We start from the raw sequence: 144,179 nt of genomic DNA, 5'->3' as shown, positions 1-144,179 counted from the left end.
AGCACCTCCCACAGTAGCACCTCTCACAGTATCCCCCGGGGGACCCGGTCATACGCCTTCTCCAGATCCACAAAACACATGTAGACCGGATGGGCGTACTCCCAGGCCCCCTCCAGGATCCTTGCGAGAGTGAAGAGTTGGTCTATTGTTCCACGACCAGGACGGAATCCGCATTGTTCCTCTTCAATCAGAGGTTCGACTACCGGCCGAACCCTCCTTTCCAGTAACTTGGAGTAGACTTTACCAGGGAGGCTGAGAAGTGTGATACCCCTGTAGTTGGCACACACTCTCTGGTCCCCCTTTTTAAATAGGGGAACCACCACCCCGGTCTGCCAACCCCTAGGCACTGTCCCAGACTTCCACGCAATGTTGACGAGGCGTGTCAACCAAGACAGCCCCTCAACATCCAAAGCCTTCAGCATTTCTGGACGGATCTCATCAACCCCTGCGGCTTTGCCACTGTGGAGTTGTTTGACTACAGTGACTTCCATCAGGGAAATTGACGATGATCCCCCATCAGCTTCCAGCTCTGCCTCTACCATAGAGGGCGTGTTAGTCGGATTCAGGAGTTCCTCAAAGTGCTCCTTCCAGCGGCCGATAACCTTCTCAGTTGAAGTCAGCAGGGTCCTACCCTTGCTGTACACAGCTTGGATGGTTCCTCGCTTCCCCCTCCTGAGGTGCCGGATGGTTTTCCAGAAGCACCTTGGTACCGACCGAAAGTCCTTCTCCATAGCTTCTCCGAACTTCTCCCACACCCGCTGCTTTGCCTCTGATACGGCAGAAGCTGCCGCCCTTCTAGTCCTTCGATACCCTGCAACTGTTTCCAGAGTCCTCCCGGATAACATAACCCGGAAGGACTCCTTCTTCAGTCGGACGGCTTCCCTGACCACCGGGATCCACCACGGTGTTCGAGGGTTACCGCCCCTTGAGGCACCTAAGACCTTGAGACCACAGCTCATCACCGCAGCTTCAGCAATAGAGGTTTTGAACATCGCCCACTCAGGTTCAATGCCCCCAACCTCCACAGGGATAGCTGAAAAGCTCCGCCGGAGGTGTGAGTTAAAGATCCCCAGGACAGGGGCTTCCTCCAGACGTTCCCAGTTCACCCGCACTACCCGTTTGGGTTTACCAGGTCTGTCCAGAGTCTTCCCCCACCCCTTGATCCAACTCACCACCAGATGGTGATCAGTCGACAGCTCCGCCCCTCTCTTCACCCGAGTGTCCAAAACATGCGGCCTCAGATCAGATGATACGATTACGAAATCGATCATTGACCTTTGGCCTAGGGTGCTCTGGTACCACGTGTACTTATGAGCATCCTTATGTTCGAACATGATGTTTGTTATGGCCATTCCATGACTAGCACAGAAGTCCAACAACAAACGACCGTTCGGGTTTAGATCAGGGAGGCCCTTCCTCCCAATCACGCCTCTCCAGGTGTCTCCATCGTTTCCCACGTGTGCGTTGAAGTCTCCCAGCAAGACTACGGAGTCCCCTACTGGAGCCCCCTGCAGGGCTCCATTCAGGGTCTCTAAGAAGGCCGAATACTCAGAACTGCGGTTTGGGCTATAGGCACAAACAACAGTCAGAGTTTTCCCCCCCATAACCCGAAGGCGTAGGGAGGCGACCCTCTCGTCCACCGGGATAAACTCCAACGTAGCGGCGCTCAGCCGGGGGCTAGTGAGTATCCCCACCCCGGCCCGACGCCTCACACCTTGGGCAACTCCGGAGAAGAATAGAGTCCAACCCCTATCCAGGAGTACAGTTCCAGAGCCAAGACTGTGCGTGGAGGTAAGCCCCACCAGATCCAACTGGTAGCGATCCACCTCCCGCACTAGTTCCGGCTCCTTCCCCCACAGAGAGGTGACGTTCCACGTCCCCAGAGCCAGCCTCTGCTGCCCGGGTCTGGTCCGTCGAGGTCCCTGACCATCACTGCCACCCGTGTGACAGCGCACCCGACCCCAGCGGTTTTTCCCATGAGTGGTGGGCCCACAGGATGGATGGATGGGAGGCACCACGTAGCTTCTTCGGGCTGTGCCCGACCGGGCTCCGTGGCAAATCCGGCCACCAGGCGCTCGCTGTCGGGCCCTCGCTCTGGGCCTGGCTCCAGACGGGGGCCCCGGGCTTCCTCCGGGCAGGGTCTCTCCTTTCCTTTCCCTTTCTTTCATGAAGTCGTTTTTTAACCTGGCCCCTCATCTGACACCAATTTGCCTTGAGAGACCCTACCAGGAGCACTAGGCTCCAGACAACACAGCTCTCAGTTTCATAGGGACACACAAACCTCTCCACCACGATAAGGTGATGGTTCCCAAAGAGGTTACAAGAGATACACGTATATGTATATATACATATATATACATATATATACGTATATATACATATATATACATATATATACGTATATATCCGTATATACACGTATATATACACGTATATACATATATACATATTTGTATACATACATATACGTATATACATTATTCTTTTTTTATTATTATTAGTTGTTTTTTTTCAAATACATTTTTAGGGCACAATTGCCCCCCCTCCCCAATCATCCAGACAACACAGCTCTCAGGTTCATAGGGAAACACAAACCTCTCCACCACGATAAGGTGATGGTTCCCAAAGAGGTTACAAGAGATACACGTATATGTATGTATATACATATATATACATATATATACGTATACATACATATCCGTATATATACGTATATACACGTATATATACGTATATACATATACGTATATATGTACTTATATATACATTTATATACGTATATATATATATATATATATATTTGTATACATACATATTCGTATATACATTATTCTTTTTTTTATTATTATTACTTTTTTTTTTCAAATACATTTTTAGGGCACAATTGCCCCCCTCCCCAATCATTTCGCCCATCCCCATGACCTCCCACGTATAGAGCCACCTTAGCTCATTTGACCACCGCTCGCACTGGCTTATTAGGCCCCCTGGGGTTTTGTTGGCCGTCGGCGATCAGGCAATTGCGGTGGCCAAGACTCATTTGGCCTGCCCTGGTGTCTGGTGTCTGGCCACCCTGGTGCTTGGTGCTTTGTGCTTGGTGCTTTGTGCTAGCTGCTTTGAGTTAGCTGTCAGCGCTGCTAGCTGTTAGCACTGCTCCTAGCTGTTAGTTCTGCTCCTAGCTGTTAGCTCTGATCCTAGCTGTTAGCACCGCTCCTAGCTGTTAGCTCCGCTCCTAGCTGTTAGGGCTGTGCTGCGCTGCTCTGCGCTGCGCTGCTCTGCGCTGCTCTGCGCTGCTCTGCTCTGCTCTGCTCCTAGCTGTTGCTGCCTTACCGTCTCGTCTCCTCTTGCTGAATGACCAACGGCCTCAGACCGGCGGCTTATATAGTCTCATCTCGTCGCTCATTGGCAGTTAAAATCGGCCGTTGCACGTCGCTCATTGGACAGTTACAACTGAACACGATCGTCCATTGGTCAGTTATAGCTGAACACGTTCGCCCAATCAAAGAAGCACACCACCAATCGAACCCTGGAAACTCAACAGTTTTGTGTTTCCTCTTCGCCAATAAATGTATGAAATAGTCATCTACAGAAAGTAAAGTTTCCCTTCATATAGATATCAAATAAACCGTATTATTCTTCTGTATTTTGATTGGGAAGCCTTTAAACCTCCCCAACTACTGCATGTGAGGCACTGATATGTGACTTTTCCCTGTAATATCGCTGCTAAATGCTTTAAAATACTTTATAATCCCACTAAAGTTAGTTTTTTAATGTATTATCTAAAGGTGACTAAAGTTTGCTGGTAATTAAGCCCTATAAAACATTTCATATATATTTCACACACTTACACGTGTACTTCTTAAACACTTACAACTCTCTCCTTATCATTCTTCTCTCGCTTAATCCTCAATTGTTTACACTCCTTTCGGCTCTGCTAACATTAGCTAATGTAGTTTGGCAGCTAGTGATGGCATCTCTCTCTTCCTTTTCTGCTTTGTTGGGCCAGAGTTGGCTGGGCTGACTTTCTGGGGAACAGCTGGTCTGATTCGCAGTGACGGCATCCAACCTACTTTGGATGGAGCGGATCTCATATCTACTAATATTGCAATGTTTATTAGTGGACCTAATCCATGACAACCCGGAGTTGAGACGCAGAGTTGCAGTTTACACACTTCTCTGTGCTTCCTTCCGGGCCGCCCACTCAAATCCCCATAATGACTGTGTCTGCCCCACGACCACTGAAATTAATCAAATCAATGTTAAATCAATGTTGAATTGATGCTGGGAAAATGTTTATCTGATGGTGACTGTCTGTGAACGTTCTTCGAGTTGTCTGTGATTCTCAACGTTGTTAAAGAAGCCTTTGTCCGAGTGGTTGTTTTAGACAGAGCATCCGAGTGGATTAAGTTTAAAAGCAGGTCCGGGAAAGTCGTGTGAGGTTGTGTTCTCCAGAGAGAGAGAGAGAGGCGGCCGAGCCTAGCTCCCGAGACCGATTAAAGGTTAGCAGGAATAATATAAGAGGTCCCGTATCCCCGTCCTTCTCCCCTTTCCTCGTAGCCGGTGCTGAAAGAATGTCTTCAGGACAGAGACGAGACCAGTGGGCGGGAATTTGATTGGGTATTGTTAAAAGTAAATAACGGAAGGCTACGAGAGGGGCCTGCGGTGGTAACCGGACGGTGAAGCGGACTGAAAACCCAGCCGGAAATGAATCACTGTGGGCTAAGGGCCCGCTGGTAGCAGTCCGCTGTGTGTTCCGAGAGTGCCATGGTGCTTTTTCCTCCACTGGGAGGAAACGTGTCGTTCACCTGCCGAGAGAGTCTCACTTTCTGACGCTGACTGAGAGCGGCTCGCTTCATTGTTTGTGCTTTTAAAAAGTTGTGTGAACAACTGGAGGTTACTGAGGAGAGGCGACAACGGGGCAGACAGAGCTTGAATAATAAAGTGTATTTATTGCTGGTTCAGCCACCGTCCGCCCCGTAGCCAGATTCCACTGTTCAGTATTGTATATTTTACCCTAGTATACGTTTCATGGCGCCCAACGTTGGTGGCAGATGATGTTAATATACATATATGCGATATATTGTGTGTAGTACTGTATGTGCGATATTGAGTGACTTTTTCTTCTCTGTTAAACCACAAAAACTCACCCTGAGATATAAAAGCATCATGCAACCAGCGAAATCAAGCTGAGGTATATAAACTACCGCCAGAAGGTGTAATTCTCGAAATATCTCGACCACTGTTGTTGTTTAAATTTAAATAATCAATCGTGTATTTTTGGTAATATGTTAAAGTTGATTTTGTCGGTACAGATATGATTTAAATTATTCTGTATTACTATGTTTGTCTCGGTTTTATTTTGATATACAAGTTCTTGCAATTGATATAGAAATTTAGATTAAATAACCTTCCGCATTAAAATCTAAATTTTATTCACTCTTTAGGTTAGGTTGATTGAATGTATACTATTTGATTATCGCCAGTTTGGGATGTTGGATTGAGTGTAATCTTTGTTTTGTACCGATAATTTCAATTCTAGTTAGTATTTTTGTTCGTATAGGCTTGTGTCAGTTTATTATTTTAAAATTGAAATTAATATTTGGTTTAAAATGTTTTAAATAACCTAACCATACGAACCAGTAGAGTTGAGAACTGTGAGATTGCATATTTCTGCCTCGTTTAAACTAGGAACTAGTACCTTGTATCGAAGCTGTCTAACTCCTCTAAAAACCTCAATCATCCTTTCCCCCTGAGGGAGAGAGGGATTGTTTTAAATTGGGAGGATAAAACTGATTACAAGAGTTAAACATTTAGACCAGTTGAATGAGAAACCGCTTAAACCAGGAATACTTCAAGAGAGGGCATTTAAGTGAATTTAGTTGTAGGATACACATTATACTGCGCATAGGTTTAAACGGTACCTAGCTTGTTGAACGAATAGCTTGGCGGATAGCATATCACCAGGGATAGGAAGAATATAGCTAGACCTCCCGTCGCACACCAGTTGTATCCACAGAGTAACCTGGAGCACAGTGACGGTCAAGTTGAATTGGCCATTCAGCGTGTTGACGAATAAAGGCAGAAACCGCTCATTTGACCACACCGTCCTTAAAATGGATGACAACAGGACTGAGTTCGGTTCTGAAAGTGGAGATTACTCTCACCGAGAGGCTCTCCCAGATGACCCCCTCGAACAGATAACCCCAAGGGGGGTTATATCCAAATCCTAGAGACTATACAGATCTAGGTAGTTATGTACACGATTATGGGTGCTATTATCATGATATGCAGGATTATGCTGCAGGATTAATAATATAATAATATTACTAATGCAATATTAATAATATAAGGGTGCTACATGATGATAATTCTGAAAAGTTTCAGAATGGAGATCAGCCAAAAAGATGTAAAAAGGGGAAGACAGATGTGCAAAAGAAATTGCAAACAAAACCAGAAATAACCTTGTTCACGGACGGCAGCTTTCAAAGTAAGAGCAAAAGAGAGCTTGGTCGTTTATTTTGAAGGGGGAAGCCGGTGGCGTGATAGATAAGAAATCAGGAAGTTGTGAAGGCACGGCACAGACAGCTGAGGTTACAGCTATTCTGGAGGGTCTTCTAATAGCACAAAAGAAACACATTTCTAGGCTTAGAATTGTGACTGACAGTGATTACTGTTACAAAGCTGGTATTCAAGAGTTGGAATATTGGCGACAGAGAGAGTTTACGAATGTTAAAGGAGAGCCTTTAGCTCATGCTCATCTGTAGGGGTTGATTTCTGAAGCAATCGGCCCTATGTATATTGAATGGATTCATGTAAATAGTCACACTGATATCAAAGATTCTGATCATGATGGAAATAGAGATGTTGATGTTATGGCTCAAGCCAGGCCAAAACTGGCTAAACTTTCCCTGATATTTTCTTAAGAATGGACGGGAGAGGATACACACACCCATGTGCCTCTTGAACAAGCTTCTCAAGTTGTCACTAAGGTGCACGATGGGTTGGGTCATGTTGGACATGAGAAGATCCAGAGGTTTTTGAAGCAGAACCTAGTTTGCATTCCCAACCTTAAAACACTCACAACACAAGTGAGGTTGAGGTGTCAACGATGTGCAATGGGTTTAAGAAAGCCACACCAGAACAGCTAAAGATAGTGTGTAAAGAAGCGGGTGAGCACTTTAGTGCAGACACTGCAGGTCCTTTTCCCCATAGAACAAAATCAGGAAATAAATATTTTTTGATAATAGCAGATAATGGGTCCAGCTATAAACATGTTTACCCAATCAGAGCCATCACCTGTGCAGATGGCCTGAAATGTTTAAGAACAGATGGGTGTTTCTTTCTCTCCAGGAGATCGAGTGTGGGTAACCAGGAGAAAAGTTACTCCAGAGGCAGGTAATTTGAAGACCAAGCTTGAGGGGCAGGACGAGGTACTTTCCCAGGAAGGTAACGTAGTTCACCTTAAACAATATGGGCCTATTCACCCAAAACAGATAAGAAAATTTGTTTAAAGATGACAACCCCTTATCCTGTTAGACCAGAGTCCGGTGTTGACCCTCTCGACCTCTACATACACACTTCACAAGCCGTATGAGTCCTGAGCTGCTCGGGGGACAAAACTTGGATAGGGGTGAGCCTCAAGAACTTTAAATTGGCCCTCAAGGGCACAATTCCGGGGAGTTGGGAGAGAACACACAGATTAGAGTGGTGTAAATATGAACCAGGAATGTGTGCATCTTGTAATGTTGGTGTGACTGAGTGTGTATGGAGGGGGTTGGTAGAACATCGTTGCCCTGTATTTCCGGTTTCCACCCCAACAGGATCAGAGGGAGAACTCCACAGGGAGGGCCTTCCCTCCTGCAGGCTGATCTTCTGTGAAAAATGTCTTGGACAATATGCACTGAGAATGGTAATTGGCCGTTATGATCACCCTGTGGGGTTTAAAGGTACATGTGCATGTTCGGCCTCCACAGAAGGGGTACTCCCCTGTGGAGAGGCAGACAGACTTGGCATTTGCAGTGGTTTGAGCCTGCAGAGGAGGGTGGGTGATTTGCACCCATTTGATTCCGAAAAGTTGGGATGGAGAAGGAGAATGGGCAGAAGGAGAGATTGGGGGATGTATACATCCACTCCAGATTTACTGCCACACCTCTCTCCACTGCAAAACATGATTGCGACTCACTTTCCAGTGTATGGAATAGAGAGACCAAGTCTCTTCATTGGCCTAAAATGCAGCTTGGCGGTTACCCTGTATCCGAGCTTGTCACGTGATAAATTATTTCCACGCGTGCCACCAAAGAAACCACAGGATGTTGAGTTTCAATCCATGTTGCTTCAAATGCTTGAAGGGGTGTTTGTGAAAACCCATGTGCCAGGGCAGGAGACCTAAAGGAAAGGAGTTGGATTGGGTTACATCACTGTCACAAGACAGGGACACTGACGCCTCCTTTTGGGTGAATGAGATTACTGTATCATGCTCCTTCTCTGACAGGCCCATCAAGCACCACAGCCTCGAGCTGACTGTAAGAACGACACTGATAAAAGGCGACCAAGCACAGGTTAGAGCCGCTAAAGGGACGATTTCTGGCAGACAGATTAGGAAGGCTATAGAGAGTCCACCTGAAACTAAGGGGTGGAGGAACCTGTTTAAAAGGAGACATACAACAGCATAATTCCCTAGACCAAATTGACTTTTGGGGCAGTTTTCATCCTCTTCTTCTCTAATCACACAGGGCAGGGGAAGGAGAGGATCAAGATGCCTGAACTGACCGACCTACCCGAGACCAGACCACATAGGCCAGACGACTCAACAGTAGAACAGAGAGCAGTAGAGAGTAGACGTAAAAGACGTTATAGACTGGCGAAATCATGCGGTCTGTGTGCTATGTATTTGTTTATTTTGAGCCCAGCCCTGATAATAGCCCGGATGGCTTATGCCCAGACCACCACCTATAATAATAACAAGAAATTGTATTTATAAGCGCACTTTTCTTTTGCGTAAACAAAACTCAAAGTGCTACAGAGTAAAAACGATGAGCAAAATATACATTTAAAAAATAAAATAAAAACATTTGATAGACAGACAAGACAACATTTTAAAATGGCCACAGTCTGTGGCGTCCTCAGATGTTCAGGGAGAGCATTCCACAGTCTGGGAGCGGCAGAGCAGAAGGCGCGATCTCCCATGGTTTTGAGCTTGGTCCTGGGGGGAAGGAGGAGGTTAGCCTTTACAGAACGGAGGTTTCTTGTTGAGGTTTGTGGGGTGAGCAGTTCTCTGAGGTAGGATGGAGCATTTCCGTGAATGCACTGATGGGTGTAAAGGGAGATTTTATAATCAATCCTGAGTGAGACCGGGAGCCAGTGTAGTGATTTGAGGATGGGTGTGATGTGTTCGTACTTTCACACTCTCATCAGGATCCTAGCAGCACTGTTCTGGATGTATTGCAGCTTCTGGATGTTTTTGCTAGGAATCCCGATGGGAAGTGCGTTGCAGTAGTCAAGTCTGGAGGAGACAAATGCATGGACAAGCTTTTCAGCATCTGACAGAGAGAGTGTGGGGCGGAGTTTGACAATATTTTTGAGGTGGTAGAAGGAGTTCTTGCATGTTTGTCTGATGTGAGCCTCAAAGGTCAGGTGAGGATCCATTTTAACACCCAGATTGGTGACTGTTGATGAGAGTGGAATGTTCTGACCGGAGAAGGTGATGCAGGTTATGGAGGAGGACTGGACCTGATGTGGGGTGCCAACTAGAAGGGCTTCGGTTTTAGTGCTGTTTAATTGGAGGAAATTGTGCTTCATCCACGCCTCTATCTCCTCCAGGCAGGTGATTAATGTGGATGATGGCAGAGGTGCAGAGGGGGTTGGGTTAGTTCTGATGTAGAGTTGTGTGTCATCAGCATAGCAATGGAACGATATTCCGATTGTGGAGTGAAGACGGTTGAGGAGGATGTCACGATCAATGGTATCAAATGCTGCAGTTAGATCAAGGAGGATGAGGAGAGATGGAGATCCGGCGCCAGCTGTCATCAGCAGATTGTTGGTGACCCTAACCAGGGCAGTTTCTGTACTGTGGCCAGGGCGAAAACCAGACTGGAATTTTTCAATGAGGTTATTGAAGTTGAGATGGTCCTGAATCTGAATGGCAACTACTTTTTCCAGCTCCTTGGATAGAAATGGCAGGTTGGAGATGGGTCTGTAGTTGGCAAGGACATCTGGGTCTAAGGTGGGTTTTTTGAGGAGTGGTTTGATGACAGCCGTTTTTTAAAGGGGATGGAACATGACCAGACTGGAGGGAATGGTATATCACTGTAGTGATAAGGGGACTTATGGCACACATGTTAGTTTTGACCAGGGCTGTGGGAAAGGGATCCAGGGCACAGGTGGAGGGTTTCATCTTTTTGATGATGACCTCAACCTCTTGCTGCGAGATGTCAGTGAAGCAGCAAAGAGGCTGGGTAGGTCCGGGCTGGGAGTTGACAGTCGAGACTGGCAGAGCAGCGGAGTTGGGGAGGAGAGAGTGGATGGTATCTACTTTTTCTTTCTGAAAAATGCGATGAAATTGTCACACTGCTCCTCTGTGGTGTCTTGGTGTAAGGGAGGTTTGAGGTTTGAGTAGATGATGTACTGTGGAAAAAAGTTGCTTGGAGTTGCCAGGGCTATTGTTGATGATGTTAGAGTAGAAAAGTGACCGTGTGTCTCTGAGGGACTTTGTATAGGCCTTTTGGTGGTCTCGGTATGCCTGTCTGTGAACAGTGAGTCCTGAAGCCTTGAGGCGCCGCTCGAGGACATGCCCCGCTGTCTTCATCTTCCGCAGCTCGCAGGTGTACCAGGGGGCTGAGCGTGAGAATGTGACTGTTCTGGTTTTGACAGGGGCGTGGAGATCCAGGAGACTGCTCAGAGATTTGTTGTAAAAGTCCACAGATTCATTGACTGATGTGAGATTCATAGCGAAGAGATGCTGGAGATCCGAGGTCATGGTGTCCGGGTTGATGTTTTTCAGATTTCTGAAATGGATTTGACGTTTTGGTTTGGTGTAGGGAAGCAGGAGTGGCAGATCCATTGTGATGGCCTTGTGATCCGACACACCCAGATCGTAGACAGATAGATTACGGATGGGGGCTGTTTGTGATGACTAGGTCAAGTGTCCCCTAGTGTGTGTGGGGACATCAACATGTTGAATGAGGTTGAGGCAGTCCAGAAGGTGTAGTCTACTCCCTGAGGAGATGGGATGTGTGGCTGGACATATCCGAAACAAAATTAACTTCTCAGATTGATCAAATTTACGATATCCAAGAAATACCAAACTGATGATCAAAAAACTGATGAAACTTTGTGTAGTGGCCCTGTTTAAATTGGTGACCGCAAGTAATACCAAGAGGCCGCACCGCTGCAACAAAAAGGAAAAGGAAACAAGACCAGGGCGTGATGTTGTGGAATTTTTCCTGCTTTACTCTGGAGAGATGTATGTAAAGTCAAATAAATGGTGATAGAGACAGAGTTGTCTTTGTGCATTTATTTGAGATCTCAAATAAAATGGCACCAGTTTCACAGAATACAGCGTAGTCTATGGAAGGGCACAGGTTGGAAGAAGACACATAGGCAATTTGGTTTGGAGACGAGGTGATGAAAAAACCCACAGGGGGCCGAGCCAAACTGCCCTTTGATGCTTGTAAGGTAATAGTTATGTAAACAGAATATTGGGTGATACACTCAATATTCTGTCCAAGTGAGTTAATTAGTTTGATCAGGATTTGGCTGTGTCCTGTCTTTTGTTAGTTTATCAGTCTAATCAGGATGCGTCTGTCTTGTATTAACATGAAATAGCGGTTGGCCCTGGTTTGATCCAACCGACACTCCTATGTTAGCATCAAATGGCAGTTGGCTTGTTTAACATAGGAAACTTATATATAATTAAAACAGTAGACATTTAAATTGCTATTACAGTGACTACTTGTGATTCTGAACAAGTACGGTTGAGGGACCATTAGGGGCGTCCATGACGGAAGTAGGAGGGGAATGTGGTAATGTGGTAATGTCTCCCCCAGAATCTTGACACATCGAACCCGTTTGCAGAACTGGTAGGATCATTCTCAGACTTAACTTTAACTTTAGCTCCGCTTAGACTTTGACTTCAGAACATTTTTATTCTTTTATCCTTTTTATTTTTTATTTTTGTTGTTTGTTGAGACTAGTTTTCCTTGGTTGGTGCGAATGTTAATATAAGTATATTTATTTTGCTTTACGAACTCTTTTATTATAAAAGCTGTTTATTTTATAACTACCTCACTCTACCCGAAGGGGTAGACCTGTTTTGCAGAAATTCTCCTTTTTGTAATCTTTTAAACTTTAAATTAAAATTGTTGGTAACTTCTAAAGTTTTTATTTAACTAACTTTAATTACTTCACCGTTGAGTGGAAGTTTATGACTTTGACCGTTTTGGTCTTGGGTCTTTTTGAGATATTGTCCATATATCTTATGTTAAAAGTTTTAATGCCAACCGAAAATTTTGATCGGTTTTTATTCTTGTTATACCTTAATTGAATTTTTTCTGGTTAATCTTTGAAAGCCTTTTATCGAGGCTTTTCACGCTCAAGAGAGGGTGGAGTCACCTTCGAGAATTTGGGTTTTATTTTAAGGGTTTTAAATATTTTTTCTCAAATACCTTACCTATACTCTTATTATCAAGTTTTTATTAATATTTCTGTGTGCAAAACTTGAGTGTGACGCCGTTTTCTTTTAGTATTTTGTTTATTACGTTAAATACAGTTATGTCAGCAAATAATAGCTCCTTCAATTTGTGGACGACAACGTCCTGCGACTCATGGTAAGCCAATTTTGTATTTCCATAATTATGTTATTGTGGCTTACTCAGAGACGGGGTTATCCCCTCATTAGGGGATTAATATGTTTTTTTTGTACACTTTACTGAACATACATAGGGGATTCCATGGGGTTGCAACTTCCTCTGGGGGGATTTTACCTACCTGGCAAGTGTGAACTTTGCAAATTTTTGCATATCGTCCAGAGCAACTTACACTTCAAACACAATCCGGCAGCATTTTCTTCGGACCAAGCGAAAGTAGCCTTTATGGTGTCCCATTTGACTGGGAGAGCTGCAGCCTGGGCTATTGCTGAATGGGCCAGAGACTCGGTAGTTTGCCACTCGCTGTCCGAGTTCACGGACACCTTAAGACGCATTTTTGACCACGCGTCACCGGCTGGGGAAGCCTCCCAAAGACTGATGAGTATTCAACAGCGCAATCGACAGGTGGTCGATTATGCCATTGAGTTCCGCACAGTGGCAGCTGACAGTGGGTGGAATACTCCGGCGCTCATCGACGCCTTCAGAAAGGGACTCTCCGATCCAATAAAGGACCAGCTGGATCCCCAGGAGGTACCACGGAACCTAGAGTCTCTCATAGCGATGTCTGTCCGGCTGGACAATCGTTTTCGTGAGAGAGAGGAGCAGCGCCGGCAGACTGGTGTTCGTCCCTCCTATTTCCTGGGATCTCCTCCGAGGAACGGCATCTCCCTCCATGGCTGCGGACTCCGGGAGGACAGCGCTTCCGCGAACGTCGGAGGAGCCCATGCAGCTGGGGAGGACCAGGCTCTCTCCCGAGGAGAGACAGCGCCGTCTACGAGAGGGCAGCTGTTTCTACTGCAGACAACAGGGCCATCAACTCTCTTTCTGTCTGGGAAAAGGAGGGGCTCACCAGCCAGGAGGAGGGCGCTGGTGAGCAAGATGTCCACAACCTTCCCTCCTCGCCCAGTAACCAAGGTAACATTCTCCGTAAATAATCAGACCATAGACCAGGGGGTGTTAATTGACTCGGGGGCTGATGAAAGTCTCATGGACCGAGGGTTAGCGAAGCGGTTACGATTAAAGACCGTTCCATTAGCAAGGCCTATTAATGCCAGCGCCTTAGACGGCCGCCTGCTGTTTAAAGTCACCCTGATGTAATTTATGTAAGTGCAGGGAATTATCCTGACCTATTAGAAATACCGCCCTGCTACCATGATTTAAGAGAGGTTTTTAATAAAACCAAAGCCATGTAGCTACCCCGCACCGACCCTTTGACTGCCCTATTGACCTACTGCCGGGGGCGCCCATTCCGAGAGGGCGATTATATTCCATCTCGGGGCCAGAAAGAGCAACGATGGACGAATACATTTCTTCCTCGCTCAAAGCGGGGATCATTCGTCCCTCCTCCTCACCTGCCGGAGCGGGGTTTTTCTTTGTGGATAAGAAAGATGGGTCGCTGAGACCATGCATCGACCATAGCCCAGTTTGTCTCCTCATTTTGGAAAGAGTTTTGTCAACTCTTGGGAGCCACCGTCAGCATGTCTTCCGGCTACCATCCTCAGTCGAATGGGCAGTCGGAGTGGCTCAACCAAGAGCTGGAGACCACCCTTCGCTGTCTAGTCTCACAGAACCAGGCCACCTGGAGCGACCATCTCACCTGGGTGGAGTAAGCACACAACACGCTTCCCACAGCTGCCACGGGCCTCTCTCCCTTTCAGTGTACTAATGGCTACCAGCCTCCACTGTTTCCGGCCAATGAGGGGGAGGTTACGGTGCCGTCGGCCCATGCCATGGTCAGACGCTGTCGCCGGATATGGGCTGGTGCTCGCCAGGCTTTGCTTAGGAGTTCAGTCCGGATGAAGGCCGCGGCTGACAAACATCGCAGGGCTGCTCCCGTCTACATACCGGGCCAGAAGGTCTGGCTCTCCACTAAGGACCTACCTCTCCACGTCGCCTCCAAAAAATTGGCTCCAAGGTTGTTCATGTTGTCTTGTCACTTCCTGTTTTATTTTGTACCTACCTGTACCTTGTTTCTCTTTACTTCCTGTCCTGGTGTGATGTCCCTCCATCATCAGCGTCTGCCTCGCCCCTGATTGTTTTCACCTGTTCCCACTCATCTCTTGTATAAATTGTCCTGTCTCCCCTTGTCGTGTGTCAGTTCGTCTTGTCATATCCTTGTCATATCATGTCCAAGTACCAGTATTCTAAGTACCAGTGTGTTTTTCAGAGTACTTTGTTAATCCTCCTAGTGAGCATTTTCAGTTGTTGTTTTGATTTCTGGAAGTAAACTTTTGTTTATTCTACACTACCTTTGTGTCTGGAGTCGTGCAATTGAGTCTTCCTTCCCTGTGTCCGAGTCATAACATACAGGTACACTTAAACCCGAAACTGGCCCAGTGCCCAGGATTCTCGGGGAAAAATCTTATATCTGGTTGGATTTTTGTAAATTGTTAAAGAGCTTTCTGCATTGCATTGTGTTGAATTGATGCTGGGAAAATGTTTATCTGATGCACAAATGTAACAGTAAGAGTTCCGCTGTTTAAAAGTCAGCCTGTGGCTGAACTGACATCTGAGTCCCCTCCGCAGTACAACCCTCCTGCCCCTTCCCAAATGCTGAGCTTTCTGTTCTGCATCTCATGTTTTCATTAGAAAACTGGGCGCAACCAAGTCAACGAGGGAAGGATAAGAGCGCAGCAGAGCGAGCACAGGGCAAAGAGGGAATAGGGAGGAGTTGTGGAGGAGAAAAAGAGATTTTGGGGGGTGTTTGTGTCTTTTCTCTCGCACACGCTTCACTCTTCAACACCAGCTGCTCGCCACGTTTCACCATGACCCACCCCTCTGCCTCCTCCGTTGGACTCATCTTCCTTCTGCTTGGCTACTCTGCTGCAGGTAAGGGCTGTAGCTGGGTGTCATAAGGAGGGAGGGCAGAGGGGTCACAGGTCAGACAGGAAGGGCCAGAAGAAACACAGCTGGGTGTTCAACTGAGCAGATCAACTGTGTTGAAGGTTTGTTGATTGACTAGAAAGGAGGATTACAGTAGAGTAGTGCAGTAGAAATACATTATCTGATGCTGAACATGTCTGTTCCATACATTATGTCTTTGTTGCAATACATGTATATATATTGTGTAAGTGTGTGTATATGAACACACATGAAGCTGAACTGACATCTGGGCGTGAGTCTGTGTGTGTTCAGGGATTGCCAACACATCTGCTTCTAATTTCACAGCAGCTCTGGCTACACCTAATCTAATATTGTGTCGGCATAGTTTCAAACAATCACTCTTTCCTTCATCCATTATGTTGATCTGCCTGCTTCTAACCAGTGTGTTTAGCTTTGTGTACCAGTGCTACAAAAATCCAACTGAAATTCACAAAAATGTGGGCCAATCCTCCAGAGCCAAATCTGTGAGTGACGGCCTCAAGTGTGAATTACACTGACTTCATACTGCAAGAATGGCCAACTGCAGCAAGCGTACAGCAAAATGAACACTCACCGTATGCAACAAGCAAGAACACACACTGACTCACTCAGAAACACACAAAGCGTTTAAACTCATATTTCCTCTTAAAAGCTTAGAAATATAATTGTATAAAATATAAGAATAAGTAAACGTGGGTGGAATAGTTCTTGTTTAAAAGCTTTTTCTCAGAAAAGGGCAGGATATGGCACTCACTTGGTGTAAAAACATTACATATGAGTCAAAAACTAATAACTTGCAATGGAAACAAGAGAAGAAAAACACTTGAAAGGGCGAAATGTTTTGAGGGAAATGTCTGTGCATTGGAAACATTTTGTTGCTCAGGAGTGAATTAGTTACAGTTGAGATCGTAACACTTCAGCGGTTGAAAGATCAGTTTAAATGAAAGTGTTGAATTGTAAGCAGTTGAAAGGTCTGTTGAAGAGTTTGAGATTAAAGCAGGTCAAATGTAGTTGGCATGCAAGAACTTACAGCAGCTGAAATATCTGTTGAGATGTAATGCTGAACAGTAGGTTTTATCATCTATTCACACGGTTGATCGTTGAAAGAAGGAACACAAGAAGACGACACCGACCTCTAGCGACCAAAGTAATTACAACAGCAGCAAAGATGGAAATCAGATGACGTAGTATAGACGGAATCTGAGTTTCGGGCTTCCGGTGGAATCGCGATGCATGCTGGTGTGGCAAGCCTAGAAAAGTGAGCACCAACTCTACAAGGGCCGCCATATTGGATTTCTTCTCTACGTGTTTACTTTTATTTAGCTTATTCTTCAAGCGTGTTTACATTGTATTTGGCTAGTTTTTAGTGTGTAATCATCGCTCTTCTAGTTATGGGATTTGGACACCGACGTGTGGTGAAAGGATGTTCAAACAGTGGGAGAAAGATAAATAAATGGGCCGAATCTCATTGTGAGCTTCACGATTGCAAAAATTGCGACTGCAAGCACCCGTTCGAACTATTTCCATTTCCAACCGCACTAAAGAACAATGATAGAAGGCTAGCATGGACCAAAGCTGTAAAGAGACAGGATTACAATGGGAAGTCTTGGGAGCCCAAGAAATCTTCGCGGATTTGCAGTAAGCATTTCATGCAAGGAAAACCAACAAATGAATTCCCTGATCCTGAACTCGACCTGGGGTATGTAGTCTATCTACTTAATTTATATATTGACAAATGTACTTTCTATATATTGAGTTTTATAATAACTAACAAACACAAGTTAGGTATATATTTATAATAGCTTACCCTACAACATAACTGCAATAAGCACTTATGATATCGCCAGTTTTCTTGACTGCGCAGATCCATGCTGAATGTGGCGTATGGGAAATTTTCATTGAATGAGTACATTTTGCTTTCAAAAAGCAATACTCAGAATCTGCGAGAGGATTTGAGAGATATTTGTTTCAACCAGCCAGAGTCAAACAGTCTAAATGCTTTGCCTTCTTTGTATTCGTTCAAAGTTCGTTTATGAAACTCGACATGGTTCCCTGGGTGGTCAGACATTAAAAATAATGTTATATCGCTGAGGTATATCGGCGGCCAAGAAGTCATGCTGTTGTTTTCATTGACCCAACCATCCTGCAATGTCAAGGGATCAGGCACTGAAACGCCACTCGGCATAACCAAAAGCTTAGTCTTTTCTTTTTCTGTGATTGAAAGTCTATCGTTAGCTTGTTTACAACAAGCTTGAAGAATAAGCTAATACAATGTAAACACATAGAGAAGAAATCCAATATGGCGGCCCTTGTAGAGTTGGTGCTCACTTTTCTAGGCTTGCCACACCAGCATGCATTGCGATTCCACCGGAAGCCCAAAACTCTGATTCCGTCTATAAAGAGCAAGACACTCCAAAATAAGGGGCACATTGATGGGACAAAAAACTCAGGACTTTTACCCAGGTGGTTGTTGGTCCCGTGTGAAACCAACAACTGGTTACAATCTTTTCCTAAAGTACTTGTGTTACCTAAACCTAAAGAAGGGTTTTTTATTTGTGTTGAAAACGTTACATTTCATTCAGTTTTACAACATGTTATGTGTTGTTATAAGTTTCACTTTTACTGTTACAATGTAGTAGGTGTAGTTTGGCCCATCTGATGCACTAGAATGGTAGCGATAACAACTGATAACATCTATTCAATAGGCTGATAAGATTCAAAATGAGCTAAGTCTGTCATCCACCCGTGCAGTTCCATGACCTCAGTTTTTATTTTGTGACCTTTACTTTTATCATTTTACAAAGTTTGAAATCCACTGTAGTACACACATTTTAGATCCAGATTTTATTCTTCATTGATGGTGCTTGTACACTGCCTTTGTGTTTTCTATGGGCATCTTTCAGTTTGCCTGAACTAACGTTCCGACCTGCACTGACTTCTCAATTTTGCTGAACTACCCCTCTCTTGTAGAGAGAAGCCATGTCAGTGCACACAGCAAAAGAGATAGAAAACACTTTGCACACACTCAACACACACACACAGATACACACGGTCACTCACCTTTGTCCTCAGGTGGAGTCAGTGTTCATCAGATCTGTTTGCTTTCCCTGTTTCCTGTTTGTTTCCTTGGTGTGAAGGATTTCTTGTATGATTTCTCAACCTTCTGGAACAGTTCTGGCAGGGAAAAAAGTCTTCATATGAGCTGGACAAAAGCCAACACAAACAAGAACACATGCCTTCTTGCTGTTTGGAAACACAGACTGATTGTAACACCACATCTCAGCCAGTCAGCTATTTAACATTACATCTGTTTGTTGCATACAGCACATAAAGAACTTCCTATTCTTAACAGCATTCATCATGAACATCAGCACGTAGCTCTCTGTTGCAAGTTTTCTCTCCCGAAGAGCAGGCTGTGCGGTGTACACACTGATCACACAAACACACACTGACACTTAGACGGAGGCACAGCTGTGGTTTTGGGGGGATTTATTTTGTGCTGATCTGTAAACCAGCAGCACATTCTGCTACAGCTGAAGATTGTGGTTGTTTTGGGATGCAACAACAAAAACCACCACTTTAATGACTTCTACCTCCACATGCTGTGTAGGATATCTTCATGTCTGTAGCAGACTGCTGATAATTAATCTGTCAAACCAATGCACAAATCTTCATTCCCCTGAGACAGATCAACAACACCTCTGTCATGGAGGACACGCCGGGGCAGACATCTGCTTTGTTTGCTCAGTGAGAAAATTGACTTACTGCACCTTCCATCCATCCGTCTTGGCTTGCTCCATGCATGCAGTGAACCTGGCTCCAAACGGCATAATGGAGCTTGTAAAATGTTTCAATGGGATATATCTGTAAAATCAATCCATCCTGATGCTAAGGCACGGCTGTACATGGGAGACAATGTGCAGAATAAGATATGGGAATTATTTCTTGCTGGCTCAGCTGGCACAGCATTTATTGCTAAAGGAAGAAAAGATTTCACAGTTGGACTAAATTATTTTTTAGGTTGGATACAGTTTGCAGTGTGAGATCAGCAGAAAAACTATTCCTGTATCTATTTATATATCAGCAAAATATGAACAAATAAGGATTTAAAATGTCAGCTTGTGAAACAGATACATGCTTTCTTCTTTAGATCATGCCAGATGTGAATTTGGTGAAATTTACAGCTGAGGTTTCTTCTGAAGAGCTGAAGACAGAAAACTGAGAAAGCTACAGTCTGTGTTTATTTGACAGCAGACTTTGGGTGTTTTTGTTTTAAAATGTTTTATTTCCAAGTGTGCATATGTGGATAGTGAAACAGAGAGGACACAATGAGTAATGGTAGGTATGAAATGGTAGGAAAAGGTACTGTAGGAAACGAATTTATCTAAACCAGTGCATTCTGAATGTTGAGGGATTTTCTGTTAGACTGAGCATTTAAGTTAAGTGTATTTGCTTTGAATAGGTTTTTCTGCATAACTAAGTGCTGTTGTTAAGTTAGTTGCAATTGACACTCATCATCGTCAGGAGCCTGTAGCCACCCAAGTAACCAAGTCTGAAAAGTCTGTGGCAGCTTGAGCGGCAGCCTTGTCGGAGGAAGACTCAAGACAAAGGAGTCTTCGTGGGATCTGCTTGATCTTCACTCTCCCTTTTCAAATGTATATATTTCCCATTCCTGTTTGTCTATCCTCTCGTAGATATTACAGGCCTCTCACATACTCGCAACACCTCCGTAACCTCTCCGCTTTTGTCTATCACACCCGCACCTCACATACCGAACACCTCTAAAGGTCAAAGGGGCCTGTGGAACTGCCGGTCAGCTACTCGTAAGACTGAGTTCATCTCTGACTATGCCTCCCAGCAATCCCTTGACTTCCTTGCTCTCACTGAGACTTGGATCACTGCGGCTAACACTTCCACCCCTGCTGCTCTCTCCACAGCAACTCCTTCACCCACTCACCCAGACCCACTGGTCTACTGATCTCCCCCAAATGGAGCTTTTCTCTTTACCCATTGCCAGACTTCACTCCTTCGTCTTTCAAATGTCATGCCGTCACTGTAACACAGCCGGTTACATTAAACATGGTTGTTCTCTACCGTCCTCCGGGTCCTTTGGGGAGTTTTTAGAGGAAATGGACGTTCTCCTGTCCAACATACCTGAAAATGGCTTCATCATCCAGTCAGAGATGTCAACAGACTTATTTTTTCTCTTATCCTCCTTTGCTCTCTTTGAGTCCATCCCACCTACTTACAACCACCTCAACTCCATATTCACCAGAAACTGCTCTACTTCCAACCTCTTTGTAACCCCACTTCACATCTCTGATCACTTTTTCATATCCTCCTCTCTCCCCCTCTCCCCCTCTCCCAATCTAACAAACTTAACTCCCCTAACACTGCACCTCTCCGCCGTAACCTTCGCTCCCTTGCGCCCTCCTCTCTTGCCTCAGCTGTCCTCTCAGCTGTCCTCTCAGCCCTCCCTTCATCTGACTCTTTCTCACTTATGCTTGCAACTCTGCCACAGACACTCTCCTCTCTACTCTGTCCTCCTCTCTGGACTCTCTCTTTCCGCTCACCTTGCAGCAGGTTTGCCAGTTTCCTCCAGCTCCCTGGTTGGATGACTCAGTGCGTGCTGACAGAACCATCCAATGAGCATCTGAAGGAAAATGGTGGTGGAAGACCTCCTTACCTTTCAATCTTTTCTCTGTTCTCTCTCTTCTTCTATTTCTGCAGCAAAAAGCACTTTTAATCTAAAATTCAAACCTCTTTCTCCAACCCCAAAAAACTCTTCTCTATCTTCTCCACCCTCATCGGTCCCCTCAGTCCCACATTTCCTTCTTCCCTTCTGCTTAGCAATTTTGTCAACTACTTTGTAAAAAAGATAGACAATATATGCTCTTCAATTCCCAACTTACCCACTGACATCACCTGTTCATCATCTGCATTACTTCCCCCCACTCTAATTTCTTTCTCCCCCCTCTCTCCAAATTCAGTTCTAACCCTCGTTAAGTCTACCCTATTTACCTGGACCCTATCCCCTCTCACCTTCTCCAGTCTATTGCTTCTGACCTTCTTTTTCTCACCCATCTCATCAACACTTCCTGAACAACTGGTTAAATATGCAAGAGTGAACCCTCTCCTAAAGAAAGGGCTCTCCCATCCAAGACCTTACCATCAACATCAGCACCTCGGTTGTTTCCCCGACTCCGACTGCAAGGAATCTGTGTGTGACACTGGACGACCAACTGTCCTTCAGTGCCAACATCGCTGCAACAACCCGCTCCTGCAGACATATAACATCAGGAGGATACGTCCCCTACTGACTCAGAAGGCAACACAGGTTCTGGTCCAGGCTCTTGTCATCTCACAGCCTTGACTACTGCTACTCCCTCCTGGCTGGTCACTCTTCACGTGCCATCCGACCTCTACTGCTCATCCAGAAGGCAGCAGCCCCACTGATCTTTAACCTGCCCAAGTTCTCCCACACTACAACGCTTCTCCAGTGGCTTCCCGCATCTGCTTCAAGACACTGGTACTGGCCTACCATGCTGTGAATGGAATGGAACAAAATACATTGAGGTCATTCCAAACCTAAACCAAGATGAGCTCAATGTATTTTGGCTCAGCGGAGGTTAAAGACAACTTCAAGACTGATAGTGTTTTTTCATGGAATGAGCTCCTAACTATATTTTCCAGTAGAAAAGGGGAAAGCACATCCTTGTTTGTTCATTGGCAATGAAAGGAATGATATTGACAACACCCGCTCTGCAGTGGCAACCTAACACCGCCTTAGTATCATTAATGTTCAATAACATTCTCAGGCAATGGCTCTCTGCATACAAATGTTTCATCAAAAATAACAGCACTGCTGCCAGCATTCAGTAATTGAATGAGAAGTTCACTCATTTTATAAAGTATAAATGCTCTCAATGGGAGCTTGGCCCGCAGCCACTTAGAAGGTGCTAGAAAATGGAAGCAGAGTCCTGCCAGAGAATGCAGGCTTCCCCTCAAATATGTCGGCTTCAAAGAGAAACAGATAATTGGAAACATGACTGAGAGGCGGAAACAGCTGTAACAATGCATGTGGCGCTCCCCAACCCGCTGAAGTGAATTCACACCCAGTACATCATGGTGTGTCCTTACTTTAGACTACAGGCAGATCCCTCTCATACTATCATGAGTCAAATGTTGATGATGTTTTCAAAGAAAATGCAACACATGAAATGTTTATTTAAGTTGGAAACAAGCAACAATTACAACTCACACAGAGGGAGTCAGAGTTCATTCTCTGCTCAGGACGACATTACTCCACTATATCTGTACATAGAAAATAGTTGTTTGCTGCATATTATTGTTCAGAATGCCGATTTTGGATCTTTGACAGAGCTTGTGGCTTTGTATTGCTTCTTTATTGGGCAGGGTTAGGGTTACCAGTTTTGTGGAATCTGTGTTTTTTTCTGTGCTATCATCCTAACATCTGTTTAAACGAGGGACTGAATGGAAAAACTCCTTTTAAAATCACTAAGTGTTAAAGTATATGATCAATAACTTTTATGCTTTATGGTTTAAATGTGCGTATTTGCTATTAGAAGCTCACATACACTTTAAATCCACTCAGATTTGCATCTTTTCTGTTTGCAGGACCTGAACCTGGGCTGCTACCTCGAGCGGTGCGTTCAAGTGCCTGTCAAGAGCACACAAACCTACACAACCGCCTGGATGTGGTGGAGAAGGTGCTGTTTCCAAACCAACTCACATTTAGCACGCAGTGGTTTGAAACCATCAGGATTTGGGAGTAAAATGTTTTACCCCTGGTGTATTTAGCTTCATTATTAAAAGTCAGCTTTCTCTCCATTCCTTTCATGGATAAGATGTTGATGAAGCTGTAGGCACACCTGTCACATCCACAGTCACTTTTCGTGCAAAAAACCCATGATTTCTAAACTTTTTCCAAAACGCTGATGAGTTAGCCCAGACATACCCCACGCTTACTTTGACCTTACCTTACTAGCTTTTTTGGCCAACTGTATTATTCATATGAATAAGTGATTGCATTATTCATGGGTGATGACTCTATTATTCATACTACAACTTATTAATGCATTATTCATATGTCAACCACACAACTATGTGTTCTGTCTCCTGCAGAAAGTGGAGGACACAGTTGAGAAGTTGGAGGTTGAGCTTGCTGCTCTTCTGGATGCCATTGAAGCCCCAAAGTGGAGCCCACTGTTGGACAATACAGGCAAGACAGCAGTGGATATAATGGAAGACCCAGGATGGAGGTCTTAAAGGGGAACTACGCCAACTTTCAATTATCATACATGTATTTTCTATGGATGACAGTCCAAAAATAAAATAACTCTTTCACAAATATAAAAACTAGAGCGCTGGAACTCAAATTTGTTCTGTCATCAAGTATACATTTGGGAACTGCTCCATAGACAATGAATTGAAAAACATGTTATATACGACGCTGAGAGCACCTAGGGGAATGTTCTGAGTATATGGGAATATTTTCTATTTCACAGCTGACAACACTAGAATAGAAAAAAGCTCATTTGGGTAAAAAGAAAAGAAAACAAACATTCTGTGGGTCTCAAAAATATGTCTCCCATTCATTGTGAATGGAGCAGCTCCAGACTTCATGTTCACTTGATTGACGTGGTCAGTATTGATTGAACTTTCATGGTGATGGAACTAACATATTAGAATTCTTAAATTCGGTGGTTTTCCCCTTCAAAGTAAACATCGATGGAGGAGGGACTCTAGAAGCATCGTGCACCTGGACGTTGAAGGATTCATTGATTTCCATGACTTAAATGAAAAAAAAAATGTTTTTAATTGTTTGTATTCATATACTGTATCTGTATCAAAAAGATGTTTTGATCTTAGAAGAGGAGGCACTAGGCGAAGCTTGTGTGCATTATTTACTCTTACTAATCCTGTGACAGCCTCACTTCTTCCAGTCATAGCTTCAGTCCTCCTTGCAGTAAATAGTGACACAGCTCATGTTTGCAATGCTGTTCAAAGAGATGAATTCACTTTGAACGACTCTGCAAAGACAATTTATACCCCTGCTCTTCATCTCCCTCTACTGTCTGCAGACAAGCTGTGTCTTTAATGCTGTATTTGAGTGGAAACGACAAAGACACAGAGACACCAAATTACAGGAAGGAGATTTATTTCTTTATCAAAGCAGTTAAAGCAGCATTTTTTAAACACATGGAGCAGTTCAGTTGGTACAGTAACAAGGCTTTCTCTCCGATTCCCCCGAAAACTCCTGCGGCACAAAAACATTATGCAAAATAGGATCAAGGAGGAAAAGAGTGGCATGAATCACATTTTCTTCCTCTCGATTGGTTTTCTCAACAGGGCACTGAGTTTCAAACTGTATCCACAGAGTTAAGACATCTACAGTATGGTACACCTCGAGGGCATCCATCGGAAAACGGCTGAATAGGAGACATGCTGTTGCTGGTCAAACACTAGCACAATACCTTTTTTTTAAACACCTAACGGCATCCAGAACATTAACACATAAAGAAACATGTCGGAAGGATTTGCAAGCACGGTCCAATCAGGAATGATCACCGATATCAAGGAACAATTGTAGATAAGTATTGTAACTTAGAAAAAAGCTACACTTAAATGAACTGTCAAACTCAGTTATTATCCATTTACAAATGATTAACATATAATTACACATCCACTTCAGGTCTATGTTGATTTTAATGGTGAGTCTTAGAAATAACTGAGCTTTCTTTTCCACAAATGGAGACATTCAGTGTTTTAATAATGCAGCTAATTCTGTGTTGGGGTGAAGTGAAAACCTGCCCCAGTTCCAAATATTCTTCCTTTGCTGCAGTCAATAACGCAACACTTAATCCACAACGGAGCATCACACACGACTGCTGACCTCATTCCACTCATCCAGCAAGGGTACGAGCCTGGATACTTGAACAAAGTATTAAGACAACCTACAGGATGCCAAACGGTACTGCATATCATCTAAAATTATCATGCCGTCCATATAACACTGGGATTATACCATTTTTTACAGTTTAAATTTCACAAAACTCACTGTCCAGAAACAGTCACACAGGCCAGGTATACTCTGATGCGGGCTGTGCCTATAATCAGGTGAGCTGTTACCAAAAGCTTGTGCATGCACAAATCAGCCAGTAAGGCTCAAGCTCCAGGCGTTTGGCAAAAACAGGCTTATACTGTAGAGGTACATGCAAAATAAGCGCAGGGCTGAAGACTATTAAATTCATCATATATTTTGGCAGACTTGGAAGATGCCACTGTATATCCCTTTAAAGAAGCTTCTTAATCTAATCATAATATATAGTGTTTAAATAAATACTTCAACATTTTGGGAAGTACGCTTATTTGATTTCTTTCTGAGAGTGAGATGAGGGTGCCATTATTCCGAAACCCCCATAGTCCAAAAAATGTACCATTAGACAGAAAACACATTTATCCGACAGCCCGTTATCCCCATAGCTCCGAAAATACAAACTCTTACAGCAACCAACAGAGCACATGGCTAATTATTATGCAGAATGACAAAAGAAAATTCCCCTACCATGTTGAAGTCATTACCCACCCTAATCTTCCTCTAGTTGGCTAACCATGATATTCTTACCCTAAACCTAACCAACCAACCAACAGGCCACCAGAACAGGTCCGATGATGTCATTCTGCATAATAATTAGCGTTGTGCTTCTCTTTGTTGTATGGAGAGGGTGTTTTTTTGGAGTAATGCTTTTGGTCCAATGGGAAATGTTCTGGACTATTGGGGTTTCGATATAAAGGGCCGTCTGAACAATTGGCAGTCCCAGAGATGAGAAGATGGATACCATTCTCCTGTCTCTGCGTTAAGTATGAAACTGTGACTAGGAGGTGATTAGCCTAGCTTAGCATAAAAACTGGCAGAGCGACTGCTGCAAGACGAGGGTCACATGGCCGACAGAGGAAGCCAAGCTAGCATTGATGCTAGCAAGCTTATCTTTTGTTCCATTGGCCGTAGGAATTATTATTACCAGGGTTGGACAAGTTACTTACTCATTGAAATAGTAGTTACATTACTTTACTAATTACTCAACAAAGTTATTAACTTAATCAACCAAGCTTTGTTAAAGGTGTCTTCCAATTACTCCAAACTGATCAATAACAGCTAGCTTAATGTTAGCCCTGGTGACCGCAGGACTGGTGACTCCTGAATTTGGATGTACTAGTGGCTAACATTAGCAAGCCAGCTAAGAACACACAACATGTTACTGAGACTTTGGAATATAGTTAATATAGTTAGAGGCTAAGTGCCTCACCACATCTCCCCTGTACCAAACTAACGTACCAGTCTGTCAACTGAACGTTGAGAGACAAGTCCGCTCTTAAATTAAAAAATATTATTACAATGCTACAATGTGCGATTACAATGTAGAGCACAGTTTGCCATGTTAATAGAAATACCTCCTCAAAGGAGGTTATGTTTTCCGTTTGGTTAGTTTGTCTGTTGATCAGCAGAGTGGAGAAACTACTACCCTATTTTCATGAACATAAACAAATTATTTTTGACTTTTGTTAAAAGGTCTGCATGAGTACCCTTCTAGTTTTATTAGTTTTCATAGAAATGTAAAATGGTTACACTGAATGATGAAACTAAAATTAGGTAAGTTGGCATCTAAATTAAGATTGGTCTTTTACAGGGCACCCCTCATTATTAAAGACACAGAAATATAGAAATCAGAAAGTTCATTCACTTCTGCAGGCCCCACTGAAGGTATTCCTAACTGCGTTTTTCAAAACAGTACGTGTAGCCAAGCTAGTAAGAACTCTATGTAAATGTATCACACAGATGCCTTTGACTGGCTCCGTCTTTAATGTGACCAGCGCTTTGCATTCCCTCGAGAGTCTCCTGAAACAGCTGGCATGGCTCACTTCAAAGTTCAGTATCACCTACACCTCACTACACCTAGAAAGCTCAGGAAAAAAGATAGTGTATCTCATTTTAACTCTCTACAGAAATTAAATAAACTATAATTTGTGGTTTTAGAGCAAATTATCTAAGTAACAATTTTTACATTACTGTTACAACATGTTAATTAGTGAGCTTGAGAGGCTCCTAGTAAGTGGATTCAGAGTCAAGCTAGCTGCTTTTCCCTAATCGCCTCTAAACCCAAAGACATGAGAGCGGGATCTTATCGTATATTTTTTGCAAAAGCAGCCAATAAGCATAAATCCCAAAATGTCTAACTATAACTTTAAGCCTGAAATAGATACTTTATACACCATATGATTGTATAAATGATAGTAATTTCACTTGCAGAAGGAACATTGACATTATGTTATAGTTGGGAAAAAGAGACACACACTCACTCATTCGAAGTTCCTTAGAAATGGTTATGCAAATGGTAGAAAAGCTTTGGCATATTTTGCCTACAAGTTGTGCCTGCACACTTGGAAAGAAGAGCTGAACGAAGCTTCACACAGCTCTTCCTTTAGTTATATGTCGAGTTTGCAGTCCCACATAAAACTGTGGTGAGTTGAATTACCTACAATGTATGCTATTTACATGGTTTTCGTTTTATTAGGCCTTAGGGTTTTAAAGGTGAACCTTTGCTACGTGTTCCCAGGTGTTCAGACTGAGATTAATGGTGCCACCTTAGATGTACCGCTATCACTATGACATAATAGGCTAGCTCATCTATACAATTTGATGTACCAACAGGGCACAGCTACACATTTAAGTACAGCCATGAAAACAAGCTCTACTGGGGAGATTATCTTTGTAACCAAGCACTTAAAGATATGATGATGTTTAGTTAAGTAAACAGAGCTTTGTTATAGATCCTTAAAAGATGGGACTGTTGGTGATTGGCGTTTACAATATTCCCCAGAGCACAGTTTCTGACTGAGTCAGAGAATGGTGCAGGGCTAAAATACTACGTGTTGATAACCATTACAGACACAGTGACAAGCAAAACTTTCTTTCTGATTGCTGTACTGACTTGCTATAAATTATAGTACCTTATCATCCTAAAAACAAAATGCTTGGACAAAGAATAGTTATCTAACATCTAGAGAGGAAAATGTATCTAACATTCTGATCTATAATGCATCCATGGCTACGACGTGATTAACGGATACTGATTATCATCAACAGGCACCACTTTAAACGGGTTTACAACATGAAACCAGCCGCACTTTCTTGGCCTGTCTGAAAACAGCCACTTACTGTAAATGTGTCTCAGAGAGGTGTTGCAACAGGAGGAAGTTGCTCCAGGAGAAACAATTGTTCTGAATTAGGGCACACATTACATGAAAGAGGCGGGGAGGAGGGGGGGGTGGTGTACTGAAGACTCAGGCAATAACATAAACTGAGTGCCTGGCTGCGTGTGCTGAATAATTCAGTCGTCCTCTATCAGATTTTGAAGAGGAAGGCTGAGAGGGGAGGTGTCTCCACCAAAATCCGCCAACCCCACAAAAAACGTGGACTGCTATTACTCGAGATGTCATCGTGCTCGTGGAGCTTTCTGCTTGTGAACAACACCTCCTAGTAAGTGATACCTTATTTGTCATGCTATACTGTAACATTGCATAGAAGTTAGAGCTTACTCTAGGGCGGATGGGTACAGTAGACGGGGACTCTCTGGAAATCTGCTTCATTCATGACCTACCTAAAGGATGCTACAGGGGAAAAAAAGGAGGGAAAATGGTGGGAGCCATTTTGGGTCCTGCTGTGTGTCAGTCGCCCTGCTGGGCACTCCCTCCGCTCCTGGCTACAACAGAGGAGAGAGGTGAGAATGTATCTATTGGCATGGCACAAACGCTGCAGTGGCCAGAGAGACCTGCGATCGTCACTGTAAGGCGATGTGGCGCTAGCAGCTGCCGGGGGAGGAGCACACCGAGCCGCACATGCTCAGTTTGGAGGAGGACTCGGGCTCCGGCTCGGGCTCCGGCTCCGGCTCGGGTTCTGGCTCGGGTGCGTCATCGTCGGTGGCGCCGGCTTCGGCCTCCCCGTCCCCATCTCCACTGGCATCATCGCCCCCGGCCTCTGACGGACCCTCCTCCTGACGCCTTTTCAACCTGAGACAGAGAAACACACATAAGCATCTTTCACACATGCACTGAAATTATCTAGACCGTTACAAAAATCATAAATTACATCAGATAGACTTGGTTCCCAAGGTGCTTGAAATCCTTGAAAGTTTGTGGATTTGAGGAAAATAAAATCAAGGCCTTGCAAGTTTTTGAAAACTGACATAAATAGAAAGTGCTTGAAAAAGTTCTTTTTAAGAAGATTGAACTAAAAGTTGGCAAACCGGCTACGTTCCTCTGTCTGCATGCGTCTCTGCGTCATTGCCTGGAGAAAGTGAAACGATCACGTGCGTGCATGAGTGATTGAAATTTAATTATGCAGGTTTAATCATCGGCCAGCAAGCGAGAAAGCCTGCTAGTTCTCATTATAAAAATTCTGTAAACCTTGATCTATGTCTCAAACTATGCCGTGTTGGGTCCTTGATTTTGAGAGAATTGGGCCTGGAAAGTCCTTGAATTAGATGTCTTATCTCTATTTTGGCTGGCTTGAAACCGCAACAAAACAAACATCCAAAGGTGAAGAAGAAGGATGATTTACATGAAGACGCTAACCAATACGTCTAACTGGAGTGATTCAGGAACTCCTGTGTGTAAGGCCCAACGACTAAATCGTCAGACAAATTCAAGGGACGATAAGAGACTCGGCTGTTTATGAACAAATTAGGAACCGGCTAATTGACCGCGGTGTAATCTGCGTCGTGCCTCCTGCAAACGCCACCCAGGTGCCTAAACCAAACGTACATCCAGTAGGTGAGAATGCTTCTGATACGGACAATCTCCTGTTGTGCTCTACATGTGTGAAAGGGAAACTTGTTGAGTTTATATATAAACTGCAGAAACAGAAAATATGATACATATACATAGAGCTACAGAAAGCTCTTAATCTAACTCTATGCCTTTCTGGAATTACATGCTTCCTTGGGGGCACATTTGGTCCTCAGAAAAGTAGTAGAAACAGTAGCTGAATATACAGTAATGAAAGGCCTTTGGTCTATTATATAGTACTCGTCTGCATAATTCTAGATATTATGCCCTCCATTATAAATAGAAGTAGATTGCCATTAATTAGAGCAAAAGGCTATAATAAGACATTTGCCAAACAGAAGGATTCCAGTAACAGTGCAGTGGCAGGACCCAGTCAATAATGAATGAGGCGATAATTTAGAGCAGCACTGAACCCTTTACATTGCAGAGAGGATCTATAGACATAGAGTCTATACTTATGATGTACTGTGTATATTTTACTGACAACTACAAAATATTAGATGCATAATATTTAGCCACAGCAGGACGGGCTCTTAAAAACCTCCTGTGTTCTACAGATTACAGTACATATCCAAGTCATTTCATTAGAGAGGCTTGGTCGTCATACAGCTTTGGAATGACATGCGATCCTCTCCTGTAAGATGAATTCCTTCCTCCACCAGAATATTTATCAAGATGCACTGTGTGTTCTACAGTTTTGTTTTGTATTGGACACAAATGAGTATTTGCTGTGCCTCTCCTCATACTGCAACACGTTCACCTTCCTCTGCTCCTGACGGTGTTCACTGTTAGCTCCAGGTTCACGCACGCTTTACTGCCAGTCATGGTTTAAATGCAGGTGGCAGCACGAGAGATGTTTACTAGAAACTGTAATTACAATAAAGCGTTGTTGGCAAACCTTTTTGTGGATTTTGGCTTTTAAATGGAAAAATATGGTTTCTTTGCGGAGATCCGACCCTTCTTTCTCACAGTTATGATAACATTGTCTGGGAGGACGACAATAAAGTCAACAAGAAACAAGAGAGGTGAGACGATCTCATTTCCTATTAGTATTTTAAAAAGAAACGTACGTGGATTTATTGTATACTCACTTCAAAAATAAGTATACAATAAATAATAGTATATGTTGTATATAACTGCAGGATGGAATTGGCAGTGTTACTAGAAGCTGCCAATTACTTCCCGCTGGATGAAGTTGAACTAAAGCAAGAATATCCCAGGGAGGAATCTAATTTAGGTAACTAAAGCTACTTAGAGAAAGTAATTCAAACTACTTTCTCATAATTTTACCTTTTTTTTACAATGTACACGGGATATGAAATTATAAAATATAATATATAAAAGTCACATACCAGCCACTTAATTGAGTTGAAAACGTTTTTTTTCCACTTTTTCACAGGTCATACATAAAACAAAATAATTAAAAACCCACTAAATATTGAACTTGCACCTTTTGAGACCGTATGAACAGCTCTGCTGTAAACAGGAGGCCTGTTGTCAAAGCAGAACGAAGGAGGTTCAACTACAGTAGAGATAAATAAATAAAATCTTTCCTTTTATAGCACAACATTGTTTGTAGTTAAGTTGTTAACTACTCAAAAAAGGCAAGCTACTGTAAAATGCAGTTAAACAACTTAACTGTATTTACATGTAGTTCACTACTCCAGGGAACGCTGGGAATTGGGACACAGCAATAGTTTTCCTGGTTAAAGAAGGATAATAAGTGTCGTTGCCGGTGTGCACACTTTTACCTTCAACTCAAGTGAAAGCAAATCCGGTTGAGATCTCAGCACTTACTTTGATGCTTTGCTGCAATGTTTGCATGACTAATAGAACCAAAGGCCACCGCTGCAAACATATAAAAGGTTTTACTTAGTTTTCCTTTAGGAGGAAACTATGTTGCATTACTATTAAGGAAAAGGGAAGCCAAGGAGAAGAAATGTATTTATTTGGAAATGAACATTTGGTATGATTCTCGTAAATATCTTTGCCCTTTGCGTTCGGACCAGCAGTGTTGGCGCATTAGTGCTGAATGAGGAAACAGAAAGCTCTGCTTTTAGCTCGTGTTATCGATGGTCTGCTGCTCTTGTGTTCTCTTACTTCTCTCGGTTGAAGATCATGAACTCCTGCTGCACCACTTCAAGGCACTCCTGTAGGTAGTCATTCTCCTGCAGGCAGACAACCGACAAAACATCATCAGCATCAACATCAATCTCGTTACTGGCATTAAGAACTGCAGATGCGACTTTACGTCATCTTCAATCCCTCGGCTGCGTGACCTCTGAGGTGAAAATGTATTTTTCCTCATTTCCTTTTAATCCTTCGTTGCTCTTTTTAAACAAGTCATGAATTGTTTGTGAGCCCTCCTCAAATTGGATGTTTGGCCCGAGACAAAAATAGAAGCTCATATTTCCGAAAGCACTTGAGGCGGCCATGACAACAGCAGTGAAGGCTTCATAATTTAATAATCTTGGTAATAACGGAGTACGGGGCACAGACAAGCAGGCACTCACACACGTATGTGCTACACACTCACACACAGACATAGAGTCTCATAACCCTTCTATTGTTAGAGGTGCGCACTCCTTGCACACGGTGATCAGCGCTTATCACACACACACACACACACACACACACACACGTCTGACGTTAATAACAGTGATGTGATGATGGCTGTTATGGGAACCGGCTGCTTCTCATAATGACAGAGAGGATAGCTCCTGTCTGTGGTAAATAATGTCTCAATCAAACATAACATGGCAGAAGAGACGAAGAGGCTCTCAGTATATAAGAGCACATCAAGATGGGCCCGGGCTTCATCGTGTATTAAATGTCTTTCATTTCTACACAAAACGGATCATTTTTAACGTGAAGATGAAATAGCGGCGATAGTTCCCCAAATTTCTGCTGATCAGTAAGAAGCCTGAGAACCAGTTCCCAACAACAAAGAATTCATAAACAACTTAAAGGAACAAATCTTACAAGAGCCTTCACAATGAAAAGTTGCCCTCTTAATAAGAATAAAAAAAGGGCTCAACTATAATAAGTACCTTTTAGTACCTCGATAATAACGAAACATGAATTAAGGTTTTTTTTATATGAAAATAAACCGATACACAAAATAAAGCCTGCGGGCGAGCATAAATAAACTATTTTATATTTTGAAACCAGCCAGTTTTCAGGATGCTCAAAATCACCTTCAATCAGAAAAGTTAAGAAAGCAAAAGAAGTCTCAAAAGTGCCTAAAGAGCAAAGTTTCGATCTGACAATATCTGCATGAAGTGGAGGAAGGATCAGAATGTCCTGGGTGTGCAGTTCTCCACCTCTCTGCAGCCCTAAAGAAAGGGCGTCGTCAATTGATTGGCCGGGAGGGGAAATGCACCGAGCTGCTCCTAATTCTTTATGAGGAGCCGGTCCACACACCCTGCGCAAGAAGTGAACTTAATAACCTTCCAATCAACTCAGGGGAATTGTGACATTCAGATCACTTCCTACAAGGTATCTTGCTATTTCACCATAACACCACTCTCACCGCCGTTGTATGATAGACTAGCATGGCCCCTTTGCTTTGTATTATCTATTTGGGTTACTATCTATTTCTTTGACATTGCTTTCTCACCACGAGCACCAACCGGAGGATGCTTGCCCTCGTACTTTGTATGGATGAGCTTGTAGAGCAAGGAGGATGTGGGTGTATGACAGTTGCATACGCACTGTTCTCATTGGGATGAAAAAAGATTCTGCCGCTCAGAAAATACTCTATATGGCGACTTGTTCTCCCTGTATGGCATTAAGAAACTTCTTATCATGCTAAGCTAACAGGCTGCTGGCTCCAGCTACACACTAAACGGACATGAAAGTGGCCTCGAACTTCTCATCTATCTATAGACATGAAAGCACCAAAGCTATTTGCCAAAGTGTCTAACTATTTCTGAATTTTCAAAATCTTTGGTATAATAATTTTGACTTGTATAATATCCTACTGTAATACTCGTTTTTCCCTCTGTTCAGAATAGAGTATGTTTTATAACAGGAGCTAAATATAAAGTACGACAGTAAAGGAGAGACCTGTTTGGGAACAACTATGATCTCCAGAGATGCAGCTAATCAGCATACTTACAGGATGCCTGCAGCTAGCATGCTTGTACAGTATGTCTCTATTTATATTCACTTGCATGATTGGTTATTGATTTTCTCTGCTGAGCTGAAATAATTCACAACAGCCGAGGAAAGAAATATCCTAGGATTTGGCTCACCTCCAATCTAAAAATATGCAGTTTTGACGGGAACTGACAGAGCGGAGACCACGTAAACCTGAGCAGCATTGCTCCCCAACACTGGCCCTGCTTTGTCATCCGTACGGTTTCTATGAGTAACACTCCTCTGTGTTTATCATTCGCTCAGACGCATGTGCGTGTGCTGGTTTCCTCTTCATAATTATTTGCTTTTAGCACCTACATATTGAAAATAACATGAACCTGAAACACACAAAGCTATAAAGATTATTATTACAGGTCATTTAGCAGACGCTCTGATCCAGAGCGACTTACAGTGAACTAACTACAGGGACAGTCCCCCTGGAGCAACTCAGGGTTAAGTGCCTTGCTCAGGGGCACAATGGTGGCAGCCCTGGTGTTGAACTCACAACCTTCTGGTGTTGTATTTGGAAGCCGTACCACTACACCACTAGGCCATCACCACATTAAATTAAATTAGCAAATCTAAGCATTGTGTAGTTGCAACTAACCATTTTAAATGTGACAAAAGCTAAAAATAGCACTTTCTATCATCATAAGGGAATAAAGGCATTTGAACAGATGCAGTGACATCTTGAATTCCATCTTCATCCTCACGGCTCATAAATCCTCCTCCTCAACAGAACACGATGGTGTTAATGCCGGGGTTATGCAGCATTTCACTATTTTATCTCTTGTATCTAAATATGAAAGATGGTGCAGATCATAGACTAATCCGAGGAATGTGACCTCTCTTTTTAAATACTCTTCTAAGAGACACACAAGCATGTACACACGGTGCTCCTTACCTTGTTTAATTTATCATTGTGAAAACATCAGGATTTAGGGGTGTGTAGTATTTTCGAAAACCGTGATATTAAAAAAGATATATATATTAATATCATGTTAATAATACACAGATGATGATATAATTATTATATATTGTTTCTTTCTTTTTCTACGCTTTTCTACAGTTATGGTTGCAGACTGTCTCTCCTCTCCTCCCATTGGATGAATTTGAACTTTCAATTTTGGAGTGTAGTTTATTTGCCAAGAAAAATGAATTTGACTGATTATTATTATAATCATTACAATAATATTATTATTTCAAATGACCACGATAATTGTGTAGTGAAAATCTGATATTGTGACAACCTTAATCAAAAATGACAAATCTATTAATCTAATATATGTCAGATGCATTACAGGTAGGCAGGCACTGTTATTTTCTCCACACTACTCCAGTATAACCAGCGGCTACATCACTCACAGACTGTGAATCCTTGCTGTTGTCTCGAGACCGGTTCTTGGCCAGCCTCTTCTTCTTCTTGTGAAGGGGACGCGACTCCAGGATCATCTCCTCCAGCTCAAAGGTGGGGTCGCAGTGGAGGCGACCTTTCTGTGGGAGGGAGATGCACACGAGATAATAAGAAATACAAACACCCACACTGTGGCTCATAAATCAGCTGCATTATACACAGAGTGCAGAAAGGCATAGTGAGCTAAACGTACTGAATAACACACATGAATGGGTCTGTACACACACTATAGTGAAAGACCATAAAGAAGCTGCAGCTACTTTCTTTTGCATTATTTAGTTGCTATACGTGCTCATTACGTAATGCAAACAAGAAGGAGTGCCAGTGTGTGCTTTTAAATGTTTATTGTAGCCATGCGCGTGTGTGTGTGTGTGTGTGTATGCACGTGTGTGTGTGTGTGTGTGTGTGTGTGTTGACATCTGATCGTTTCAAACTAACATTAGGAACAAATCCGGCCTCCGTCTTCTTTTCGAACACGGCGTCCCAGTTGACATCAGCGAGGTAGGGAGATGCCTGCATGTCAGACAGGCTGGAGAAACGATGCTCTGGGTTCACTGTCAGTAGCTGGAAGGAAAGAACACACACACACACACACACACACACACACACACACACACACACACACACACACACACACACACACACACACACACACACACACACACACACACACACACGTCATCATGTCACCTTCTGAGTCACAACTTCTCTCCTCACTCACAGCCAGACTCTTCTCTCTAGGAGATAAAATAAACTTGACAAGTCAACCCTGGTTATTTCCTTTTTATTATGGAGTTCACATAAAAAGACGTGTAGCCAGTGTTGCCGGACTAGGTATGCTATTAATACTGCCATATTGTATTTGGGAATTGGATATATTTTTTTATATAGGCTACTATCCTTTTTATTGTTCATTTTAAGTTGAAGTTTTTTATTGTTTAAAAAGCAGGCACACAATAGCCTAATATGGAGTCCCAAGAGTTCAAAATATATAAATAGACATTATGAATGACTCAACCATGTCATGTCAAGCTGCGGTTGTAGTTCAACACACTAAACACATTAAATAACTTAATTTTATTTAGCTTAACATAACTAGGAACGCTACCTATCTAGCCAGGTAACTAGCTAGGTGGGGTTGTGAGCTTGAATTATTAATCAGCATCAAAGCAAAGAGCCAACTTTAGCTAGTTCTTGTTGGCTAGAAGGCTAGAATGACCAGTCTTCACAGAGTTGTATGTCTGATGTAGTAAACAACAGGGGGCACTGTTAATTAAATCAGCCACTCATCAGGTTTGAATCAACATTGTTGCAGCTGATCAAAACAGATGAACAGCACACATGAGTGGAGTCACATACTCCAGAGAGAAAATAGAAACTGGATGTGTTTTTAATGGAATACCATCTGTTTCATTTTCCTCCTCAGGGTAAACACTGGAAACAATAATGGGATGTGGCTTTTGTTGTCATGTTAACGCTCCACCTGTGCTTTATTTTCTTCCTTTGGTCACAGGTTGATTCAGTTTTCTCCTGCAGGGCCTGCTACGTCTGTCCTGGTGGAGTCCAGACATGGTAATAATTGATCAGCAGCAGAGCGGAAGGGACCAGCGCTCCGTCCAGGACGCTCAGTCACTCAGACACAGAACACATGCTTACACTTACACTCTGCCAAAATATATCCTACTAAACAAGCCCTGTGTTTCATACCTACTCTAAAATCTTGTCTCAAAATGACTGAAGAAATACTGTCGGAGGGGATGAGATCATTTGTTTCCAGCACAGTTACACATGTTCAGATGACACCATGTTGACATAAAGCAGAATAAATTAGATTATTATTAAAGGGAAAATGAGTCTGATTAAAAAAACTGTTTTGAGACTCAATATGAGGTTAAATGACTTATCAGCAACAATACTCTGGTGGACACACAGAGACACACTGCCTCTTCTCACCCACTTGCTCTGTTTCTGTGCTTCCATCCCTCAGATTCCCATCTGTCGTTTTTCTTCTCCTTTGCCCCGAGGGTCTCAGCTCATTCTCCCTCCCTTCAGCTCCAGTCCCCTGCAGTACCTGTATCCTCTGTTCCTTTGGCTTCCAGTGCTTTATTTCCTCAATATGTACCCCAATATCTCGTCTATATCCCTGCTACTCTTCTTACCTCCCACTCCTCTTTCTATGGGGGGGGGGGGGGGACCATCTATCAGAGTTCAATCTACTTTAACAAAAACATAACCTGAATCTTATTAAATTAGTATATACTGCATTTGCATCCACATTCCCTCATTCTTTCATGAATTCATTTTCATTCAAATATTTTTACAGTATGTTCCAGTTTTACCGAGCCACATTTATGAGTCTGCAAAACATTATTATTTTATATATATATATATATTATATTATTATTTTTATGATATTCAGAGTATATCAGAGTATATTCAGTGGCTCAGTCAGTAGGGGCTTGGACTGTGAGCCGTAGGGTTGCTGGTACAATTCACCGACCAGACCTGAAAAATGGAATGTGACTGCTACTTGGAGAGGTCCCAGTTCACCTCCTGCCTTGCCGTGGTGCCCTTGAGCAAGGCACCGGACATCCCCCTTCCCCCCTCACTCCGATTGCTCCCCGGGCGCTGTCCTATGAGCTGCCCACTGCTCCTAGTACTAGAGTCCTGGTACTAGGATGGGTTAAAAGCAGAGAACAAATGTCACTGTGTGTGCTCTGCATGTGTGACCATTAAAAAGAGGGTTTCATTGCTCTGATTCTATCTAAAATACATCCACCTAAAGACATGCACATTTGTCAAATGAAAATGTCTTTCAGAGTTAGCACAATACCTCAAATCAAGGAGGTACTGGATTCAAAACATAGTGTAACTGAACAAAAAAAAACTGTACTGTTGTCCAGAGCGGACAAACCACATTTTGGCTGCAGAGAGAGCCTTTCATGTTTTTACATTATCTGAAGGCCACCGTAGGTTCTCTTGGAAAGGGAGGGGTGAGTGGAGAGGTATTCAGTTGGATGCAATTTGCAACCTAACCGCTAGATGTCACTAAGTCCTACAATACTTTAAATGAAAGACCTGAAAGTAAATGATACCCGATTGTGTCCGGCTCACCTTCCTCAAAAGGGAAACCAGGTCCTTGGGCCAGGCCGGGCTGTACTGGACACTGACTGTACTGAAGAGCTGCATCAGGGACTCCACAGAGTTACTTGCATGGATGTCATAGGGCCTCTGGTACGGAAACAGGATGACACAAAGAGGGAAAATAGACAGATGAGGAAGAGAAAGACGAGGGGATGAATGGAGGCAAGTTCAGTTTTGCAAACTCATTACATAAAAACTCAAATTCCCATTATGCCTTACCCATCCACGCAGCACTTCGAAGATTGTCACCCCTAGTGACCACCAGTCTACTTCAGAGGCATAGCCCGTCCCCCCACTTACAAAAGACTGGAAGATCTCTGGGGCTGAAAACACAAACAGAGAATCAGTTCTGGAGCATAAAAAAGATTTTCAAACCACTGCCTATACATCAGGTAAGAAAGCAAGTGTTACTTTGCAAAATGTAAACACAAAATGTTAATTTTCCCTCAGCTGTGCAGTGTAATCACAAGACGGGACATTTTTCTCTCAGCTTTTTACAAATAAACACAAGATCTGTAATTTCCATCACTTAATTCACAAAAGTGTCTCTCTAGTGATGATGAGCGAGTACAAAAATGTTGAGAAATCAGCAGTCTAGCACCTTCTCGCAGCAGTATCTAATTTGAACACAGTGCATATCAACTATAAGCGTGTCACATGATCTCAGTTAACTGGTCACATCCTACTGAGGTAGTTATATACTTAACAATGGCAGAACACATTTAAGCAAATTAACTAAAGTTCTTAAGTTAAATAAAAAATAAAAACAAATAAAAAGTTTATTGTGTCACAGTAACAACATTTAGAGACCATTCTTTCTTATCAGACTATATATTTTAAATGTAACAAAAGTCCATTATTTTATGCCATGAATGTTTTTATTTGCACGAATGAATCAGGCATGACGACATGGTTGACAAGAGTGTTATGTTACCCATGTAGGGCTTGGTTCCAGCTAAGGCTGTGGCTCTCTCTCCGTCCTTTATTATCGTTGCTATGTTGAAGTCCGTCAGGTGAGCGTGACCTGAGAAGAAGCAACCACAAAATCCATTAGAACTTTTGTATTTTTTTAAATAAATGCCTCTTTTTAATGACTCCTCTGACCTTGTTACCTTGTTACTAATTAGAACTTTTATAGTCCTTTGTATTTAAATCCATTTATATGGCGCAAACAAGTGGAAGACGGTCTTCCCAAGTATTTAATGATGAGGTTTCAAGAGTGAACAAATTCCGGATTCTGTGATGATGAACAGTAGTTTTAAACTGGAGAGGAGGTGCAATATACTGAGGCAGCTTTAGTAGGACACATTATTAAACTAAATTATAATGATGGTGATTCAGGAATGACAAAGTGGTTAACATCATTGAGTTATTTTAAGGTGAAAAGTGTATGGATTGAAGAAAAATGGTAAAAAAAAAGAATTATGGGTTCTTGAGAATGAAACTCATCAGCATTCATTACAATTTTGAGGATGTCTGAAGAACGTTAAAAGCTCACTGTAATCTAGACATGGCTTGAGGCGGAGAAGAGCCACGTGCATACAATACTGTATCATCTGCATAAAAAGGAATATCATAAGTCTGTGTTTGAGAAATAATATTGTTCATGTAGATTGCAAATAATAATGGACCGAGCACAGAACCTTGTGGTACTCCCTCGATTTTTAAAAGGCAGGTCTGATGTGAGAGCGTCAGTACTGTACAGATCAGCTGTGTTCCATCAGACAACTATTCATGAAACCTGTTCTGAGAAAGATATTTGAAAGTTTATTTTCCCTTCCTATCCAGGTAGGCTAACATAAATGCTGAGTATTAGTTAGCCCATGCCTGCTGCACACAGACACTGACAGACAGACACAAACAGAAACATCCTTACCTTGCTCATCCAACAGGATATTGTCTGGCTTGACATCTCTAGAGGAGACAACGGACACACATATCAAAAAAGATTTTCCACATAAATAACCTTAATACTAAAAAACAACCTAATGTTATGTCATAGACATCGCAAACATTAGGCAAGTTTCCATACAAATGTAGCTCAAATTTTAACCAAATTAATATGCACTTGAGACGTGAGCGTCTCATTAGACTCTGCAATGGTGGACTGTGAGGCAGACGGTTAAAGTAAGTAACCGGTTGGATAAAATAATGACAAATGAGCTCAAATATATAAAGTACTTTGGAACATATTTAACATTAAAATATCTAATCATTTTGATTTCCCTTAATAATACTGGCCAATATTACATTGAGTGAAGAGATAATGTTACAATTTACATTTGACAGTAACTCGGATTGGTTACGTTATGATCGATACAGTCACGCTATGCAGATACGACGTATTGCTTGAGCTTACTTCAGTGTGAACAGTCCGCTGGTAATGGCATACTTAATCATTCATTTAATAGGCAGTATGCACTGCAGTACATACTGATTGAGTTTATAGTATGCAGTACATTAGTTTGCGATATTGAACACAGCCAATGTAGACAACGTGATAAAGACATTGCATTTATGTTGTATTCATTTGAGGAAGGTCCCAGGTCCTCATCGGTCCAACAGATTGAATGTTTCTATTTTTCATGTCTTCAGTGTAAGTTCCAGTCACAAGTCACGTGTTAAAATGCTTTTTTTTTGTTTTAGTTGTTTTATTTTTGTTATTTAAAATGGGCGTGTGTGGAATTGAACATTTGCTAAATGCTTAATTTGTTCCTATAATTCTCAGTTAAATCATCACCGATGCCCCAGGAGGCTCTCGCAGGTTAGTCCGCACATGCTTATTACACTGGGCGCCCATGCAACGGACAGACACATCCAGGCACACACACACCCGTGCACACACACATCTCGACATTTCCCAATCCCTCCAAGCTCGCAATCCCTCCACAGGCAATTAACCGAGCGCACACAGTATATTTAATTATGCTGCATGTCACGCTGGTGTGGAGAATACACATAGGGTCCACAGAGAGCATATACACTTCCCATAGGACTCGCATTGACTATGCAATGCTAAACTGATGCTAAAATCTTCTGCCAAAATGATCGGAGGGGAGCGGTGGAGGTGGTGGTGGGGGGTACAAGGCTGGAGGGAAATGCTTACATGTTCACAGGAGGGATCCTGATACAAGTGCCAACTTCAGCAGCGTGCCATTTTGTTTGATGTTCAAAATTCACTTAACGTTTTATTCATTTTGCAGCGAGCACAGAAACACCAATCCAACATGAAACAACATGAAAACTGAATTTCTATTTTGTACAGGAACAAACTGTTTTAACATGTTGAGTATATGATGAAGACAAATGAGGCAGCCTGGTGGTCTGTGCAGAGAGGAAACAGAAGACAGGAGAGGAGAAAGGGACTCTCCACTTGTACTTCCTGTCTTCTCATAGGACCAATTTTACCTCCTTGGGCATGGTGGCAGATGACTGTTGCTAGGAGACCAGAGACCCTTCTTCCTTCAGTTGGTGCAACAAAATAATTGTATAGTATTCTCCTGTCAAAAACTTACAGGGTGGAACAAAATTGTAGAGCTGGGGACAGCTATGGATACCCAGGGATTGGATTATGGCTCTGAGATCAGACATAATTGTGTCAAAGGCAGAACAGTTGATGTCAAGGAGAGGGTGAAAAAACATTGGGATAAAAAAGCGCAGATAAGCAGAATCTATCACCTATTAGTAATGGCAGTTCTGAAGTCTGACGTCTTCGCCAACTAGACTAGGAAAAACAAAAGATAATTATTACCTGCCGTGTAGTGAAACGTGGAAGAGTGACTGACTCTTTGAAATTAGAATCAGGCATGCTGGTGCTGTTACACAAGTACTGCATAATGCATGTTGATATGATATGTGAAGCTGTGTAGTAACACATGCACACACATACACAGCCTGTTCATAAACCTATGTGGGTATACGTTTGGAAAATGAAATGCACATAAAAAATATATATCTTCAAGTTGTTGTTTTTACACGTTTGTTCCCCCTTTTTATACAACATTAAACAAAGAAGACATCACATGGTAATTAGTGAGGTCCAGTGTATCCTTTACCTTTGGATAGAGCGGCGTTATGCTAAGCTAAGGACTAAAAGGTCTAATCGTCTTCCGGCTCTAGCTTTATATTTTTGCCTTTATTGGATACAACGTTCTATGAGACAGACAAGGAGGAGAGAGATGGGATGACATGCAGCAAAGGGCCGCGGGTCGGATTCAGCCTTATCATTAGTGCAGCTTTATAGTTAACCCACAGATATATTGATCTTCTTATGTAACCCTCAGGAAGAATAACAAAAGGAAATAAGTGTAATTCCCCAAATGTCAGACTATTCCATTAAAAATTATGTTATGCTTCTTCGTGTATTTTCAATTTGTTCTTTTACTGTTTATTTTTATTCTGTAAAGCACTTTGATTAACACCTTTGCAGACATGCTGCTTTTATTTTTAATTATTGCTACTGTGCTAAATGTGTCGTTAAATCAGGAAACAAAGGTATGCTTCACAGCATCTCACACACACACACACACACACACACACACACACACACACACTGTTGTTTGAAGGAAGAAATGCAGCCTAAATGTGGTTTTGAACGAGGTTCGAACAGTTTTTCAGCCATCTGTGGCACTAAATCTGCAGTCTGCAGGGATCCCTCTCTTTCACTTACTGGACTGCACACACACATACTGCTACGCTCAGCATATCTGGACAAAAGGCTGCGGAGAGCAAGTCCCACCCTAGTTGAAGATGATGTATGGGATTAATTACAAGAACAAACATTAGGGCTATCTATATATATTGAAAGTAACGAAAAATAAAAACAGGGACACCCAAAGGCCTAAATAAGGTAATACCTGCAGCCCACACCAAGAAGGAATAAAGCCTTTAGACAGTGAGCTTGCATAAGGCTCTTTTTGCCTGTGTGGTATATGTTTCAGTCTATACGTTATATCTACTTTTATGTTCCATTATGTTCCATCTAAATCACTCTTAAATACACATTTAGGACATATAGATGAAGGATAACGAACACATTCTTCCCTATACTGTGATCATGGGTGCATGGATATTTAAAAATTAAAAAATGGTGCAAACTAGAGACAATGTAGAGGGCGAGGGGAGCTGTAGGGCACCGTGTTCTCCTCTGAAAGAATAATGTAGCATCATCTAAGAGGACGTGGTTCTAACTGGTGAGGTCAAAGTGGAAGCAGCTACAGGACATGATGAAGGTGGGTGTAAATATATAAATACACGTCTACACTGAGACATGTTTTCAGCGTTAAGAGCTGTATATAAAGCTAGTTAGAGAGGTTCAGTGACTTTGTGTTTCTGATACACTAAGAGTGCTTACACAAAGGAAAAAGCATATTGCATTGTTCTCTCTGGAATAGAGAGAAGATCGTGCACTTGCAAAAGTCATTATGTAAAGAAAAGACCCTTGACTTTCTTTAAATTCATTTTGAGGTTCCAGCCTGAAGAGCAAATCATTACATTCATAAATCACCAAAGATTATGTTGCAAGCTGAAGAAGAGAATACAGTGAAAAGAAGTTCTTGAATACTAAAAGTCATAGAGGCACAACCTTGAGTTGATTTTCACAGTTCTTTCGAAAGTCTATGTTTTGAACTGAAACTGGGATTTAGTACGTGTGATGAAACAAAATATAATGATGTAATGGCCTGACACTGGTGCTTCGGGTGTATCTGGAAAGTGCTGTAAGTATTGTGGAACACTTTAATGAGTGCATTCTGCTGTTTTGAAGATTGAAAACCCAGAAGAAATAAGGCGTCTAGTCCCACATTGGGAGTGTCATTGTATTTAATGTGTAAGTCATTTTATCCAGTGTAAAACTTGGAAATGTTTTGTCACAAAACAGATCAATGTGACAGAGTTGGTGGCGTTCATGGCAAACTCTGTATTGTTTGGCATAGAAGTCAAGTGTTTGTGAGGTTGTGTGTGTGTGTGTGTGTGTGTGTGTGTGTGTGTGTGTGTGTGTGTGTGTGTGTGTGTGTGTGTCGTAGCTATTGTGAATTTGCACTTCTTTAGATAATAATTAAAGTTGCATTAATCAATATTTTTGATTTAACAAAGAATTACATGATTATGTAATGTGAAGGCAGTTGCTCATTGTGACAAACCCACAGAGAACCATCCTCTCATGCTTGAGTTTCCCTCACTTCTCCATAGCGTTTTAGTAGATTTCAGTTTGTTGTTGTGGTTTTGTGGCAAATACAGTTTTGGTTCAGTCTCATGGCTCTCATCATGCTGTTTCCAGACGCAGCCGTTCTGAAACTCACTGTACGCTGCCTGCACAGCACCAAACCGCAGGCAGACAAAGTTAGCAACTAGCTAGTGAACATTATGCGAACAGTTTTGGAGTTTCAGGGAATGCTCATGTCCAAGACAGTTTCAAAGCAAATAATCTTTTCACACGTCTGTGTTTGAGACATGTCATGTCATGTCATTTTTCTCTCGAGGTAGTTGAGAGTGAAGACAGGAAAAGGGGAAGATGTGTGACACCCATGTCTATAATGCGATATTAACATACAAGTTATTATCTGCTTATAGCGCTGATAATTATAGCTATAGCAAACACTCATAAATGTTAATAATGCTTTAAAACAATAATCATAACACATTCTAAAGCATTTCATAATAACTTATAACGTATACTGTCAAGTTTCATAGTACTTTATATTTATCATTGTTTTTTGCAAGGATCATAGTGTATTATAAATCCTATAGTTGTAATACATTATAATATTTGTATAATGCATTATACCCCAGTTATAATGCATGTTGATGTGCTCATTACTTGCTCTGCCAAAAGTAAAAATCTTTTTTACAACAATTTGTGTTGTTCTTGCCCACATTTAATGATATTTTATATATTATTTTCACTTTACTTATAGCAAACAATTACCACTTAGAGTAACCTATAATCCGTTATAATGCATTATAACAGTGATTATAATGCATTATAACAATGATTATAATGCATTATAACAATGATTATAATGCATTATAACAGTGATTATAATGCATTATAACAATGATTATAATGCATTATAACAGTGATTATAATGCATTATAATCATTGTTATAATGCATTATAATCATTGTTATAATGCATTATAACAGTGATTATAATGCATTATAACAGTGATTATAATGCATTATAACAGTGATTATAATGCATTATAACAGTGATTATAATGCATTATAACAATGATTATAATGCATTATAATCACTGTTATAATGCATTATAACAATGATTATAATGCATACCATGTCATACCAGATGAACAAAAGATGAACGGGTACCTGTGGATGATGTGCTGGCTCTGCAGGTAGTCGAGCGCCAGTGTCATCTCACAGAGGTAGAGTTTGACAGCGTCCTCGCTGAACTGGACGTTCTGCTGCAGGTGGTAGCGCAGATCTCCTCCCAGCAGGAGGTCCACCACCATGAACATGTCTTCCTCATCCTGGAATGAGTACCTGGGAGCAGGGGGGGGGGGGGGGGAGGACACAGTGCTCACTCTTTGTCCGGTGGGGAATGAAAAGACATAGTACAATACAAACAAGGCAAAGACTGAGCACAAACAGTTTAGGGCATTGTGTGCTCTTGCAAGCAGTATGCAAAGTACATTACATATGCAAAGGTTACACATTTAACATCTGCAGGCACACATGCATGTTTATACAAACCCAAAGAAGGACAAAGGCCATATACTGTATATTTGCAATCACGGGAAAACATGCTATATTCACATCCGTCTGTCTCATACCTAAAACAATACCTTTGAATCAGCAACCTTTATGCATAATGCATATTTATATACGTCAATGTATGTTCGAGTTGTTTTCAGTGAATGTGCTTCCTGGCAGGCTCTGCACATGCACATTGGACGGTAACAGAACACTCATCATTATCCTAATAACATGCCACTTCTTTGAAGGAAATGCTTGAATGCAGCCCATCTTTGCATGATGTGACTTAATTGGAGGCTGCTCGTGGTCCGCTAGACACTTTTGTCAATCAGGCTTACTAATCATGCACATCAAATTAAAACACAGCCTCTCAGTGATCTGGGTGGGGATTTGTAACACTCCGCTCCACAATTTCTGCCCCAGACACTAAACAAAACATTAAGCCACACGGGTGAACAAACTGTTTTTGTACATCAGAATCTAATTTCTCTTCTTAGAAAAGGCAGAATAATATCTTAATAGGCCCCCCATGTCAATTTGCAGAGGAGGAGGGAAAACAAACGGAGCCCTCGTGGTTTCTTCTATCAATCTCGCTTTAATGGGGTTGCTACTGAGCCAATTCTTTTTGTTTCCCATTAAAGCTCTGATGCTGTGCTGATATTAGTTCTTGTTATAGCTGCAGGTTCCCTCTGTATCCTCAGGCTTGGCCCTGAACAGTCAGGGGGACATTCTGATTGGCTCTATTCAGGTGCAATTTCCTGCTTCTCTATGTTAGAAACTGGGCCTGTGTTTGCTGCAGAGCGAAAATCATTCAATCTCTTGCACAGATTGGTGGAAAAACCCATTTGCAGTACTGTTGGGTCTTTCTCTTCTCCAAAAACAAAGTGTAGATTAATTGATGAAAGGACCTTGACTTTCATGGGATGGGACAGATACTGTCACACTCTAGTGACTCAGTGAACACAAAAATAACACGTAAAGTTTTGAATTACCATCAAAAACATTTTTGGAGCAAGACTCCGATAATTCCCCCTTTTCTCAGACACCCTGCCACCACGGTGGCGAGACAGTCCTGTACCATGCACTCAATAGGAAATGACAGCAGAGCTACCTACATGAGACACAGTCAACCAAGCTGCCCTGACCCTTCAAAGATCAGCCTCACTATTAAAACCCAGGACAGATGGCCGGCCCCCAGGAAGGTGTTGCAGTTGGCAGGGATTCCTCACTGTCACCTTTTTATCACCTCATTGTCACGGTCTGATTCCCAGTATCCAGTTGACAGATGAGCTTCCTGTGAGGCGGCTCTCGCTATCTCACTGTTCTGCAAAACGGTCTTTGCAATCCCCTGCTGAAATATCTAGGCTTCTAAGAGAAGAGCTGCAGCGGCTCGGCCTGGTTGTCAATTCCTTTCACACTTTCGTTGAGGTGACAAGGAGATGTCAGATATGGAATGACAACTGGAGCATATAAAAAGCTCCTGTGCTGACAAGCCTTGTCACCTTTAAGACTCTCGCCAAGGACAGGACAGGGAGGAGACACAAACTATGTTATTCCCCTTTTTTTGGGGAACACTTTGCTCCGAATAAACACAATGTAAAGTTCACCAATTTGACAGATCTAAAAATCCAATTTAGGATTCTTCTGCGGTCTGGGAGTGGAAAGGAATACTGGTACAGTATTAGTTGAAGGGCACTCCACTTCACGTGAAAGATTATTTTGTTGTGGGAGTATGCTTCAGACAACTTTCCTAAAGCGATAATCCGACAAGCACGCTTACTTAACGTAGCAATTATGCAGACTAGAGAAAGTATACAGGGTTAGAACGTCTCTCTCAAGCAACTACTTCCATTACTTTTCATGAGTACAGCCAAGTGCTACATAATAAATGCTTTTAAGAGCGGGAAGTGTTCTCTTAACCCCATCTGTGTGGGTCTCATCTCTCTCTCCAACCATCATTATGTTGCCTTTCGACGAGATCAGACGTCATGTTGTACGATCTAGTAAGTTTCTAGTGTACTCTGGCCTGACGCAAAGCAGTCCAGGCTCTCCGCTTCCTTGCCTTTCCTCCAGCATGTTCCTGGGGGATCCCAAGGTGTTCCTAGGCCAGATAAAATGTACAATCTGTTCATTATGCTCAGGGTCTACCCTGGGTCTCCTCCCAGATGAATATGCCCGGAATACCTTGACAAGGAGGCTTCAAGGAAGAATTCTAATCAGATGCCACAACCCCCTCAACTCCCTTCTTTTAATATGAAGGAACAACTGAATATCTCTTTCCAAATATACAGGCTAAGCACCTCGCCGCTCAGGGAAAGGAAAAATCATTTCAGACGCTGTTAATCAAGGAACGGTCTACTTTAAGGAGAAAGTGTACATTGGGGATAGCATAGTGGAAGAGAGATTACATGTGACAGCTTGTAATCTACATTCAGAATGATGATTTTGAACAAATGCATAAAACAGACATTTCCAGCAATCATCTGGTTCTGCATCAGGTCCCAGGAAGGCTACGTCTGTAATGCTTGTTTGATGAAGAATGTAGCTCTGTATTTATTTAGAGTCTCTGAATGCAGAACATGTGAGGAGATCTTGAAATAGCTGAAGTTAGCTTGTACTAACATACATCATTATATCTGCTTAATTGCTAGTTTCGCTCTATCATATGATGGAAGAGGGAGCCTTAAGTAGAAGTCTATTATTCACTCTCCTTTCAGTTCTATGTTCATATCCACCAACTCCTGAGGGAAATATCCGGCTCTTTAGCTGCCAAATGCTTCACAATGTTCACCAGCCAGTTGCTAACTTCCTTTCTGCTGTTTGGTGCTGGGCAGGTAGAATAGTGGATTTATCAGAGATGTTTTTGTTGAAACACGGTTGATACGAGCAGTAAAACTTAAAGTTACGGCCTGTAAAACAAGAACAATGAGCTGAAAGAAGATCTTACACTCCGTAGAGCTGTCACTATGAGCCACACCTTTCACATTACAGTCATTCAATCTACTGTCAATATAAACATATGGACTATTGCAGCTTTAACTATTTAATATCTAGAATATAGAGCTTCAAACTACTATAATTGGTCAAAACAAAGATTACTAATCTCATTTTAGGTGCCCTCTGCTGCTCCTCATGAGCACAATTTATTACAATGAGCGCAGAGGAGTTGTGGGTCACACTGTTGAGTGTGAGTGAATGCCTGGCAGTAATCTGGTGTCTGGGGAGAGCTGTTACTGTCCAAAACCAGGAGGAGGCCATGTGGTTGAGGCCAGGACAGGACTAGGCTGTGACAGTCACAGCGACTACAGTAAGAGAGCAAGGTTAGCCGGCTGGAAGGAGTACAAGGAACAGGCTGAAATAATCAGGCCACAATGACAAATGAGCACAGGGAGACATGGAGCAGAGAGGGAGAGCGGAAGAGAACAGTTTTGAGGAAAAAGCGACAGAGCAACAAGAGCTTGTGATTCTGTTGGCTCGAGTTGGTCTGCAAAGTTTCAATGGCCTACATAAAGTTGCTGATAGAGCTGGGATGGCTAGGAGTGGCTGCGTGACTCAATCACAAGATGCTCGCATGCACCTCGGAGGATTCGGGCAACAATGGTGTGACTGAGCGCTGCCTCTCTTCTCAACCGCCTTCAACCAGTCACCGTAGGACACAACACCTCCACTGGCCTGCTTTCACAAGGTGCACTTTCAAAGCCATGTCCTACAAAAAGTTCTGCTTACAAAGTAGCAGCTTCAGTAAAAGTCCTTCAAGGCTGCAAATCCAGGGCAAGATAATGTGTGGATGCACAATGCTATATTAGAGAAACAGACTCCTATGCTCTTGGAAATGATATTTCGCCTTTTATGAGGCTGATTTAAAGCTAAGCCCCCTCACAGGGCTTGTTATAACTGCTGACAGGGAATGTAGAGGCTAATTTGTTCCAGTCTCCTAAGACCTTATTCAATGCAGGCCGGAAATCAATATTCCTAATGGAGGCTGAACAGGACACAGCACAACCATCCTCACCACTCCTCTTGCTCACTTTCTGACTCTGATGAAGGGATGGACAGTAAGAGGAAAGCCATGTATCACTCCCTTGGATGACTCACTACTGTTTTTGGTTTTGAAACCTTTCAAATCCTTTAAGACGCTCCCAAGGGACAGTGTTTAAAGCTCTAATTCTCTGACGACAGCTGCCGCAACAACCGTAGCTCGCCGCTCTGCGACTCGGTTTTCAACAGCACAGTGGCAGCGTCCATTTGGTCATGATTCACTGCTGCGTCTCCGGGCCCTCAGGGAGAACGGGTGATGCTTGTTTGAGAGTGATTTGTTGTGATGTAACGCTTAAGGCGAAACCTTGCTTTTATAATGATGTACTACACTCCGTAAACCAGGGGATCAAATTTGTTGCTACGCATTAATGCTGGTTGTTCTCTGTATCTGGGTGGGGGGAGATGACCCCCTGCACTTTGAGGCTTCAAACATATGCGAGGGAAAGAAGAAGACAGTGTCTTCTCATGTGTCACAAATCCTTACAAGGATTTGTGTGGATTCCGTGTGTGCAGTAGATGATAGTTAATGTCTTGTCCTCCGAGGTAATCCATTCAGTGTACCCTCGACTCCTACACATCATATCTTTGCAGCAAGGGAATGGTCGCAGCAATTATTGTGGGCTGCAAACTTGACATTCGCCCAGCTTAAGGCAGCCTTTACCCAGCTGATGTGGGCTTTCACATTTGTTGCTTGCTAATGAATTTTCTCTGAAGCTACGGACAGAGCTGTTCAGAAGCACAGCGGAATTCAGGAGGTCTCAATGAAAGCAAAACCCCACTTCGAGGCAGAAACTGTGTCTTTGTGTGAAGGTAAGAGCTGGAGGAAAACCATACAAATCCTCTTAGTTTGCACATCTCTTTTATGACAAAACAAATCAATGCCAAATACTTTGTTAGCTCCCCTACTATCTACTTGATCCACCCCCCCCCCCCCTCTGTGATTGCAGGAATCATTACTTCCAGTTGTTTGGTGTGTTTTCCCGCATTCTCGCTGACTGGCTGAGTGTCTCTTTGGCTCCCTCCTGGCACTGTATCAATAAAAAACACTCCCATGAAGCTTTATCAAAGCTGGCATTTCTCGTGACTTGCATCTTTTTTTTTTTTGTACGCTTTTGAGAATGGGCAGTTCCAAAATACCCAGCTGGTCTAACCACATCCATTAATAATGAACTGAAGGGCCCAATTGCCAAGCGACAGAAATCCTAACACTCTGTTGAACAAGCCTATAGATACTGGCAACTGTCTGATCTACAGGGAATGAGTTAAACAACATACACACGCAATGAACCAATTAGGTTCCTAGTTGTTATACAGTGAGGGAGAAGGTGGGAAGATGAAGCGGCGTTCTCGTCCATCCTATCTCATTACCGGCCGAGATGCCGTCTCAGCAGCTAAATGAAGCAGACAGTTAATGCGATGCATACAGGTGCAACACATAACAATGTTGTCATGCACAGATGCTCACAGGAGTCTCTGCGTAAACTGGGGCAGAAATATCAAACTCACCATACTCTAGGGCTAAAAATTGATTTCCTTTAAGTCTCACCGTGTTCTCTCTCCAGCTCATAGAGGAACAGCACACATTTCCTTCAATTATACAACTCCGTGCAAGGAGAAAGCTCACACAGGAAGGCTTTAGTCCAAGAAGATGATCTTTGGAACCAATCCAAACTGTATTTTCAGTCAGTTTCTGACTGTAGGTTTGCACAATGACAGTACCAAAAAGGGTATTCTAGACACATATTGTCACTCTCTCTGGTGGCTTTGCGTGGGACCAGTCTGGTTCTACCATTAGGAACATCAACACAGCTGCTCAAGTTCAGGGTCTGTGCATGCTACACCGACAGATTCATATAGTAACAGCTGCATCCAGACACTATCACAGAGCTGTGTTTACGTCCCATCCCTCTCACAATCAGGCACACAATCTGATGGCAGTGACGACAGCCTGTTGAGGATGTGGCTTTGCCTTCGACCCTTTACTGTGATGCTTTATTTGTTGTGCTGATTTGACAGCTTCCCTATGCTTTCCAAGAGGGCCAGCCAAATACAGGCAAGCTCTGGGCAAGATGAGAGAGGGTGACACTACTGTTAAGAAAAGCCCTTTGAAAGCTCGGTTCATCCCAATTACAAAAGACTAGCAAGTATAAGGGGGTCCAAGCACTTAGTGTAATTCAGAAATGAGGCTCATCGACACACAGCGATTGGTAAGCCAAGGGGATTGCTGAATAAGCCTCTTGTACTTTTAAGGTGCTGTTTTAACACACATTTGTTTGCATACTTATGCCCACCTGCACAAGAAAAGGCTCTGCATGTACCTCTCGTGGTATTTAGCCTTGCAGATCGCTTTGATTCGATTGGTTTCTGTCAGCATCTGATACAATGGAAGTGAATTGAATTGTTGTTTGCGATGATCAAAGCATTGACATAATTTATTGAAATATTCAACATCAATGCTTCTTGCCAGAAACAATGTCACTTTATATTACATATTTCACAGCTGTCATAAAGAAAGGTGGGCGATGGAATTACCTTCCACCAAAGGAATTGTCACTATAACCATTGACAGTTTATACTGTAGATTATCAACTAAAACATGTTATTGGCGAGTTGTTTTCAGTGTCATAATTAACTCCGCCAGAGGAGGTTATGTTTTAGGTTTGGTTTGTCTTTCATCAGGATTACCAGGATTAAAGACTACTGGCCCCATTTTCATGAAACCTGATGGAAGGATGTAGCCAATGAAGAACTAATTAAATCTTGGAGCGGATCAGAATCATTGGTTAGATACACGAACCAAGTCTCACTTTCAATAACATTGCGAGACGCATTCATGCGTTGTCGGAATAATCAGAACATTTAGAGTGAACGCCCCCTCAAGTCAGAACAACTCGGAACGTCTGCAAATATTTTGGTACAAATTTCATGGCCGACCTGATCCGTTTTTTTGCTCTTCAAAGGCACCAAAATACTGGATGGAAGGAAGACATTTCAAATCATTGCCAAATAAAACAAAAACTCTCATGTATGGATATGACTAGAGGTATATCAGATACTATGTTTTTCGTAATTAGTATGAAATGCAGGGACGTGCGGTCAGGGGATGCAGCCCAGTCGTCATGAAAAGTAAAAAAACTAATAACAATAAAATAAATATATATTTGTCCACTGGTCTGTGCTATAACTGCATTTTCTGTATGATTCCAATAATTTTGAATTCTGAATTTGCGTATTCTCTGTTCAGATACAGGAGAGATGCGAGTTGAGCCTCCCCTCGGATTGCGCAATCCCTCGCAAACTAGGTTGAGCGCATGCATTTGGCGCGTGCCTGTTGCTATCTCTCTGTATGTCGCCAATATAATGTTTACAGACACTTTTATTATGCGGCCTGACTTTCCATTGTCCAGTTAATGTATGCAATGTATATGTGCAACATATTTAGTCTTGCTGATGTGACATAAAACCACAGTGAGAAGACACCAGGTGAGGCAGACAGTACTCTGCCGCACTGAAGAGGGCGCACGTGAGCCCAATACATGAACATCTCTGAGCTGGTATAAATGTAACGTTGATATGACATATGAAATATAACCAGTAGTCAATGTTCATGCTACCAAGACAATGGTGAATAAACTACTCAGTTGGGTTCATTTGTAAATCTGACTGAAAGAGTTAGTGCCTCCCCAGCCATGAACCTCACCGCACATCACTGGAAATGACCCTTTAATGTTTATGCTATTATCTATCCTCATTATTATACTAAAGGACAATATGCTGTTTGCTAAGTATGTGACCGTCTGCATTGGGGAAGCTGGCGGGGCTCATGTTTTCTATATGCTCCCAGGGAGATGGACGGGCCCTTTGTGGAGCATCTCCGTAAAGCTGAGAGAGCAGAGAGAGAGGAGGTGTGAAGTGTGAAACTTCTCCTTCCCACATAGCCGCAATTATACAGTTTATCATCTTTGTCACCAATGTGCATTTGAAATAGTGTTGGATGCAGAGTATGAGGGAGAGAGCAGAGCAACACATGGAAAACTAGAACACAGAAGGCTTTGGCAGCCATACACTCCTGCAGGGATTATGGGCTACTATAAAAAATACACAGGCCTACTACTGTACGCTCATTAAAATGCCCTCAGTTCTAGTTCTTGTTCTAGTAGAGTGGCTTCTTCAGCAGGCTTACATATAGCGTAGATTAAACTTCAATCATTCACAACTTTATGAGGAAATGAGCTCGATTTTTATCTTGGCTCATCTACTCACTCTCTACACATAATCAATCCATCATAGAATATGTAGATAACAAAATATTCTGCCTGCAATTGCTGAGAGAAGATAGGCACGTGAAATATCATTCTACCAATTAAAGAGGAGGTAAAGTGCTTTGTGTAATATGCCGTGAATGGCGTGCCAGGTCCCCAATTACATTTAGAAATGTGTCCCGCTCGGAGATGAGCGTTGAATAATGAAAGCAGCTTCCATTCACCCACATATCAGACTCAAGGGAAGAGTGAGGTCATTTCAAACCACATTAATTATCAAATGTGTGCTTCATGGGCTCTGAGTCAAAATTAATATCCCAAAATGTCTCAGCTGTGTAAATTGTTTCTTAAGTTAATAGCTGTTGGTTTCTGGAGTAAAATTATCTTGAAGCTTTAATGAAACCAACATAACTTCTTTTCCCCACTAAGTGCCAAAATAAAGTGCACGCAACACTAAGAACATTCAGTAAAGAGTACATCTATTTTAGGGCTGCAACTGATTTAGGAGTGAGCATGCACTTGTGTATTGGGAAAGTATATATACAAAATGCACAGACAGACAAAGCAGGCGACCGACACAGGCAGTGCAGACCACATTGAAAGTGTAAAAACATAGCATAGTCACCAGAGATTTACTAAAAAAACATGTTCAATTTCCTGTAGAATCTCAAGCTCTCTAAAGACGTTTCGGACCTCATCTCTCTCCACGCACTGCTGTTTGTTCATGTACTTCATGGCGTACATCTTCTCGGTGTCCCTCTTTTGAACAATGCAAACCTGCAGAAGGCAAGAGCAGAAGGGAGAAAAAATGGGGGAAGACAGAGAGAGACAAATAAGCATATTAGTACAAGATAAATATGTATTTAGACAGTTTGCAAGCCAAATCTGCATGTGAATTGTAAAAACAACAAAACTGTTCTAATTGCAGAATTGTATTGGCATGGAAGGAGAAATACATCACTGCTCAGGTGTCGAAGCCAAGTCTCAGCTCCACAAATGCGGCCACGCTGCTGTGCAAATTAAATATGCTTTCAAAATAACCCACAGCATCTTCCAGCTGTTTGTTATTGCGATTGTTGATAGACGGCCCTATACCAATGTGTAAAATGCTGACACGGCACTCTGAGCAACTCTAATAAACTTTTCAAATACAGAAGTTTGTGGCAGAAACCACTTCCGAACAAATCACTTCATTATTTATTCATCACTTGTGGTTTTTGTCAGAAAGTGGCGGTGAAAGGTCAGGAGCAGGACGGGACTCCGGAGAGGTCAGAGTCATTACAGTAACATTACCATGGCAGCCACAGTCATTACGCAGATCATCTGTCTGCTGCGAATCCTGCCTTGCAGACAAATAAAGAAATACATTCTGTTGTTTTGTGTTACCTTAAGACCAGACACTTAAATCAATAGATGACAACGTGAAATGAAGAAGATTAGGAGGATTCCTACAAAACTCTGATTCTAAATGGACATTGAGAGAGTTATTGGTGCCATAAGGGGATTGCTTTATGGCCCGTATGGAGAGAAGGAATGAATACAGCAACCAATAAATCTCTCAGCATATGGCAAGTGTGTATTGTATTAAAATAGACCTGAAAAAAATCAGAATCTATGCTTTAATGTGGCTTTACAGCTGTCTCTAAAGGGTGGTTGGATCTAATTTGCATGACTGTTGAGCAGGGATACCACCAACGCGCAACACTGTCAGTAAAATGCCTAAGTGGGCCAGAGGGAAAACATACATTTACGGTAGCTTCAAATACAAAATGACTAACAAGACACACAAAAATATTGTTTGGTCTTTATTTCTTTAAAGTGACAGTTCTCCCTCATTTCGTTCATGAGTAAATGCGCGTTCTTTCTGCTCAATGATACTGACGAAAGAAAATAGTTCCTACATTAAACCTCTCACATTATCATTATCTTGAGTAACTGGGTCATGATTTCTGTAAAGAGTGATTGCTTTAGAGTATTATTTTGGCGCTTTGAGCACCACAAGCCGAGTGCCATCTAGTTCCATTATATTGGAGAGATGGCAGACATCTCTCTGCCCGATATCTCCAACACTCTACAACTCGCACCAAAACAATCTAGCTTGATGAAAAGCACAATAGGTAAGAGGACAAATATGTATTTTGGGATGAAATGTCCTTTTAAACTGATTTTTCCATTAGCATGTGGACAAGAACCCTGGATGCCTTAATTTGGGAAAGGGACTAAGAGACATCTGGTTAACTGAGGTTAGATGTCTAATGGAGGCATCTTATTTCTTTGTCTTGTCATGCGAATTTTTACAACAGTGTATGTGCATGACAAAGACTTGCGTATCAAAGTATCTCTGGCAGCAGTGCAGCAGGAAACCTCATTACTCATCCTTGTAACACTCTTGAAATATGCCAAACTTGGTTAAAAGCTCTGGGAGGGGGTCAGGGTGGAATCTGATTACAAACCAGCTGCATGTAAACACACTCTCTGATTTAATTTCTCCCAATAACCTGGCTTCTAGTGTGCGTGTAAACATAGACTACGTTCACACTGCAAAAAAGCACCTGCATCTGATTCAGGACCACATATGAAAGCCTCCCATATCAGCATTGAAAAAAATGACTGAAACCCTCACAAAAGACAGGAAGTTCACGTCATTAATGAATGTCGTAACACTTCAGGAATCAATCCTAAGCATCTGTTTTGGTCCTAAAGAGTGTCCCTCAGTGACCCAAGTGTAGCACTTGACAATTCTGTGAAGTGTTAAAAGCTAAGCAGCCTCCTGATATTTCTGTTATAGGCAGAAGGCCCTGGCTGGATTGAACTGTCCACGAAGGAACAGGTCTCCCATTACAGTCTGAGCCAGACAGATGGCTGTTTAACACAGCACTCTGGCCTTGATGCACTGCACAAAACACCCATCTCAGCTAGTCATGTTCTCATTTGTTGGGTCTTTAAGTCTTACTAAAGAGAAAAAAAGGATAAAATGGAGAGAACATCTCCCTTGCTTTCATGCAGATGGATGTGTGTGCAGCTGTTTAGATGCATGGTTTAACATTTTTCATTTTGAGTTACTTTGAAGTTGTCTTCAAAGTAACTCTGCATTACAAACAAATCATGAAGATTAATGAAATCTGAAGAAGCTTTGGTAACATAGATTTCCCATTGCACTGGTGGATTTAATTCACTTGATTGAACGGGGGGGAAATAAGATTTTAAGATTGAACACCAAAGTAAATGAGGTGTTAAATTGAACATTTTCCATGTGGTGAAATGTATGACAGTGTAAAACACTATCTATTTAATTTGCTCAAGGTTTCCCCTCAAGCACAAAGCTCAAAATGAGTGCCAGGTCTGACTCGACTCTCTCTCTGGATCTCCTCCAACCTTTCATTAGCTCATCACAGCTGCAATTCATCAGACCATTAAGTGTCAGAATATACTGAAGAAGAGATGTCCTATTAGCTATATAATTTAGCAAGATAACTGCAGATTTATCAAATTAGTAGTAATAAGTCATTTATGACCAGTTAGACTAAAGCAGCTTTTAATTTTTAAGGTAGGTAGGTAGGTAGTCAGCATGCTATCGATTGATGCTTACATTAGAGCAGATAAACACTGTTTAATCCATTCCTTACGCTTCTGCTCTTGTAACTATCAATACATCTGTACAGGTATTGTTATCAATAGGTCATTATCAGTAACCGCATTTTTAAAGTCTGATGGTTTAAGTACTGAAACAGGACCTTTCATATCCATATTAAGAATATATATATATATATATATATATATATATATATATATATATATATATATATATATATATATATATATGATTCTGGGGAAGAAAGCCCAGCATTTTTCAATTAAGAAATGTGGAATATCAGCAGAAAATATTGCTTATTGCCAGTTTAAAATGTTATAATCCTGCTATTGGATTTCAAGTCTCACTATCAATTCAACCATACCCCATACCTCCTTTTTAGACTCTTTTTTTTTTTTTTTTTTTGCCCACAGCATGATAACACGCAGCTCCAGGCCCTTCCTTTTCCCATCTCCCTTGACGAGCTCAGCACAGACCCAGTTTCTCTTTGCTCTTAGCCAGGCCAGTCTGTACCATCTGCACTGTGCTAGAAGGTAGACTAAATAAACTCCTTTAAATCCTGCAAACACTCCGAAAGGTTATCCTCACATTTTCATTTTTCTACTGTTAAGGCAAATAAGTCTCATATGCATCTTATTCCATTTATTTTCAAGCAATTTTCCATATGTGCACCATCAGGGAACAAGAAACAGAGTCAATTTTTAGAAACACTCACTGGCTCAGAACCCAATTTAGAAATCTTATTTATGTCTCTGTTGGGAGCAAAAGCAGTAAAATGTTCTAATAGCGATATCTATATCTGACATTTTCCCACATTTTTTGGGCGATTGGCGATACTGGTACATGCACAGAAGTCTCTCATGTAGTGGATGACATATAACATATTATTATACCTACTCTATATAAGTACATATGATTTACAGACACACAATAATGTATTAACTTAAATAATGAATCCACTTTTCTATGAGCTACAAACAGCCAGGTGATGTGCAAACAAAGCCCATTGTGCCCAAGTGCATAAATATAAGTAGCTTCAGTCCTTAATGAAAACGTAGCCCCCCTTTGAAGCCAAATGAAAGACGCTGAATGACAGAGTTATATAAGTCAGACTCAAGTATGAGGTAGATTCTGTGCGGAAATGAACTTCCACACTGCAGACATACTCGTTGCACCCGCTTAGCGTCATTTTAGTGACATATTGTCAGAATTGTTCATACCGGGCCGATTTTAAAACCATGAAGTGCCGATATCATCGTGCATCCCTATTCTCTAACAAAGCATGCCAAAAGTATCTCGCATACAAGAACAAGAGACCTCCACAGTGTACACTACATGTACAAAACACCTCGTGCAAGTGAGAAACATCCATGTTGCCTGGGAACTAACACGAAAGGAAATATTCTACATGAGGCCTAAGAGGATAACTCTGATATGCTGCACTCGTAGTTCAGCACTCAGCAGACGTTACATTCATTTTCTACAGATGACAGTTTTCTCCCAGATATGATCCGTTAGGTTGAGAGCACTACTGAGGAACGTGTTTAAAGAATGGTCCCTGCTCACAACTCCATTACTTCCTGACCAATGGTGTATAGCAGGGGTGGGGAACCTCCGGCCTCCGGGCCGTATACAGCCCGCGAGAAAATTTGATCCGGCCCTCGAGGTAATTCTAGACCAGGGGTAGCCAACGCGGTGCCCGCGGGCACTTGGTCACCCGCAGGGACTACGTGAGTTGCCCGCAGGGCATGTTCTAAAAGTAGCACTAGTCACCGTGGAGCTCCGTCTAAAATTTGTATTTAGTTGTTTTGCTGGGTTTTCTTTACACTTGAATTATTCTTTATTTTAAAATGACAATATTGAATATAGAATTTAAAAAACTAAAATGTTTTATGTATATATGAACTCAGACCCTGTAGGCTGTAGGGGCAAGCTAAATCTCCATTTCCCTTTTCGCTGAGACAAGCTAGCGGGAGCAGCTACGATGGAGCGCTAGGTGCATTGTTTACGCTAAACATGGCAGAGAAGCGAAAGAAAACAAACTATTTTCACAATGATTGGGATGAAGAATTATTTTTTACAACAGTGAAAGAAAAGTGTGTATGTCTCAAAGCGGCAAAGTGGCACATTGTGGAGACACTTCGGTACGTGTCACATAAGCTACCATGCTAACTACCCACCTGCAGTACTGCGGGCAGAACAAGCCGTGAGTTAAAGGCAGCTTTGGGCAGCAGCATCTCATTTTCACCAGGCCGGTGAACAAGTCACAGAAAGCTTCACTTAGAGCTGCACATTTTTTAAATAAGGAACAAGAACTTGTCCGGCAGTGGCTCAGTTAGTAGGGGCTTTGAGCCGTAGGGTTGCTGGTTCCGTCACCGACCCGACCTAAAAAAAATGTGTGACTGCTACTTGGAGAGGTCCCAGTTCACCTCCTGCCTTGCCGTCGTGCCCTTGAGCAAGGACACTGGACATCCCCCTTCCCCCCTCACTCACATTGCTCCCCGGGCGCTCTACATTAGCTGCCCACTGCTCCAAGTACTAGACTCCTGGTACAAGGATGGGTTAAAAGCAGAGAACCAATTTCACTGTGTGTGCTCTGCATGTGTGACCATTAAAAAGAGGGTTTCATCGCTCCGATTCTTCTTCTAAGAAAGCCTTTTCGGACGGAGAGGTCTTGAAAGGTGCAATGATGTTATTGAAAACACTGTTCTAAGATGAGGAGAAAGGTTCCGATGTCATATCCACTCTCTCCGATGTTACAAAGTTAGTGTTTGTACAAACAGGATATGATTTGAAGATGTGACAGTTAATGATTTCCTTTTTTTTTTTTTTTACAGAAGTGATACTTTGTACTAAAATATAGCTGGTATGATTTTGAACAAAATGCTACAAATGTGCTCATTCATACAAAACTGTCAATAAAGATATTTACAGAAATATCAGAGATGTGATGACTCTGACTTTCAAATAGATTGAGAACATAAATAAATAATGTTGCATGTTTAAATATATATGTGTTTCCTACCATAAATCATTGTTAATAATTATTGTGAGGAATAATTCACATTAACATGTGATCTTCACATATATTAATATTTATTATGATTATTATTATTAATGATAATATTATCATTAAAGGTGAACCATGCAACTATGTTATTCAGGAAGCTTGTATCAAACAAGTAGCCTTGAAGCAGCTCTCAGTATCAAAAAGGTTGGATACCCCTGTTCTAGACAGCAATAGACGGGCGATTGACTGTTTTTCCTGGCCAAGGTCAGGGTCCTTGAACACAACACAAGCGGAACTTGTCATCAGTGGACATGTCATGTCAAAAAACTTTAATATTAAACGAGACGGTCATTGACATCAGTGAACGCATCATGGCGAGTGTAACAAAGAGAAAGGTGGATGCGGAATGTCGCACTTTCCAGGAGAAATGGACGAACGATTATTTATTTGAGGAAGTAAAAGGCCAGTGTGCCTAGTTTGTGCGGACGGGCTTGCGGTGAAACACGAAACATGTCAAACTGCACGAGCTGAAAGGACGAGTGCGTTTTGATAAAGTTAACGCTCTTCGGTGGAGTTTGGCCCAACAAGCAGCTCTCTGCAGAGCGTAACATACAAACATGGAAAGATAGATCGGGAGACCACCACACCAAGAACAGACTATTCCACCACTGCTGTGCAATTATCACTTTATTTTCCATCAACCACTTGGTATTTTTTATTCAATTTAAATATTGTGTACTGCCACTTTACTTCATATGTTCTTTTGCTGTAACAAGGTACATTTCCCCGTTGTGAGACTAATAAAGGATTTATGATAAAACAGAAAGATATATGGATAAAAAAGTTGCTTTTTTGCACAGCATAAAAGAAAGTTGAAATGAGTCTTTAAAATAATTTGCAGAGGTTATGAGTTCAATAATTAGTATGGCCCTCGAAGGATGATGTAAAAATTAAAATGGCCCTTGATAGGAAAAAGGTTACCCACCCCTGGTGTATAGGAAGCGACATGTTCACCGTAGTGGATTATCTATTTAAAGCAGGCATCGAGGATCAGATTAGATGAATGGTAGGAAATAAATATAAAATCTTATGGTCTCATTTAAAACATGTTAATGATAATGTAAAGTACATGCATGTTCTCAGTTAGTAGCAATATTCATTAAGCACCATCCTTCAGCTTCATTTGTACTTGTCTTTTGAATTTTTTATGTGGCTTCATTCAAATTCAAGATGTGTCCTGTATGGTGGCTCTTGAGGCTTAAACTGCTTTTCCTTTGGACTTTTTTTCCGCTGATTTGCCCTCTGGGCCAAATGAAAAATGATTATTACAGCTCTCATTGCTGCTGCTATTCTTGTAATTACTGTTGTGAAAAAGCCTGCCAAGCTCGTATTCAACAAGTCTTCATTCTAACCCGGCTTCATTTCTTTCCAAGATTAAGAATAAAATGTAAATATAAAATGTTCTTTGTGAATGAGCACTATGTTTAGTTCAGGATCTTTATGTAGGTGATCTGCTCAGAAGCTATTGTTGATTTAAATGTTTACATTTTTTTTTTATTATTTTTGATTATTGGAGGTGCCCATGCTCGGTAGACTGCATGTTACTGACTTGATTGTGTAGCATTAGATATCCTGGCAGCACGTTCTCACACGCAACTCATCAAATACAGCAGCTTGTCAGTGGCCCTAAGCAAACAATGGTGCTCCACGTGCCCCTCTAGCGTCAGTTTTGCATGTGAAGGGCTGCCTCTAGTGGCCATAGTAATTATGACGGGCGTACAGGAGGAAGTCACGTGACGCAGTACAAATTCACTTAACTTACGTCAAGTACGAAAAGGTTCTTAACGTATTAATTAATTGCTTTAGTTACAAAACATACCTTTTCCTAAACCTAACCAAGTAGTTTTGTAGCCTAAACCTAACTATGTTATTTTGTTTGAATTCACGTTAACCACTTGTTGAAGTCTGTTGGAGTACCCTGCACGCTTAAAAATGCCAGCTAAAAGGATAATCAGTACCAACCGACCGTATGTGACGTTCTGCGAGTGAGAACGCGTTCATCTTGGAGCTCCAACATTGTTGCTGAGCACTGTAAAAAGCTAATTGTTGACTGTGGTTACCCAAGATGAATATAGCTTTACACATGAGCCGGTGTTGCACATTGATTGTAGGAACGCTAATGAGAACTGACAGAGGCAGAGAGATGAATAATTTAATGCAGCAGAGCAAGCCAACAGGTTAATGTTTGTAACTGAAATACTCCTCTGCTCCGTTCTGAATGACTTCCAGTACAACTCATAACTCTGTGCACATCCCAGCTCACATCAGTAAGTTGTTTACTGTATATGGTCAGATTCTATAAAAGAAAGTCCTGTTCATATTTTCAAATATTTTTCTGTGTTGACCCTATTCTCTGTAGTACAGAACATTATATACAGCTATTTTTAGATGTCCTTTATTAGGAAGACTAATGATTATGTCAGCAGTGTAGAATGTAAGACCCAGAGTTTTGCAACCAATCAGATATCACACTGTCAGTCATCTCCCACCAGCCCCATCTTATCTGGACTCCTCACAGAGCCGGCCGGCCGACTGAAATTATGACTTTTAAAAAGGATTTATTCATGTATTCATTGGGCATATTATCAATTCAATGTATTAGACCGGTTTATTATGGAGCAGAAGAAAGTAACAATTTTGAGTCGAGAGGCGTGAAGAAGTGTTTTGGAAGCTATTTGCATATGAATGGAGACATTTTCACCTAGATTGAAATCTGTTGAGTTGGAAGATTCCGGCTATCGCTGTGACATGCCGGTTTAGGACTGAGGCACCAAACGGAGACCAATTCTCTCCCTGCAGTAATGGACAATAAAGTGCTACTAATTCATTCTGTAAAATAATCTCCAAAATGCTAATGGGCAGTAAGAGCCAACCTACTTTTACACTACAGGCACGGTTTTCATTGTTACATTTTAATTTAGGAACACCTGCTATTTAGATTTCCTTTGAATATTTGTCACAGATAAAGGTCATTTTGTTTTTGGAACAGGCAGGGTGGAAGCAAGGGGCGAATCCAAGGATGGTGCCAAATTTCTCCAATGGCTGACTCACTGTGCATCCAGGGAAAGAGCCGTCGCCTTAAGATTGCTTTTAGCTTTGAAAGGCGCTTTATAAATACAATTTATTATTATTATTATTGAAAGAGCTGGTTAATAAAATGGCACATCCACTAGATCAGGCTCTGGACTTTCTAGCCTCAAGCCAGCCATAGTCATCCAACAAAAGTAATTCATGGTGCAGTTCACTCGACATCTTGGCTTCAAGTCTTAGTAAATACATTTTATTTATAACATTATACTTTTATAAGCTTATAATCTTAAAGTTTAATTCATTAAGACTTGAAAACTCCCCATCTAATCTGTTTCATGCCAATGTGAGTGAATAGTGTATTTGCTGGTGACTATTTACTGCCGCAAATTTGATGTGCCAGTGAGTATTTACCAAGATATCAAGTATCAAGATAGTGTAAGTGGAATTTACTGAAAACACACTTCTGTGCCTGAACATGTCATCAGGTGCCACAGTGACGGTGGCTTATTGATGTGTTTTTAATAGCTTTTAGACAACAATGGAGCTCTATGGCACAGAGGAATAAGATCACACACACACACACACACACACACACACACACACACACACACACACACACACAAGTCGAGTAGAAGAGTAATATATATATATATATATATATATATATATATATATTATATATTACTCTAATTTGTTAATCAGCAGGAATGTAGCACAACGTGAAAGTGGATGCAGTGCTCTGTTGAGTTCATTTTGGGTAAAGAGTTTGGTACAATTGTATTTTTGCTTTGTTTCTAGGAGATGCACTGTGAATAAGGACCAGCCTCATTTTGATGCAAAGATTAAAACAAGCAAACATCAAGGAGTTATCGTAATAAAAAAATCATGATTATCATTTTGGCCGTAACTGTGCAGCTCTACCATGATTTGAATATAAATTGAGCCCTGTTGAGGAGTAACACTGAATGTACACTAGTGTTTTTACCGGCTGTATTTACGTGCAGCGTGTGAGTAAAACTTGCTGTCACGGTCTAGGTGACAATGAATTCAGCACGGCAGCTGTCAGGCTGCTCTGGTCCCATGCAACTTGAATGGTGTTACAGTTAATGAGCAAATAGAATTGAAGAAAAAAGAAAAGAAACGGCCAGTCACATGGGCTGTGTCCAGTTTATGCTTGGCTCCAGATTACGTGTCTACAAGCAGCGGGAAAGACGACAGCGCTGCTGGCCCTGGGTGAGATGCTGTCACAAAGCTGGCTGTAATCTCTGACCACCAGCTGCACATAGCACCTGTTTATCACTCCTAAAGAGAGCTTTTTAGAGGTGGTCATACACACACACACACACACACACACACACACACACACACACACACACACACACACACACACACACACACACTAAAGGTGAGACATGGATTTCTCTGTGGACAGTGTTAGAAGTGTGGAGTCACTTGATGTGGGTGAAATCAAAGGCAAGGACGACGCACGTGTAGGTACGCTACAGAGGAGAGCACCTGTCCGTCTCATCTTCAAAGACAGACGCCCAAAGAAACCCTCCTATGTGTCACATCCTTTCTTTTAATAGTCTTGAGCTCTGAAGCATGAAACTAACTTTGTTTTTTTTCTGCAGCACGATTATTATTTAATTGGTGCTAAGAAAGGAGAACGGCACTAATAACGAGGAGCTCGGCGGGCTATTTCATGGAGTTAATCCCCATCGGGTCAGCTGGGTGCTGCATGGCAGGCAGAGAAACACGTTCCTGCGATTGAACATCACATTAAAACATCCACCATTCTAAATAAAAGCACCACATTTATTCACCCATATGTTCTTAAAACTGTTTGAGGGTCTCTAATGAGGCAAAATGAGCAGCAATTACAGAATAATAATGGCAGGCCCTCCGTGGTTTGTGATGAGAACAGCTAATTGTAAACTCAAGTTTGAAAGTAAACTAAATTAGCTGGTCTCAACAGCAACGGTTGCCAGGTTGCCTTTGGCGAACATTTGGGGAAATTGACAACCAATTCTTGGCCTTTAGTTGCCATCAGTGGCATCGCTTTTTAACATATATAAAAAATAGTGAGAGCAAACAGAAAAACATGCACGTGCTATTACAGTCACTACTGGCTGATGTATTACTGCAAAGTATCTTAAATGGTCTGGCAACAACTTTTAAAAGTTAGTGTTGAGTCCTGATAAGTGCCCAAATGTTTATAAAACCATGATATATAATATAAGTTTGCTGGAAAAATTCCACTGAGCTCAATGTGACCTATCTGCCAGTGTGACCTATCTACTGAAGATCATGAGACTAATTATATATTCCACCGAGACTCTGACCAGCTCTGACTGCAGCCTTGTTACCCGGTTGCTGGGTCGGTGGATGATGTTCATTTGGGAGGTCATTGGATTGGAGAGTTCACAATAGAACAAATATTCATCCGTTTGACAAAAAATAATCTTATTTAGTTGGGTAAGAGAAATTGTTTGTGTAACTGATCAGTCCGACTGACTTGACCTATTTAAAAAACTGTCCATGAGGTCATGCAGGTAATTCTTTAGCTCCGCTTAATTCAGGGGTCTGCAACCTGCGGCTCAGGAGCCACATGCGGCTCTGTAACCCCTCTGCAGTGGCTCCCTGAAGCTTTGACCAAAAAAACCCATCAAACTAAATATTTATTTTTCTGTATTTTTTTGTTTGTTATATTTCGTCCACTAAAATATGCGTCACATTCTCCTGCGTCGACGGGAGTCTTTCCCTGCAGGCGGCACATCTTGAGTTTCAGACCCCCGTCTAACTCGATATGCTAACCATGGATAAAACCAAAAAAAAGAAAAGTCTCGGAAGAAAATAGTGTAATTCTGCGTGGACGGATACATTTGCTTTCACTGCCAACGATGCTGGCTCTTTTTAAGCTATTAGGCTGCAGCTATATGTTTTTTGGGGGGCTCAGACAATGGTAGGGGAAACACTGATACCGCTTTTAGTACTCGGAGACGTGATATAGTTACAACTCAATTTTATTAAATATATGGCTCTCAAGGAAATGCATTTAAAAATATTTGGCTTTTATGGCTCTCCCAGCCAAAAAGGTTCCCGACCCCTGGACTAGAGTGTGCATGGGTTTGGTTGTTATCATGATCCTTTAAGGCTGCATTAAAGATAAGAGTAAAAACCTTTCTGACTGACTGTTATCGGACTCTCACCTGTTTGGTTATCATACTGGCATTATTCATGATTTTATATACACATTTTATTGTGTTAAAACCACTTCTCTGAGCGAGACTAACTAACAGACCGGATCAAACACTGTATTTCTAAAAAAAAATGAATCTCGAGGAGAATGTCCTCGTTAAGACGAAGAGCAAATGTATGAACTTGGTTGAAGTCAAATAGAACTGTTTCATTGAATTTGCCATGTCGCAGTAGGACAAGCACAGGTGGAGCTGATAAATTGAATAATGAGTCAATTCAGCTGCTTCAGTATTAAGGTCCTGGTGTTTTGCATGGTGGCTCACTGTCATGGTTTACTGGCACCCTTGAATAGAGCAGAGCCATCATTAATGTTATTAGCATTCAGCACCTGTGCTTTTCCTACTATGACAAGTCAAAAAGTCTGCTGTCCAAACCCCACATGTTCAGTATTTACAGCTCTACAATATCATCAGTCACAATTATACAATGACAGTGAGATCAAAAGGTTGTCACAAGGTCTAGGGACAGACTCTCTTACCACTCGGCCACCTTCATGTGGCATCAGGTAGAATGTTTGTATCATATTTCGGGGAGACATACTCCTATCCTCCAGCTCTACTCCATCTACCCAGACCTCTGTCTGGTTAATCTCAATGTTACTCCCTCCCTGAACACATGCATGTTTTAAATGTTCATTAGCTGAACATATCACTCGGTCACTAAAAATGCTCTCTGATGCTGCGCTTCAAAGTGGAGCATCACTGTTAAATCCCAGGGATGGCTGCATGTTTACCTTTACAACCCCCCTTCGTTCTTGATGCTCATCCCCTCCACTGTTATGCTATAGTTAGCAGTCCTATCAATTGTTGTCAGAAGGTCTAAAGCTCCTGGGATAAAAAGGCTTGCAGAGAGGAGAAAAGGGTTGGGTGGTAAATTTAGTGGACTCAGTCTGGAAGCTGCAGATTTTCTGTTTTCTAGGTCAGGTAAGTGCCAAGTCGGCCAGAAGCCTCTGACTGAGACACATGGGGAAACACGAACGGATAGAAGACCACCGCCTAAAGGGAGGAAAGAGAGAGAGAGAGAGAAAGAGATAGAGAGAGAGAGAGAAAGAGATAGAGATAGAGATAGAGAGAGAGAGAGAGAGAGAGAGAGAGAGAGAGAGAGAGAGAGAGAGAGAGAGAGGGAGATAGAGACAGAGACAGAGAAAGTGATAGAGACAGAGAGAGAGAGAGAGAGAGACAGAGAGACAGAGAGAGAGAGAGACAGAGATAGAGACAGAGATAGAGAGAGAGAGACAGAGAGAGACACAGAGACACAGAGACACAGAGAGGGAGACAGAAACAGAGAGAGAAAGAGAGAGAGAGAGAGAGAGAGAGAGAGAGAGAGAGAGAGAGAGAGAGAGAGAGAGAGAGAGAGAGAGAGAGAGAGAGAGAGAGAGAGAGAGAGAGAGAGAGAGACAGAGAGAGAGAGAGAGAGAGAGAGAGCAGCTTGTGTCTCTCCTCTTAAATTCAGCGGAAATATACTGTACATTAAATGCTGACATCATTCCCTCAGATTAACTTTCGACTTGTTTGTTGTCAGCACGATGGTGCAGCACTCATCGTTGGCGAGTTGCGATGGAAAAAGAGTTGTGTAACTACGGGGTAACTTGAAAATAAGACAACACGAACACTCGCTCAATGCTGCATTTGGGCAAGAGTGCTTTAAAAGAGGCAAGCAAGGCAAACACACTCTCAGGGTCTGATGAACATGTCATCCAGGGAGAAGAAGGAATAATTTGCTCTTTCATTTGGTTCATTCCACTGGATGTCTTCAGCTCCACAGCGGCTGCTGTCAGCCTGCAGGAAATGAAAGTGTTCACGGAGCTCGGCCATCATTTTGCCCAGCTTTCAGGATGCACCATTACTGCAGGCATGACCATTAATAAGCACAGTCATGGATTAGACATCTCTCCGACTGAAGCTTTGTAGTACATCTGAAGAAGTGTGGGAATCATCTCGAGTACAGATGAATACAAATAACAAAATGCAGACACACAATGCAAGCATATCAGGGCCACAGACATTCTTCTGGCAGCCTGAGAGTGCTTCAGTCTTTGAAACAGCCTCCACTGAAAGTCACTGAACATTATACAGGGATTTGGTGTCACTTAGGGAAAATCCAAAAACAGTCTGAGCAATGGCTCCATGTTTTAACATTTCAAAGTATGAAAACTAATAGTAGGAAGGCATCAATCACTACCTTTCCTCACCCAATACCTATTCCACTAGCTTACCTCAGGGTATCTGCCAATACAGAGTATCCAAACTAATAATCTCATCCAACATTTCTATATGGAACTCAATGGGATCATAACTATGTATGGTCACATGAAGCCAGGTATTGCTGTGACTGGAGAAGTATGTCCATAAAATATCATTATTTCCCAGAGTAAAAGGTGGATGTCTTCAAATGTCGTGTTTTGTCTGACCAACAGTCCAAAACCTGAAGATCACGTTAAATGTCACATTTGACAAAAAAAAGCTGTAGCAAATCCTCACATCTGAGATGCTGGAAAAACCATTTATTTCAGACTGCTGTGACTGAATGTAACTGAAAAAAGACTAAATGTATCTCGACAATGACAAAGAGAGTTTACATTGAGGATTGGTAATGTCATGGCTGATGATCAGTATGTTTAATAAGGTCATTATCAACACAGTGTATCTGATCGGTGCATCCCTTACTAATATTCCATAATTCATTTATATTTTCTGTTGTGGTTGGTAAGAAATGACAAGGAAAGGAGAGTAAAGCAGTTTTCTAAATATTGTGTTACATGTCTACAACTAAAGGAAAAACATAACACATGATTCAACTGATATTAAATTCCAAATTGCCCCGTGGGAAAAGACACAAATTGCAGAACATTGTTCAAGCTTGCCTCATGTGTGCTTACCTACAAGTTTATATAAAACACAAAAAGAGACTTTGAAGTTGGTGGGAAAATATAAGGACGGCATAATGAGGATTACATGCATCCCAGAATGTGAAGGAGACTTAAGATGCACAAAAAGTGCCTGAAGGCTTATCTCAAGCATATTCTCTTTAGGTTTACTGGAGGTGTTAGAGGTGTGACTGCAAGTTTCAATAAGGGTGGGATATCTCATACATATTCATCAACATGAAAGACACATTTTTCCATATCACCATGATGGAAATACATGCTGATTGATGCTGTACAGATAGTGTATAAAATAGACTTAAAGCATAGTGAGGGATAAAACTGACCATTAAAATGATTGACACCCTGCCTGATACATTGATCTCTGTCTTGCTAGCTCAAGGTATCTGGCCATGTGTTCTCGTGCCTGACAGCTTGCTCCTTTTTCTGTTTGGCGGTTTCATTCCCTGAGCTCTATGTTGAAGGGAACGTCAATCAGTTCAGCATTCATATAGGCCTACCTGTGGGATCAACCACACACTGACATACTAGGCTATACTGTATTTGCTCAGTCAAATGTATGAGCACTTAAGCTATCACAACTGATTGAATCACTAAGCCCTGTCCCCATTAGTTACTGCTGAGCTTTCTGTTTCCATTTAGAGTGGGAGATTTACCACTTACAATTCTTAGTCATTTTCTTTACCTGGGTGCTTGATTTCAAACAACTTCTCATTTGTAGTTAGTGACCATCAATTGTTAAAATGACATCTGAAACTAGCTAGATGTTATGAGCTGTAGCTTGCTAGGTAATTAAGCTAACGTTAGCTCCATGAGCTGGTTGTAAACCAACCAACGGACTTTTTTAATGTTTCATGGTGACTCAAATAAAAATGACAACCCTGTAAGAAGATCTTAAATATGCACTTGATGGCTACTTTATTGATATAGCGCTAAAAGACTGAGGCTAAAGTTATAGGCTATACCAAGTAAAAGGTTAGCATGCTCACCAGTTGATGATCCATGTAGAACATATGCAAATACAGAAACAGCATTGGTCTTAAATTGTTGCAGAGTTAGTCTTCGTATTATAGATAAAGTGAAACGTAAGATCCAACTGGTTTTTCATTCTAGCATATCCCTGCTTACATACGTAGCACTTAGCACTACGTATTATTTTAAACAGTAAGTTTATCTGTTAATGTCACAAGAGTAAAGGCTTTTAGCATGAGGACTAACTGATATAATGCTATATCAGGTACAGTTGGCTCGGGTTGCTGGAGTTACATTTCCATAAATCCAATAAAGAGCTGGACAGAGCTGCTAACGTTAGCCTAAACTCTGTTAGCACCCAGGACTAGCTTATATATAAGTGTGATTCATAACATGTTTTTTTTTATTTGTGCAAATGTAATAGTTCAACATTTTGTCACTGAACAGTAAATGCAGCCACTCATAACTAAAAAATGTCAATTTATAGTATCTTCAAAGGCCATAAATCAAATATTTCAAAGTCTCTGGTTTATCCTGGTGTCCAGCCTAGCGCAGTTGCATTGATGCTGAAAGAACATTCATTTTGCAGGTTGATGGAATTATTATCTGAACTTTTAAAGCCAATTGACATGCAGTCCTGTATCAAAATTTAAATCAGAAAATGTAACCCTATCATAAGAAAAAATGCTGAATACTGTCACACTTTTGCAATTCATTCTCCGTGGAGCTGAACGGATATCAAAAGTGTGGAGGTGGAACAAAACTCTCTGTCCTGTTTCTGGCCAACACTGAGTGAAGTTAAATAATGATACAGTACATGTGAATACTGAAATTCTGTGGTATTCTCTGGGGAAGAAAGGTTGGAATGTTAATGAATACAAGTAAGAATGTAACCCTATTATTAGTGGAAAAGCTACAATACTCCTGATCCATAGCTCATTAATATGTGTAGTTGGCACACTTGCACAAAGATAAAACAAGATGCAAGACTGCGGAGAAAATATTCAGGACGGCTTTCTGGCACACAGCATTGCTACCATTCTCATTTTCTACCATGTACATTTAATTTTGTTTGCAGACATGTTAACACCTCCAAATGCTCTGTTTTTTCTCAAGTCTAAATTTGACCAGCCATTTGATCAAAAAACAAAGAGAGTAAAATTATACATTTTAAAACTAAACACTGGAGCATTCTTACACTTCAGAGCTCTTTGCGTTGTGAAGCCTATTGAGGTGTAATGGAAGAGCATACATTTCTAGGCTAATAGGTCGCCGAGGGCTACACTGTGGCTGGGCTGTGCTGCAAAGCTGCACTCTGCAAAACCAAATCTCATCTGATCTTTTCACACCTGCAGCTAAAGGGTTAAGAGGAGGAATGAGGCTCAACTCTCAGGCTTTATAGGCAGGAGGACGCTGATGGGCTTATTCTCAAAGAATGAATTGTGGCCGCTGATACCACCATGAATTTCCCAATCATTTGCAACCGCTATCTGCAGCGTCTCAAGGTCTGATTTCCAAAAGATATTCTGCTAATGGTATTACAGCGCAAACACGGCCATAAAGTTTTGCAGCTGTTTCAGCAATTTGCCAATTTTTTCGTTTAATTTAAATGATCCACGTGGCAAAGTATAAATGTTGCCTTTGTGTCAAAAACACAGTAGGTAGAACAATAGCATCAAGTAACCGACCCGGAAGTTGTAGTTCTATGGTTTGGCCACCATGTCAGATTGGCTTTAAAGCCCGGCGCTGTTCCTGTATCCAGTTCTCTTTATACATCCATGGTTCTGACCAACGCGGTGCAGAGGCAATCCTCAAAACTTCAAACAAGGAATTTTAATGTGACAGAGAGAAACCGTATTTGGGATTTAATATCTCAGTCTGTCAGTGATGTTGGTGTTTTCAAACGCACACCTTCAGACTGTAAAAAAAGATGTCATGATTTGAAGCGGAGGACAAAAAGAAAAAATATAATTCAATGCTGCCATGATGACGGGAATGTCTGTGTTTATATTACATCTGCTCTTCAGTTACCACCTGACCCTTCCACAGACACTGGGACCTTCCCCGATATGATGAGTGTCACAGGCTCTCTTTCTGTGTCATCTTCTTCTCTCTTCCACTCCCACTGTTTCCACCGCATGTCTCTGTTTGTCTATCTTTCTACTTCCATCACACTCCTAATGAGGGTTTATTCCAACTGAAGTGTGTGGGGGTACAGGGTATGAGGATGTAAAGACCTCCAGCTGAGCTCCCTCACTACTTCTGACCTCCCTTGTCTTTCTCCCTACAGCCTCTCCTCTCTCTGTTTAGATCTTTACCTGCCCATCGGACTGTTGCCATAAAGGAGCGGTCACTAAACTGCTGTCAGTAACAATGACATGTTGTGTCTCCCTCGAGTGTCAACTCTCCCACAGGCTCTCTCTGCACAGGCCTTAATGAGCCCCGTGGTGGAAACGACGAGATGGAGTGACATAGGGGGGCTAAAGTCAGATGCTCATGGGGAAAAGGTAGTGGAGGAGAGAGAGAGAGCAACAGGGGAGCAAGCAATTATCCTGACTCCGGTGCTGTATATGGCTATACAGCCCTCTAGCTGGCACGTTACAAATGAGCTGTATCCTCCACTGCTGTGAAAATAATCACACCCAGCTACAATCACTCTCCACCCCCACCTGGTAGAGGACAGATGCTCCAAAACAGGACAGGTAGAAGTTAAGAGAGGACGCGCTTATTGGGAATTCAAACAGTATTAATGCCATATTGTATTCTTAATAATACTGTATTGCTTTGACAACACAGGTTCTTTACTGTCGAGCCCATAACACACCCTTGAAATGAATTGCAAGAGGAACAGTGGGGGATGGAGAGAGAAACTAGGCCTGATTTAAAAGGAGAGGAGGGCGGGAGAGAGGTACCTGTGGTGATATATCATAGAAAAGGGAATGGGAGGAAATGATTTGCAGTATGCAATAAGAGCAGAGACTCAGGGCAGCCCTCCAAACGGAATGAGTTTGTAATCAGTACAAATTGTCTAAATGCGCCTACAGTGTGATCACAACTATCTCATAACTTCATTTCACACTTGTCTAATTTGAAGGCAAGTCAAATGATTCCGATGTAGCAGAAGCACAAATTGTAACCTATAAATGTATCTGGTTTAAAATTGATAACTTAAAGCAGGGGTGGGGAACCTCCGGCCTCCGGGCCACATTTGATCCGGCCCTCGAGGTAATTCGTAAAACGCACGAAAAAAAAAATCCACTCGCAAAAAAAACTAGACGCCAATATTTTAAACGGCCGACTGACTGTTTTTCCTGGCCATGGTCCCTGAACACAACACAAGCGGAACGTGGTCACATCATGTCAAAAAACTTCAATATTAAACGAGACGGTCATTGACATCAGTGAACGCAGCATGGCGAGTGTAAAACAGAGAAAGGTGGATGTGGAATGTCGCACTTTCCAGGAGAAATTGGACGAACGATGATTTCTTTGTGGAAGTAAAAGGCCAGTGTGTCTAGTTTGTGTGGACGTACCTGCGGAGATGAAAAATAATCTCGACCGTCATTACAGCACGAAACATGCCAAACTGCACGATCTGACAGGACGAGTGCGTTTGGATAAAGTTAACGCTCTTCGGTGGAGTTTGGCCCAACAAACAGCTCTCTGCAGAGCGTAACATACAAACATGAAAGGACAGATTGGTAGACCACCACACCAAGAACAGACTATTCCACCACTGCTGTGCATTTATCACTGCCATGTGCAATATTCACTTTATTTTCTATCAAACACTTGGTACTTATATTATTTGTTATCCTATTTATCTATTGTGTACTGCCACTTTACTTCATATGTTCTTTTGCTGTAACAAGGTACATTTCCCCGTTGTGAGACTAATAAAGGATTTATGATAAAACAGAAAGATATATGGATAAAAAAGTTGCTTTTTTGCACAGCATGAAAGAAAAGTGAAATTAATGGGCTGTGTCTTTAAAATAATTTGCAGAGGTTATGAGTTCAATAATTAGTATGGCCCTCGAAGGATGATGTAAAAAGAAAATGGCCCTTGATAGGAAAAAGGTTCCCCACCCCTGACTTAAAGCAACATTATGCAACAATTTTGGTATATTTGTGATTTGGCACCCCAAAAGTTACAGAGTGCAATTCATGCATGCACCGTAAATATGGACAGCTGTACACATGCATTTGTTATGATTACATTACTGGTGATCAAAAACTAGCGAGTTGACAACTTAGCTAACGCTCCTTCTTATCCCCAGTGGTGCCAAGCTTATGTGCTAGTGGTGTAAGTAGCAGCTACAGTTAGCAGCTACAGTTAGCAGTTGGCGTTACTTGAGCAACAAGTAAAGCTTTCTGTCTATCAGGAAACTGTAAATCACCGAGAGTCGAGACAGAGCAGCCGGAGGACATCAGATGAAAAACCAAAACATAGTTTTCTCCATAAAATATGATCTATTTTCAGCAAATCCTGGACGTCAAATTGCATAGTTTGTGCTCCCCAATGCTAATGTGATAACACTCTGGGACAGACCATGTCTTCTACTTTGAGCTGTGCAGCAATTGTTTTGTTTTTTTAAGTCTTGCTGACAGGGAAAGATAACATAGAGAGAAGGTCTTGTGTTGAAAGGGCAAGAGCCAGAAGAGTGGTAGAGAAAGATGTGTACCCTAATGCTTTACATTTATCAAACACGAGGGAAAATGAAACGAGAAATGAAAAGCAGAATAAAACCGAGGTTTCCTCTGCTTCGCCCTCTGACAGCCTCTTCTTTCTCAGCTCCAACCTACCTCACGAGTCCCCACTGTGCAAGAACGAGCCCTACAAACACATCTCTCACTTTCACAAATGTCACACACACACAAATACAAATGTCACACACACACACAAATGTCACACACACACTCACACACACACACACACACACAACACACACACACACACACACACACACACACACACACACACACACACACACACACACACACACACACACACACACACACATGTACAGATCATGTTTCACAGTGCTACAGTGCGAGTTCAATAACTGTTTGTGCCCGATTCTGTCCTTTACTCTTTACATTTCTCTCACACACAAACGCATCCACATCTTTATGTTGTGCTTGTTTTTTTATAAGGGTTTATACACCAATTTAGACTAATATGAATTATTATAGCCACATTTCATTGAATAAATAATAGTTTAATATCAAGTTGATGCTATACTTTTTAGGGTATAAATTGACGGAAATCTTATAATAGTAAGTGTTCTTTTAAAAAAAAGATTTAATGATCGCTTGTTTTGTCTTATTTACCCATCTTCTTTACACACACCAACATAAACCTCATTGTGTTCAATGGAGAGATTAAGACTCATGCTGTTAAGTATTCAGAAACAGCAGGAAGACAGAGTGTGGCCACAGTGGGCCAGAAAACACAGACAGGATGACCTCCAACAAGGACAAACTTTATCAGGACGTCTCTGTGAGCATCTGTCTGACTGTGTGAGTGTAGTCTGTTTGTGTGTGCAAGCACCTGTCTCCATAAAAGTGTGTGGGAACATGACTGTGTTACAGATATTCTGTGGTCACATACATAACGTTATTCAGAGCATCTATTTTAGCCAAGAGAGCAGCTTATTTCAAGCTCTTTATGATTGAATTTTAAAACCAAAAGCATGAATGAACATTTATTTCCATGTTGCATTTATTCCAAAAATGTTAAATGTAGGGTAAAAAATCTAATGTGCAAAAAAATAGGTTGCCCTGCTTCAGTCCCTAAAGCTAGGCCTGCATGCAGTGTATCTCCCAGCTTGCTGCAGATTCTCTTCTGTATCATAAGGGAAGTGGCAGCAGCTTGAGGGAACAAAGCAATAAGTGGGAATTTACATAAATTCACATGGTAATGTATTCAGCATTGGGCAATGACTTCCCATATAACAGAGGGACATGTTTTTGAAAAAAGATTGTGTTTTGAGAAGAGCAAAGCAGAAAGATTTTGCAAAGGCGTGCACAGACATGAGTATAATGAACAAATATTAGCCGTGATATTTGGGATTCAAAATGAAGATAAACTATTCCAATCTCTGGAGCCCAACTGTGTGTCGACACACACACACACACACACACACACACACACACACATCCACCCGCTACGCCCTGAATTCATTACTGAAGTCTCACACAGGCATTCAATATGAACACAAAGAGATTCTTTAACTAACAATTGGCCCAAAAGTTAATCCAAAATGTCTGTTTTATCAACATTAGCCACCAATGATGATATTGGCACCTGAGACCAGGTTGAAAAGAACTGCTGTAATTTGTTTCACAATATAACACACACACACACACACACACACACACACACACACAGTTTCCCTCCATGCTGTATTGCGCCCAACCATTGAGCATGATGACAAATGCAGCCCCAGTATTGTACTGCTGTAATTAAATGGAGATGTGGGGTCAAAACTCCCAACAGGTTGGCTGGCATGAGATGAAAAGTAAATTGGCTCTCCTCTAAGCGACTTTATAGAAAGAATTACATAAGCCGCATTTATAAGAATTATTAAAATAGAAACATTATTTATCTTTTAAGCACCATAATATCATGAGAGCCGCAATGTAATCTCTCACAGCCCGTTCTGCTTGCCCTTTTCTAATTCTTTAGCAGAGATAATGACTGTGCAGGCTATCTGAAGGTACAGAACACACTGAAAGAAAATGGAGGTTACATCACCTTTCCAAAGCTTCCTTTCCCAATGGCCCGCAATATCTGGAAGTGGTCAAAGTTCACTGTGAAGAAAAAGAGAGGAAGAGAGAGGAGGAATCTGTCAGCATGAGTTCAGCTACAAAATAGGGAACATCATAAAGTATCATCACGGCGAACACCTCTGCTGGGGTTTCGGCTCCACAGTCTAGCACATTAGATTTAAAACGACTGTGAGGTTAAAGTGCCGACTTTAAGCATGTATTTGAGGGTGTTCACATCTACATCTGATGAACGGTGGAGGAATTGCGTTTTTTTGTTTACGCAGTCCACCATTGTTATGGGACAGAAAGTAATTGGACAAGTTAACATAAAGTCATCGCATTTAGTGGCAAATGCTTTGCAATCAATAACTGGCTCAAGCCTAGGACACAAACACAAACACCTCAGCAGACGATCCCCTGGTGATGCTCTGCCAGGCCTGTACTGCAAGCATCTTTAGTTCTTGCTTGCTTTGAGTGCGTTTTGTTCGACGCTTAGAAACACATGCTCAGTTGGAATGAGGTCAGGTGACTGACTCGGCCAGTCAAGACTTGTGTGTTGGTATAAGATCACTTTCCTTTCCGCATGATTTTATATCAGGGATTATTTATCAGGGATTCAGGCTCGGATCTAAGGACACTGGACCACCAAAGTCCAGTTTGTTCTTGACATCAACTCCAACACGCAATACTAATACGCAATATGAACTTGACTTCATTGTATGAGCTTGGGATCTTGCATGCTTTTCTACACTAGCGACAACTTAAACAAATGTCATGTAGATGATGACGCAAGTGTATTAGGGTACGCAACACCATTACTAATGTGAAAGGAGAGTGGGGGTAGTATTCCAGCATGGTATGAATCAATTGTACGTAATATGAAAACACAATAGGAGTCTTCAGCCATGCTCACTGGGGCTGTACTTAGATGTAAATGCTAACATTAGCATTAGCATGCTATTGTAATGGTATAATGTTTACCAATATTGCTAACATTTGCCAATTAGCACAACAAACAAAGTACTGCTGAAGATGATAAGAGTGTCATTAGTTTTGCAGGTATTTGGACAAATTACATTTGACCTGGTGATGGTGTAGATGAAAAGCAAAAGGATCACCAGAGATATTACAATTCATCCTCAGGGGACCATGAATGTCTGGACCAAAATTTCATGGCAGACCATCCCATAGATGCTGACACATTTGTCTCAAAACCACAACTGTGAACTTCATGGTGGTGCTAGAAGCAAAGTCAGGGCATCACAAAAGTCAAGAGGATTCATCCTCTCTGGACCTTGAATGTCGGTACAAATTTCATAGCAATACATCTAATGGTTGTTGAGATATTTCAGTCTGGACCAAAGTGGTGGACCGATTGCCATCTCCAGAGCCATGCTATGCAGCTTACATGGCTAAAAAGTGCTACGAGTTCTAAGCTGCTGACCCAATACGGATTTGAACACTTGTCAAGCTGAAAGTCAGCACTTCAACATAATAGTCACCGTTTCATTTCCAATCCAATGGGCTGGAGTAAAGAGTTAAAACAATAAAAACACATTATTGTCCTAATACTTTCTGGCTGTAGTGTCGGTTGGCTTGGTACGGTGAAGTCGTAGCTTTGGAATCAATAGAAAATAAAATATATTTTCAATTAGAATTAAAACCATCTGAAGAAACTGTATTTTGGACAATGAAAAGTCTGGAAAATTGAAAAGCAAGGACATTTTGAATTAGAGCACAACAGTCACAACATGAAGCATGCATGTCCTTGCAGGATCTAAACAATGTACAGTATATCTCAAAAGTGAGTACACCCTTTAGATTTTTGCAAATATTCTGTTATATCCTTTCAGGGGATAACATTATCCTACTGAAACTTTGATATAACTTAAAGTAGTCAGTGTGCTGCTTGAATAACAGTATAGATTTATTGTCCTTTGAAAATTACTCAGTACACAGCTGTTAATGTCTAAACAGCTGGCAACAAAAGTGAGTACACCCCATAGTGAACATGTCTAAATTGTGCCCAAAGTGTCAATATTTTGTGTGACCACCATTGTTATCTAGCACTGCTTTAACCCTCCTGGGCATGGAATTCACCAGAGCTGCACAGGTTGCTTCTGGAATCTTCTTCCACTCCTCCACGACGACATCACGGAGCGCACGGATGTTGGACACCTTGCACTCCTCCACCTTCCTCTTGAGGATGCCCCACATGTGCTCAATTGGGTTTAGGTCTGGAGACATACTTGGCCAGTCCATCACCTTAACCTTCAGCTTCTTCAGCAAGGCCGTTGTCATCTTGGAGGTGTGTTTAGGGTCATTATCATGTTGGAAAACTGCCCTACGGCCCAGTTTCCGAAGAGAGGGGATCATGCTCTGCTGCAGGATGTCACAGTATATATTGGAATTCATGTGTCCCTCAATGAAATGCAGCTCCCCAGTGCCGGCAGCACTCATGCAGCCCCAGACCATGATGCTGCCACCACCATGCTTGACTGTAGGCAAAACACATTTGTCTTGGTACTCCTCACCAGGGTGCCGCCACACACGCCGGACACCATCTGACCCAAACAGGTTTATTTTGGTCTCATCAGACCACAGGACATGGTTCCAGTAACTCATGTTCTTGGATTCATTGTCTTCAGCAAACTGTTTGCGGGCTTTCTTATGCATCGGTTTCAGAAGGAGCTTCTGTCTGGGGCGACGGCCATACAAAAACCGATTTGATGCAGTGTGCGGCGTATGGTCTGGGCACTGACAGGCTGACATCCCACTTCTGCAACCTCTGCAGCAATGCTGGAAGCACTCGCACGTCTATTTTTGGAAACCAACCTCTGGATATGACGCTGAGCACGTGGACTCAACTTCTTTGGTCGACCCTGGCGAGGCCTGTTCCGAGTGGAACCTGTCCTGGAAAACCGCTGTATGATCTTAGCCACTGTGCTGCAACTCATTTTCATGGTGTTGGCAATCTTCTTATAGCCAAGGCCATCTTTGTGAAGCGCAATAATCCTTTTTTTCAGCCGCTCAGAGAGTTCCTTGCCATGAGGTGCCATGTTGTCCAGCATTCAGAGAGAATTGTGCCCAAAACACCAAATTTAACAGCCCTGCTTATCATTTACACCTGAATCCTTGTAACACTAACGAGTCACATGACACCAGGGCGGGAAAACAACATCATTGGGCACAATTAGGACATGTTCACTATGGGGTGTACTCACTTTTGTTGCCAGCTGTTTAGACATTAACAGCTGTGTACTGAGTAATTTTCAAAGGACAATAAATCTATACTGTTATTCAAGCAGCACACTGACTACTTTAAGTTATATCAAAGTTTCAGTAGGATAATGTTATCCCCTGAAAGGATATAACAGAATATTTGCAAAAATCTAAAGGGTGTACTCACTTTTGAGATATACTGTAGCTTCAAAGTACCATGTATCGGCAAGGGAATCGCAAAAATTATTATATTTTGGTTCTGTCTTCTCATAACTTTATGGAGGCTCTGTTGAAATAATGACATTAAGGAAAAGTTATTTATTAAAAACGTTCTACACTCTTATCAGAACATCAAAACTTAAAACACATTTCATTTCATTTTATTCGGTGCGTGATGATTAAAAAATTCACAGAAAATTGGACACTTTTAATAAAGCTACAAAAATCATTATCAAGATCAATGATTACATGCTTTTATTAGTGCAAACGAACAAGAAGAAACAGAAAAGGCCTATGATCTCTAAATAAAAATGTTTAATTTAGATTTCCAGTTTATCTAGTGAGAACATCAGAGCAGATGAGGCAGAGAAACACCCGGCTCACGGCAACCATTCATAGTACTTTATTTTGTATTATGGCACAGTTAGAGGTTTGGGTTCACTGCCTTCTTAGTGGATGTATGTTTTGCTGATTGATGGAATTGTCCTGTGTGGTACAGAGTTTCTAAGAGGGAGGGTGTTTGTATGGGAGGGGTGAGGAAAAATAACTTGTAAAGAAGAAAAAGAAACCCCTAAATAATATAGTGCAACAGATTATAGAATGCTGTATTGTGGTTGAGACACTACATGGTAATCCCGGTGTGCCGCAGGATTTTGAAACAATTAGGCCTATTGCATATAACTGTACACAAGGTTATGAATTGTTTTGTATTTACTTCAGTGTTTCCCCTAGGTTTACTGCTCTGCAGTGTGCTGCCTGGGCTGGATCAGGTCCGTGCGTGGCGCAGATCTTTTAACTTCTCTCCTTACCTTTTCTCCGCTCGGTCTCTGACTGTAAGTGTGTGCGTTCGGAAGCGGAGCTCTGCCCTTCACGAAGCAAAGCAGAGGAGAGAATGTAAATACGCAAAGCAACTGAAACGTGCACATAAATGAGATACATGACATAAGCGTTTAGTTTATTTAATAAAAGAGCACCTGTTCAATGTGAAAAGTGAGTTGTGAATATATAAAAAAAAGAAAACAGGACAGGGAAACACTGTACTTTATCGGTACTTTGTCCTACACACTTATTTCACAATATAGAAACAATAGGTCTTATATGCTTTGGCCTAAATTTAAATAAAACAATCATTAAAAAAAAGAAATCTGTCAAAGCGAACCCATTTTAGCCATTTGCGCATGGTGGGAAATATTAGAGTGTGACACATCAAAGGCTCTCTGCTAGTGTGAAGGAGAATAGCTTCTTACAAGGACTAAATAAATAAATGTTCACAGAGTGATAACAGTGATACTCTGTGTTATAGAGGGGATTTTGCCCAGATATGAACTCAGGTGTGCCTTGAGATTTTGGCTTGGTCTTTGGTGTGCCTTGGCCACAGGAAGTTTGGGAACTTTTGCGACCCCCCTGCAGTACCTCCACGGACCCCCTGTTGAAAACCTATGGTCTAGTCCAGGGGTCGGGAACCTTTTTGGCTGGGAGAGCTATAAAAGCCAAATACTTTTTAATGTATTTCCTTGAGAGCCATATATTTAATCAAATTAAATGCAACTTTATGCGTGCATTTTTTAAGTATTACATGTCTCCGAGTACTAATAGCGGTATCAGTGTTTCATTGAACAGGTGCTCTTTTATTAAATAAACTAAACGCTTATGTTATTTATCTCATTTATGAGCACGTTTCAGTGTTTACTGCACGGGTGTCAAACTCAAGGCAATTATATCCAGCCCGCGAGAAAATATATGTCTATCATAACTGGGCCGCCGGTTTTGGTAATTAAATCAATGCATGGCACAACCACGGGAAAATACATATTCGAGGAAGTATCTAAATGTGTGAATGAAATGAAACTGCCCCAGGACAAACTGACGGGACTGACGACAGACGGAGCGACTGTGATGCGTTGAAAAGAGCGGATTAGTGCAGGATGCGGGAGAAGATGCAGCTGACGGTGTATCACTGCATCACACACCAGGAAGTGCTGTGTTGTAAAGCTCTGGAGATGGAACATGTAATAAGCACCGTAACACAGACAGGAAACTTTCTAAGAGTCAATGTAAGTCTTTTCCTGAGGAGATGCATTCTGAACATGGCGGTGCGATGGCTGAGTCGAGGGAAAGTGCTGAATAGATTTTTCGAGTTGCGTGAGGAAATCTGCCAGTTTTTGGAAAGCAAAGGGAAACACACCACAGATCTCTGGGACGATGTGAGCGGGACTGTTTGTGCGACATAACGAAGCATCTCACTGTTAAACCTCCAGCTTCAGGGCCGTGTGATCGCGGACATGTTTGATGCAGTGAGAGCTTTCTAAGCCAAGCTGCCTGTGGGAGACTTGGATGCAGAAGGAAACTTTGGTCACTACGTGTTTCCAAACACTGACTAACATCTCCACCGCTGTGTTCCCGACAGCATTCTGCTGATCAACTGACCGTATTTGCCGACTTTGCAGCTCAGAAATATAAATTGAACTGCTCAACAATCCGTTTACAGTTGACTTAAATATGTTCCATATCTTTTTGCACTTTATCCAATATGTGTATCCTGTTCAATAAATGTGGACCGTGTTTGGCCCTCGACGTAGTCCCAGTTTTTAATGTTGGCCCTCTCTGTGATTGAGTTTGACACCCCTGGCTGCTTGCTTTGCGCAGTTTCTCCTCTGCTCGATTTCGTGAAGGGCGGGGCTTCACTGCCGACACACACGTGTGCGAACACACCCACAGTCAGAGACACGGCGGAGAAAAAGTTTTACTTTAAAATGACAGAGTATAATTATGTATTACTTGATTACTAAAAATGTCAGCTCAAAATTGTCTGCGAGCCATATTGTGTCATCGAAAGAGCCATATATGGCTCGTGAGCCCTGGTCTAGATTATGAGTGTGTTAATGTATCCACTATATATTTCAGTCAAATATTCCTCAATGAGCAAAAAGTTATAATTTCAATGGCATGTACACTACTTTCAGCTAACAATCCCACAAATGCAATTCTCCAATGCAACTCCACTTGACAAAATGATGATAAGTAACTGTCCCAAATCTTGCTTTGCTGTTCGCTATTGAGTGTGTGGTTTACAAGGGAGTAGTGAATGGAAGATACTTTTAAGAACCATAAAAAAGACATAGCCCGCTGTAATAAACTGAGTTAGCGGGGACAGTTGACATTATAGTTGGTGAAATCAACAGTTGCTGGTTTAAACTTTCACTTACGTATACGTATATTAGAAAATTGCAGTATTTTATAGGTGTTTTCTATTATGTTCTTTCCTTATGTATGTAAAAGCATCAGACCTATATTATAAAGTATTTTTTTGTGCATTGTTACCGATTTAAGGCGGAGAAATAAATCACCATGTCGCTCTGTACTCCACGTATGAATGTGGGCTGATGAGCTGATGGGCTACCACTGACCGACCTCCTCCTGGTCCTCTGTGTTACTGATTGCAACGTGCCTCTGCCCTGTGTGTGTATGTGTGCAGTGCCGCAGGCAGATGTGGGCTCAGCAGGCACAACGCTAACTCACGCAGCTCCTCCTTCAAGTCAGTCATCTTCTGAAGCTTACATCCTGATTAGCTCAGCCCCCCTGTCCGTGTAGACAAGGTGTGATCATGAGAGACGACAGCACACGCTGGGCTCCTCCTCCAGGCAGACCCACTGCCAGCTGACCTGTGCACCCCAGGCTGAATAAGGGAGGAAACCCCACGATGCTTTTTCCTTCCAGACTCAAGACGCAAGGTGTGGTTTGTGTCTTGTCTGGAAGAAAGACTAATCCAGTGTGGATTCTCCCTGCTCAGTCTTTTGTACATGGCTAATCCTCTCATACGGCATGGCTCTGACTGCACCCTGTCGACACACAGAGACATTGTACCATGCACATAGCTACGTATGTGTGACGTACTAAAAGGGATGCAAAGAAAATTGTACATACAACATGGTGTGTTCTTTCAGATGACATAGTGGTATGTGCTGGCAGGTAAATGCAAAGTCAGAAGTAACAAGACAAAGATGGGGCTCATAATAAAACTAATGAGGCAAATCATCCATACTGACGTCATGAATTTGATCAGTTTACAGAACTTGGTCCGTAAAATGTACCCCTGAGAACCATCAGCCTCCAGACAAACAATATTATCTGCAACTCCTGACAGAAATCTGAGAAGAAACAATTAATCCATCATGTTGAAAATAAGGAAATATTCACACCATCGTGTCTCACTTCATTAAGTGTCTCATTTAACCAATTCTGTGTGCATTATCAAACATAGATGTGTCATAGATTAATCCTGATACATCTCACAAAGCAAGCATGAATACCTCATATCATTCAACAAGGCTGTATGAAAAACTAAAGCAGTATCAACAAGGACTGACAAATAAGAAAATCAGAGCACTAGTCCACTTACTTTATGATTTCAGGCTCAGTATAAATATTCATATGATATCCCTATGGTTACATATCTGATAGGGTTTATTACTTTACAGGCAGCTTCTCCACAGGTGGGTCAATACTTTTCACAAAGGCTTGAGTAACGGAGCGCCTTGGTAGCCGAGTGGTACCAGCCAGCAGCAACCTCTGGGGCTGAAAATATTAAGCCAACGCCAAAACATCGAGTGGGAATTTGAGGCTGACACCAAAAGGGAGCACTCTCCATAGACCCCCATGTTAAAATGCCCAACTTCACAGCCTGGCACAAAAAACGGGTTTGGTCTCTTATGATAATAACCCCGTTCACGACAACTACAGGGGGAACATGTTTATATAACTCACCCCTTTAAATTATTTTAAGGCTTAAAGTCATGCATAATTTAGGGCGGGGACACTTTGAATGACAGTTGGATGTCACTAGCTGTCTGCTAATGTAACCTCTCGGGCCATGTTTGTGGTGTTGGTGACATTTGGGAGAAAAAATATCCGACATAATATGGCTGTTGTGCACTTAATTGTAAGCAGGGCATCATGCTGGCCAATGTGCGGATCAGCCCGCATCAGTTTCCAAAGGGACATCAGTAACTGTACTGTCCTTTGTTTCACCAAAACTCGGCTAAATCCTGGAATAAATTTACTGGACGGCACTATTCAACCAGGTGACTATTTTTCTATATACTGATCCGACAGAACAGAGGACTCTGACAAGAAAAAAGGAAGAGGTATTTATGGTGAATAATGCACAATACGCCGAATATGATTACTTCTGGTTCCAAAAAAAACAAGATGGCGACGTCCAAAATGCCAGAAATGGTAGTCCACACACGTCACGGTGACTACTAATTGTATACAGTCTATGGTAACAGCGCAACGACCCTAAGTTCTTCTCCGGTCTTGGGACGTTTGTTTCATAAACAAGGGTGAAAAAAATAAAAACATAATAAAAAAATAAAATAAAAAAAGACTTGAGCAAACCCAGAAACAAACGTCATTATGTGAGCTTTTACACATCACTGAGTCAGTCAGACTGTAGATGTGTTAAATGGTATAAATTAAGGCCTGCGTGTAGCCTATATGGACTATCAAAGACTTAAGAATATGATTCTACGTGACACATCGCACACTTAACCATCCACCTCAACTGCTTTTTCTAACCCATCCAATTGTCGCCAGTATCACAGCGCTTCCTCATAGTATGAGTCATTGGGTAATGGGAAGCTAAACAAAAGCCCCCCCTCCTCCTATTAACTGGCTTGGTGAAAGGAGCTGCTCTTCAGATTCAGGGAGAAAAAGAGATTTGGGCCTTGTTTCATTCCAAGGGGATAATTAGAGTGGACACAGCTTTTCCTGTAACCATCGCATCAACATCGGAGGCTGGCTCCCACAAGATGGGAGGGAGACTTATGTGGGGGTCTGTATAGGTCTTTCATGTCATACAAGCTTTACACCGACTTAAATCACAACATCGAGCGTCTCTGGACGGGCTGACCAGTTAAGTCAAACAGCAGAGGTGCTTGCAGGTCAGTCGATTGATGGCTTCACCGCAGCACAACTGGTTTATTGTTCAGTACCGGCATTGAGTGTTAGCGAGACGTTTTTTTCTCTTTATTCCTGTGTGCCTTATTATTCATCAGCATTCCAATGAAAGTGTTTTTCCATCGTTGTCAATGAGCACTTTTCATTCCCAGCTTCAAGTGGTTGATATCTACACAGTTGCTACAGCAGGTGTTGAGGTAAATGATTAAAGGACAGGGGGCCTCCATTCCATAAACTAGTCAACAAGCGCTGCTGATGGTATTTGTAGTTTGCTCTGTTTCATTGAGGGTTAGGGTGAGTGAGGTTGGATAGAAACAAAGTGTCTATATTGCAGTCAATGTGTTTGTTCTTCAGCCACTCTCAGGTTTCAGTGGATACTGCACAAAAGACTACAGTCAAACCTTTGAGTGAATTTGATCTGCCATGGAGACAGTGGGAGAAAGACAACATATTTTCCTCAGTAGGGGCTGGAAGCTGCTGACACACCAGGATGAAATGCTGAGTAGGCTCCACAAGGGCCCTCAATGGGGGATTGGCTCCTGTGGATAAGCCGATATTGGCACAAAGCCAATATCAAGGGGCATGGAAAGTGTGAGTCTAAGAGAGTGTGTGTGTGTGTGTGTGTGTGTGTGTGTGTGTGTGTGTGTGTGTGTGTGTGTGTGTGTGTGTCCATGCACTTAAACATTTAATTGAAGTAAAGTCACAATTCAGCCTTCAATTAAAGAAGTCGTAACCATAGAAATATAATGAGAGCCGAATAGACTTTTAACTGTTTTCTGCTGTCATTTGACAAAAGGTGACTCTCCATGCTTCATACTACTTCACTGCTCGTTTGGTCGTTACTGCAAAACCGCACCTCAGTAACTTTGTGTAACTTTGAGGGAAGCTACAAACACAGTCACAGTTCTTTGCAATGGTAACAGTACACATTAAAATCACCATCCTTCGACAGTATGTTGATGCGAATGTCCGTTCTACTGTCATTCTATTTCTATGGTCTGTGTATTCCCACTTAAAATGTTCCTTGTAATGAAATCCTCAATGTTACTTTAGAAACACGGGACATAACATGTCAATCCTATAGTTGTGTACTTTAGCCACCAGTTTTATTTTTTCATTATTTTTATTTCTTGAGCAATCTGTTCCGTCAGTCGCACGCCGAGCATCTCTAAATATTACAATACCCATGAGCCTTGGCCCCATGAGAGCTCTGACTAGACTTGTGTTGGTCATCATGAAGCTCTGGAAGCTGTGTGAGACTGGAGGGACTTCCACCAGACAGAAAACTGTTTAAAGCACATTTCACACATGCACTGCTACCCTGATATTATCTAGACATTTCGCAGAGAAGCTGTATGTGAAAACGCAAATGTCCAAATCAGTTGAACTGTGACAAAGTCTATGTAATGTTAGATCGAGTCCGTGTGTGAATAGAGCCGCTCATTGCATGGAGAATTCAGGCAACACGGTGAGCAAAATCCAGAAGAAAAGAAACACCTGAGAGTGAAGAAGAAGAAGAAGAAGAAGAAGAGTCTCAGAAGGTAACCTCACATTGTGTAAGAAGAAAATAAATGCTACTTGTCTCATTACTGAGGGCTTTAGGTGTGGAGATACAAAAGGGAGATGGACAGACTGCAACCACTTAACAACAGCAGCAACAAGACAATAACCTTTGTAGTTGTATAGTGAGAGGCTTCATACAAACTGATCAAAGCACAGCCTAGTTCTATGATGATTACATTTAATAAGATAAGATAAGCCTTTATTGAGCCCAAGAGGGGAGATTCAGTTGAAACAAATACAGATAGAGAAAGTATATATATATTAATAAGAAGTATATAAAACTAAAATAAAAATAGAAACTGTACAAGAGCAACTAAAGACAAAGTTACTAGTTAAAGTGACAGTGGTGTAATTAAGTACATCAACTAATATACTCTAATGTGATTAAGTGATGACACTTAGTGTTTGTCTGCATTAGAGAGATGATTGAATATTTGATTGACAGAAAACTTACTATTTTGATAATAGACTAATCCTTAAAAAAGATTTCATACAAAAGTTTCAGAAATAAATGTCTTTGTGCTTTGGACTGACACAACATTTAAAGACATAATCTTTTTCTGACATTTTATAGACCAAACGATTATCTAGAAAATAATCAGCAGATTAGTCTATAATGAAAATAATCTTTAATTGCTGCAGTAATATAGCAATATAATAGAAATACAATATAGAATATTATGTAGTATAACAGTATAACATAACATAATAGTGCAGTATGGGATATAACATATCATAAGGTAATAATACAATAAATTGTAATGCGAATGATAAAGGAGAGCAGACGAGGCGAGACAAGGTGAACCATGTGGAGGACACCTTGAAGACCACGAAGAATACATTATGCATCGAGATCATTAACCTTGCTAATTATACCCGGAGAAACACTGAACTGGAGAGGCCTCTGGAGAGGCAACCTTTCAAAGTAATTCTCATCGACATGATCACTTTTAGAAAGTAAGACAAAAGTAATCGGCAGTCAACAGCCAGGGACGGTATCCATCCTTCAAAGATGAAAAGAAACTGCTGTATTACAAAGGAGTCATTATGGCAACACAACAAAGAGAGGCAGAACATGTTGACGTACACACACACAATAATGCCAATAAAGGTATGAAAATGAATATGAATTTAGTGTGTGGTGCAAAGTTATATTTAGGCATTAATTATGAATCCTAAGATAATGTAATTTTCATGAGACGTTTTTTATTAATCACCATCACAGTCGCTGCTCCCGGCACAAAGCGGGTTGTGTGAGGGGAGGAGGGGTGGCAATTTATCAGGAGCGCAGATGCTGATGAATTATGAGTTCAACTCATACAAGTATCTGGAGTTTTGATAGCTCTGGTATGATTCACTACAAACAGATGCTTGGCGTTTCAAGGTTGAGAGTTTATGTTAGTTATGCAATAAATAAATAAATGCAATGTCTCGCATGAGAAACGTTGGATTGATTTGGTAGTGTTTGGTGTGAGACAACACAATAGCTGCATCAGGATACGCATTCACAAGTAAGTGTTTTCACTGTAATTCCACTTGTAGAAGTTTAATGAATGAGTATCTGAATGTAGTACCCTCATTTTTTATTCTGTAATTTTGAGTGTTGAGATATCATTCTCCCATTTTACCCCAAACCCAAAAGGTTCTCCTTCGAAAACACAGCAGGTATCTGGTAGCACTTCAATTGTTTTTTATTTAAAACCACTCCAAGAGCAGAAGATTAGTATATCTTTGAGATACCACTTACTGATACAGCCATGGTTCACAGTGCTCATTCCATTCACGGCCGAAGTGTTGTGCTGAGAGGGCGGTATTAGGGAAGCCAGATAATTGAAGTTCTGTCACTGTAAAATATTTCCATTTAAAAAGCTGAGTGACCTATCCACTCACCCCTGTCTTCTGCTGGGTTTAAAAGTGAAGGTAACCTTGAGTCTTTGTAGACACTGAAAATGCATACTTTATGCATATAAATACTCTTTACAGACACTTATTTTAAGTGCCAATACAAACAGCTTACTGTGCATGATTAAGGTCCATTAGAAATATTAACATACAGTATTTTAACACTTTAGTTAATTAGTTCTTGCCATGTAAAAGTGTTGGTGGTACTGCAGATCCCACTGATCATTTGCAGAGTTGTATTCAGTTTTGTTCAGAAGTCTGTATTAAGCCCAGTTAATACTACATTTTTGAGAGACCTTTAAATTTGGTTAATAAAGAATTGTGAGCAAAATACAGCATGTACAGAGTGAAACATATTACAGTTGGAAAATAAACTTTTGAACTGCTTTCCCGTTATTTAGCGTCCAACACTAATACGATACATCTGTCAGAAGCTAGTATTGGTACACGGATTCATTGGTCGGGCTCTAGTCCAAAGCATGAGTCCCCTAGTTCTCACCATCCATCTTCATAAACATTGATCTTGATGCAATTGTTAACAAAAGCTTCCTGTCCAATGGGAAATGGACAGTCAAACAGTCAAACTCAAGAAGTGGCTGGTGAAGAAACCTTTACAGTGCACAAAGCAAGGAGAGACAGATATTTTCATTAGCTGTTGATCACTTTGTTCAACAACTTCTGCTTTCATTTACTTTATCACTATTAATGAGCCACCGCCTAAACGTTTGAAACGGAGCTAAAACAACACAGAGTTGATTTAAAAATAAACTTTATTTATCCAGAGGGAAACTGTTGTTGCTGTACAAAAGTGGGAAAGAGGACAAATAGAATTCACACAAACAAAAACCGATGTACACAATGCCAGAAACATAAACAGGGACAACATTGAGGCGCTCCCATGTTCTGATTATTGACTGCTTGCTCCACCTATGATGATGTGGTCGATGGATACTCAGTTTGAACGATGCCCAGCATAACCGGCACCAAATGAGTCATTATTTCAACACTGGCAAAATGACTGATCTGAATATTGAAATATTGTGCTTTCATTTATGAATATTTAAGTAAGGCACACAGAGCGTGGAGTCTGAAATGTTAATGCACAGTATATTTAGAGTATGACCTGAGTGAATGCACCCTGTGTGGACAAGCCCATTGGACAGGGATCAAAAAACCTCCTAGCATCGATCCCTTCCTGTTCTGTCTTTGGAGAATACGCCTCTGCTTCTAATGCAATCCAATGCTGTCTGCCTCCGTGTTATGTTATCAGCCTGTGTACAAGCTATTTCTCAGATTTTGCTGACAGCTTTCATTTGCATACACAGTGCACATAACTACCATGCCGTATGCTTGGCAGATTTATGGCGCCAGTCAGCGGCAGGCAGCACTGGATATGATGAGGGCGAAGCATTTTGCTCAAGTTCTCCTGGCGGTCGTTTAGTACCTCTACACAAACACTGGCAGAGGGATCAGAGTCTGAGTGCATGTGACACCACACAGTGCCACGAGGATCATAGTAAAAACTGCTGTTTGCTTTACAGCAGCTTCTTCTCCCATGTGATTACTGAATATTTTACTGCAGTAGTAAGCCATATTTCACGGTCTGTAGTAGTCGAGTTGCTACTGGGACACACCGGAGTCTTTGATATTGAGCTTCCAATCAAATGCATTGAGGCGCAGATGCAGGAAGGCTTACTGTACAATTCCACTCTTTGTAAGTCCAAGACATTTTGATATTGGCATTCCCCATTTCTCAAGCTATCCCAGAGACTGAGCGCTGGTTAGAGGCCATCATGATCTAGACCTTGCACTGATCTTCATTGATGGGACTTTCATTACATGACCAAGGGAAAAGACTCACATGTTCTTTTGATCAGCACAGGGAAGGCTGCATGTGCCTTGGATGACGATAAAGAGAATATATTGGCTTGAATGATCTTATGTTGGCAGTAGGGGGGGATACAAGATGTATTCAACTTGTTATTCTTGTCACTGACAATCTATAATTACTAAAAGCTTTTAGTAAAGAGTATTGAATGTTGCAACTTTAGCATGAATAAATGTTACCTTTGTGTGTTTACATTATCACAATGGGTTGATAGAACTTTTTCAAATATAAAAACTCCATAATCTCACTTGACTCTGCTTTAATGCTATAATTTGCCACGCTTCTATGAGCGCACAGCGGACCGGATTAGATCCTGAAATTAGCACCCTTAGCATTAAGTAGGGTTCAAGTTTTAAGAGCATGCTCTTGGAGTTGCCCCTTTGATGAATAACAGTGTACTGAAAGTATTAAGGATCGGGTAAAAAAGTCAACACTATGAAAGTCATTTTCCACAGATACATTACTTGTTTATGACAAAGACAAAACATTGTGTGTCCCTGGGCCTGTTTATTTAAGAGATGTGTAACCAAAGTTTACTCTGTAACAAATGCTTGCTCTCTCCAATTTCAAAACTATGCATTGCGCTTAAGGCCAAACTTGCCGAATCTGTTTACTTAAATCACTATCATCACTGAGCAGCCATCATCCTCATTTTCTCCTTCCACACGAGAGCGTTAATACAGCCTAATTGCGGTCTCTCTACACAGATCATCTCATGAATACTCAAGTACACTACAGAGCTCATTGTCTTTACAGGCGTGACAATTTCAGCTATGGATCTCAACTGATAATCGGTCAAGGATAGGGAGCTGCGCACAGAGCGTGTGCCTGTGCAACTCTATATTCAATTCCAATGGTGAGTTGACATTCCCTGCGGGGGGACTGTCATGCGTTTGTACCGTCTTCAAGTCTCCTTGAATGTGCGTTAATTACCGTGAGAGTGTTTTTTTGATCTTTATCTGCTGGACGGCTTTTATGCTGACACAAAAGAGTCATGCTGCTGGAAAATGAAAGCAGCCATTAACGTAAGGCTTGATCTGGCCGGGGTTGGGGGGGAGGGGGTTCTGGCTGTGTTTTTGTGCCTCACTAATGTGATGAAACTCAATAACAACTAGTGTGATTCATACATCGCACCTTGTTGCTAAGGTTACTCACCAAATTAGAGTGAACTTGAACTGTTGTTGCTAAGAAGATCAATAGAGGGTATAGATCATCGCACAACAACTATCAAAGTTTTACTGGATGTTTCATTGCCAACCGAATACAAACCACTGATTTCTTCCCTGAGCAGTAACGTCTGTTGATTTCTACATCCGTCATTCACCTAGCTCTTCTCCACCGACGTGTGTGGATGGAGACACTGGCCAGTAATCGTGTTAGTCATGTCTCTTTATCCATAACTCTCGTCCTTGCCGCTCCCTGTTTATTCCGCTCTCTTAGTTTTACCCTTTCACCTTTTTGTGAACTGCTCATAAGGCCTATGTAACGTATTTCTGTGCACATCCATCGATCTTATTTCTTACTCTCCACAAAATGTAAAGAAACTTAATATATAATCCTCAAGAAAGTCTCTCACACACACACACACACACACAAGTAGAAGAGTAATATATATAATATATATATATATTATATATTACTCTAATTTGTTGTGATCTTTCATCCGTCTACAAAACATCACATGGTCGTTTTCTGCAATTTTTGATAGTGGATTATTTTTTATTTTTGCAAAGGAGAAATGGCACAAGAGGAAGCCGTGAGTTAGCGGGTAGTTGAATAGCAGCAGGTGTCAGGCTGCACACCTCCAAATCCTCAGCAAGGTAACCAACACCTTTTACTGTGTCCTGCTGTTGTGAGAAAACTACTCTCTCAGACCATATTTGGAGGTGGTCCGAGCCATATTATTTTAGCTGCGTGAATGTGTCCTGGACCACATTGAAGGACTGCCTACTCAACTGACGCCCTCTGCACAAGCAGAAGTACCTCCTCATTTGCGCGGCAACAACGACATATTGAACTACGAAAACAGTTGGTTCTCAAATCGCGTAAGGTGGCAGTCCACAACGTCTGAACATTTGGAAAAGCTCATAGAGTTATATTATGAGTGCGTCAAACTTCTCGGGCAATTTGGTTTGCCTGGAACATGCCAAGGAATGGACCCAGTCCGTATTTTCTTAAGATTTCTTTTTCTTTACATTTCTAGCAGACTAGGCACGGGAAGTGCCTTGCTGCCTCCAGCCAAAACAGCAAAGCATTTGTTCTTTGCAAAAGGAGAAGATGTACGTGGAACATTGTACAGTATGTTTCCTATCAACCGTCTGACGGAAGAGTAACATCCAATGGTCGGTTTAGATCAGGGGTTCTCAACGCTGAGCACTGGAAGCAATATTTTAGAAAGGGGGTCGTTTGTTTTTTAGCAGGAGTGGGGAACCTCCGGACCATTTGATCTGGCCCTCGGGGTAATTCATAAACACACGCAAAAAATCCACTCGCAAAAATCAATAGAATACAACGGCCGACTAACTGTTTTTCCTGGCCATGGTCAGGGTCCTTGAACACAACACAAGCGGAACGTGTCATCACGTGGTCAATATTAAACGAGACGGTCATTGACATCAGTGAACGCAGCATGGCGAGTGTAAAACAGAGAAAGGTGGATGCGGAATGTTCCAGGAGAAATTGGACCGACGATTAATGGGCTGTGTCTTAAAGATTTTAGCAGAGTTCAATAATTAGTATGGCCCTCGAAGGATTTTGTAAAAAATGTAATGGCCACTGATAGGAAAAAGGTTGCCCCCCCCCCCCCCCTGCTTTATAGGGTCTGCTATGTTATTAAATAATACAAAATATAAGAATTTAAATACAAAATATATATAATGTATATAATCAATATGTAATATAAATACTAAGAATTTAGACAAACACGTACACAGTGGTAACGCAGTTGCAGTACAATGTTAAGCCATAGACTTTGTGTACAGTGTGTGTGAGTATGCACAGCATTGTGTAGTTGTAAAGTTGAATGAGGTATGAAAAAGCTGCACAGATGTCAAGTAAATCTTCACAAACAGGGAGCCGTGTCACTGAGAATGAAAGAGATGTGAAATTGGACCTCTACACACAGAGAAAAAACTACGGGAGGGTGTATCGTACATCTAAAGGCTGTCAAAACGGAGAGGGAGCAAGAAGAGAGCACTTCAGAGGATGATTCTCAACTCCAGCATGGGGACTCTCGCATGCACAGCACTGTCACAAAGAAACATCATCTGGACTGTGTGAAAACTTCTGAGGTTACCATAGCAATGTGTCCCTTTGTGTGTTTGTTGCATTACAGAGCTGCCACATCATCTCCTAGTCCCTGCATTGGCATAATTAATTCACTGTGATTCACAACTCCTGGGCAAGCATCGGCACATTGTGTATTCATCATGTTTTGGCTCATTAATAAAACACAGGGAAGGCATTGCGCTGGACTTACGATGAACTGTATGGCTCATATTTGAGATCAGGCGATACATATAGGCGGTCTACACTGCAAGCCAATGTCAGTGTGAGTTACCCCTGCAGCAGCACTGTGTTCAGTTTCTCCAGTGGGAAAGCAATGGATTTATTGGACAGCCCAGCCTGACTCTGTCGCGGCCACTCCTCCTTTGTCTTCGATGTCATCTGGGGCCTCATTACAGAAACTTCTTCAATCTGAAGTCCTATTTTATTACAGTTCAGGATGAAATGTGGGACTTTTGATATTACTGAAACAAGTTTGCTAACTGCATTTAGGAAAAAAATCTTATCTTATGATCCAAGTTAGGAATCCTAAATTAGGATGGCATAGACCCTTTCCTAAATTCAAGCATGCATGACACGACGAGTATAATAATCTAATGTAGAGTTACAGTTAGGATTTCTTAAGTGAAGATAATATATGAGGTCTGAGATAGGAGGCAGCTTATGTAATAGGAAGATAGGATTTGTGCCATCGTATATTTTTCTGTAATGAGGCCCCTCAAACCTGCCTCCAATCTGCTCGTCACTTCTCCAGCATGTCAACCACCCGCTCTTCTACAACACGGTGCCAGATCTTTTGTTCCAGTCACATTGCTACACATAGCTACACTCAAACCAAGCTGTAGAGAAGAGTGTTACCTTGTGTGCTTGTTACCCTTCTAAATGCTTGTTTGTTCTCTTTGCTCCAGGATTTTCCGTTTGCCTGCCTGCACGTCTGCCTGCCGACAATCACTCCCCTGCTCTGTCTGTCACGCCGCTCTGCCGCTCTCCATTGCTTCTCTTCCGTCTCCAGTCATCCCTTCTCTTCCACCCATCACCATCTACTGTCACATTGCAATAAACCTGTTAAACTTCATCTGCATCCTTGCCTGTGTTCCTCGCTCGGGGCCACTAACAAACAAACCATAACAGACTCCTCAAAGGTCATCTTCCCGAACCAGCACCCTGGAACCAGGTCAGCCACCGCATAATCATTCAAACTGAAAGTACAGCCAAAGCTGGTTCCTGGTTCCTATCAACTACGGTTGTGACTCTTTCTATTACATTACAGTTGAGGTGCAGTAAACCTGTCACTTGTCTTTAATGAGAAGGTCATTTGCAATTTATTATAAGAAAATATATAAATATCAAAATTCTCTATTTAACAACGCACAATGAGCTATGCTATGCAGGCTATGCTTGTTTTAATTAACATTTTAATGAAATGGACATGCTAGCGCTAGCTTTATTTTGGGGCTTTATGAAAAACGTTGGAGTCTTATACAATGCTGCAGGAAATTTGAAGTTTCCACCATATTGTTAACACTTCACAAACGCATCGTACAACCACCTACAGTATGCAGACAGCTGTTCGGTGGGTTCAAACTTCCTGCTTCCGATAGATTTCAAACCTGTTCTTCCAATTAAGAACTGTATGTCAACAACACCCAACCCTCACAGCTCCCACCGTCGTAGTGTGTCTCCAGTAGGGCCTTTCACAAACCACTGGGCTGTGACATACTGCGGTGAAGAAATAGACCACGCTACAGGGTTAAAATGCCAGAGTAACCTTTCGACTGTTCACAGAGGGATACATTAAGGATCTATTTAGAGCCTGGTGGGAGGTGGTGGGAGGGAATGCGGTAGAGGCATAGGAGAAGAAGTAGAAGTCACAAAGAGTCTTTTAGAAATAAGAAAGGTTGTGATGGTATACTGTAAATAGAGTTCTATACTATCCTGGTCTACTGCTCAGGTACTGAGTTTGGAAAAACTCTTTTTATTCAGCCTCTCAAAAAGGTGAAAAATACACAGAAACTAAATAATGCATCTGCTTCCAACACCAGCTGTCTTCATATGAACAGAACATGAAAGTGCAGTAGGCTATGTGCATCAGCGGGACAGTGCTGATGCGCCACAAACTATTCACGATAACATCCCGATTTAAGATCATTTCCAGAAAAATGTTTAATATGCAAACATTCAGTGTGTCATATGTCTGCATGCATTAACCAGAGGAAGACAAAAAAAGCTTAATTTAGGAAACACTGTAGCTTTGTTCTCCAAACATTAGAAAGAAAGAAAACGCTAGAAATAGAAAGAGAGTAGAACGGACAATGAATTGTTGTTAGTTGTTATGGTGACAACACACTACAGTGGTGCAGTTAAGTGTGCTCACAGATTGCTGAGAAGAGAGCGGAAGCATCTCTGGAGAGGAATGGCCGGCTAGTTAGCTAGGTAGCTTGTCCTTCTCCGTAGCAGCGTGGAGTGAGGCGGAGGGAGCGTTAGATCCAGTGCAGCCACTGGCCACCAAATGAGCCAAACAAAGTTGTCATTCATCTGGCAATCGCTGTGACTAGAGCGTGTGAATAGACCATTAAGTTGTTCAATTTGATTCATTTACTCCGGCTCTCTTTGCTTCGTAACGTTACCACTCCACTGCTCGCTTTAATCGTTTCTGCAAAACCTCACCTCATTGAGTTCGCGACTTGCTGTGAGTCTGTTTAGTTTATACGGAAGTTAGCTCGCTTCATTAGTCGCATTGGCAACTGTACACATAATAACGGCAGCCGCTCTGACCATCATGCTACGATGATTTGAATGATTGTATACTCTCATTCTATATCTATGGATAGAATACATTAGCGCTGCCAAACTGTGTTAAGATGAAGCATGGCATTAATGACACTGCCTTTAAGAGTGTGTTTATGGTGAGAGGAAATGGACACTGTGGCCTAGTTCTTTCCCCTGAGCAGCTCCAACTTGAAGCACAGGCAGGACACTTTGTGTTCTGGCCCAGATACACCTGACTTCTGTGAGTCCTCACAGGTATTAAGGACAAGCACCAGGGCTGTATATTCAGTTCACCGGTCAGGTGTGCGCTCACATGATGTTTCAAAACGCGTTGGTACGCAACACATTTTCCGAAATGCTTTAAACTCGACTGAGACACATCCCTTTTGACACCTGTAAGTAGCGGTGTGACTGTGACCTATGATCTATGAAGTGAAGCAGGTTTGTTTGCATACACACTCCTCCGGGGTGTAACGGGCAGCTTCAGAGGAGGAGCCTCTGTCAGATTTAATAGTGTCACATTTGAGTCTGTGGATCACCACTGAGTCACTGTGTTTGCATGCGCATAAGTAACCTGGTTACTGTTGGATGTCTTCAGTAGTCTGAGATCTTGAATGTCATGTTAACGACACACTCAGTTTCCTTAATCGGAGTATGGGATTAAGCCATGTGTACAGGGTGCACACAGGGCTTCTTACGAGAACACTTGAGCATAACAGAGACTTCAGATGAAAGGGAACATTATTACTTGCAGTGGTGCATCCAAGTGTCCAACACATTTAAATCCCAAACCCGTGGTTAAAAAATATGGTTGGGGGTAGGGGAGAAATCAGATTACTGACCAACTGCATGTAAACACGGATTTCACAGTAACACGGATGTTAACGCTCTGATTTCCTGCAGTAACCCAATTTCTCCCCAATAACCTTGTTTCTTGCGCGCATGTAATCATAATGAGTGTGACAAACCCTCGGGCAACACAAGTGAGCTCAAAGCTCTAAATAAAGAAGTACAGGGGTGGAGGGTGGTGTGACATCAAAAAGTCTGGTCAACAGGCCGCCAGTCCTGTCCTCTTGCAGGACTGTGAAGAACAGAGTCACCTTTCTCTCACCTCATTCTCTCAGTTACAACTGGCCTTCTGGAAAAATCAAATCTCAGACAGAAATAAATGCTGTCATCATTAGAAGTTTGAGTTACTTTTTAGGACCTTACGATAGTAGATTCAACTGTGTTGAAAAAAAAGTTAAGAACCTACTGTATATCTACTACGATGTTATTATTAAACATCATCATAGATCAATAGATCATAGGAATTGACCATTGATCAAACGCCTACCCCGAACGGTTCAATCACAACGAAGCAACTGTCTGTCAAAATGTCTCCACATGTTAAAGCAGTGTAGTATACCCGGTATACAAAGAGGCGTCCTTACTACAGCCCCATGCACACTGTTTCAAGGCTTGTGTCTTTGTATTTTTTAACAAGATTAACTTCAGATTAACTTCACCAAAAATGCAAACCTACACCTGGCCTTAGGCATGGTCACACATGCGCCAATGCAGGCGAAAGACCACTGCCAAAGTTGAACTCGACTTGATGCGAATTAACTTCGCCACCGGAAGCAAATGTTTTTTTTACCCCTTCGCTCCCATAAAATTTGAGGCGAATGTTAATTTTATACGTTTGTGTGACAGATGCCATTATACATTTATAGAAAACACACAGAGCAAACCAGTCAGACTACTAAACATGGAAACAATGCAGGGATGCTGAGATGATCTGAAAACTGGTTTGAATTGGTTTCCATGGGACATAATGTCTGGGTCGGTTGCTAAATTCAACGCATGAGCCCAGGGTTTGTCTCGCCTCACTGCACAGAGGCCTCCCCACAAACACAGTCAGATAACACACACACTCTCACACACGCACGCTCTGTCATGAATCTAGTGCAGTAATTGAAGCAGTGGGAATTAACTGAATGCGTTCTGAAAGCAGTGATGTATTCCTCCATAAAAGAACTTGCGACCTGAGAGACAAATATTGAGCTAACCTAACTACTGCCTACAGGTAACAGTTTGTTTTGCTTTATTATCAGATGCTTCTCTTATCAATTTCCATCACTAAGACGAGCGGATTTATGGTCAACAATAAACCTCTCCAAAGGTCGGGGAAGTGCAAATGCAGTGGCAAAAACAGCAGAAAGAAATGACAAAACAATACACACATGCAATTAACCATTCATTATTGATTAATGTGCCAATTACCTTTTAGATTAATCGTTTGGTCTATAAAATAGTGAAAAATGTTCGTCCCAGTTTCTCAAAGTCCAATGTGATGTATTTGATATCTTGTTTTGTCAAACCAAAACCGAATGATATTCATTATTACGTTTGTATAGCATTACATCGGTCAACATTCTTATCCTCGGGTAACAGTTCATTATTAACATCCCTATAAGCAAAACACAAACACAAACACACACACGACCTTTCTTCGCTCTGTTGTCACCTCAGCCATCAAGCTGAGCTCATGTCTTTGAAGACGCTCTGGCACCAGAGTTGCTACAACTGTCATCACCTGCACATCACCTGAAGCTAACAAGGTTACATAAGACTGGGGAGATAGACAAAAAGTACACTTGAGGCTTTGTCATTGGCTTTTTTAAGGCGTTGTATGTTATGTGGAGGAAGATATTTGTTCCAAAATGAAAAAGCAACCAGTTGGGAAAAAGTGACATCTATCCTTACAATAGGATCTGACGTGTCACGGTAGGAAACACACAGGTGTGTAAACAATAAGATGAATAATGGCTAAACTCTATTTAGCTGCTTCAGGGTCTTGGTATTGTGCATGCTGGCTCGCTGTCACATTGTTGTGGCTTACTTGGACAATTCAACAGAACACGACCATCATTGATGTTATTAGTAAGATCTGTGCCTTTCAAGTCAAAATGTCTGCTGTAATATAGACAATATCTGTACACACAGAACAATCAACAGACCAGAAAAACATTCATTTACATGCAACACCAGTACATAGTCACCATCACAAAAGCTATTATACAGACAAATCTACAAGCACACACCAACATAATTACAACACATTCATCCGTTGTTACAATTAAATGACGGCCAATTTAATGTTGACAAGACTGGATGCTCAATATTCATCTTTTTTTTCACCATGGTAAAAAGAGTGAAAGTCTGCAGAGCTGGAAACATTTTCCAATGCTTGATGGCCGTAAATGATAAGCAGAACAGGCGACGGCAGTCCGCTTCAGTGGGATGTCTGAGTTTAGAGCAGATCGAGAGGGTCTGCTCATTTGCTCAGAGCGGAGTTTTAAAAAAGCTCTTCAACGGTGCAGAAGCAGCATTGTAAACTTATCTTGAATACTAATCAAACTTCTAAAAACAGAACAAGATTTTCTAAATGTGGGAGGTTGGTAAATCAAATATAGGTCAGAAGAAATCTATATTTTCCTCAAATCATTGAACACGTTTCTTTTGAGGCAGCGATGACAGTTTAGACAGAGGGAAATAAACTGTTGTTATAAATTCAATCACTCCAAGCGTTAAGTTTCTACAAGGGAAACACTCAACAATCTGAAGTGTGGCCACGCTCTGCGATCAGATGACTGCAATATGACCGGGGCAGTATTCCCCACCTATTGCGCGTTACTGCTACTGCCAATTATGGCGGCCCTCTGCTGTGGCAAGAGGCCAGTAGCTGCAGGCAGCCATGAAGTTGAGTTGAATAAAGACAGTGAAAGAAATTGAGAGTCTGTATCAGAGATGAAAGAAAGTGAGTGCCTCAGTATTCAGTGCAAGTAATCAGCCATCTCTCTGTGTCTATCTTTATCCTCAACCAAATCTGCTTTCATTGCCCCATACACTTATCCTTGACGGGAAGAGCAGTCACGCACACACTGAGGCAGGCGCAGGCACACACACACACACACACACACACACACACACACACACAAGAAGTGTATCGTCCACAGAAGTGAGAAGTTGCCTTTGGCTAAACAAGGATGATCAAAAGCAAACAACAATGTGACTACACGAAAAACAGACACACAATTAACAGCATCTCCCACGTGCACAATCACTCACACATTTTAGGTACTTTGTAAATCATTTGGAGCAAAAATAACAAGTACACCAAATGTTTGCCAGTGCTCAATTAAAGCAGGCATTTGTCCATTCTGCACTCACTCCTGAACACTCTAGCACTTTCACAACAAGTGCCCTCTTTCAGAAAGCGACAAACTCTCGCTGTGCCAAGTTCGGATGAGGACTTGGAGAGAGTGAAGCGCTCCTTTGTCTGGAGTCTGGTTAATAGTTCAACTACAGAGTCACTCAGTGAGACTGTTAACAACTTTGTGCATTAAAATTCATTTACATTAGGGCTGTAATTAATGATTTCTTTCTTTACTGATTATTTCCCAGACTGACTCTGTCTGCAAAGTTTTAAAACATATCGACAATACTCACTAAACTTTACCAAAGCCATCTGTAATGTCTTGTGCTCACTGGTGCTTGTACACAGCAGCCAAGAGTCCAAATGTTCCATTTAAGAGGCTGGAGCAATTGTCATTGCAGACGGCCTCTCCCAGTTAGGATTCCTTCAGTGTTCAGCTTTCAGGAGGTTTTCACCGGAAGCTAAATTATCCTCCTCTCCAAAAAAAACACCAAGTGATGAAAAACCAGTAAAAACACTGAATAAAGCAGTTCCACGTTAAAAATTGGGGTTCTGTGACGCTGTTTGGCTGCTGCTAACATTTGTTCAGCTTGTTTATCTGATAACTTAAGATCCAGACATCCAATGATATAGCTAAAAATGACCAAAGTCTAAAAAGTGTATTAAAAACTTAAACTGGATAAAAATGTATGACAGCGTCTGGCAGACATGCTTAAAGGGGATACATCGCCTTGATTAAAATTACAGATTTCTCTAGGTTTGAAAATTGTTGGAAACATTTGGTATAATGTAAGTACACAACTCAGCAAAATATATATAGGTCTATAGTTGTTTTTAGAGATTTTAATGCAGAGATTTTACTTAAACATATTACACTTTAAGTCTTCATTTGAGTTCATTAACAAATACAATCAGTGCTGAAAGGGTCCAACTATCAATTACTTAATTGTAATGGAATAATTCAACACGTTGGGTACTGGCTGTCTTGCTGAGAGTTGGAGGAGAAGATTATTCTGATATCTGGGCGTAAAGTGAAGCTATCGACAGCAGCCGATTAGCATAGCTTAGAGCAAACACTCAGAACATGGAGGAACAGTTAGCCTGGCTCTGTCCTAAGAGAACAACAATCACACACACACCCACACACACACACACACACACTTACACACACACACACACACACACACACACACACACACACACGTATAATAGACCAGACTGGCATGAATGCTGTTGTCAAAGAGTTTCAGTGAGAAAAAACTAAGCAGAAACTAGCAGGATGTGCAACTCAATCAATTCCACAGCCTTCCTTTGCTAATCAAACTAACTGCCAAAAAAGCCCTTTTGGCAGCTACGCTTGGACATCAACCTGACCGCTTGATTATGTTTGCAGCCCTTCGAGCCAAACGCTGCTCTAATATTACTGCCTAATGTAGGCCATAGGCTGTTTTCCAAGAAGCCAATAGATACTGTTTCTAAGAGACCTGACAGGCAGCAAGAGACATCTAGAGTCTCAGTCAGCAATCCACAATGCAGTGTGCCATGCTTTGCTCAGACTGTTCTCAGTGCTAGGCAGCTCTTTGGCAGATGAACAGGGTAAAAGAGGAGCAGCTGCTTTACAAGGACTGTAAACTACGCCGAATCTGTGCTTCACAAGAGTTCAAGGTGATCAAACTTACATTAACAGTCACTTTGCTCCTTTTGTTCAGCAGAAGAGTGCTTCATTGCTGCATAAAGGGACACACTCTAAAGTACATCCTTGTAGTAGAAAGATTGTATAAGTACATCAAACTAGGGATGCACGATGACATCAGCAGGTGACAGTCATCAGCCGATAAAGGCTTTAAAATTAAAGATCAGCATCGGCCCGATATGAACATTTCTACCGATATGCCTATAAAATGATGCTTTAACTATGCAACATGAACCTTTGGCTAAGCAGGTGCAACAAGTGTGTCTGCAGTGTGGAGGTTCATTCTTGCACAGAAAAATCTACCGTATACTTGAGTCTGACTTATAGGATCAATCAGCCTCATTAGCCTCATTGGACTTCAAAAGAGGGTTTGTTTTCACTACGGATTTAGTGCAAACGTTTTGTTTCACATCACCTGGCTGTTGCAGGGTTGTAAAAGGTGCAGCACAGATTGAGCCTAGTTTTGAGTTGTTTTTTTTTACAATTTTAAGGATTAGCAACATAATGGGCTCTTGTTTTTTTATCAATTTATTCAGTTAATATATTATTGAGTTTAAGCAGTCTGTAAATCTTATTATGTGCTAATTAAGAGTAGGCATAATAATCCGTTAATTCCACTACAGGAGAGACTTGATGTTCTCTGCAATTAGGACGGAAAAAAACATGTGAATATATCAGTATCGCAATCTGCCAAAATGAGTTCGAAAATATTGGCATATAGGAATAAATTGTGCTTCCCTACATCAAATAAACGCTCTGTACATCAAAGAACAGAGCAGGGCTGCAACTAACGATTACTTTCACTGTTGATTAATCGGTCTATTACTTCCTGGATCAATCAATTAGTTGTGTGGTCTATTACATGTCAAGAAATGGTGAAAAATGTCGATCAGTGTTTCCCAATGCCCAAGAGGACGTAAAATATTCATATTTAAGAAGGTGTAATTAGACTTTCTTTTCCTTAAAAGGTTACTCAAACCTATTAACCGATTATCAAAATAGTTACAGTTAACAACTAACGTATTCATCTTTGCTGCTCTAGAACAGAGTGGACCTGTGCGTCTATGAAGCATGATAGTGGTTATGACAACTGCAGGTACGACGGCCAACATGTTGCTGATGATGCAACTGCACTAGTTCTTGACACAGCGGACTGGAATTGAAATTGAAGCAGTTGTTATTAGTTTTTTTTAGGTCGTTCATAACTGGCACCTGCCTCATATTGGTGATAGGAGGGTATGAAAACTGACTTCTGTCTGGCAATAAAGATGGTATGAGATCTCTCTCTCTCTCTCTCTCTCTCTCTCTCTCTCTCTCTCTCTCTCTCCTCTCTCTCTCTCCTCTCTCTCTCTCTCTCTCTCTCTCTCTCTCTCTCTCTCTCTCAGCCTTGAGACATTCAGTCTGTGCCTCAAGGTTTTTCTCATTTAAATCGCATGGCAGAAAAACATCTCTCTAAACCTTAATACAGTAACCGATGTGGCCTCTGATCAATTGCACTAAGGATGAGAAGAATATACCACTTTCTCACAGGTTGTAGGGCCATTCCTATTCTTTTCAAAAAAACACTCCCTTTAATCTCAATTAGAGCTGGATACTTGTAGGCTATTGACTAAAAGTTGAAACCTTAATTAGGTTATCCTTGTATGTAGGGACACAAACACACAGAGGCCATATGACTGTATCCCTGCGTGAAATTACCTAATTTATTAAAGTTGTGCCTGTAACTTGGCCGGCACATTGATGATAGCTCTGTAGCAACACTGGATTTCAGTAGTCTATCATAGAGATTCAGTTCTGGGCTTATTGGGTGCACTTCCAAGAAGCTTATTTCCCATACGCTGACAAGATATCATGAATTAACATTACTTCCATGCATGACACTAATCTTGTCTTAATTATGCAATTAACTGTCTGTCTTCAAATAGTCCATATTTCAAAGAGTTCATTCAGGCATTAACGTATTTTCTCACAGTATGAGCAGCAATGGTACACTTTCTGCCTCATTGTATCTGCACAGAGAGGCTCATTGAAACGTGGAAATTGTGTATGCTGTCAGTGTACGTTGTGTGGGCGTTATTGTGTGTGATGAAAATACAAATTTAAGGTGACTTAGCTTATTTTATTGTCGCCTCTGGATAGTAACACTGACATAATGTGTAGCTGTGTATTAGTACAAGTTGGACTTGAAGCCTCCAACATTCCCAAAACACAAAAACAGCCTTTGTTAAATATTGGCAACACACGCCTCTTCGTCTTTTACCATCAACTCCAGCAGTCTAAACAGCAACAGTCTTCTTCTGGTAACAATTACATTCATGTAGAAACTTTGACAACTTAGCTTCGGTAACAGCACAACTCTATGTCAATTTAACAGGCTAGTGCTAACTTGAACGATAGAGTAAAATAGGACCATATACGTCAAATATTGACAAACACAACCACAACTCTTACTTATAAAGTAATGTTATTTTCGATAGGTTTTTGGAGAAACCGTGCTTTTCTTTTCAAATCACTTACCATCTTCCTTTTCGTCGAAAACTGGTCTCTTTGAAGAACTATTGGCTCCCATCCTCTTCTTCCACTTGCCCCAGTGAAACATTGATGCTCAGATAGCATTCCTCGCCTCTTGAGGAGAAACTACAGCTGTATAGGACCCCCTCCTCAAAAGACAGTAATACTAACCATACATTTCACCCAAACAGTGTCCGTTATTTCGCTTTAAATTTATCCGATATTTATTCTGCCAAAAATGTGAGAGCCGCGACTTAAAGTCTCTCTAAACCAGGAGAGAGCAAGTGTAGTAAGTACCGACGGACTGTCAAATATTAAGAAAGACTGTTCGGTGTATTACAGTTGGAGGTTAATATAACGTAATCACTCGGTACTGGTAGTGTGCAGTTGTCTTCCGTAGCCAGCCAGCCAAACCGAGAGACTTCTGTTTTGTCGGGGCTGGGAGTAATAGCTGCGTCGAGTTAGACAAGGTTCATGCAAGGCATGCAATGTTGTCTGACAAAATAAAAGCCTAAAAGTATTGCAACTGCAGCCTACAGTAAGTAAAATTACAAATGCTCAGTAGTCTGTAGCCTACTCATGGTGACTATAGATTAATTTAATATATTCATCCAGTTGAACCATTTACATTGCAGTGCAAAGTTCAGTTTAGTCAATTTAGATTGCAAACCGACACCAAACTAATCGGATATACAAAATGAATTTGTCAGTGATTAAATACAGTCTTGACAAACAATAGATGCAAGCGAATGATGTCCAAATAAAGAACTGTTTCCCCCTATGGACTGTATCATATAGAGCACATAAGTATTTGTCGAACCGAAATAAGATGTATATTTTTTTTTGTTTATCCTTCCAGTGTAGTTTAATCAGCTTTCCTTTACTTTTACTGTAAACGATCGCGATGAGACTTTTATTGTGAAAGTTACAACCGGAAGCCACTCACGATTATCTCAGTAACTTGACACTTGTGAGAGAAGTGTGACAGTTGCTGGCCAGTGACTGTAGTCGACGTAGCCCTGTATCACAGACTGTCATGCATATGAACACATAAGGACCAGCCTCTGTAGGTGAAGCGAGGATAGCTCAGTACACACTGGGAGGTGGGGGGGTCTATCGCTTGTTACCAGCATATAACTGGTGCTATCCTCCAGCTCCAAAACCTCAGTGAATTATTCCACAATCTCATTAAGAGATGGATGGGTGGTGTCCGGTCATTGAGGGGGAAAAAAGGATTTAACACTTTGTCTTCAATATGCACACCAGATGTATTTACTCTGTTACACTGCACATTATAAATGACCCATGATGTTGTACAATATAGCTTCAAGATGTGACCTGCTCACATTTACGCAGTATTAATGCGTTTTAAAACTATCTCCGGTTGATGCATTATGGATGCAGTTCGCATTGTTTGCACGTGGACGGTTGCCGTAGTTTGTGTTGACCTCGTTGCCATGGTTACGACGTCTAACTTGTGAGGCGGTATCTTAGTTAGCGTGACATTTCCCATGAATGTATACAGAGAACTATGTTACTGTGGCATATTTTGGGGTTTTTATAAAGTGTTTATTTTAAGAAGACACTGAGTTGTGTTTACATTCTACGAGGATGTTTACTCAAATTCCAGGTAAGCTAATACGGTGGTTTAATAGTTGAATTGTTTGCTAATCTTAGCTAATGGTAGCCTGCTGCAGTGAATAAATAGTTAACGCCTGATTGTAGACAGTGATGAGAGAAGTAATACGAGTGCATTCAAAATACACTCTACGCTAAATACACTAATACAAAAGTATTATCAAAATATACAAAACGTACCTGCTCATTATGCAGAATGTTCCATTTCAAAATCATATTAAATTACTGCCTTAATGTGTTCATCACTTTAATATTGCTGCTGTTAAAAAATGGAAATACTCAAGTAATGTACGACTACGTCAAAATTGTACTTGACTAGTACTAGTAGTACTTGAGTAAATGTAGTTAGTTACATCCCACCACTGCTTGTAGGCATGATAAAAACCAGATCTACTTACATGAACTTTTTCATGTTTAGGCACAGGGAGAAAAATGGCAATGCAAAAAGACACTTGAACACACCTGAACAATGGTTTATATATACTAAAACATCTCATCATCACATCTACAATGTCTTCCCCAGAGAAGGAGGTGGAGGTTCCTGACCTGAAGCTAAGTTTCATCTTTGGAAACAGTGTTGTCTCTCCCCACATTCTGCCTGAGGATGCAGAGGCACAGGAGCTCCCAGAATATTATTCAACAGAGACATTATGTCTGAGCAGAACTCAGCAAAAACATGTTGCAGAAAGTATTTTGAAAAGTAGCACACTAAAGGTCAGTTTTGACATCACTGTGCATTTGTCAACCCACCTAGCTGCATATGCTGCAGTGGTTTTCAAGCAATAAATCAGTGATGCCAACAATTATATATCTCAGTATGATTTGTTTTTCCATTCTCCATTAATTCTAACTGCTCATTGTTTCATCTTCAGTATTTATATCTTGAAGGCAACCAGTTATCCAGTATCCCACATTCAATGTTCATCAGCTTGCCCAATCTTCTGTGGCTGGACCTCAGAAATAACCAAATTGCATCACTCCCTGCCGAAATTGGCTTGAGCAGGTATGCAACTGCTCTTTGAAATATATACTGATTTATTCCAAAATCCCTAGGCCACCATGGGAGTACAGTATGTTTTTTTTTGTCATATTTCATAGCATTTTTTGATAAGATTTCTTTCTATTTTAGAGCTCTGTTTAATAACATATGCTCTGAAAACCAAATTCATGATTCCAAAGTATGCAAAATTAGATTATTTCTGACTTTATTTGTACAATGTCCTTGTGTGTTCGGTTTAGGACATAGCCCTTGCAATCATCTAACAATCTGTGATTTTGATCACGTAGATCTCTGAGAACAGTACTTCTTGAAGGAAACCCCATCTCGGAACTTCCAGCAGAATTGGGTGAGTTGAGTTCAGTCACCTTTACCAGCAAGCAATGTCTCTGTTCTCTAAAATAACAGGCCGTATTACTGTTTCATTACTTTCAGTAAGCCTCACTGGCAGACACTTGGAGCTGGATTACGTGCAATGAATAATTATTGATATAAATAATACACAATAGGGTTTCACATATATTGTTTCCTCTTAGTTGTTTTCACTAAAATTGTTGCTAATACACTTTTGCTTCCATTAAGAGTACATTAAAGACAAATATGTAACATCTCAGCATTAAAATGCCTAAAAAAGACCAGACCTAGCCTACATTATATATGTTGTGGAGGTGTGTACTTAGATTATCCCAAATGTTTTCTACAATGTTTTACCTTAGAGAAATCTGTAATTCTAATTAAGGTAACGGTCTCTTTCATTTGGTCACCTGTAATGACTTTGTATTTCCTTTGTGCATGCGTTAGCAGTTATCTCGCATCCTTGTCCACCGAACAGCATCGGGGAAACACTGACTTTTAACGTGAAACTGTTGTAAAAAAGGAATATACATACAGTATGTAAAATTCCTCTACTGACGCACTCACTGTAAATTAATCTGGATACGAGTGTCAGCTAAAGGCAAAAACGTATAACCTGTAAACATAGTTTTAAGGTTCTTCTTTTCATTTGTCCATTTTCCCCCAGGAAACGTGATTACCCTCAAAGGCCTGAACCTGAGGAACTGCCCCATCAGTTTCCCTCCCCAACACATTGTGAACCAGGGGCTCCAGAGCATCCTCCAGTACCTCAGGAGTGATATGGCTAAGCGGCCAGTCAGCAGGAGAAGAAGCCCCCCAGGTAAATTAAAGGCACCTTTACTTTGAACAATGCAGCACTAAGGTGTTTTGTATGTACGTGCGTTCTTTTCTTCTGCTCTTTTTGTCAAAGATAATATGGCTGGCCACCAAAATAGCTCCATGCCCTGGTACCACTTCACTGGTGGGACTTTTGTTCCCTTGGAGACGGCGCTTGCCAATCCCCCCTCCCCCTCCCCTCTGTAACAGCTCAGAAATATTATTTGCCAGATGAAAGTGATCGATAACCTGTGGGATAACCAGGAGCTCTATGTCACTTAGCAGTGTCTAGAGGTAATCACTGTGAGAAGTCCAAGACAGCCCTCCACAGGAGAGGCTGCTGCTGCACAATGAGCTGCTCCAAACCCCTCAATCAAACCATTTATCTCCCTTCCTACAAGGTTATTAACACAGACAGGGCTCCAGGTCTCCAGGGGGGAATCTCCTTTCATTTAATTGGCTCAAAGTATAAGTGTTGCAGATTTTGATATACACCATTTTAATACATACTGCATTGTCATCAGTGCCTTGTTCAGCTGGAATAACATGGTTTATTTAGCGTCTAATTATCCTACACATGGATAAAAGTTACATTTAGCCCCTTATTTTTAGAATTCAGTAAAATGTTATGTGAACTTGTAGGTAAAATGCTGGCGTATCTTTGCTGCAGTTGAAAAATAACTTTGTATTCTATCAGTAATTGTCGATTCATCATGCGCTTCTATAGCTGTAGCCAGCGAGGATTGTTGCCAATATTGGCTGCCCCCACATTATACTTGTAGCTGCCATTGTTGTTTCGTTGGTAGAGTTGCCAGTGGTGGAGAAGCTTCAGCTGTCAGAGCTGATGGGGTCCAGTATGGAGGAGCATGATGAGTCAGTGGATGAGGACGAGCTGCACAGGTTTAAGGAACTCAAACACAAGATGATCCTGCTGGACAAAGCTGAGCTGGGCTCAAAAGCACAGGGAGGTAGAAACCCAAAGTCACTACTTCTTCCTATTATCAAAAGGTAAGTAAAGGTTTTTGAGTGAAAAGAATAAGAGATTTTTGAGGTGAAATTGCTGTTCTTCTGTTATAGTTTGACATCTTGCAATACATTCAGTCCGGTCGTCTAAAAATGACGTTACCATTCAACAAAACTGCATTGACCTGGATTACGTTTATTTTTGACGTATCACAAACACGTTTCTAATGAAAGTCCACGCAGGGAGTAGTTCAGGATGGATGGTTCTAACAAAGACAGGACTTCACCCAGGAGGCCACTGCTCCTGTCCCATGTGAAACCAAAAGTCAACATTAACTTAGTTTAACTTTCGTACTTAAGTCAATTAATGTCACACACTTAGCTAACATCACGTACTTAACGTGCATAACTTATGTACAGAACTTGAGTTACTTAACAAAGGTACCCAACAATGATATTTTACTAGTAGTTTTGTTTCAATTCAAAACGGTAACCACGTGTTTAAAACTGCGACCGTAATCCGAGAGAAAATATGTTTCCAACAAAACTCAATTGAGAATGCAGCTGTGTTGTATGGGAACATTATTTTTAAGAGAAAGTTGGCTTATGAGTTTTTTTTCCAAGAATAAGAATGATACCACTCTCATATCTCTGTACATAGAATACGAAGCAGCGCTTTTAAAGCTCACTATATAATTTAATATATCTTGCTTGTTTATTTCATACAAAAACAGAAGTGTAAAACTGGCAATTCACAATTTTACGGGGGGCTATGTGCGGGACCATTTCTTGGCTGGTACCAGTGACTTCCTGGTATCTGCGCTAGTGGCCAAGAAATAGTCACATATGTACAAGAACAAATCGTTGTTTATACACTTCAGTCTTTAAACAGATTGAACAAATGAGGTAGATATTAGACATTGCTGTTTCTGGTTTTTATGCTAAGCTAAGCTAACCGGCTGCCAGCTTTAGCTTCATCTTTAATGCACAGGTATGAGAGTGAGTGGTATTGATCCTCTCATATTGCTGCCAGAAAGTGAATAAGCGTATTTTCCAAAATGTCAAACTATTCATTCCAAAAAAGTGATAAATGTAGGCCAGATTTGTGGAAATAATGTTTTAGTGGACGAGAAGGGGACAAAATAATTACATATTTAACCGCTCCTGCAATTGTTGTGGTACAATCTATCCAGCCAGCAATTATCTGTTGGGCATAAATCCTTTTTCACCTGCTCAGATATATTACACAATGGAGTTTGAAAGTGTCATTGGATATCTAATAGTAGCACAGAGGAGGTGAATTTGTTTTGTTTCAGCAGACAACTTTTGTGCTGAGGCTTAGAGTTGTATATGGCATGGTGCCTTGGAAAAGGATAGCAAAACACTTTTTAATGACATTCTCCGCAGAGCGATAAAAAATCTCCCAGGCTCTCTCCACTGGGACTCGGTGCACAGGAGAGCAATAAAAATAAAAGCATTTTGTTTCAATTTATTTGTCAGAAAAAAGGCAACCACCAAGGCCGGCATAATTCCTGAGCTTCCCCTGTTTGACACTCAGCATTGGAAGAGACCAGAAGAAAAGAGACAGGCTGCAATGAAAGAACTGAAGGAGAAACAAGCTATTCTCGATCAGAGAAAAAAGTAGGTTGATTTCTACCATTAAGAGCTTAAGTTTAATATTACAATATACCCTGTGTACTATCCTACTGCACTACATTTTGACCAATAAATTACATTGGATGAATTGCACAGAATGTTCAGGCGAGGTAACGCCAAAGATCATGTTGTTTCATAATAAAGCAGGGCTATAGTGTGTGTAATTGGCATTTGTCCAAGTTACCAACAGTAGGGAATCCATACTATGTCAACAATGTAAAGACCGAAAGAATAATCATTGTTTACAGACCCCTTTACAACCATTTGGAAACAACACACCTGTGTGTGTGTGTGTGTGTGTGTGTGTGTGTGTGTGTGTGTGTGTCTGTGTGTGTGTGTCTGTGTGTGTCCGTGTGTGTGCGTGCGTGTGTCACAGTGCTTTGTTATCTGGCTCTCCCATAGAAGCCAAGACGCTCTTAAGAAGTGGCGTACACAAGCCAAGAACACACAGGAGAAGAAAATGCCTGAGCAGAAGAAGCATGCCGAACAAAGAAACCAAGAGGTATGTGTGAAATAAATCACCTAAATGTCCACCTGCCAACCACAAGGGGTCGGTAGAGCACCACCTCTATCTTATTGGCAATAAATATGCTAAAAACCTTTTGATGCTAGTGAATGAGTTTTCAGGTAAAAGCGCTGCCGGAGTCAGTGTCAATGATCCATAATAATAAATATAGTGAGAACCAACGCTTTTGGGTAATTTGACACAATGAGGCTTTGATGCAGCTGTAGGCTGTGTTTGTAGGATGTTTCGCAACAGCTGTATCATTCTATATGTACACACGCTCTGCACATGTTGTACATGATAATAAACATCCCCTCTCTCTCTGGTACAGGAAGCAGAAACAGACACGCCCTGCATGTCCATCACGGAGTGTGAGGAGACCAGGTAAATGGGAACTCTGGAGCTTCTTTTCTCACTGGACCAAAAAAACAAACACTAACACCCACTAGTATCTGGCTTTTGTCTTTAGTAAGAAAGGTTACAATCGGCATTCATTCTCAGGACAAATGACTATGCAGTAGTCACAGGTATCTGCCTCAGCTCCTTGACTGAATAAGTAACAGATCTAAAGAAGAAGTAACCACTGTAACATTTTCACTGTTTATTAACCCTGTTTCCACTGCCAGGACATTGAACGTGATGCACCATTTATAAAAAAATCTGAAAACAATACTCGTCTACTGACAATGGGAAAGCAGTCTATCGCCTTTTTTTAAGCAAGTTTTCCTGTGTTTAAAAACCTGTATATACGTACTAATTTGGGTGGAAAAGGGATATGGGTGACCAACATACTGTCTACTCCAGACCAAAAAAGTGGTCCACAACAACCTGAAACCTGAGCCAGGATAAGAATCAGAATCAGACTTGCTTTGATGTAGCTTTGATGTACAAAATGTACAAAAAGCTGGGGAAATCTTCCTGATATTCAGTTGCAGCCTTGTTTGAGCAATCAGCATCTCAAAGTTTAAAAGTACATCCCTAACACTTGAATGTTTATCTCCATTATCTCCTTTGAGGGTACAGATTTAATAAGGGAAATAAAGCATATTATGTTCATGTCATCAGTGTACCTGATGTGAACACTACTGTGCATATTGTATCTGTGATATTTTAGACATTTTGTGCACACATCTTAAGCAGTGATACAGAACATCCTGAGCCATCGGGGTACAGGGTCTAAAAGTATCCACCAAATTGCATTTTGCATCGTTTTCAATGGTGAGCCATGCAGTTGCAGGTAGAAAGCTAGAGACACCTAGTGGACAGAGAGAGACTGTACACCCACCACATCACATAAGCAGTTTCTTTTGTTCTTCTTGAGCAACATTATGCCCCAAAAATAGATCCACCAGATTAGATATTACACCTTTTGTTTTCATTGATGGAATAAATCTGAAATTCCAAAATGCAAGCCTGTGAGTCCCTCACAGGCTTGCATTTTTAATCAGTTGTCTCCCTAAAGGCTATAATACCACTGGTGATACTTCGGCAATTAAATATTCAGTATTTCAGTATGGATATTTGACCTGTATGGCCCTCCAGATTAGCCCGTGAGCTGGAGCGGCAGATCCGTGCCCGTATTGAGAAGATGCAGGAGAGACGCAGGAATCCCAGGGGCACGGCCACCGAGCAGATGGCAGTTGCAGAGCATGATGTGAAGGAGGTCGGACCTATACTTCATTATTTACACAACTCATCCATATTGAAATGATAGGTTATTGATCTGAATTTGTTTTTGTTTTGTTTCTCCCCACTATGAATGACAGATGAGGAAGATACAGGCTCGGCTTCTAGAGAGGAAGAGAAATCAGGAAAGAGATCTCGAAAATCATTTCACTATCTTCACTGGCGATACCTGGCCAAGTTTCATTGACAAATAACAGGGATTGTACCGCCTGTTTCAGTTTGTGTTATTACGTTCATACTGAAGTGCCATTGTAAAGACCCAGACCTTTATGAATGACCACTGAAATGCTAATATCATGAAAATAAAGATCACAGTTCTGTTACTGGGAAAGTGAGTGTTTTTTACATCTTATGCAAGACATCATACAAACTAGTCATGTTTCTCATTTACCCTACCCTATTAGCATTTAGTAATTCAAGTATGTACAAAGTAAGGATGGTACTGTCCCGTGTTTACTGTGGGAAATGAACATATTCAGTTGTTAAATGTTACATTGACTCACCAGACATAATAGCATAAGCATCATATTCCCTGTGTCAATTATAACAAACGGAAATACCACCACACAATGTCAATTAAACAAGGCTTGGAATATAAGGGGAATGCATTACAAATTATAACACAAAGGTAAACCTTTCCTCAAATCCACCATCATGTATTTTAAGATTAGGATTGACGCACCTTTTTAGGCTGACAGACAAAATAATACGATTAACATTAATAGTGGGTAAATTTGCATTAGGGTTTATTTCAAGTAGTGTTCCAAATTGAAGGTTTTAACAAATAGCACTTAATGCTGTTGTGAAAGTATAACTAATCATAGTTTAGATTGGGGGCTGTAACTATTATGATGAATATTAAGGTCACATTTGTCGAATTTCGCTTACAACATATTAGAAAATGCATCCATATTTGATTACATTTCCACTATATTTGTAGTATACATGTGGAACAAAACGCCATTAGCATCTCGCTATGAAAAACAGAGGCATATCGGAGGTAAAAGTCCGTACTCAATGAATGGCATCAAACAAGTCAAAGTGAGACAGAGAGGGTAGGCCTTGTCTTGAGAGATTTTTGCTCCTCTAGCACAGGGAGCGTGATGTCAGCGGTGGCAGTGCTGTTGTAATTGACTTGGTGGGGGTGATGGCGTCATTGTATGCCCTGGTGTAGCCTCCTGCTCCAATACCGAAGGGGAGACGGATCTTTAGCCGACGCGATCGTGGCTCCCTTGGCCGGGATCGAGCACCGCCGAGCCGGACACTTCACGCCGGGAAACATGGAGGCTGTGGCCGAGGAGCTGCGGGCCGGCTCTCGGGTACCTGTCACTATCGATCAAATAGTTAACGATACACTGGTGGTGACGCTTACCTATCGAGAAAGGAGCTATACTGGGATATTACTTGATTGCGACAAAAAGTAAGTGTCATTTTGTGTATTCTCTTTATACGTTTATCTTTGGAATTCATTTGCTAAACTCAGGTAACGGCTAATCTACCTTTGATGCTAACGACTCAAAGCTAACTGTTAGCTAGTTAGCTGGTGGCTAACTGGGCCTCCATACAAAAGACTCGTAGGTTATTGTAGCTGACAGGGTAGCTATCTGCTAACTGGTCGGCTAATGATACTGATTTAATTTTAGCTCATAAAGACATGGTCAGATACGTTATGTTATTACGGTGAAATATTGGTTGTCAAGATAGCAGTGTCCCTATCCACATATAGTGTTAATGACTTATCTTAAACAATAGTTAATGTCAGTGGGTTCATCTATAGCTTATTGTTAGCCTTCTCAAATACAGAGCAGCTAAAACGTATTCAGTAAAAGGGCAGGCCTTGGCTAAACTGTATTCTGTATATCAGTTATGGTTTGATGTGTTTACACATGCATGCATACATACATATATGGCATTGCATTGTGTAGTAGTTTGGTTGGTTCAAATAATGAAATACAGTTGCTGTTATGAGAAATGGTTCTTCATTACCAGTTACTTTTGATCTGCAGAAACAATGGAAAATGGCAATAAAGATACATGTAGGACATGATAAAACTGTAATGCGTTTTCTTTAAACCTGGTTCTGAGAGATCCAGTGACCCTCTTAGGCTCTGTGCTTGAGAAGAAAAGGCCTGCTCTTGCCAGTTAACCAGTAAACACAATACTCTTCGAATGAGAAACCTTTATGAGTAGAAATGTATATGTATCAGTGTCATGTCTTATCTGCCTCTCTTGATGTGTGTCACATGTATAAGCCTTGTGTTGCTCCTGGTGCTGTGCACCTTAAAAGCCACTGGCTTTAGACTATTTATAGACGAGCAGAATCAGAATCTGACCAGCTTTGCCCCTTAGTATGCTTAGATGGTTTTTCATGTGAGAGCTCAAGCTGTACTGAAAATAACCCACCCAAAAGGGAAAAGGCAGGCCTTGGAATAACTTTAAATAGGCCCATATTTCAGGCCTTGTCACTGACAAAATTTGACTTCTTCCTTTTCAGCTCATGGAAATACATTTCCTGTCATTGTCTCCCACAGGTTTTTTTATGTCATCATCCAGGCCTATCATTCAAGCAGATCTCTGCTTCTAGTTACACTGTACACAACGTGAAATGGCAACATCGCAGTGAATCATGGCTTGCTGGTCCTTGTACTGTGCTTAATTAGCAGTGCCTGGTCCCCATCACAGGCAACCCTGTTTGTGCCATGTCAATCACTGTGAAGGTTAATATTCGGCTACTTTAGGTGCGCATTTAAAAAGGTGAGAGCAATCCGCACCAAGAGACTATTATTCGGAGGTGCCAGCCAGTTACTTCTCCTGGGGAGGAAAACATGCTCCCCAAACATGCACTAATTAATAATCTCACCACACAAGCCCCGAATAGACACGGATGCAAAAACAAACTGAAATCTCCTGGCTCCTTCCCTACATCTCTGAATCCCGAGTGATTCATGGGATTGTTTTTGTTCAGTCAGATGTTGGGGAGGGGGGGTTCCTGGGCATCCTGTAGTCTCTTTGTCTGCTGTCTCCTGACTAAAGCAGCATAGCCATGTTACTGTTGCCTGCCAGCCACCTCTCAAAGACTCTTTGGCAGTTAGGCCTTCTTTGGACATGTTTGCTGGTCCTAGAGTATGAAAAAAACCCCACATAAAATCACTGAAAGAGAGTCAGTGATACTATTGCTCCATATTTGTGGCCTAAGGCAGCAGGCGAGATAACCGCCTGGCTGCTTGCGGACCCCAACCCCCACATGTAAAGAATTTTCAGCATACAGGTGACAGGGAGAGTGGAGTCGGTGTGTCCAGTCAAAGTAAAACAAAATGGTAAAACAAGTGTTCCTACTTTTTTGTAGGTCCCTTAAAGGGAAGGCTTTGAAAGTCATGGGGTTCTCTTTTGGCTTAATTGAAACAGCAATGTATTTGATTTGTGCAGTTCCAGTGCCTTAAATGATCTGACATGGTGAAATACAAGCACGGCATCACAGTATCCTTCTTGTGGAGGAAATTGCTTAATTTGTAACAAGAATGTTTGTTTTGGCTTGCGTTGCATAACCTTCACTGTAGCACTCTAATGAAACTCTATGAGACACAGTTATTCATTTGTTGTTGCTTTTTTTTTTTCTATTTTCTTCATTCTAGGACTGGGCTATTCTGTTTACCAGATTTCAAAGCAGAAATTGGGGAATGCCCGATATCTACACCGGCTTGTGAAGTCCCAGAAGTTCTGAGTGAGGAGCTGGTTTCCAAATCTCCCAGCCAGGCTTCACACAGACCAAAGGATGAAAACACTCTACCAGAAAGCAGCATACCTACTGCACCTCTTCCCTGCCCTGTACCCACACCAGTGCTCGCTGGACAGACTCCTTACCCTCCTTATTTTGAAGGAGCCCCCTTCCCTCAGCCCTTATGGGTGCGCCACAGTTACAGCCAATGGGTACCTCAGCCCCCTCCGCGACCAATCAAGAGAAAGAAAAGGCGGACGAGAGAGCCTGGCCGCATGACCATGAGTACTATCCGTCTGCGGCCACGGCAGGTACTGTGTGAAAAGTGCAAGAACACACTGAATAGTGATGAGGACAGCAAAGATGGCATGAGCAACACTAAGACTTCTAGAAAAGAGAATGCACTACAGAGCGACGATGATGCCGATGACAAGGATACTCCCTCTAAGCTGTTGCGAAAAGAGGATGTAGTTACAACCAAGGACACTAAGAGACGTGAAAATGGCCCTAGCCTTGACAGCAAGCGCCTCAGGAAGGACAAACGGGGGGAATCCGAAGGGGAGAAGTTCCCTGGAGGCGACGTTATCCCCCACAGTCCTGTCATAAAGATCTCCTACAGCACTCCACAGGGCAAGGGGGAGGTCATGAAGATCCCTGCGAGAGTCCACGGTTCAGTCAAGCCATTTTGCCCCAAACAACTGGTGCAGAATGGTGTGGAAGAAAATGACAAGATACCTTCTGATCCCACCAAGGAGCAACGGCACATTTTAGATGCCACAAGGTCTGGCCTCACCGTGTCCATTCCCAAACTCAAACTGACCAGGCCTTTTACAACCGTGGGTCAGGACTTGCCTTCTCCAAAGATCCACTTGAGACCCCCTCAGATGGAGGGTGATGAGAGTGTGGTGGAGTATGAGGCAGAACTTGTAGGAGGCACCAGGAGACGAAGCCCCAGGGTGCCCGGTCCATGCCTCCCCCACTCTGAAGACTCGGGGGAAGGTAAAAACTCTCTGGAGTTGTGGTCGGGGAGTTCGGGAGAGGAGGCAGACCGTGGCCACAGTGATCTCACCCTTCTCATTAATTTCCGTAAGCGTAAAGCGGATTCTTCTAGCCTGTCAGTCTGCAGCAGTGACAGTCTAGATGAGTCCAAGTCCTTCAGCTCTGATGGCACCTCACCAGAGCTGTGCGATCTGGCCCCAGGTGAAGACCTGTCCGTCACCTCATCTTCTGTACCCTCACGGGAAGACTGCAAGACAGTGCCGCCGCTTACAGTGCGGCTTCACACCCGCAGCATGACAAAATGTGTAACGGAAGAGGGTCACGCCGTGGCGGTGGGTGACATTGTGTGGGGAAAGATTCACGGCTTCCCCTGGTGGCCAGCACGCGTCCTCAGCATCAGCGGCACCCGTAAACAGGAGACGGCCAGTTGCGAGGCCCAGTGGCCCCAGGCAAAGGTGGCGTGGTTCGGTTCACCCACCACATCCCAGCTCTCCGTTGCCAAACTGTCGCCCTTCAGGGAGCTCTTCAGGTCCCGCTTCAACCGCAAGAAGAAAGGGATGTACCGGAGAGCCATCCAGGAAGCAGCCAAGGCCGTGGGCCACATGAGCCCAGAGATCACATCGCTGCTCTCCCACTGTGACACGTAGGTTAGTTCACAACAGTTCGACGTTACCTGTGGTTGTATCACATCTACGACTTTAGATAAATGTGTCCCTGCGCTTTCAAGACTTAAAATAATGTTGGTTAATGAATTGAAAATTGACCAAAACCAATGTTATTGATCCCCTACCTGAAATGGACAGTAACTAATTACATTACTCAAGTACTGTACTTAAGTACAATGTTGAGGTACTTGTGCTTTACTTGAGTATTTTATCTCCTGCTAATTATCTACATCTCAGCTCCACCTTTAGCAGCTGCAACATTAAAGAGATGAACACTTTAATGCACAATAATTATAATCCAATAATATAGCATATGAAACATGAAATGGGCCGTTGTGCATAATGACTACTTTTATTTTTTGTACTTTTTGAAGTATATTTTGATGCTGATACTTTTTTATACTTAAATACTTTTGAATGCAGGATGTTTACTTGTAGCAGAGTATTTCTACACTGTGGTATTACTACTTTTACTGAAGTAAAAGGGCTGAGTGCTTTGTCCACCACTTGCCTAATTTAAAATTTGTCAGTATGTTTGATTTATTAACTCACTCTGACAGGCTGTAGCCGATCCCTTCACTGCACTGAAAGTAAAACAACAAACTGTTATGTGGTTAACTAAGCGTTAATGTCCGAAATAACTCAGAGAAAACTACTCTAATGTTGGAAAAATTGCAACAATGCAGATATCGAAGAGCTGGTAATAAAAGTAGATGTCTTGCCGGGGGTGTGCACACACTTCGGCTTCAGCAAACACAACACAGAGCACAACAAAGCCAAATATGCTTGTAAAATAGCTGCAGCTACAAAAGAAAGCAGTTGTAATTTGTTCCATCAGATAAAAGACATACAAAATGAAGAGTGTACAGCCGAGAAAAAAAGACGCAGCAGTCTATTACACATGATCTATACATGTATATTTATTTATTTAAGGTTAAGGTGCCCCTAAATCTTTAAAGAAATAACATTAGAACATTTTAATGAGATGCAACTGACTGAAGAGTTATAACACTCAGGATGTACTTTGAACCTAATAAAGGAAAACCTGACAATTATGTTGAGGCTTTGCAGTTGGGGTTGAGATTTGACAGCTTGTTATCCAATCTGAACCCAGTGTTAAATCTGCGTTTTGAATGTGACTATATTCAGATAATTTTTCTTTTGAAGTAACTTAAAGACTATTAGATTCAGTTGAAATGTCAAGGCTGAAAAGGGTTTGCGTCTAATTCTTTCATTCCAAAAGATTATTTGCCAGATAAGCTCACTGTACATATTAAAAACAAATAAATGTATAGCAGCAGAGGATTTAGGAATTTGTATTTAATATTTATCTGATGCATTGAAATGACAGCTGGTCTCTCCTCATTTTTCACGCACTACTTCGTACAGATATTGAGCTACTGATTAAAAACCATGAAGTTGATCAGTTTCTATTGTTGCTATGAATGAACGTTTCTCTGGGAGACTCTGACTCTTGTAGCTGCTTGGACGCCATTAACCAGATCGATTTACTGGAGGAAATGTATCACTGTTGTTAGAACTACAAAAACATTCAGAGTTACTTCCCTCACAAGTGATCTTTGGCTGAGTACAGACAGCAGCTTGCAGAGAGCCCTCTAACCAGACTAGACAAGTTTAATGTTGGCCTGTTATCAAGTTACTCATTGAATTAACATTAATAAGCGACGGCTCCTCTAACCATCCGCCATCCCAGTTTGTCATTTTAACCGGTGGAAGTGACGATCAGTGTCTGCTAAAAATGAGAAGCTGCTACCTGAATGTTTTGTACACTGCTCTTTGCTAATACGATTAGGCAGAGGGGAGGGACGATTTAACATTTGAGTTTAGAGAATGTGTATTTTGCCAGCTCAGGTGTCAGAAGTCGACGATACATATGCTCAAAATGTTCGCACTCCAAAGCCTTGATATCGTAATGGCATTCCATACCCTAAAATATCTTGCAGATTGAATGAAACACCACAAAGGTGTTAATCACATCTATTTAAAAATGTTCCTCACTCCGGTAGGCGCAAAATAATCCTCAATGCATAGAATTATGACGTTCACTGCAAGGATGAAGGAGCACAAGTGTATTTGTAAAGATACCGACGAGGTTCAGGTTATCGTGAAAAATGTATTCGAGTTCGGGCCACATGTGACTAACGTGGGTTCTGACGGTAAACTCAGAACATTTTTCTCATGTGGCCCTAATCCTCTACCGTAGGTATCATTACTGTGAATTGCTAATACATGTTCAGATCACATTGCACAGCCCTATCCATATATGTCTTTTTTTATATATATTTTATATAGCTAACTTGACGATGTTCATGTTAAACTTTTGGGGAATGAGAGCTGAGTGAACCTGATTCTGCACCAGGCTGCTTATTCAAACAAATATTTAGTTCTGCCGTGCCAGCCTAGGGACACTGTCCACATTTATGTCATGAAGGAGTTGCTGTGTTCAAAAGCAGCAAAACAGACATTAGTATCAGCTTTAATGCAGGCACAGATGGTGCTGCTTACTGTCAACAGGAATAGCTTGCGACTCCCAACGAATAGACGGTACTGCTTTTACCACAATGGAAGTAACTCAAAAGTATTACTGTCTTAAAAGCACACAGTCATACTGTGGCTATGTGAAGCTTGTTCCCCTGGTTTCCCCTGTGAGCCTCAACACGCACTCAAAGGTTAAATATTGTCTTTTGAGTGATACGAGAGACAGACGGGCTGCTCCAAACCCTTCTGTTTGCTCTGTTATGGGCTCAGTAGCCAAGAAGAGGCTGGTTGTAGTTGAGATTATACACAGTAAGGAGTTAACACAAGCCTTTTTCCAGAGCTCATGAAGGAAGAGTTTTTCTCAGTCTGTCAGCTATGCAGAGGTTTCAGCAGGCTGGAAAGTAGCTGACGTTCACTTGTGCTCCATAATCTTCAGATGACTGACATGACATGTTGAGAAGCACATCACTCCGGCTGCTGAGCCTTGAACACTGTTAAGAATTCACTGCACTGGATATATGACTGGCCTTGTTTGCTCATTGTCTTTACTTTGTGCTCTTTCTCTCGTGCAGAGGCTGAGGACTGAAGAGAGGTCTCCGAGGTTTTTCCTGAATACTCAGACTGTGTCATCAAGACCCAGGAGGGAGTACGTGCGGTTGCCACGGCTACTATTTATATGCCGGGTTTTTTTTCCTCACAAGGCTGGTTGAAAAATGGCCGCCAAGGTGGATTGTTCTTGAGACTTGGATAAGGGAGCAAACAAAAAAAAAAGACCAGGCATCTCATGGTCTACTATGAACTCAACTATTCCTCCTTTTTTTTCTTTCTTTTTCTTTTGTAGATTTAATCATATTTCAAATGGAGCCGAATAACGACACTACAAGGACCCAAATGTATTTATTATCTGTAATGGTTTATTATGATCCACCCTTCTACTACAATCTCGCCAAACCTCCCAGTCTGCTGCTGTCATTATCGTGGCCCTCGCCGCTGATGTGTTCACTGCGAGGTTCAACTCGCCCGGCCGAAGGAAGCCGGTGGTATCTTCAAAGGATTAAACCCCCCCCACTTGGACGTGAGCTGTTTGACCACCGTTTAAAAAGTCTTACCACGAATCCTCTTACTTTTGAAAATGTGAACAGCTCCATCCAGACACAGTAGTGACTGTTCCAGCTCTTCTAGCGATCAGTGTTCCATCCTCGTAGCCTTCTGCGACTTTAGTTGGATTTGTGGATGTGAACTTTATTCCTCTCCAGAATCAAGATGTGTCTCTCTTCCATTTCAGCCCCCACCACCCCTTCAACTCTTTATTTTTCCCTGAGATACATTTTTACATCACTTTAATTATTTAAAGCGTCACGTTTAAGAAAAAAAAGCACTTTATCTGTACCTTGGTGGCCTGCTGTAAGCTCACTGTCTGAGACACTATTGCGAGATACAGCCCTGATAGGCAGCAGGGGAGTTCAGAAGTCGTTGTGGTTGACTATCCATGGCCTTGGAGATACAAAAAAAATACAAAAAACTTTTTTTATTTTATTTTATTGTACAATTTTGGAGACGCCAGACACGGATGGTTGTGTACACTGTATTCTCGAATTTGACTTGGGTGCGACTCTCTCTTAGCTTGTCTGCCACACACAGTAGAAAAGAAATCCAAACATTTCCACTGGAGAAACATGGGTGAACAAATGTGTCATAGCCCCCTATGCATTATCAGTTAAAGCTTTATGAGTGACTTTGGGAGAAGAAGAAAAAAAACAACATGCTGTAAGAATACTGTGAATTCAACTGCTGAGTGTGTTGAAGAAAAGCTTGCTACTAGTCAGAGCCTGCAGTTATTGAGTCATTGGCAAAAAGCTGACTGCAACGCTGACCTTTAGTGACCTTTTGTGTTGAAAGCAGCACTGTTGGAATAGGGGGAGGGGGGCAGCGAAGGCAAGAGACCACGGCTGTCAAACGCAGCCCGGTCTGTATTAAAAACGTACTGAAGATTGCACACAACCAGCCCGTCTCCTCCTGCCTGTCTGGGAACACTTTGTTCAGATCGAGGCTAAAACTAGCTCATCCATTGTCAATAAGAGAAGTGTGTTTATTAGAGGAGCATGTAATGCACTCCTCCCAGTTGGATAATCTGAGGTTTGACTGTTTGCTGTCAAGTCCCGGCTAGTTTCCAGGCAGCCTTACACACCGAGGATCGGGAGAGTCTCAACGTATGTATGCCTGAGAGGGGAACCGGCCGTCAGGATTCTCCAGTGTATGAGCAACATGGCTGTCTACTGTTGCCCACGTTGGTCAATGTTATTGGCTACGTTTTTTGTTTTCTTTTTTACATGTACTGTACATAAAATAAAATATAAAGCAATACCTGTGCTGTTGTGGATGGGTGACTTTGTCATTGATGGTCAGAAGAGCTACTGTGGTAGCTCAGGTTATTACTGTTATAGCCTGTGATATTCACATTGTTAAGTTTTGTTAAAGGGTTATTTCACCCATTTTAAACCTGAATCTTTATGTATCAAATTGGTGAAATACCTGAAAGCTTGTAAACTGTTGCTGTGGCGGATTAAAAAAGAGAACATTTACCAGGAAGGCGTCTAATGAAAGTTGCCCAGTTGCATTATGGGAAAAGTGTTAGGATTTTGCTAGAGACTAGAGAACTAAAGTCAGGATATCTCGGCCTCTGTTGCTTTCGTAATAAGTAATACGAGATTGCTGGAGTGGTCCTTTATCACGGTAAAATATAGAAAATGCAGATGTTTCATGTCATCAACACGTGTGTTTAAAAAGGGATTGATGAATGTATTGCTTTATTAATATCCTAGGAGTCTCATTAACAACTCTTAGATGGAAAGATCACTACCACCCCTTAGTATGTTTGATCAATATACGGCTACAGCCAGCACATGATTAGCTTAGCAAAAAGACTGGACACTCGGGCAAACGGCCAGCCTGCTTGCTGCTTGTTGTAGTTTAAACAAACAAGATCTAACTTGTACCCCGCTAAAACTAAATAGGTCAAAAATATATGTACATAAATTGACAGGTAGCTACGGGTTGAAATATACTAAATGTGGGCGGGCAGCGGGTGTTTTCTGAAGAAATCAGAAATGGAAAGGATTGTGCAGCATTATCATTACTAACATCTAAATCAACTAATACTTTAAGCATATAAATTGACAGGATTCTTATTTTATTTATTTTTTACTAATCATGGTACTGGTTGCTCAGCATGCGCTCGTCATCCGGGCACTGTGCGCGGCCAGCCAGTTGAAGAACGCAGCTTTAACCAGGGTCAAAAGAAGCACTTTTAAAGTGCGGTCACAGGTGGCACTGAGCTCTGTGGGTTTGCAAAACTGGACCCATGCAGTACTTTGGTCCTTACCGCTAACATTTGATGTAGAGACCATTTAAAATAAATATACCCTAGAAAATTCACGGAGGCTTTTGTCAGACACACCCTACAGTGCTGCGAGGTTGAGCTAAATCTAGCCGTCTGTCGAAAAAAAAAAAAATCCATTATGTTATTTCCTGTACGATAGGAAATTGGTATATCTCTCCTTGTATCTTCCTTCCTCTCTGCCCTCCTCACCCGTCTTCCAGGCTCTTCCTCAGCTGTGGCCATGCCATGCGTGTTGATTTGTAGCTTGTGTCATAAATAGGAGTTGTTAAGTATGTCTGTTGCATAACGCGTGTGTGGCTTAGTGGATGTAGGCCGGTGAAGGTGAGGCGACCCTCGTCTGGCTATCTCCTCATCAGATAACTTTGCTATAGAGGCTCAGCTGTAGGTCTCCCCTCCCCCCTCGCCTGCTCTCATTTCATCCCACTGACCTGACTGTGTCTACTGTCAGACATTTCATAACTCTCCACTCTTTCCCTTGGACCAAAGCTGCCCTGAAGCTAACTGATGGATTCAACAGCGGGGAAAATGGAAATAAATTGAGTGTAAAATTAAACAGATAATCTAGAAATAGACAAGTTTGGGTGTTAAAGGCCAGTACAACTACAATAGCTGCTAGTATGAAGAGTTCAGTGCACCATTAGATCCAGTGTTTAGGTGATTTAGCGTTCTGCTGCAGCACTCCACTACAATGAGGCATTTATTCAGTTCTGAAAAGTGTGTAAATCTTGTAATTATCTCCACTCGCTGATAATTTGAGCATCGCAAACAATTCTTTCATCAGGTTCTATGGACTTTGTCTCTCTTCAATACTCTTATTCATTTGACAGTGAGACTATAATATGGACAATTATTAACAATGAACTCAACATTTCTATACAGTCTTCTTTGAACAACAGTGAACCTTTCTCCAACACGGTTCGGTGGACAAAGGACGGAGGTGCTGCGAGCTAACTGTTGTTGTTTGCTCAGCTTGTTACTCAGATAACTTAAGATCCAGACGTTCAGGAGGTTTTTACCTTGAGCCGAATTATCAAAACAAACCGACCTGATTAAAAGTGGTAAAAACACAGAATGAAGCAGTTTCACGTTAAAAATTTGTGTTTTTACAACTGTTTGGCTGCTAACGATTGCTTAAGGCCCTGTCACACATATCCGTATGAAAGAAACGTATGCCTGCGCATACGAAATATCGGCAATAGGTTAATATAAATTAAGGGTAAGTTGTGATCGTTTGAAGGACGCAGACGTTATGCCGAACATGCCAGACATACACAGTTCCGTATGGCAGAAACATATGCCGGCGTATATGAAAATGAGCTCAAATACAACCAACTTTTCCACAGCGGTGTTGTAGCTGACGTATACATAACTAATACATAATGAATTATTATACATATGTCAAACCTATTGATAGCGTATTACTTACTTATTTAAAACGTATCAGAGCGTCTGGCCAACAGAGCTGGAAAAGTACCATCTGGTTCACGTCATGCTGATGCTGGAGAACGGCTAACATGCTGAACGCTAGCTGTACTGTAGAAACACGTTTAATAAGTTACTCCGTCGTCAGGCATCATCTTAACATAGGGTAGGAATAGGTTATTCACGTAGGTATTCACATACTGTATTTACGTAGGTAAATATTCACGTACGTATTCCGTATTCACGTATGTCTAACGTAACGTCTGCATATCGTATGAAGCACACGTCGGGTACGTCCGGTAATTTTGAACATGCTCAAAACATCAGCGTTCAACAACGCACCCCAGCGTAACACAGTGAGCTCTTAATGAATACTACTTATACCTTACCTTATATCTACGTACACCAGCGTGTTGCCGATATTTTGTATACGCCATATTTTTGTATACGTTATGCATTCGTTGGGCATTCGTCTGATACATTTTGTATAAGTAAGTGATACTCTATCAATAGGTTAGACATGCGTATCTGTATATGTTCACTTTTCGGATCCGATGAAAAGTTGGACGTATTTGGACTCTGACAAAGTTTCGTATGCGCCGGCATACGTTTCTGTCATACGGATATGTGTGACAGGGCCTTTAGATTGTTCCTCTGATAACTTAAGATCTGATTACTTTTATCCAGTTAAAATATAAAATAAAAAACAACCAAACAAATCATTAAAATGTGGCTTGAAAATAAATCCATTTATTACAGCTTGTGGCAGACAACAAGGGGGATATGCCGCCATTACAGATGACCACATTTCTTGAGGTTTGAAAATTGTTGGAAACATTTTGGGTGATGTAAGTAGACAGCATAAGTCTAGTAGCTTTTCGACATTTTAATGCGTAAAAGTTAATATATAATACCTTTAAATTCAGCCACATTAGGAAAGGGCCGTGATGTTATACTACAGACGACCTCCTGAATTGAACTTGTTCAGAAAGCATTTAGCAACACTCACTAGCTGGGAAACAACCTCCTTCGTATCAGAGTTGATTGCCAGCTATTCACATTTACACATTCACTTATTAAAGGTCAGTGTGAGCCCACTGTAAATAGAATAGATTTACAGTTTAGATAAACCCATCTGGTCCTGCCTCTATGTTTATTACAGCTGTGTTGGTTTTTCCACTTTGTGTGAAGTCTGTTCTTCCCGCAGGCCAGTTCTCGCCATCTGAGTCTGTGTTTGGCTCGGTGGCTGTTGCTCAGTGTCGATCCACCACACTGTGCAGGTGAAGCTGGGGGGGAGGGGGAAGGGGGGAAGCCAGGCACACCGAATTTCAGGGAATCTAGCCGTGCCACACACAAATAAGCACGTATTCCTATGCACGTGTGAAACAAAGACACTATTTGCTTGGAGACCTGCAGGCAGGACAGCAGTGACCAATGTGGAGAGATTTATCATGCTGCGGGCAGTTTTTACTGAAGTGGAGCCAACTTCCCCTACCACTGTGGATCCCCCGGGAGGCTGCGAAGGAGAAAATGTCAGCTTCAATGTATTTAGGATGGCCATGTTGGTATTCATATCCCTTTATTATCTGCGTTTCTGAGATCAGATTGCTTTTTTATTCATTAGTAATTCATTAGGATATTCATGAATGTGCATGCATAAACAACACTTCATCCAACACATGATTTTAACTTGAGTGAGCCAGTGGTTGTCTTCTGAGAGCTCAGTGCACTCCAGCTAAAGAGAACATATGCAAATAGATCAAACACCGTCGAATAAAGAAAATATACAACATAGTGTACACTTCCTGTACACTATGGACGAATTACTTTAGTAATAGTAGTAATAGTGCAAAAGCATTATCATCAAAATGTACTTAAATACAACACACAAAAGTACTTATAATAAATAGAATAATATATATTATTGAATTATAATTATTGACACATGAATGTGTTCATTAGCTGGTAAAGGCCCTGTCACACATATTCGTATGGCATACGAAAATTTGTCAGAGTCCAAATACGTCCAACTTTTCATCGTATCGGATCGGAAAAGTGAACATATACAGATACGTATGTCTAACCTATTGATAGAGTATCACTTATTAATACAAAATGTATCAGACGAATGCCCAACGAATGCATAAGATATACAAAAATATGGCGTATACAAAATATCGGCAACACGCTGGTGTACGTAGATATAAGGTAAGGTATAAGTAGAATTCGTTAAGAGCTCGCTGTGTTACGCTGGGGTGCGTTGTTGAACGCTGATGTTTTGAGCATGTTCAAAATTACCGGACGTACCCGACGTGTGCTTCATACGATATGCAGACGTTACGTTAGACATACGTGAATACGGAATACGTACGTGAATATTTAACTACGTAAATATAGTACGTACATATAGTATGTAAATACCTACGTGAATACCTACGTGACTACGTTAGAGGAACGTTAGATAAAGGCTACGTCGGCTGACGGTGAATCCTACAGCCAATGTATTGATAACGAGTGGATACCCTATTCCTACCCTAGGTTAACATTATGCCTGACGACGGATAATTCGTTATGTATTCGTTATGTATACGTCAGCTACAACACCGCTGTGGAAAAGTTGGACGTATTTGGACACATTTTGAGCTAATTTTCATATTCGCGGCATGTTTCTGCCATACGGAGCTGTGTATGTCTGGCGTGTTCGGCGTAACGTCTGCATCCTTCAAACGATCATAACTTACTTATTTATATCAACCTATTGCCGATATTTCGCATACGTTTCTGTCATACGGATATGTGTGACAGGGCCTTAAAGTAGGAGCGTTTGTTTTTGTATTACTATACTTCCGTGTAACTTGTGAATCTCACCAAGAGATCAATAAAGTTTTATCTTAACCTATAATGTTGCATAATAAATGATTTGTTGATTAAATGTAGAAGTGGAGTAGAAGTATAAAGTAGCAGAAAAAGGATAAAGGAAATTCTCAAGTAAAGTACGAGTACCTTAAACTTGTACTTCAGTACAGTACTCGGGAGTAAATGTACTTAGTTACTGTCCACCACTGGGTGTACAGCAGATATCTGCAATAGTATCTAAATAAAGCAATCAGATTGTTAAAACTCAAAATGGTTAAATCCTTTTCCAACTTTAACGTATTTCTGGTGTGTTTGCGGTACGGATGCTGCAAACATACAAAATGCTGCACATGAGTTGTGAAATTGGTGAATGTGTTTCTCAGTTTGTTCATATGTTGTGTGTTTGCAGTGTGTTGTAGAGATTTTGAAGACGTTTTCTTCACTTGCTTTTTGCTATTTGCAAGGAGCTCTCAGGGCCACCATAGATTATCTTGTGTAATGCTGTAACAGAGACCCACCTGATATTATATAAGTGTGGATCTCAACAATCTGCACAGACCGAAGAGATGAAACAGTCTAATTGCATTTAGATTTGAACATGTACAGTTTCTGGTTCAATGTGTACCAACCAGTTCCACAACCAAGCAGGAGGAAACAACTGCGCCCCTGTTGATATGAAAACACATACACCTATACACATGCTTACACAACAAACATGCTCTGCCTCTCAGTAATCCCAGTATTTCCTGGAGTTTACATGGAACTGCACCATCCTTTCACATGTGCTGTTTTTACCCCACCCTCTTTAAAGCCCAGTCACAGACTTAAGCCCCTTTCCTTCTGGACAAAAAACCCACTAACATCTGTCTTTTGTCTTCAGTGGGAAAGGTTACAATGAGCATTTATTCCCAGAACAAATGACTCTGCAGTATTCATGGATATGTATCTGCTCTAGCTCCTCTGCAGTGATGGAAACATGACACCCAGGTAGACAAGGTTATTTTTGCCCTTTTATATTATAATTTATTAAAGTACAAATTATACAATTAGTATGTTCTCCTCAAAGCCACCAGACTGTAATTTGACCATGCTGATCATTGTAAAAAAAACACAAAATAAAACTCATAACAAATGTCTTTCCACTGTTCCACCAATCACCAAGACTGGATGATTAAGTAACAAATATAAAACAATGAGAAATCAATGTGGTGATGGCCTAGTAGTCTACTGGTACGGCTTCCAAAGACAACACCAGAAGGTTGTGAGTTCAACACCAGGGCTGCCACCATTGTGCACCTGAGCAAGGTACTTAGCCCTGAGTTGCTCCAGGGGGACTGTCCCTGTAGTTAGTTCACTGTAAGTCGCTCTGGATAAGAGCGTCTGCTTAATGACCTGAACCGTTCTTCCTTGTTGAACGTGACACCAGAAAAAAAAAAAAAAGAAAGGCATACTCCACTGCTGCCAATGGAAAAGGAGTCTATCGCCTATTTTTTGCAGGTTTTCCCGAGCTTAAAGAACCCACATATACTTGTCACTTTCTGTCGAAAAAGGTTATTAGATTGATAGATGTGAGCACATGCACTGAGTTGCATTACTCCTTCGCTTTCCCATTCGCAGCATGTGGAGGGGTGCACTACTCCTTCATGGATCAGTGCAGCGTAAATCTGGGACAAAAAAGGGAGGCACATGGCAGTGTGATGCTGTGCGCAATTACGGCTAATGATATGCCTCCATGCAAGCTGTGGCCGTAATTAACTTTGGAAGAAGCCTGGTCTGTCTGTGTGTGGGGATGCTCACAGAAACAGGCACACAGCACTGAGAGCCAAGGCTAAGAAAGCAAACCTGCCTTGACATTGTTCAGACGACATGTCTGCTACCCCAGATTAGGCACTTTGGGTGGTCCCGTGTAGGGAGTAACATGATGCGGATGTTAATGGGTTTGTCCTCCGGAATTTAGCTAAAACTTGGGTTTACTGAAGATGGTGTTGTGAAGCAAACTAGTTGAATTGGAGGTCAGCAAGATACTGTATAACTGTATACTTTTTTATAACTATCATATGTATGGAAGCCCAATTCTGCCGCGAAATAAAAACAATATCTCGACATGCTTAGCCCAAAGGGTGAGATGAAAAGTCAAAACCTTCGCTTATTCCCTTTTCACACCAACATCAGCATGTATGTATATTATGGGTTTTTTAAACACAGGAAAATACGATCCAGGTTCATTTCCCATTACCAGCACACTTATTGCCTTCCTATTTTCTTGATTGACTCGGATTCTATTTTGTAATCCTTTCTTTTGGTGTTGTCGTTTACAATTTCACCGATCTGATGTATGTTATGTCCCGGTTTTGATGTGCTTTGAATGAAGTGTGTATTTCAATGATCAGCTGAGCTGAATGACGAGTCTGGTGGCTTTGAGGAGAACATATTCATTTCATTTTGTTAATGTTAATAAATTCGAATAATTGTCCTAATCCCTGTTGATTTAATTTATTGTATATTAACTTCAATGTATATAATGTACATAGCATCTATGAAATTAGAATTGACAAAAGAAGGGTTGAACAAGGCTCAGATAACCCTGGTCATTGGTGTAACAGAGGTATTAGCATTAGCTTGTAGCAGGAGTAGTCCACGGTGAGGAGAGAACATTTTGTATTTGTTAATCCCAAAACTCAAAACTCATGTTATATAGATTCCTATCTAACGTGAGAAACAGAACACAATCTATATATACATATAAATGTAGTTTCAATAAACCTAAGAAGGTAATCTAAAAATTAAATGAGTAATTAGCTTGTCCACCCGGGTGTCATGTTTCCATCCCTGAGGAGCCGGAGCCGATAAATACCTGTCACTACTGCAGAGTCATTTCACTTTTGGGATGTAATGCTGATTGTAACCTTTCCCACTGAAGACAGAAGCCAGATGTTAGTGGATGTTTTGTCCAGTGGGAAAGAGGCTTCAGTAAGTCAAAGAAGTTTGACTTTTCATTCCACAATTTTGACTCAGTAAGTCAAAAATGTTAACAACTTGCCAGTCCTGTCTTTTATTGATTCAGCCTGAGAATATGTTTTATAATTATGACTGTGTAAATGGACTTCCGTAGCAAAGAATCAATTACTTTTTGCACAATATATTCTTCACTTGGACTAAGACATGTAAAAACCTGTATTACACACACAAACACACACATGAGGATGTGGTTTCCACTTTGTTCGCCACAGAGGATGCCTTTGCTCTTAGTGTGTGAAATGTGTTCCTCGGAGCTTTTACAGTCAAGTGGGAAATGAAAAGCATCCAGCCTCACGTGTTTTTGTTTATTTGACGTGTTCCACCTGTCCCTGAAATTGTTGGCAAATGGCATGGTGGCTTCAAAAACAGGCCTTGGCGCGAGTCCAGGGCCGTGCATGCGAGAGCTGTCTCCTCTTTTGTCCTTGATGCCTCAGAGTCATTTCTCACTCCTGTCATCTGTATTGACAGCCTCAGTTTGCTGGCCAGGCTTTTTTAAACTGGCTCGATTTATTGATCCAAGATAATCATTTGAAGTTTGTTCACCTCAGTCTCTCATTAACAGCCTCTCCCTCTTTATCTTTGCCTTTACAATGTAAAAAATAAGTATTACAACTTGTAAAATGTCTGCACTGGCATAATAAACACATTTCAGCATTTAGATATTTATTAACAATGGCCACATTATGCAATTTATTTATTTCTCTTCTAATGCTTATTTTAATAGGCAGCCTTTCCCAAACTTGCCCCACTTCCCGGCAATTCCTGGAAAAGACTAAACACATTTCTCAAGGATCTGGGTGTGGTTCCGCTCGACAATTTACATGACAGCCTGCAGGTCAAGCCGTGCGACCTGGATAATCACAGTTTGGGCCCCGACAGGAAGCAGTCGTCACTTATGATGGACTTTAAACCTTTAAACTGATTGTGTGTTATGTCTCTCTTCAAGCCCGCGCAACCACACAGGGCTTCCTCAAATATTAACAGCAGTGGACAGATTGAGTAAACATTATGACTTTCTTTGTCAAGGCCGTCTTTATTTCAGGTTGCTCCGGTTGGTGTACGGTCGTGGCCATGAGCGTGAACGTGCATGAGTTCTTCACTGAATCCTCAGGACGTGGCTGTGGTTCTGCCCGGCAGCCAGCAGCAGCCTCAGGCCTCCCCGAGCAGCTGTCAGCAGGCTCTGGAGACTGAAAGAAAAGAGAGTCGCCCTGCCCCCAACTTCACCAGCCTGCCTGCTCTCACTGCAGGGACTAAAGGGGGATGGGCACTCGCACAGAGACATATAGCATGGAGATATTATGAGCAATTCCTCAGCATCTCCTCGTGAAATGAGTCCTAAAGATGCGGACTTGTTGGAATCATCGTGTTGATTTACCGTCTTTTCCCCAACTGGTGTTAACAGTAGATGGTCTAGTAAAGCCTTTGTCTCAGTCCCATCTGGCCTTCTCTTTCTTCTACTTCTCAACCTCCTGTTTACCACCTCCTCCATTGTCCACTGGCTCTATTGGTACCAAAGCCACAGCCAGGCACAACATCCTCAAGGGTTTTAAAACGCCGATGTGCCAGTGTCACCATAGGAAGTGAGAGAGTCTGTGGCGTCCGTGTGAAAAACAATATGACAGGATAATGTAGACGAGGCTGACTAATGATTGCATAACAGGCCGTTGCGGCAGCTGCATCTACCAAGAAGGCTTATGTATTCTGTGGAGGAAATGCAGCATGAAAAAGTGGAGTAGTTAAAGGTCAAGTTGGATTTATGGAGAGCTAGCTGCATCTTAAATGTTAACAGAGGACCAAGCATGAGTGATGTTTGACCTTGGATGGAAACAAACAGACATAAGGCTGCAAATGACTTTTGAAGCTTCCACTAAAGTATTTTTGTTACGTTAAGTCTTTCTGTTTGCTATTCTAAAGTCTTGGAAAACCTGTGTGTGTCTGAGTTGTTTCTTTAATGCTGCTTTGTTTGATGGAAGCTGGTGTGAGAAGACTGGAAAAGGTGGGAAAAGATGAGATGCAGTGGTAATGAGTAATGAGTCATATTTGAAGACACAGTAACACCTGCATATTACACTGTATATATTTAGTGCATATGGTGTATATATCACATTTAAGTACAAGGAAAGAAGCCAAGAGGTTTGCAAATAAACATCATTGTGTTCAAGAGGGACCTAAATAAATGACATTCTTTATTATTTAAATCACTGAGTATCTATTACAGTAATATTGTTACTGTGAGAATATTTACTTATTTGTAAATAGGGCTGTCACAATATCAGATTTTCATTACACGATTATCATGGCCAAAATAATTCATTATAATTCTATTATCACAATATCAATAGAAAATGTGCTGTCAGTCAAGAGTCTGTAACCACAACTATATATATAAAAGTATTTAAGAGGCGCTGGATTAATTACATAATATTATCATATGTGTAGCGCTATTATATGCTTTTGTATGCAAAATCTTAATTTGTAAAGTGACGAGTAACTAAAGCTGTCAAATAATTGTAGTGGAGTAAAACATACATTGTTCTCTTTTGAATTGGGGTGGGGTTGTATAAAGGGGTGTGAAAACAAAATGCTCAAGTACAGTACAAGTACCTCAAATTTGTATTTGAGTAAATGTACTTTGTTGAATTTCCACTACTGTATGCAGTTGAACTGATTTTCATGACATAGCTAATGTAATAGGAAATACAGGCTTAGTCTGTCTGTACCTTGTAACTACTGAATTTGTACAGAGTAATTAAAAAGCACTCACAGTCTAATTTATTGTCTAAGCCCCTCCCAGGATTTACACTGCAAAAATTGACTGCAAATACATCAAATACAGAATAGAAATTAGAAATACAGCCAACCAATTGCCTGTATTATAACTCTAACTATGTGTAACATGGCAGTGGGACCTTTTCTTGCCATTTGTCCTATTATCAACACACAGGTGTGGTTACACCATCATCTACATGAGAACACACACTTGAACGTTACATGAGTGTGTTCTTAGAACAGGAAATTCAAGAGACTCACCACACCTCTGTGTTTGCTCAGCTCCCATGTAGCCATGAGGCGGAACAGTCACACAGAGAGAGTAATAAAGGGAATCTTATCACCGCTGAATAACTTTTTTGTACTGATTATTACACATTTCCCCCAGTGACAGTCGGGTGCGTGAGTTTGTGGCTCATTGTGAAGACGGGCTGTTTGAGCCTGCAAACACATTGTAAAGTTCCTAATAAAAGAGTGTTTAGTGTTTTAGCCACACATGGCTCTATGTGGGTTAGTCAGCTAGTCGGTCCAGCAGTTTGGTTTAGAAATATATCAGTAACTATTATCTGGATTTCGATGAAATCTTTTAAAGATATTCATAATAATAATAAATTGAATTTCTGTAGCGCTTTTCTAGAACTCAAAGTCGCTTTACAATATGCTCCCTAGAGGATGATTGCTACTTACTTTGGTGATCCCAAAGTAAGCTTTATTGGTAATTAACTTTGGTCCCCTGACTTTTTATCTGGCAACACCAGCTTAAAATGTCAAAACTCTAAACTAATACCCATTAGTCTCAGCTGTCTTATTGTGTGCTAACACGCTAAAATGAAATGGTGAACATAGTAAACGAAAGGCCTATATCTGCTAAACATCAGTAGCCTATGTTAGCATTGTCATTGCAACGGATGTTAGCATACTGACATTAGCATTAGCTCAAAGCAGCTATGCGCTACGGTTTTCAATCACACTGACTCCGGCTTCCGTTCGGCCACCACTGTCCTCAGAACCAGTGGCAAGTCAAAGTCGTCGCCAGGCTGACTGACAGCATGTTTTAGTTATAATCTGTCTATAGTGAACGGCAGAGGTGGACTCAGGCTGTCTGATGGTCAGGGGCACATAACTGGGGTGAGTTATGACTGAAACATTAGATTAAATGGGAGCGTTTCTGTTCCATGAGACATGTATAATCACTGATGACGTCACTGACAGTACTTTCCTTTAAATATAATTTGAGCAACATTTCTCTTTTAAAATCTTCCATTTGTTGTATTTTGTAATGAGCTAACCCTAACCCCATTCAATGTGGCCAGTACAGCACTTGTACATACATTTTAACCCAGGTTTACATTTGATTATGTATTCACATCAGGGACAGACATTTCATTTCCCCCCAAACCTCCTCTGAAGTGTGTGTGTGTGTGTGTGTGTGTGTGTGTGTGTGTGTGTGTGTGTGTGTGTGTGTGTGTGTGTGTGTGTGTGTGTGTGTGTGTGTGCGCGTGTGTGTGTGTGTGTGTTATCTGAGCTTTGTAGCAGGCTGAAACATATTAACCAGAAATGCGTGGGAGGGTGTTGTGTAAATGGGCGGGTGTTGTTGGCACACGCTCTGATCAGGGTGTGTTAATGTCTTAATATGTAACCTTTCACTCCATCTGTCATCTCCAAAGTCTCATCTTTTATTCTCTCCATCTACAGTCACACACACACACACACATTCCTTACATGTGGTGGTATTGACGGTATCGCTTATCTGCTCGTGTCTCTTTCTGTTTGGCTTTTCAAAGTTATCCACCGGTCCGTGTGTTGTGCCCTCTGGCTGGTCCTTCTTTATCTGTCTATTATTTCTAATGGCAGCATGTTGCCAACATCAAAAGCATCAGGCACAATGGAAGAGGACATTCCAAGACCATCGACTTACACACATTGAGTCAGACACACACACACACACACACACACACACACACACACACACACACACACACACACACGTATTGCGTTCTCCTCTGTGAACCGTGCACTCAGATTAGGGATTGAAATCTGGTTTACAGATCTGAAATCGGAAATGTGTCTGTCTGTGCAACGTGATAATAAAGTGATACGTGACCATGGAGAGGATGTCTGTAAAAAATTGATTATGTAATATGTGTTCAGACTTGAGACTGGAATGTGTTGATCTGGGACTCTGCGATTATATGATCCTTATCGGTGGTGTAAATGTGCAAGACAGCAGTGTGTGCATGTACTGTCTGTGCTTTTGTAGATTTGTACACACTTGTGTTAACTCCCCTGTGTGCGTGTGCGTGTGCGTGTGTGTGTGTGTGTGTGTGTGAGTGTGTGTGTGCAGCCCGACCCTGCAGCTATGCTGATCCCATCTGTGAACCCTTCCTCCTCACAGCTTGATCCCAGCACCACCTCCATTGTCTCACTAATCCAGGACTATTAACATTGCAGCACCACAACAGGCGCTTACTGGAGCCCCGGATGGCTCCCAAAACTCTCTCCTCTGAACAGACTGCAATCTAATTAAGTCGAAAGGGGATGGGGGTAGTAAGGGAGGCTAGCGTGTGTGTGTGTGGATCCAGTGGATTAGCGCCTTTTAATAATGGGTTGGGCTGCTACAGGTGCCAAAATGAAAATGGCCACAGCCAGAATCACCACATTATGTTCACACTCAGAATGTCCATGTTCTGTTTTTGTTCACATCCCACATCCAATACAGTTGCACACGTTACATGTCATGTGAACAACCTGATTTTCCAATGATGTGTTTGATTATTCAAGTCACGTCTGGAAAGATGCGTCAAAGCCAACAGGAAATGGTTTATTTGTGGCAGAAAATGAGAAAACAACTTTGATAGTTGAATTTATTTCTACCGTCTTCTATAAATTCCACCACCGCCTGTGGTGATCATGAAAAATGTCTCTTCGCCTTTAGTTTACTCCAAAACCTGGACAGAAGAAATTATTACAGCAACCAAATACAGTTTTAATGTGCACAAGTGTGTGTGTTGTATTAAGATAAACTTGCAAAACAAATACCTATACCCTTTTATTTAAGGGAAAACAGTTGTACCACTGTTCTCTCACGGTTACAAACCACGACAAAGTCATTTATGGAGCAGCTTATGCTTCAGCAGAGCAGGGTTATCTAAAAATGGATTGTGTGGGACACAGTTAATATGGTAGCTGCCTTTAACTTTGAATCTCAAGAGTCCCTTTCCCACACGCAATGCAACCCTGAATTTATCTAGACATTACCCAGAGGAGCTGCACTTGAGAATGCAAATGTCCGAATCATTCGGACCAGGCATCAAACAGACCTCACCCTGCCAGCTTCCTAGGACCAAGTCTGTGTAGTGTCCTATTGAGCCCATGTGTGAACAGAACCACTTATTGTCCGGAGAATTCACAGCGAGTGAGTGGGTTTGTTGATGACGTTGCTATCGAGGCAGAAATCAAACACCTGAGAGTGAAGAAGAACGGTCGTTTACACCAAGACTCCAACGAAAATGTCTAACTGGAGAGAAAACGAGATTCGGGAACTTCTGAACACCAAAATTGTCAGATAAATTCAAGGAACGACACGAGACTTGGTTGTTTATGACCAAATTTCAAACCAGGCTACGTGACGCTTCTATCATGGACAATCTCCAGTTGTGCGCTACACATGTGAAAGGGGAACTCTGGATCATTGGCAGACCTTCATCTCCTGAGTTCATATAAAAAACAGTTATGGACAAAGGTCAGCACTGCCAAAAGCCGTCTCCAACTGGTCACACAACAGGCACGTCAACGTTGAAAAAAAGCAAATGTGTTTCGCCTCTGCAACCGATTTCTGTTTCAAAATGTGCTTTTATGAATTCTGGTGCGACCCATCCCTTCCTCTGCATTCACTGTTCACCCAAACATCCCAGTCAGTTGATATTGTTATTGATACGAACAGCTTTCCCTAAAGGGCAGTGGTATGCAACTTCAGTGCAGACACAAATAGCTCTTGTAGATAAAAAATCACATCATAAGACATTGTAGAGAAAATTTAGCTCCAGTGCTTTGGGGTCTGTGCAAACGCTCTTAGCTCAGCTCTCTGGAAGAAGAGAAAACAGATCTGTACTCAAGTTGTGGGTAAGCCAAGGAGCTTACTTGCTTACTGTAAGTCAGAGCAGCTGAGTTTGCATAGCTTCCACCTCTGAGGCCGGGGAACTGTTGATTCTTCAATATTTCTGTGTGCGTGTGCACATGTGGATATCTGCGTTGGCCTCCACGTGAGCTCACAAACGTGAATGTAAAATAAACGTGTGCGTCCTGCTGCGATGTAAAAGCGAGTGAGCTTTCTTCATACACTCCCTCCTTGCCTGCCCTCCCTCATATTTGACATTCTTTGGCCTTGTATGGCAGATCGGCATCAGCTGGAGCTCCAGAGGAGAATAATAACCACAGCTCGCTAAGTCTTCTACACGCCTCCACCCTCTCCACAGTGGGTAAAAGAAGCCTCTCATGTCATTCCTCAACTCTCACTTCATATTCGCTCCCACAGCTGGAAAAGCACCAGGCACCACGAAAAACCCTTTGAAATATTCCACACGCTCTCATTAAGGTAACATCTGACACGGAAGAAATTATACATTTGCAGAACAAATTACAAGTTCTGGTTTTCTCCTCGCTCCCTACAGTATGTTGATGATGAGTCAGGGTTTCAGGCCTCGATTTTGTGCTGTGTTTCCGGAGGGAGGAAATACCAATGTGTGCTTTCATACCCATAGCTGCATGGTCATTATCTCTGTCTCTCCATGTGAAACACACAGGCTTTTAAAGAGGCTTCAGTATCACTGCCGCATCAAGGACTCTCTCACTTGTGTGAAACATCAACATGAATCTAGGCAAAGGAAAGGCGAAGTGTACTTTTTGCGATAACAAGCGTAATTCTTGTCTGTAATTGCTGCTTTGTGCTTCAGCGCGTTTGTTTGGGCTTTTCAGATCCCACAGGAGAATGCTAGGAATGTTTACAGTCATGAAGGTCAGATATAATATCACTGCAATGAAAACAAAAATATGTGATGTGATTTTGCACTGGTGGAAAATACTTTTGAGCATTAATAATTAATATTAATTATTATTAATTATATTATTCTTTGAATTTCTGTTGCCTCCATGGGAACTAGCTTTTTAGGTATTACGGTCATCAAACACGTGGGTCAGCTAAGATGCATTCTAAGGTGATTTGTGCTTGTTAAGACCGATTATTATATTTCAGGAAGGAATTTGAATATCCAGTATGAAACACCATAATGTTTCTGCTTCTCAGAAAAGGAGGAACACCTCTACGGTAAAACACATGAATGGAGTAGAAGCTAGCTTGAACGTTAAACACTTTTACTTCTCTTCGTGGTGGTTGGAGGAGGATGGTGAAAACCAGCAGAGAGGCATCATATCTCTCACCCACAATTCCCCTGTGGTGATATCTAACTGCCAAGTCACTCTCTGACAGGTTTTCCACTCATCTCATCGACAGCTCCAGCTCAGAGACACACATACACACAAACACACACAGAGTTATCAGCAGGGAAGAAATCAATGGCTCTCTGACAGGAAAGAGCACTGCACTCTGCTAAAGCCGTCCTCGTGTGTTGAAATTAATCAGCCACAATGAATGTAGCTCCCATGCACCCTTAATCAGAGCAGCAATTAATTAACCCCTCATTAAATCTGGCACAATCTGTGTTTAATTTGATATCAGATCTCAAATAATTGATGCCCATGTTTTCCTTCCACAGCTGAGGTGAAATAGAATATCTTAATGTAATGCCTCCTGGTGCTCTCATAATACACAAAGAATGTGTAAGTGAATGCACATTCAATCACAAACACCCACACACCCACACACCATATGCGTCAGAGATTACGAGCTTGGTTCAGGGTCTGAATCACAATGGTGTAACCTTTTGGACAAAATCAGTGCCAGACTACCTTGATGCCAGCTCGGTGAGTCATGCAGAGTGGAATTATACGAGACAAAGGCATGTTGAACCAAGGTGGGGGTAAAAAGAGACAAACAACATCCAGTGAACCCAGTCACAGACTCGAGCCTCAACTGTATGACCTTTAGCCTTTTGTCTGTTACTGTTGCTATT

At 41.6% G+C, this 144,179-nt stretch overlaps 4 protein-coding genes across 8 annotated transcripts; 3 read left to right on the top strand and 1 right to left on the bottom strand.

Annotated features, from left to right (window-relative positions):
* Positions 1–15,489: 15,489 nt before the first annotated feature.
* Positions 15,490–24,082, top strand: LOC115020363 (placenta-specific protein 9-like). Its single transcript, XM_029450335.1, has 3 exons — positions 15,490–15,689; positions 23,361–23,452; positions 23,868–24,082. The coding sequence occupies exons 1-3, from the start codon at positions 15,626–15,628 to the stop codon at positions 24,009–24,011; spliced, it is 300 nt and encodes a 99-aa protein (XP_029306195.1). The 5' UTR covers positions 15,490–15,625; the 3' UTR covers positions 24,012–24,082.
* Positions 24,083–24,886: 804 nt separating this feature from the next.
* On the bottom strand, positions 24,887–108,510 carry stk32c (serine/threonine kinase 32C). Its single transcript, XM_029449956.1, has 12 exons — positions 108,100–108,510; positions 78,869–78,924; positions 55,928–56,079; positions 46,616–46,789; positions 41,165–41,202; positions 40,223–40,312; positions 39,508–39,611; positions 39,259–39,375; positions 36,583–36,708; positions 36,096–36,224; positions 32,691–32,758; positions 24,887–29,813 (listed from the first exon to the last, which is right to left on the bottom strand). The coding sequence occupies exons 1-12, from the start codon at positions 108,179–108,181 to the stop codon at positions 29,606–29,608; spliced, it is 1,344 nt and encodes a 447-aa protein (XP_029305816.1). The 5' UTR covers positions 108,182–108,510; the 3' UTR covers positions 24,887–29,605.
* Positions 108,511–109,508: 998 nt separating this feature from the next.
* Positions 109,509–117,030, top strand: LOC115020202 (leucine-rich repeat-containing protein 27-like). 4 transcript variants are annotated; one of them, XR_003833549.1, is made up of 11 exons: positions 109,509–109,723; positions 110,255–110,445; positions 110,604–110,734; positions 111,019–111,077; positions 111,750–111,902; positions 112,705–112,906; positions 114,362–114,502; positions 114,894–115,019; positions 115,354–115,406; positions 116,565–116,685; positions 116,789–116,802. XR_003833549.1 is itself a non-coding variant. In XM_029450154.1 (11 exons), exons 3-11 carry the CDS (start codon positions 110,649–110,651, stop codon positions 116,900–116,902), a joined length of 1,029 nt encoding a protein of 342 aa, XP_029306014.1. In that variant the 5' UTR covers positions 109,509–109,723; positions 110,260–110,445; positions 110,604–110,648; the 3' UTR covers positions 116,903–117,030. The 4 variants fall into 4 exon arrangements, 3 of the variants coding, with proteins under 3 accessions (XP_029306014.1, XP_029306012.1, XP_029306013.1); XM_029450154.1 differs by having other exon boundaries at positions 110,260–110,445; positions 114,920–115,019; positions 116,789–117,030; XM_029450152.1 differs by having other exon boundaries at positions 114,920–115,019; positions 116,789–117,030.
* A 492-nt stretch (positions 117,031–117,522) lies between these two features.
* On the top strand, positions 117,523–126,955 carry pwwp2b (PWWP domain containing 2B). 2 transcript variants are annotated; one of them, XM_029450125.1, is made up of 3 exons: positions 117,523–118,128; positions 120,341–122,065; positions 125,159–126,955. In XM_029450125.1, the coding sequence occupies exons 1-3, from the start codon at positions 117,869–117,871 to the stop codon at positions 125,163–125,165; spliced, it is 1,992 nt and encodes a 663-aa protein (XP_029305985.1). In that variant the 5' UTR covers positions 117,523–117,868; the 3' UTR covers positions 125,166–126,955. The 2 variants fall into 2 exon arrangements, with proteins under 2 accessions (XP_029305985.1, XP_029305986.1); XM_029450126.1 differs by having other exon boundaries at positions 117,536–118,128; positions 120,341–122,069.
* Positions 126,956–144,179: the final 17,224 nt, after the last annotated feature.

The sequence above is a fragment of the Cottoperca gobio genome, chromosome 15, assembly GCF_900634415.1.
Source record: "Cottoperca gobio chromosome 15, fCotGob3.1, whole genome shotgun sequence".
In the NCBI taxonomy this organism is placed as follows: Eukaryota; Metazoa; Chordata; class Actinopteri; order Perciformes; family Bovichtidae; genus Cottoperca; species Cottoperca gobio.
This window is presented reverse-complemented; position numbering and strand designations above follow the sequence as displayed.

Excerpts from the sequence above, each read along its gene's own strand:
- stk32c (XM_029449956.1), bottom strand. The coding sequence starts at position 108,181 with ATGTTTCACTGGGGCAAGTGGAAGAAGAGGATGGGAGCCAATAGTTCT. Across the intron at positions 39,612-40,222 it reads TGGAACCAAGCCCTACATGG|CCCCAGAGATCTTCCAGTCT; the intron begins GTAACATAACAC and ends TTGTGTTTTCAG. Across the intron at positions 32,759-36,095 it reads ACAGCAAGGATTCACAGTCT|GAGAATGACTACCTACAGGA; the intron begins GTGAGTGATGTA and ends GTCTGCCTGCAG.
- LOC115020202 (XM_029450152.1), top strand. Across the intron at positions 115,407-116,564 it reads ACGGAGTGTGAGGAGACCAG|ATTAGCCCGTGAGCTGGAGC; the intron begins GTAAATGGGAAC and ends ATGGCCCTCCAG. Across the intron at positions 116,686-116,788 it reads CAGAGCATGATGTGAAGGAG|ATGAGGAAGATACAGGCTCG; the intron begins GTCGGACCTATA and ends TATGAATGACAG.
- LOC115020363 (XM_029450335.1), top strand. The coding sequence starts at position 15,626 with ATGACCCACCCCTCTGCCTCCTCCGTTGGACTCATCTTCCTTCTGCTT. Across the intron at positions 15,690-23,360 it reads GCTTGGCTACTCTGCTGCAG|GACCTGAACCTGGGCTGCTA; the intron begins GTAAGGGCTGTA and ends TTCTGTTTGCAG. Across the intron at positions 23,453-23,867 it reads GCCTGGATGTGGTGGAGAAG|AAAGTGGAGGACACAGTTGA; the intron begins GTGCTGTTTCCA and ends TGTCTCCTGCAG.
- pwwp2b (XM_029450125.1), top strand. The coding sequence starts at position 117,869 with ATGCCCTGGTGTAGCCTCCTGCTCCAATACCGAAGGGGAGACGGATCT. Across the intron at positions 118,129-120,340 it reads TTACTTGATTGCGACAAAAA|GACTGGGCTATTCTGTTTAC; the intron begins GTAAGTGTCATT and ends TCTTCATTCTAG.